General features: G+C 39.0%; 2 protein-coding genes across 3 annotated transcripts; one reads left to right on the top strand and one right to left on the bottom strand.

Moving 5' to 3' along the window:
- Positions 1-45870: 45870 nt before the first annotated feature.
- TNFAIP1 (TNF alpha induced protein 1) lies at positions 45871-79424 on the bottom strand. The gene is made up of 7 exons (XM_053706268.1): positions 79318-79424; positions 70142-70491; positions 66498-66667; positions 65487-65576; positions 55142-55194; positions 53233-53428; positions 45871-50095 (listed from the first exon to the last, which is right to left on the bottom strand). The coding sequence occupies exons 2-7, from the start codon at positions 70353-70355 to the stop codon at positions 49859-49861; spliced, it is 960 nt and encodes a 319-aa protein (XP_053562243.1). The 5' UTR covers positions 70356-70491; positions 79318-79424; the 3' UTR covers positions 45871-49858.
- A 101-nt stretch (positions 79425-79525) lies between these two features.
- IFT20 (intraflagellar transport 20) lies at positions 79526-137022 on the top strand. Of its 2 annotated transcripts, none has more exons than XM_053706270.1 (5): positions 79526-79868; positions 92205-92333; positions 99048-99133; positions 120725-120828; positions 135905-137022. In XM_053706270.1, the coding sequence occupies exons 2-5, from the start codon at positions 92207-92209 to the stop codon at positions 135984-135986; spliced, it is 399 nt and encodes a 132-aa protein (XP_053562245.1). In that variant the 5' UTR covers positions 79526-79868; positions 92205-92206; the 3' UTR covers positions 135987-137022. The 2 variants fall into 2 exon arrangements, with proteins under 2 accessions (XP_053562245.1, XP_053562246.1); XM_053706271.1 differs by lacking the exon at positions 79526-79868 and adding an exon at positions 80326-80375.
- Positions 137023-144179: the final 7157 nt, after the last annotated feature.

Raw genomic sequence — 144179 nt, 5'->3', positions numbered from 1 at the left:
ATCCCAGACCACTCCACTCCCTCTACCTATAGACCTCACAGCCCTGAGTAGCCCCTCAGACCCGGGAGGAGTGGGCTCACCTGTGCTCCCCAGCTCAGCCCATTTTAGACCCTCAGTCTGCCTGCTTCTCTATTCCTAGAAGACACAGGGATCTGAAAGACCTTACGGCCCACCACCAGGGAGGATTGAAGTCTGGTGTACTTTGTCTCTTACCTCGGGTCCCCTACACCCAGCTAGACAAGCATCTACGGCTGAATCAGACCACCCTCTACCTCTCTGTGAACCCTCTACCTCTCTGATAGGCCCGCAACTAATATTTAACATAGAGTAGTAACTCATGCCTGGGCCTCGCCGACCCTAGAACTCAGCACTCACCAGGAACCACGCAGTCATATTGTAAAGACTGCTATTAGATAAGCATTGGGATCTTCTTCCTACAACAACTGTAACTATGTCTCAAGCATTTAAAAGAAAACAAAAAGGAGCTTCTATGCCTAAACGCACAGTTATTGAACACTTCCGCCATCAAACCATGTCCACCCACTCTTCTTCAGAGGATGAACTTCGGGAGGACTTTACTACTCACCACTGCCAAAATCTCCCAACAACCAAAAACCGTCCCGACTCTCAGCAGCAGGGTAAACCCCTTACCATGGACTCTATAAAATCTCTCTTAGTTACCTACCACGACTCCCTCTCCAAGAAATTTGACAGAGCTCAAGAAGGACATTACTGTTATCAGTGACAGAACTGATACTCTTGAGCGGAAGCAGGAGGACCTTACGATTGATCATGCAAGCCTTCTCAGCTACTCTTAGAATCTAGCCAACCAAATTTCTGACCTGGAGTCCAAACTAGCTGATCTTGAGGACAGGTCCAGGAGGAATAATGTGAGAATCCGAGGAATCCCAGAAACAGTAACCCCCTCAGACCTGAAAGACTATCTCCTAAAACTCTTTCAAGCTGTGCTAGGCCCCACCAGTGACTCAGAGGCCTTGTTGGACAGGGCGCACAGAGCGCTCCGACCTAGGAATGCCGAGGGGGATAAACCTTGAGATGTGATCATACGCCTCCATTACTTCACCTTCTGAGAAAAACTGCTAAGGGCTGCAGCAAAAGAGGGTTCGCTCACCGACAAATTTGCAGATCTGCAGATCTTCCCCGACCTTTCTCTGCACACGCTTCAATTACGGAGGAACTTCCAGCTCTGCACCAAGATTCTCAGAGACAAAGGAATTAAATACCGTTGGGGGTTCCCAGTTTGGTTGTTCATCACCAAGGATGGACAACAGTTTGTAGCCTCGTCCATACAGCAGGCTAGAGAACTTCTGCTGAGATGGGACCTTCTTCCAGATGAGCCACTGGTCCCTCCTATTAGGTCTCCTCAACAGCCCTTAAGAGCATCAGCAGCAGAATGACAGCCTCTTCCAAAGAGACTCACTCCTCCGACCCAGACGCAATCCATGGCTGAAGATCCCAACTCCTCCACAAACAGAAGATAATGACTTATCCTTAATGTCCTAATATGGCATGTCATGTTTCTCTTTCCTCAACCCGTTGACCTTCTCTCCCTCCTCACCTTTCCCCTCTTCCTATCCTTTTCCTTTACCCTTCCCATATGGCTCTTTTCTCCTCCCTCCCTCCCCCAACTCTCATGGATCATCACCTTTTATTTCAGAACCTGAACTCCTCCATGTTTGGCGAAGAACGACTACTCCGAATGGAAGCCTCGAACCCTTCTTCCCAGGGATACCAGGACCCTGAAACATATACTCCAAGGCAGTAAAGTATTTTATTGATGAGAAAGTTGATGTCTTTGCTGATGTTTCCTTCTGTTGTTCACATTGACTTTCCTAATCAAAGTGCTAAAATGTTCCATGCTCCTTAACACAGACTCTTTGGGTGGTTCTGAGATTGAGGGCTAGCCTTTAGGGGAGATCTGCCGAGAGGAAGTGGGCCCACTATATCCTCATGCGTAGGTACTTTTCATCTACCTGACTTAAGTTAAACTCCTACTTTGTCTCCCCTCTCCGTCTGCCTTCTCTCCTCTAATACCAATTTATTTTCCATGTTTATTTTTTCCATGTTTATTATTTATTTTCACCTTCCCCTCCCTCTCCTACCCTCTCCCCTTCTCCCCTTTCTCCTCCTCTCCCCCTCTTGGGCACTTTTTCCCAACCATGATTTTCCCCACTTCTAGACAGGATAGTCCCTGGTTTTGGGACCGTCTTTTGAGGGAGAAAGATAGAAATGCCTTCCTGGACAACTATATTCACTGTTATGTTATTTGACTGTGTTAAATTACACCTTGTTTGTAAAGTTCAAAATGTTATGGTATACTTTGTTTCCCCCTGTTAATGATGCAAGGGCTCGCAACTTTACTCCACTTGGCGCCCTGTGTCCCATTCTTGCTTAGGGACTTTTACGTTCCTTCCTCAATAGCCCTTAGCCTATCACATCCTCCCCCCCCACACACCGTACACCCGCCCCCCCCCAAGCGATAACTCTTAGCGACCGCCAAATAACTGTTTATTATTAAAAAATGAGGGCTCTTAAATTTGCAACCCTGAACACCTAAGGCCTCAACTCCCCCACAAAGAGGAGCCTCCGTTGCCTTCTCCAGCACAAAATTACCATTGCCTTCTTACAGGGAACCCACTGGCAGGAAGGCACAACATTTTTCAGTAATTCCTCGTACTATCCAACCTGTGAAACAGCCTCATGCTTGGATAAAAGAAAAGGTGTGGAGGTCCTGGTACATAGGGCAATCAAATGCAACATCATTTATCGAGAGGCGGACCCTGAGGGTAGGTTCCTCATACTAGTATGCAGATTAAATGAGGTAATGTGTACTCTGGTCTCCCTCTATGCTCCCAACGCCAAGCAGATCCCTTTCCTACGTTCCACTTTTGAACGCATCGACAAAGTGAGGAGAGGCCACTTGCTCATTGGAGGAGATTTCAATCTGGTCTGGGACCCCTATCTTGACAAAATGTCACAATCCAAATGCCCTCAGGACCGGAGTGTTACCTCTCTATCTGTGGCTTTCTGGAAGCTAGCCTTCCAATACAACCTCTATGATATATGGAGGTGCCTGTCACCGAACGGGAGGGATTACACTCACTTCTCGAACCCTCACAATTCTTATTCGAGAATTGACGCCATTTTCTGTGATAGCTGGTCTCTAGACTACTTTGTTTCCTCTGACATCAGACCTTGCACATGGTCAGATCATGACCTAGTTGTGGCTGACTGCTAATTCTTACCACTCCCAGAAAACCGCCCAATGTGGAGACTCCCTGAGCATTATATGTCAGACATTGAATCCCCAGAGATTTTTTGCCTCATTAAGGAATTCTTTACAATTAATGACATGGGTGACACCAGTACTTCAACCCTATGGGCCTCTTTTAAAGCCTATATGAGAGGTCATTTTATATCTAGAAGTTCCCAGATGCAAGACAAAAGTAGAGCCCCGTTAGCTAAGCTCTATGTGGATCTTAGAGAACTTGAAAAAGGCAATAAAACCCTCCCCTCACCTTCCCTATCCCAGAAGGTTGGACAGATCCGTGATGAGATTAATAGGAGGGAAAGCAAGAAAGTCCAGGCTAACCTATTAAAACTTAGACAGACCTATTATTACAAAGGTAATAAAGCTGATAGACTACTAGCACAGAAACTCCACTATCAAACCCAACAGAGACGTATCCCACTCATTAAGACCGCAAACACCTAAAGACATAGGCAGAGCCTTTGCGGACTACTACCACTCGCTGTACAACTTGAGAGGAAACTCTGATGTCCCTCAGGCTAATTCTACAGAAATCCAAAAATTCCTTAGCTCTCTTAACCTCCCCCGCCTTACTCCTGAGACGGAGACTGAACTTGGACTCCCACTCTCTCAGGAAGAGATTCTTTCGGCAGTACAATCTCTCAAACCTGGGAAAGCTCCAGGCCCCGATGGCTTCAAAGCCTCCTTCTACAGAACCTATGCCTCAGAACTAACACCAATCCTTACGAGATTCTTTGGTGAGAGAGCGAGCTCGGGTCATCTAGCCGGGGAATACCTTGAAGCTAGCATCCTAACTATTTCTAAGGAAGGGAAGGACCCGACTTGGTGTGAAAGTTACAGGCCCATATCGCTCATCAACGTCGACATTAAGATTTACGCAAAGGTATGGGGGAACAGACTTGCGACTTATGTCCCTTCATTAGTTCACCTAGATCAGGTGGGCTTTGTCTTGGGCAGGCAGGGATCCAACAATACCCGTAGACTCTTGAATCTATACACAGAGTCGGCGGACATGGGCCTCCCTCTTCTCACCCTGTCAATAGACGCTGAGAAGGCGTTTGATAGGGTGAGATGGAATTATATGTTCCTGACGCTGAGAGCCTTTGGAGTCCCAGCGTCGATGTGTAAGGCCATAAGTGCATTATATTCCAACCCAACAGCCAGAGTCAGAGGTGTGGGATTTACATCCCCGCCTTTTTCTATCTCGAATGAGATGAGACAGGGATGCCCTCTTTCCCCCATTCTTTATGTCCTGTCAATCGAGCCGTTGGCGGCAGCCATTAGGCGAAGCAAAGAGATCCAGGGCCTTATCATTCACGACTCCGAGCCCTTTTGCTGATGATCTCACGGTCTTCTTGTTGGACCCGCTGACCTCGCTGCCCTCTCTTCTATCCCTCCTGGACTCTTTTAGTTCCCTGTCCTACTATAAAATAAATGTTGCAAAAACAGAAGCCTACTCCATAGGAATTCCGCCCAGAGATCTAAAGAACTTACAGAAGACTTATCCCTTTAAGTGGTCAAATAGAGGAATCAATCATCTAGGGACTTTTCTTTCCCATGACAGGAACACTATAATAACGGCCAACTATTCCTCCCTACTAAAAGAGATAGACTCCATACTTAGGTCCAAGACATATGACGAGGTGTCGTGGCTCGATAGGGTTGCTGCCATCAAAATGATGATAATCCCGAAAATAACTTACCTCTTCCACTGCTTGCCACTATTAGTCCCCCAACATATCCTGCTCCGATTCCAACAGCTCATCTCTAATTATGTGTGGAGAGGGAGGAAGCCGAGAGTTGCGGCCCATATACTCCACAACTCATATGAGAAAGGAGGAGTCGGTCTTCCCAACATCCGTCTATATCATGAGGCAGCCATGCTCACCCACGCGTCTGCATGGTGCTACTCCCTCCAACCAGATGGTGGGATTTGGAACAGGCTTCCCTCCCGGCCCAAGTTAAACTCGAAGACCTGTTATGGGTGGATGCCCATGGTCTCCGGCAACTGACTTTTCCCAACCTGATAGTGAGGGACTGCCAAAGAGCCTGGACAGGCCTGCCTAATGGCAGCAACATTTCCCCCACCCATCCCTGATTCAGCCAGTTACGAGCCTCCTGCTAACGCTCCCTAATTTTCATGTTGAGGTCTGGAGGAGGTCCCAGCTGCAAACAGTTAGTGACTTCTACGACAATGGCAGTCTTTTAGGCCAAGAGGATTTGATAGTACAGAAGGAACTGCCCCCCAAAATAAATTTTGACCTGACCAGACTGCGGTCCCTCTTGCGTGCATGGGGCTTTCTCTCAGGACTCCCTAGAGAGCGGACTCCCTGGGAATCTAGATGGGAGACTAATCTTCAACTCTATAAACCCCTTTCGTCTCACTACCAATTTCTCCTAAATAACGACCAGACCTTCAAGACTCCCCACATGCAGGCCTGGGAGCGGGAGTGGGACGCGGAGTACTCATCTCAACAGTGGATGTGCGCTATCGCTACTACCAGGACCGCCATACACTGTGTGACGCTGTTTGAACTCTTCTATTAGCTTTTGACGAGGTGGCATTTGGTTCCCACTAAACTACAAAAGTTTTACCCCACGTGCTCTGGGATGTGCTGGAGGGGATGCGAAGAGAGGGGCATCCCTATTCATATTTGGTGGGAGTGCCCCCTATTGGAAAAATTCTGGACCAAAATGAGCCTCCTCTGCTCTAGTCTAGGACTCCCTGGTATAACCCTCCCCTCTACGGCCTTACTACACCTTGATATATTGACAATCCCTCACTACACCCAGTGCCTCCTCATTTATGTTCTCCTCTCCTCTAAACTCATGATAGCCAGAAATTGGAGAAAAACACATCCTCCGAAGTGGAGAGGAGTCCTGGACCTTCTTGATTACCTCTGCACTATGGAGGAAGGAGTGTACCAGGCTAGAAATCAACTGGGCACATTCTCCTTAATATAGGAGCCATGGGACAAATACACACTAAACAAAGAGAACTGCTCCCTAGATAACCTGTAAAACCGTGAAGATCCTGACCCTACCTTCCCCTTCCACTCTGATAACCTGACCCCTGTCCCCCTCCCTCCCCATCTCCATACCCCTAGCCTGCCCCTGAATGAGCTCCTCCCCCCCTGCACATAGCTCTAATGGGGGGCTCCTAGGGCTTTTCACCCTACCCATCCAATCCAGGCTCTACGACACACACCCCACCACCCCACAAAGCAAAACTAACTATTGAGGATCTTGGTCATAGTTCTCTTTACAGTCCTAGCACGCCTTCGTCTCCCCCCCCCCCATGGCAACCTGTGATCTTGTTCCCAACCAGGAGAGCAATATCATCCCGCTGGCCCTAGATCTCAGTAAGCACCCACTTGCGCTTAAGGTCACAGAGTACCCCATCTATATATGCAAGATATTACAGAACAACTGCCGACCTTAAAATCTTAGATTATTTTTCAGTTTTATCTTTGGGTTCCTGGCTTCACCCACTCTTTTTAGTGGTGGCACTCCCTTCCCCTCCCCCTTCCCTTCTCCCTAGGAATTATTTCAACCTCTCAACTCTCTATAAAGTGTTGCATTGATATCCTAATCTCATTCGTCCTCATCCAACCACTGTAACCCTAAGGTCGAGGACTATGTTATACTCAGTCCTGTATTTCCTAGCATATACGCAAAATAAAAATTTTATTTGGAAAAAAAAAACCTAACCTAAGTTACAATAACACCTAACACTACACTACAATTAAATAAATTAAGTAAATTAAATACAATTAAATAAATTAAGTAAATTAAATACAATTAAATAAATTAAATTAGCTAAATCACACAACCCCCCCACTAAATTACAGAAAATAAAAAACAAATTACTAATTACACCTAATCTAATAGCCCTATCAAAAAAAGAAAAAAAAAACCTATCCTAAACTAAACTATCAATAGCCCTTAAAAGGGCCTTTTGCGGGGCATTGCCCCAAAGTAATCAGCTCTTTTACCTGGAAAAAAAATACAAACAAGCCCCCCCAACAGTAAAACCCATTACCCACACAACCAACCCCCCAAATAAAATACTAATTAAAAAAACTAAGCTCTCCATTGCCCTGAAAAGGGCATTTGGATGGGCATTGCCCTTAAAAGGGTATTAAGCTCTTTTGCTGGCCCAAAGCCCTAACCTAAAAAATAAACCCACCCAATACACCCTTAAAAAAATCTTAACACTAATCCCCGAAGATTCACTTACCGGGAGAAGTCTTCATCCAAGCGGCAAGATGTCCTCAACGAAGCTGGCAGAAGTGGTCCTCCAGACTGGCATAAGTGGTCCTCCAGACGGGCAGAAGTCTTCATCCAGACGGCATCTTCTATCTTCATCCTTCCGGCGCGGGGCGGGTCCATCTTTAAGACATCCGGCGCGGAGCATCCTCTTCAAACGATGGCTTCTTCGTAATGAATATCTCTTTAAGTGATGTCATCCAAGATGGCGTCCCCTAGATTCCGATTGGCTGATAGAATTCTATCAGCCAATCGGAATTAAGGTAGAAAAAAATCATATTGGCTGATGTAATCAGCCAATAGGATTGAGCTGGCATTCTATTGGCTGTTCCAATCAGTCAATAGAATGCAAGCTCAATCCTATTGGCTGATTGGATCAGCCAATAGGATTGAAGTTCAATCCTATTGGCTGATCCAATCAATCCTATTGGCTGATTGGATCAGCCAATAGGATTGAAGTTCAATCCTATTGGCTGATCCAATCAGCCAATAGGATTTTTTCTACCTTAATTTTGATTGGCTGATAGAATTCTATCAGCCAATCGGCATCTAAGGGACGCCATCTTTGATGCTGTCACTTAAAGAGATATTCATTACAAAGAAGCCGTCGTTTGAAGAGGATGCAACGCGTCGGAAGGATGAAGATAGAAGATGCCGTCTGGAGGACTACTTCTGTCTGCTTCTTTGAGGACATCTTGCCGCTTGGATGAAGACTTCTCCCGGTAAGTGAATCTTCAGAGGTTAGTGTTAGGATTTTTTTAAGGGTGTATTGGGTGGGTTTATTTTTTAGGTTAGGGCTTTGGGCTTAGATTTTTTTAGTTAGTATTTTATTTGGGGGGGTTGGTTGTGTGGGTGGTGGGTTTTACTGTTGGGGAGTGTTTGTATTTTTTTACAGGAAAAAGAGCTGATTTCTTTGGGGCAATGTCTCACAAAAGGCCCTTTTAAGGGCTATTGATAGTTTAGTTTAGGCTAGGGTTTTTTTTTTATTTTGGGGGGCTTTTTTATTTTGATAGGGCTATTAGATTAGGTGTAATTAGTTTAAAGATCTGTAATTTGTTTTTTATTTTCTGTAATTTAGTGTTTTGTTTTTTTTTGTAATTTAGCTAATTTAATTTATTTAATTGTATTTAATGTAGGTAATTTATTTAATTTTAGTGTAGTGTTAGGCGTTAGTGTAACTTAGGTTAGGTTTTATTTTACAGGTAAATTTGTATTTATTTTAGCTAGGTAGTTATTAAATAGTTAATAACTCTTTAATAACTATTCTACCTAGTTAAAATAAATACAAACTTGCCTGTAAAATAAAAATAAACCCTAAGCTAGCTACAATGTAACTATTAGTTATATTGGTGCTAGTTTAGGGTTTATTTTATAGGTAAGTATTTAGTTTTAAATAGGAATAAAGTAGTTAATGATAGTAATTTTATTTAGATATATTTTAATTATATTTCAATTAGGGGGTGTTAGGGTTAGGGTTAGACTTAGGTTTAGGGGTTAATACATTTAATATAGTGGCAGCAACGTTGGGGGCGGCAGATTAGGGTTTAATAAGTGTAGGTAGGTTGCTGCGACATTGGGGATGGCAGATTAGGAGTTAATAAATATAATGTAGGTGGCGGGGATGTTGGGGGCAGCAGATTAGGGGTTAATAAGAATAATGTAGTTGTCGCCAATGTCGGGGGCGGCAGATTAGGTGTTAATAAGTGTAAGATTAGGGGTGTTTAGACTCGGGGGTTCATGTTAGGGTGTTAGGTGTAAACATAAAATGTGTTTCCCCATAGGAATCAATGGGGCTGCGTTACTGAGTTTTACGCTGCTATGGGGAAATCGTGCACGAGCACGTACAACCAGCTCACCGCTGAATTAAGCAGCGCTGGTATTGGAGTGCGGTATGCAGCTCAATTTTACTCTACGCTCACTTCTTGCCTTTTAACGCCAGGTTTGTAAAAACCTGTAATACCAGCGCTGCAAAAAAACTGCTCGTTAGCACCGCATAGTATACTATTAGTTATATTGTAGCTAGCTTAGGTTTTATTTCACAGATAAGTATGTATTTAGTTTAGATAGGAATTATTTAATTAATAATTGTAAATTTAATTTAGATCTAATTTAATTATGTTAAAGTTAGGGGGTGTTAGGGTTAGGGTTACGTTAGGGTTAGGTTTAGGGGTAGGTGTAGGGGTTATTAGTTTAATTTAGGTTGTTGCGATGTGGGGGGCTGGCGGTTTAGGGGTTAATAGGTTTATTTAGTGGTAGTGATGTGGGAGGCCAGAGGTTTAGGGGTTAATAACTTTATTTATTTGCGGCGATGTCGGGGAGCAGCGGAATAGGGGTTAATAACTTTAATATAGTGGCAGTGATGTTGGGGAGCGGTGGAATAGGGGTTAATAACTTTAGTATAGTGGCGGCGATATCGGGAGCGACAGATTAGGGGTTAATAACTTTATTTAGGTGGCGGCGATATAGAGAGCGGCAGATTAGGGGTTAATAACTGTAGGTAGGTGGTGGTGATGTTGGGGGCAGCAGATTAGGGGTGTTTAGATGTGGGGTTTATGTTAGGCTGTTAGGTTTAAACGTTAGTTTCTTTTTCCCCATAGACATCAATGGGGCTGCATTATGAAGCTTTAATTTCCACAATCGCAGGTGTTAGACTTTTATCTGACCCGCTCTCCCCATTGATGTCTATGGGGAAAGCGTGCACGAGCACGTCAGAACAGCACTTGTTTTTTGTGCGGTATGGAGCTTAAAAACCCCATATCGCCCGTACTCGCAGGGTTTTTTAAAACTTGTAATGGCAGCGCCACTTTTTTGCGTTTCTTTAATTTCCCTATAGCGCTCAAAACTCGTAATCTAGGCGAGTGTTAGGCATGGGACCAGATACAGCCCCATATACCTGCCTGGAAGTGACAGGGGAGTAGGCAATTACATCATCAAAGTATACCTGCTCCTTATCAAATTCAGAGGGAAACCTGTGAACCCTGTAATCATAAGGGTGCACAATATTATCTCCATCCTCATCTACATCTGGGCCAAGCCAGTGCATACTGCGGCCCCTACCCACCACAATGTGGGGCTTATATGTTTGGGCACCATCACACCCAGTTGCCCCATAATAAGGCCTATGGCTATCATTTTTATACTATTTATTGACCCTTTTTAAACATAATCTTTTTAAATTCTTTTGACCCGTTACAGATACCAGACTAGATTAACTGGATGACTGCTTGTTCAAAAATCAGCCTAGATTACTTATTTGGTCTATTAAAGAGGATGTATTAAAATTAGTGAGAGGCTGAGCCCAAGTATATTTTCTTGCACCAATCAAACATTATCATTTTAATATAAAAAGAATGTGTTTGCTTGATATGTTCATGTTTCTAAGCCAAAAACTAAATTTATGAGACCTCATGACAATTGCAACAGTTTCACATAAGACTTAACATGACTGATGAAAATAGAAACCCCTTAAATGAACAAATTTAGTGAAAGAAAATGTAGTGGGAAATAAGATGGTGCTACTTTCTGCACATAGGATTAGCCAATGCACAATACGGACCCCTCATTATAAGAGGTTACATGATGGAAATCATGATAAAGATTTATTATTTAATTATGGATTCTGCAACAAGATGAGAGAGTTCCAAAGATATCTTAGAGGCTATAGTACAGAGTACACTAGTGTATTATACAGAAAGATTTGTCATGATTGAGAAATGAGAGCAACGTTAAGTAAATATTCCAAATTACAAAGCCTGAAGGCTTTTTTTTAAACTTTTTATTCCCCTTGCAGTTTTATTAGAGCTGTGCACAATTATTAGATTTTACCAGACAGTGATGGAATGTTATTGGAAAGAAAACAATTTTTCTCTTTTATTACTTTTTTATTTACTTTTTTTTGTGAACCTTTAAAACTTGTAAACTTATTCGGCTAGATTACGAGTTGTGCGTTATGCGTGAAAAAGCCTCATAGCGCTGCTTTTTCCCTACCGCTGGTATTACGAGTTTCCGTAACGCAACAAAACTAACCATTTCCACTCAAATCCATAACGTAAACCCAGACCCAGTAGTTAATCATATACCGCTAACAAAAACATTACACAAAGTACACTTACATTCATACAAACACTACACAATATTTATTTTTTCGATTTTAAATTTTCATGTCAAAATAGGGGGCGGAGCCAGCTACCAGAGCAACTAGACGTGTTCCTGGGGAGCTCCTGGATTATAGCTCTAATATTTGGGGTAATCGACTATATATAAGCTTTATTTCCTTGCGAAAACACCCAAGACCTTACATCTGCCCTGGGAACACAAAATGGACAAAGAAACTGCCTTGTAAATACACCGCGGGCTATTGTCTTTCAGCACAACCACGTTGCAAAAGTCGCCATTATAGGAGCTAACAGCCTAAGCTTCTTTGATTGTACCTACAGAGAACCACTACAGTTTTATCCCTAAATCAGTAATGCAGTCTGAGACAGGACGACTGATAGGCAGGCTCCATCAAGGTTGAGCAGCACCTTATGAATAGCCTATAACACAGGGAAGGATAACATAAACAACCTCCCTCATATTGCTAAAGTGAGTGTGAAAGAATGGAGCCTCATACAGATAATCTGCTGGAGAAGATATGCAACCTTTTGAATGAGCACTTCTTGCAACTTGAGAGACAGCTGGCCGATGCATGGCGATGCGAAGGAGCACTTGTCTTGAGATACAGAGAGAGACCGTGGGAACTCCTAAGGCTGCAGCTACCTTAACAGATGTGGGACAGCCCACAAATTATACATCTTCTGGGCAATGCTGTGGTTCGCCATCAATACATAAGCGATACACAGTGAGGGTCCCTAAAGATCTAAGAGCAACAAAGTTATTTTCTCCTTTCCGTGTGTTTGCGGACACAGCTTCACCCCTCACCCTGTCATCAATAGGTAAGCTTTACATAGCAATAGAGATGGTGGCCTGAACAACAGTTAATACTCACGAGTCGGTGCTTCTGTGCTTGGTCCTGGGGAAGCAATAACCGCCCGTTAGTGGTGTCTCCGGCTTCACCGTCTGCTCCCCTGTTCAAGCAACCAAGGATCCTCGACATCAAGTGTTACCGTGCGGCCAGTTCCAGTTGGCGTCTGACGTCACAGTGCAGACCCGCTTCTCAAACCGATTGGATGGGTGAGGGGGCTTGACCTGGAGTGGTGTAATCGAATATCCTCATTGGCTTGGTATAAACAGGAACAAAGATGTAGGGGAAATACGATACAACTTGGTGCTTTTCCAAACTTGATATTTATTGCGATTAAAACAGCAACTCCAAACAAAACAAAACAAACACACTACAGCAGTGTACACAGTTACAGGATGGTGGTCACTAATGCTGACGCGTTTTGGCTTCCCATGCCATAGTCATAGCATGATTAGTGACCATCAGTCCCGGCTTTAAAAAGGTGTTGCTTGTATCCCATTGGTTAAGATCACAAACACACCTCCTGTACAATAAACTTCAATTACGCCTCTTATTTAGGGCTGAATGGCAACACTGACATTTAGAGTAATACGTGAATATCTGGATATAGTAAATATACACTAACAGAGGTAATTGACAGAAAGTGAAGTAAATATTCATACATATATCATTCAATTTGGGATAGTAGTTATGTTTGAACATCACAGAGCAATTTTGTAGCGTGATATAAAATATTAATGCATTAATAGCACATGAATATATAAACCAACAGTTTTCCAATAAGTGCTAATGCTACATAATATTTCTTGGTGATTTTCTTGGTTCAAATAAATTACCCCTCAGAGGCGTGCATTGGGTAAATGAAAAACATTTGGTGTTAGAAGAGATGAAGAGAAAGGACGTGGGCACTGTGCCTAATGCCAAAAATTTATAAGATCAAACTCACTGTTAAGCCCATGAGGCTTCCTGGTTTTTAGCTTTAGTATCCAGAACACTTCTTCCCTGGCTAGTAGTGAGTCCCTGTCACCTCCTCTGTACGGGGGTAAGACATGCTTCACTATAGTCCACTGTAGGGATTCAGTGTTATTGTTATGAACCATTGAAAAGTGATTTATTAGGGCAGTGGTGAGGGTGCCCAATTTGATATTGTTGACATGTTCACGTATTCTAGACCTCACTTCCCGTGATGTCATAGCCACGTATTGTAAATTACAATATCTGCATGTGAGGAGGTAAATCACGTAGGTGGCCCTACAGTTAAAACATCTGTCATGTTCAAAGGTTTCTCCAGTTTTTGTGCTGGTAAAGCCATTGCCTGGGGATAGATGGCTACATGCTATACAGTCTGCATAATGGCATCTAAAAACTCCCTTTGTACTTAGCCATGAACTGGGGACTTCTCTGTTCTTAGTTCTGATTAGGGTAGGTGCGACCATGTTTCCTATCGTTGTGCCACGTCTGAAAGCAAAACGACAGCCCTTTTTGACAACATTTATTAGCCCCTCATCAGCTTGGAGTAGGAGGAAGTGTTTGGACACTATACTACAGATCTCGTCATATTGGTCACTGTAGGTGGCCCTGTCTTGTGTTCCCTTTTTCCAGTCATTGTTTTGGTTAGATTGTTTGTTTGGCACTAATAGGCTATCTCTATTCCTTTTGCTAACTTCTTTCTTAATACCTAATAGCATTTTTTTCGGGTAGTTTCTAGATATTAGCCTGTCAGTTCTTTGGCTTGTGTTTCAAAAGTTGTTTTCTCAGAGCAATTCCTGAGTGTCCTGAGATATTGCCCCTTGGCAATTGCTTTGAAAACTCTATTTGGGTGATTTCTTTTGGCGTGTAGTATTGTATTCTTAGCTGTTGGTTTGCAAAATACACTTGTGGTAATATAACCTCTTTCCCCTGTAGTTACTCCTAACAAGGACACATCCATATAGTTGATAGTGTACATGCCAGTCTCAAAAGTGAAACTTAGGCCTATATTGTTATCATTTAGCCCATCAATAAAGTGCATTATTAGATTCGGGTTTCCCTGCCAGATCAAAATGAGATCATCTATGTATTATGAATTCACATTGTTCATCTTCAAACTGACCCGATCTGGTCAGAAACCATCTGATGGCTTTCAAGCCTGAAAGCCATCAGATGGTTTCTGACCACATTGGGTCAGTTTGAAGATGAACAATGTGAATTCATAACATGACAGATGTTTTAACTGTAGGGCCACCTACGTGATTTACCTCCTCACATGCAGATATTGTAATTTACAATACGTGGGTATGACCTCATGGGAAGTGAGGTCTAGAATACGTGAACATGACAACAATATCAAATTGGGCACCCTCACCACTCCCCTAATAAATCACTTTTCAATGGTTCATAACAATAACACTGAATCCCTACAGTGGACTATAGTGAAGCATGTCTTACCCCCATACAGAGGAGGTGACAGGGACTCACTACTAGCCAGGGAAGAAGTGTTCTGGATACTAAAGCTAAAAACCAGGAAGCCTCATGGGCTTAACAGTGAGTTTGATCTTATACATTTTTGGCATTAGGCACAGTGCCCACGTCCTTTCTCTTCATCTCTTCTAACACCAAATGTTTTTCATTTACCCAATGCACGCCTCTGAGGGGTAATTTATTTGAACCAAGAAAATCACCAAGAAATATTATGTAGCATCAGCCCTTATTGGAAAACTGTTGGTTTATATATTCATGTGCTATTAATGCATTCATATTTTATATCACGCTACAAAATTGCACTGTGATGTTCAAACGTAACTACTATCCCAAATTGAATGATATATGTATGAATATTTACTTCACTTTCTGTCAATTACCTCTGTTAGTGTATATTTACTATATCCAGATATTCACGTATTACTCTAAATGTCAGTGTTGCCATTCAGCCCTAAATAAGAGGCGTAATTGAAGTTTATTGTACAGGAGGTGTGTTTGTGATCTTAACCAATGGGATACAAGCAACACCTTTTTAAAGCCGGGACTGATGGTCACTAATCATGCTATGACTACGACATGGGAAGCCGAAACGCGTCAGCATTAGTGACCACCATCCTGTAACTGTGTACACTGCAGTAGTGTTTTTGTTTTGTTTTGTTTGGAGTTGCTGTTTTAATCGCAATAAATATCAAGTTTGGAAAAGCACCAAGTTGTATCGTATTTCCCCTACATCTTTGTTCCTGTCCCTAAAGATCATCAAACTCTGTGTATAGTGGAATAGAGTTTAGCGCGGCCACATCCTGTCCTATGCTAATATGGTTTACTGATGCTGTTAATCCAGTTCCCAAAGCAGCGGTCGACATCACTACACAGGAGGTAAACCCAGGATGCTTCAATACTGAGCACAAGCCGACACATCCCTGGAAACAACAAGGAGGGAACACATCTTTTGCCAGAAAGAGACATCTATCTCAGCCAAATTATTGTTATATCAGAACGGCTATAAAGAGTATGCAGCTGTTTCTCAGGTGAATGCGATGTTGATGAGAGCTGAGTTAATTGTGATCGTAAGTGAAGGACAGTATAAGTTTAATTCTTGCAAGCATTTAAGGACAATGCACAGAAGGCTGCCAGCACTATTCTGGATGGCTATTACCTCTGAGTAGTAAAGAACCCGCTAACTTTTAGGATGATTCATTTTGTAGCTCAAGCTGAGGGACTTATAGACTTACTTATATGTTGACTATTTTCAGTCTGAGTTATATACCTGTTATAACGTAGGTTTCTGGTGCTATATATGTCTATAACTAGCCTATAGTTGAGCTTATGATCTGTAGCTCCTAATGTTGAAAGAAAGAAAAGTTTGCTTTGTTGGGACTATGTCATTCTCGATATTCTCTGAAATTATAAAACTGCATTGAATATATAAGCCTCAAGTTTTGCCACTCGAGTAGTGGCAAAACCTGAGGCTTATATATTCTATGCAGTTTTATAGTTTCAGCTGTCTTGAGTAATGTTCTACTGTTTTCAATAGTGGTTGCTTGTTATAGATTAGCAGATAATCTTCCTTTTTAAGTTACATAGATCTCTTCCTCATTGCAGAACCGAGACTTAAATTAAAGGGATATTAAACACAAAATTTTTCTTTCATAATTCAGACAGAGAATACAATTTTAAACAACATTCCAATTTACTTCTATTATCTAATTTGCTTCATTCTTTAGATATACTTAGTTAAAGAAATAGCAATGCACACAGGTGAGCCAATCACATAAGGCATCTATGTACAGCCACCAATCAGAAGCTACTGAGCCTATCTAGATATGCTTTCAGGAAAGAATATCAAGAGAATGAAGCAAGTTAGATAATAGAAGTAAATTAGAAAGTTGTTTACAATGGTATCTATCTGAATCATGAAAGAAAAAAATTGGGTTTAATGTCCCTTTAATATCCTTTCTTGGCGGATGTAATTACCACTTTCTACCACCGGAGGGGAGTCAAGGCTTAATTACACTGTGTACATAGCATATCTCTGTGCACGTTTGGCTTAGCTCAGCTCACCATGGCCTAGATTTGGAGTTTGGCGGTAGCTGTGAAAACCAGCATTAGAGGCTCCTAACGCTGGTTTTAGGCTAACTCCGGTATTTGGAGTCACTCAAAAAAGGGTCTAACGCTCACTTTTCAGCCGCGACTTTTCCATACCGCAGATCCCCTTACGTAAATTGCGTATCCTATCTTTTCAATGGGATTTTTCTAACTCCGGTATTTAGAGTCGTGGCTGAAGTGAGCGTTAGAAATCTAATGACAAAAGTCCAGCCGCAGGAAAAAAGTCAGTAGTTAAGAGCTTTCTGGGCTAACGCCGGTTCATAAAGCTCTTAACTACTGTACTCTAAAGTACACTAACACCCATAAACTACCTATGTACCCCTAAACCGAGGTCCCCCCACATCGCCGCCACTCGATTACATTTTTTTAACCCCTAATCTACCGACCGCCACCTACGTTATACTTATGTACCCCTAATCTGCAGCCCCTAACACCGCCGACCCCTGTATTATATTTATTAACCCCTAATCTGCCCCCCACAACGTCGCCGCCAGCTACCTACAATAATTAACTCCTAATCTGCCGACCGCAAAGCGCCGCCACCTACATTATAGCTATGTACCTCTAATCTGCTGCCCCTAACACCGCCGACCCCTATATTATATTTATTAACCCCTAATCTGCCCCCCTCAACGTCGCCTCCCCCTGCCTACACTTATTAACCCTTAATCTGCCGAGCGGACCGCACCGCTACTATAATAAAGTTATTAACCCCTAATCCGCCTCACTAACCCTATAATAAATAGTATTAACCCCTAATCTGCCCTACCTAACATCGCCGACACCTAACTTCAAACATTAACCCCTAATCTGCTGACCGGAGCTCACCGCTATTCTAATAAATGTATTAACCCCTAAAGCTAAATCTAACCCTATCACTAACACCCCCCTAAATTAAATATAATTTTAATCTAACGAAATTAATTAACTCTTATTAAATAAATTATTCCTATTTAAAGATAAATACTTACCTGTAAAATAAATCCTAATATAGCTACAATATAAATTATAATTACATTGTAGCTATTTTAGGATTAATATTTATTTTACAGGCAACTTTGTAATTATTTTAACCATGTACAATAGCTATTAAATAGTTAAGAACTATTTAATAGCTACCTAGTTAAAATAATTACAAAATTACCTGTAAAATAAATCCTAACCTAAGTTACAATTAAACCTAACACTATACTATCATTAAATTAATTAAATAAAATACCTATAATTACCTACAATTAAACCTAACACTACACTATCAATACATTAATTAAATACAATATCTACAAATAACTAGAATGAAATAAACTAACTAAAGTACAAAAAATAAAAAAGAACTGTTACAAAAAATAAAAAAATATTTACAAATATAAGAAAAATATTACAAGAATTTTAAACTAATTACACCTACTCTAAGCCCCCTAATAAAATAACAAAGACCCCCAAAATAAAAAATGCCCTACCCTATTCAAAGCTCTTTTACCTTACCAGCCCTGAACAGGGCCCTTTGCGGGGCATGCCCCAAGAAGTTCAGCTCTTTTGCCTGTAAAAAAAAAACATACAATACCCCCCCCAACATTACAACCCACCACCCACATACCCCTAATCTTACCCAAACCCCCCTTAAATAAACCTAACACTAAGCCCCTGAAGATCATCCTACCTTGTCTTCACCTCACCAGGTATCACCGATCTGTCCTGGCTCCAAAATCTTCATCCAACCCAAGCGGGGGCTGCCGATCCATCATCCAGTGGCTGAAGAGGTCCAGAAGAGGCTCCAAAGTCTTCATCCTATCCGGGAAGAAGAGGCGATCCAGACCGGCAACCATCTTGATCCAAGCGGCATCTTCTATCTTCATCCGATGACGACCGGCTCCATCCTGAAGACCTCCACCGCGGACCCATCTTCATCCGGCGACGTCCAACTGAAGAATCCTATCAGCCAATCGGAATTCGTGGGACGCCATCTTGGATGACGTCCCTTAAAGGAACCGTCATTCTTCAGTTGGACGTCGCCGGAAGAAGATGGGTCCGCGGTGGAGGTCTTCAGGATGGAGCCGGTCGTCATCGGATGAAGATAGAAGATGCTGCTTGGATCAAGATGGTTGCCGGTCCGGATCGCCTCTTCTTCCCGGATAGGATGAAGACTTTGGAGCCTCTTCTGGACCTCTTCAGCCACCGGATGATGGATCGCCAGCGCCCGCTTGGGTTGGATGAAGATTTTGGAGCCAGGACGGATCGGTGATACCTGGTGAGGTGAAGACAAGGTAGGATGATCTTCAGGGGCTTAGTGTTAGGTTTATTTAAGGGGGGTTTGGGTTAGATTAGGGGTATGTGGGTGGTGGGTTGTAATGTTGGGGGGGGTATTGTATGTTTTTTTTACAGGCAAAAGAGCTGAACTTCTTGGGGCATGCCCCGCAAAGGGCCCTGTTCAGGGCTGGTAATGTAAAAGAGCTTTGAACTTTATTAATTTAGAATAGGGTAGGGCATTTTTTATTTTGGGGGTCTTTGTTATTTTATTAGGGGGCTTAGAGTAGGTGTAATTAGTTTAAAATTGTTGTAATATTTTTCTTATGTTTGTAAATATTTTTTTATTTTTTGTAACTTAGTTATTTTTTATTTTTTGTACTTTAGTTAGTTTATTTCATTGTAGTTATTTGTAGGAATTGTATTTAATTAATTTATTGATAGTGTAGTGTTAGGTTTAATTGTAGGAAATTGTAGGTATTTTATTTAATTAATTTAATGATAGTATAGTGTTAGGTTTAATTGTAACTTAGGTTAGGATTTATTTTACAGGTAATGTTGTAATTATTTTAACTAGGTAACTATTAAATAGTTCTTAACTATTTAATAGCTATTGTACCTGGTTAAAATAAATACAAAGTTACCTGTAAAATAAATATTAATCCTAAAATAGCTACAATGTAATTATAATTTATATTGTAGCTATATTAGGATTTATTTTACAGGTAAGTATTTATCTTTAAATAGGAATAATTTATTTAATAAGAGTTAATTAATTTAGTTAGATTAAAATTATATTTAATTTAGGGGGGTGTTAGTGTTAGGGTTAGACTTAGCTTTAGGGGTTAATACATTTATTAGATTAGCGGTGAGCTCCGGTCGGCAGATTAGGGGTTAATAATTGAAGTTAGGTGTCGGCGATGTTAGGGAGGGCAGATTAGGGGTTAATACTATTTATTATAGGGTTAGTGAGGCGGATTAGGGGTTAATAACTTTATTATAGTAGCGCTCAGGTCCGGTCGGAAGATTAGGGGTTAATAAGTGTAGGCAGGTGGAGGCGACGTTGTGGGGAGCAGATTAGGGGTTAATAAATATAATATAGGGGTCGGCGGTGTTAGGGGCAGCAGATTAGGGGTACATAGGGATAATGTAAGTAGCGGCGGTTTACGGAGCGGCAGATTAGGGGATAAAAAAAATATGCAGGGGTCAGCGATAGCGGGGGCGGCAGAATAGGGGTTAATAAGTGTAAGGTTAGGGGTGTTTAGACTCGGGGTACATGTTAGAGTGTTAGGTGCAGACGTAGGAAGTGTTTACGCATAGCAAACAATGGGGCTGCGTTAAGAGCTGAACGCGGCTTTTTTGCAGGTGTTAGGTTTTTTTCAGCTCACACAGCCCCATTGTTTCCTATGGGGGAATCGTGCACAAGCACGTTTTTTAGGCTGGCCGCGTCCGTAAGCAACTCTGGTATCGAGAGTTGAAGCTGCGTTAAAAATGCTCTACGCTCCTTTTTTGGAGCCTAACGCAGCCATTCTGTGAACTCTCAATACCAGAGTTATTTTTATGGTGCGGCCAGAAAAAAGCCGGCGTTAGCTACGCGGGTCCTTACCGACAAAACTCCAAATCTAGGCCCATATTGCTTGGTTCTTCTCCAGGATTCCCAGTTCTACTTCTATCGAGTTGCCCTCTGCAGACACACTTTTTATCTTGCTGTATGTGGGACACAACTGGGAGGAAAGTTTCTGCTTGTTCAGGAGTTTGGTATGTCCCCTTGTTTTACATTCAAGTTTGAAAGTCAGGAATTACTCATCTAGACTATACATATACTGAGGTATTATACATCATAATAGGTTGGTTTAAAGCAACTTCTAGTTCTATGGCAGTACAGTTTAATGTGTTAAAGGTATGCTTACTTCTTTACAATTTGAGCAAATATATTTATAAGCCACATGTGAGTACTTAAGAACTCCTATCCCTGACTTAACCTGTACACATATACTAATTCCCTCCTTCTGTTTTTCCTTACTTCCTCATTGGGTAAACCTAGGTGGGCTGCTTATAATAGGAATTATTACTTATCTATACTACAAGTCTGCTTTGTTACTAATATATCTACTAATTAGAGATTTAACTACCCATGTGTCCTGAACAATATTCACATATCTATGTTCTCCTATATTTTATTCACTCAAACTGGAACTGGCAAGTAGCTATCTTCTCTGCTTAACACTGAAGTCTCATATGCCAATTACCTTATTGAAATCTGACATGCCAAAGATTCTGAATATAAGTGAGGCAGCCACTAATGCAGACCCCTTTATTACTACACTTTAGACAAATAGCCTCTGAACATCTATTTGAATAGCCTCTCCGTATCCACGTGCAGGATTTCCCAATTTTACATATCATTAGCCTCATTTACATCTACATTTATGTCATTTTAGCCACAGAAGTGATTCATGGGTGGTATCTCATAATATTGCCTGTTAGTATTCTATTTGTCTAGTGACTTATTCTCAGTGTTGCCTCCGGCATTCTTCTCTAACATCAGTTCTAAACTACAGTGGGACTTGTAATAACTCTCCATGACGATTAGTATGATTAGTGAGAAACATGTTAAACAGTAAAATATGTCTACCAAGGTATAGGCCTACTGCAGCTAAAACTACACAACCCAACATAAGATTTGTGTTGTGGTACTTCCCTTGACTTAACTAATTACCTACCAATGTGCCTGTCTGTTACCGTCACCTGGAATGGGTTTTTTTTTCTTCTTATATAGGGATATTCCATCATTCTCCTACACATGATAACAGACTGCATGCGGCCGGAGTAGTCACTCAAGATCATATAGTAAGTTAACTTTAATTTTTATATGTGGGGACTCTATATTATATTACCCTAGACCCCCGGGTGACGCGATATAAATGTGGCTATACAATATATTGACAAGCTCTACTAATCCCTAAAATAATTAAGCCTATCTCTATTGCCATATATGAGACTGTAGGGGAGGCACTTAGCTGTGCTTTCCTTAACAACTGCATCTGTTTCCTTTTATTATATTGTCTGTTTTTAGGGTTAAGTTTTATTGTCATTCTGTGTGCTTAGTGTGTGATACAATGTGCAAAATGTATAACCTAATGCTGTGGCCATAGCTATACTGTGATTCATAGCCTCATCTCAAAGTCCCTGATATGCCTCTGATGCAGGCTGGTCCTGCATTAATATTACTTTTGTTTAGGGTCTACTTCCTAAATGTACCATCAGCCCAGTGTGCAGTCAGCCTATCTCAACTCTTCTCCTAGCATCTCATACGCCCATGAGACTTCATACATGGATATAATCCTGAGACTGAATATTCGATTCTTAACATACTCAAGTTACCACCTCCCCCCCCCCCCCCCCCCCAACATAATATACCTCCTATTCTAGGAGGGTTAAATACACGTTTTATCTAGCCTATACCGCACTCTAATTATTCTTCTTACAAGAACAACCTGCAGCACAACATAATATTGTCCTTTTTTTTTCCAACTCTAGCTTAGCAGGAATGTCTAGCATTTTTTCTACAAGTTAATCTTAGCTTTTATATCCAAAGCAATGTACCTATATGTGTTTTGTCTATGTGAAAATGAAAAAGAGGTTCCAGGTTCCTACACAGCATTACCTATGATGTGAATCTTAACTATCTATATGGAAGCTTTTTATTTGAAATGTATCATTTATATTTGTCTTACAATATATTATTTTACATAAGTTGTATTTGTTTTCACACAACCTCAATAAAAATTCTTAAAAAAAAAAATAAAAAAAAAAAATTTCATGTCAAAATAGAACCGATCAAAGTTACGAGATTTCAGGTGTTTGAAAAAAAAAAGGCACACAAATCCATTTTACATTGACTTACATAGACAGACGGGAACATACACTCATATAGCTACATCTAACTACAAATAGTATCACATACATACACAAATCGATACATACAAACAATATACAGCACATTACCTACACAAAATAGATTTTTATTATGAAATAAACACGATTTAGCTACTTTTTCACACCAGAACATGACGTCACTCACTTTACGCTCAAAACAAGTGTTTGATTTTATTTCTCAACAAAATTTTCTCCTCCATTGACTTCTATGGGGAAGACGTGCTCATGCATGCGACCAGCAGATTTACCTAACGCACGTAAAATGCGTAGACTTGAAAACTCGTAATACCAGCGTTACAATTGTGGTATTAACTCATTCTTTCTTGCATTAGTCCCGCTATGACAAATAGATCAAGAAATTATTATTTCCCTCTGGAGTTATGGCTTTTACTTGTGTGAAATTCACTACAATATCAAAATCTTAAAGGAAATTACATTACATCAACGACAAATCACCATCACCAATACGAAATCGGTTTTAAAGATTACATCATATTTTTTACATTTCATTATTCACAAACAGTAGACAATTGTAAACTCGTCTCATTTACCTCTATTATAACATTTCATTTATTCAACTCATATGCTTGGATGAACAGCATATCTACATAGGCTCAACACATGATCATTAAAGGATGCACATACATGAGTTTGGCCATTCACTCATACATGTGCATTGATATTCTGGCCAAAAAACACATATAAAAAATGAACACATTTACATCATACAACTACATTGGAAGATTGCTTAACATTGGATTCTCTCTCGGAATCACGAAACATCAATTATGGATTTAGTGTCCCTTTAACATCACGATTCACTCATAATATACCATTAGGAATTACGTACAATAATAACATATCATGTGAACAGATTAGAGCTGTCTCTTTTTTGGAAGGAACAACAATGCTATCCTGCTTTATATAAGTCAGCATATGTGGGAAAGAATCACAATACATACATAGATGTACATAACATGCATCACACAACAACAAAGCACACATTTATCTTTTTAATCAGCACACAATAACAATGTTGTAAAATACAACAACAGAACGAAGATATGCTAACTAGACAGGCAGGTTGCTAATATGATGATGTCATTATAAGCTTCAACCATACAGATTACAGCATTGGGACTGTACCGCCCCTTTCAGAAGTTTCTCACTCAATACTACAATATTACATATACGTAAACAAGAGTTTGGAAGATCTTCATTATTATTGCGATTTTAATGGGACAAGTAAAATATTAACATCTCGCATATCACTTATATATACACAGTACTACAGATGTCAGCCGGAAGATCTTCATTGTTATTATGATTTCAATGGGAACCGTAAAATATTGACATCTCACTAGTGATGTCGCGAATAGTTCGCCGGCGAATAGTTCCGGGCGAACATAGCATGTTCGCGTTCGCCGCGGCGGGCGAACATATGCGATGTTCGATCCGCCCCCTATTCATCATCATTGAGTAATACTTTGACCCTTTACCTCACAGTCAGAAGACACATTCCAGCCAATCAGCAGCAGACACTCCCTCCCAGACCCTCCTACCTCCTGGACAGCATCCATTTTAGATTAATTTGGAAGCTGCATTCTTAGTGAGAGGAGGGACAGTGTAGCTGCTGCTGATTTAATAGGGAAATTGATAGCTAGGCTAGTGTATTCAGTGTCCACTACAGTCCTGAAGGACTCATCTGATCTCTGCTGTAAGGACAGCACCCCAAAAAGCCCTTTTTAGGGCTAGAACATCAGTCTGCTTTTTTTTTTTTTTCTGTGTAATCTAATTGCAGTTGCCTGCCTGCCAGCGTGTGTGTCAGGCTCACAGCGTATACTGTGCCCACTTGCCCAGTGCCACCACTCATATCTGTTGTAACAGTAGTGTAGATTTTAAAAAAACAACACTTTTTTAACTGTGCTAAATAAAAGCAGTCAGTTTCCTTCACACGTGTGCGTTTCAGTGCCTGCCTGCCAGGGCACAGTGTCACCGCAGTGCAACTCACATCTGGTGTAACAGTAGTGTAGATTTAAAAAAAAAAAAAACTTTTTTGACTGTGTTAAATAATAGCAGTCAGTTTCCTTCACACGTGTGCGTTTCAGTGCCTGCCAGGGCACAGTGTCACCCCAGTGCAACTCATATCTGGTGTAACAGTAGTGTAGATTTAAAAAAAAAACAACACTTTTTTGACTGTGTTAAATAATAGCAGTCAGTTTCCTTCACACGTGTGCGTTTCAGGGCCTGCCTGCCAGGGCACAGTGTCACCCCAGTGCAACTCATATCTGGTTTAACAGTAGTGTAGATTTAAAAAAAACAACACTTTTTTTGACTGTGTTAAATAATAGCAGTCAGTTTCCTTCGCACGTGTGCGTTTCAGTGCCTGCCTGCCAGGGCACAGTGTCACCCCAGTGCAACTCATATCTGGTGTAACAGTAGTGTAGATTAAAAAAAAACAACACTTTTTTTGACTGTGTTAAATAATAGCAGTCAGTTTCCTTCATACGTGTGCGTTTCAGGGCCTGCCTGCCAGGGCACAGTGTCACCCCAGTGCAACTCATATCTGGTTTAACAGTAGTGTAGATTTAAAAAAAACAACACTTTTTTGACTGTGTTAAATAATAGCAGTCAGTTTCCTTCACACGTGTGCGTTTCAGGGCCTGCCTGCCAGGGCACAGTGTCACCCCAGTGCAACTCATATCTGGTGTAATAGTAGTGTAGATTTAAAAAAAACAACACTTTCTCTTGTAAGGTGTATCCAGTCCACGGATCATCCATTACTTGTGGGATATTCTCATTCCCAACAGGAAGTTGCAAGAGGACACCCACAGCAGAGCTGTAATATAGCTCCTCCCCTAACTGTCATAGCCAGTCATTCTCTTGCAACTCTCAACAAGCAAGGACGTTGTAGGAGAGAGTGGTTAAATATAGCTAGTTTATTTTCTTCAATCAAAAGTTTGTTATTTTTAAATAGTACCGGAGTTGTGCTATTTTATCTCAGGCAGTAAATAGAAGAAGAATCTGCCTGAGGTTTCTATGATCTTAGCAGGTTGTAACTAAGATCCATTGCTGTTCTCACATATGTCTGAGGGGATTACACAGATGAGGTAAAACTTCAGCGAGAGAATGGCGTGCAGTTTATTCTGCTATCAGGTATGTGCAGTTATAATTTTTTCTAGAGATGGAAAACACTAGAAAATGCTGCTGATACCGGATTAATGTAAGTTAAGCCTGAATACAGTGATTTAATAGCGACTGGTATCATACTTACTCTCAGGGGTAATACCCTTATAAAATTGCAATATAAAACGTTTGCTGGCATGTTTAATCGTTTTTATATATGCTTTGGTGATAAAACTTTATTGGGGCCTAGTTATTCCACATGGCTGGCTTAAATTTTGACTAAAAACAATTTCCACTGTTGTAGTATAAAAGTTACAGTTGGTGCAGTTAAAATTACAAACTGTGACATCCAGCTTCCCTCAAAGGCCCTCTGAATGCTATAGGACATCTCTAAAGGGCCCAAAGGCTTTCCAAAGTAGTTTATTGGGGAAGGTAGGGCCACAGCTTGCTGTGGCAGTTGGTTGTGACTGTTAAAAAACATCTATTTTGTTTTTTTGATCCGTTTTTTGAACTAAGGGGTTAATCATCCATTTGCAAGTGGGTGCAATGCTCTGTTAGCTTATTATACACACTGTAAAAATTTTGTTTGATTTACTGCATTTTTTCACTGTTTTTCAAATTCTGACAAAATTTGTTTCTCTTAAAGGCACAGTACCGTTTTTTATATTTGCTTGTTAACTTGATTTAAAGTGTTTTCCAAGCTTGCTAGTCTCATTGCTATTCTGTATAAACATGTCTGACATAGAAGAAACTCCTTGTTTATTATGTTTAAAAGCCATGGTGGAACCCCCTCTTAGAATGTGTACCAAATGTACTGATTTCATTTTATGCAATAAAGATCATTTTCTGTCTTTAAAAAATTTATCACCAGAGGAATCTGACGAGGGGGAAGTTATGCCGACTAACTTTCCCCACGTGTCAGACCCTTTGACTCCCGCTTAAGGGACTCATGCTCAAATGGCGCCAAGTACATCTAGGGCGCCCATAGCGTTTACTTTACAAGACATGGCGGCAGTCATGGATAATACACTGTCAGCGGTATTAGCCAGACTACCTGAACTTAGAGGTAAGCGAGATAGCTCTGGGGTGAGACAAAATGCAGAGCATACTGACGCTTTAAGAACCATGTCTGATACTGCCTCACAATATGCAGAAGCTGAGGAAAGAGAGCTTCAGTCAGTGGGTGATGTTAATGACTCAGGAAAGATACCTGATTCTAATATTTCTACATTGAAATTTAAGCTTGAACACCTCCGCATGTTGCTTAGGGAGGTTTTAGCTGCTCTGAATGACTGTGATACCATTGCAGTGCCAGAGAAATTGTGTAGACTGGATAAATACTTTGCAGTGCAGGTGTGTACTGATGGTTCTCCAACATTGGTGTGTCCGGTCCACGGCGTCATCCATTACTTGTGGGAAATGTTCTCCCCCACAGGGAAAGGCAAGGAGAGCACACAGCAAGAGCTGTCCATATAGCTCCCCCTCTGGCTCCGCCCCCAGTCATTCTCCTTGCCGCTCTGAACAAGTAGCATCTACCACGGGGATGGCGAGGAGTTTGTGGTGTTAGTAAGATTAAAATTCCAAAGATTCTCTCCTTTATCCAAAAAGGTTTGGATAAAGGATTGTCAGCTAGTTCTCTAAAAGGACAGATTTCTGCATTATCCGTCTTGTTGCACAAACGACTGGCAGCTTTGCCAGATGTACAAGCTTTTGTTCAGGCTTTGGTTAGAATCAAGCCTGTTTACAGACCCATGTCTCCTCCTTGGAGTCTAAATTTAGTTCTTTCAGTTCTTCAAGGGGTTCCGTTTGAACCTTTACATTCCATAGATATTAAGTTACTATCTTGGAAAGTTCTGTTTTTGGTTCCATTCAGATAAGGTTGTTTTGCGTACTAAGCCTGGTTTTCTTCCAAAAGTTGTTTCCAACAAGAACATCAACTAGGAAATAGTTGTTCCTTCTTTGTGTCCGAATCCAGTTTCAAAGAAGGAATGTTTATTACACAATTTAGATGTTGTTCGTGCTTTAAAGTTCTATTTAGAAGCAACAAAAGATTTTAGACAAACCTCATCCTTGTTTGTCGTTTACTCTGGTAAGAGGAGAGGTCAAAAAGCTACTGCTACCTCTCTCTCTTTCTGGCTGAAAAGCATTATCCGCTTGGCTTATGAGAGTGCCGGACGGCAGCCTCCTGACCGTATCACAGCTCACTCTACTAGGGCTGTGGCTTCCACATGGGCCTATAAGAACGAGTCTTCTGTTGACCAGATATGTAAGGCAGCGACTTGGTCTTCTCTGCACACTTTTGCCAAATTCTACAAATTTGATATTTTTGCTTCTTCGGAGGCTGTTTTTGGGAGAAAGGTTTTGCAAGCCGTGGTGCCTTCTGTTTAGGTAACCTGATTTGCTCCCTCCCTTCATCCGTGTCCTAAAGCTTTGGTATTGGTTCCCACAAGTAATGGATGACACCGTGGACCGGACACACCAATGTTGGAGAAAACAGAATTTATGCTTACCTGATAAATTACTTTCTCCAACGGTGTGTCCGGTCCACGGCCCGCCCTGGTTTTTTTTTTAATCAGGTTGAAAAATTTTTCTTTATACACTACAGTCACCACGGCACCCTATAGTTTATCCTTTTTCTCCTAACCATCGGTCGAATGACTGGGGGGCGGAGCCAGAGGGGGAGCTATATGGACAGCTCTTGCTGTGTGCTCTCCTTGCCTTTCCCTGTGGGGGAGAACATTTCCCACAAGTAATGGATGACGCCGTGGACCGGACACACCGTTGGAGAAAGTAATTTATCAGGTAAGCATAAATTCTGTTTTTTCCAAATACCTAAAAGGTTTACAGAAATTATTAATAAGGAATGGGATAGACCAGGTGTGCCGTTTCTCTTCCCCTCCTATTTTTAGAAAAATGTTTCCAATAGACGTCACCACACGGGACTTATGGCAGACAGTCCCTAAGGTGGAGGGAGCAGTTTCTACTCTAGTAAAGCGTACTACTATCCCTGTCGAGGACAGTTGTGCTTTTTTTTTTTTTAGATCCAATGGATAAAAAATTAGAGGTTACCTTAAGAAAATATTTATTCAACAAGGTTTTATCCTACAGCCCCTTGCATGCATTGCCCCTGTTACTGCTGCTGCGGCGTACTGGTTTGAGTCTCTGGAAGAGGCTTTACAGGTAGAGACTCCATTGGATGACATACTTGGCAAATTTAGAGCACTTAAGCTAGCCAATTCTTTTATTCTGATGCCATTGTTCATTTGACTAAACTAACGGCTAAGAATTCTGGTTTTGCTATACAGGCACGCAGAGCGCTATGGCTTAGATCATGGTCAGCTGACGTGACTTCAAAATCTAAGCTACTTAACATTCCCTTCAAGGGGCAGACCCTATTCGGGCCTGGCTGAAGGAGATTATTGCTGATATCACTGGAGGAAAAGGTCATGCCCTTCCTCAGGACAGGTCCAAATCTAGGGCCAAACAGTCTAATTTTCGTGCCTTTCAAAACTTCAAGGCAGGTGCGGCATCAACTTCCTCTAATAATAAATAAGAGGGAACTTTTGCTTAATCCAAGATGGTCTGGAGACCAAACCTGACCTGGAAAAAAGGTAAGCAGGTAAAAAAGCCTGCTGCTGCCTCTAAGAGAGCATGAAGGAACGGCCCCCTATCCGGGAACGGATCTAGTAGGGGGCAGACTTTCACTCTTTGCCCAGGCATGGGCAAGACATGTTCAGAATCCCTGGGCGTTGGAAATTATATCCCAGGGATATCTTCTGGACTTCAAAGCTTCCCCCCCAAAAGGGAAATTTCACCTTTCACAATTATCTGCACACCAGATAAAGAGAGAGGCATTCTTACACTGTGTACGAGACCTCCTAATTATGGGAGTGATCCATCCAGTTCCAAAGGAGGAACAGGGACAGGGTTTTTACATAAATCTGTTTGTGGTTCCCAAAAAAGAGGGAACCTTCAGACCAATTTTGGATCTAAAGATCTTAAACAAATTCCTCAAAGTTCCGTCGTTCAAGATGGAAACTATTCGTACCATCCTACCACTGATCCAGGAGGGTCAATATATGACTACAGTGGATCTAAAGGATGCTTATCTTCACATTCCGATACACAAAGATCATCATCGGTTTCTCAGGTTTGCCTTTCAAGACAGGCATTACCAGTTGTAGCTCTTCCCTTGGGATTAGTTACAGCCCCAAGAATCTTTACAAAGGTTCTAGGGTCGCTTATGGCGGTCCTAAGGCCGCGTGGCATAGCAGTAGCCCCTTATTTAGACGACATCCTGATACAGGTGTCAAACTTCCAAATTGCCAAGTCTCATACGGACGTAGTACTGGCATTTCTGTGGTCGCATTGGTGGAAAGTGAACGAGGAAAAGAGTTCTCTATCCCCACTCACAAGAGTTTCCTTTCTAGGGACTCTGATAGATTCTGTAGAAATGAAAATTCACCTGACGGAGTCCAGGTTATCAAAGCTTCTAAATTCCTGCCGGGTTCTTCATTCCATTCCGCGCCCTTCGGTGGTTCAGTGTATGGAAGTAATCGGCTTAATGGTAGCGGCAATGGACATAGTGCCGTTTGCACGCTTACATCTCAAAACCGCTGCAACTATGCATGCTCAGTCAGTGGAACGGGGATTACACAGATTTGTCCCCTCAACTGAATCTGGACCAAGAGACCAGGGATTCTCTTCTCTGGTGGCTATCTCGGGTCCATCTGTCCAAAGGTATGACCTTTCGCAGGCCAGATTGGACAATTGTTACGACAGATGCCAGCCTTCTAGGTTGGGGTGCAGTCTGGAACTCCCTGAAGGCTCGTGGACTCAGGAGGAGTCTCTCCTTCCATTAAATATTCTGGAACTAAGAGCGATATTCAATGCTCTTCAGGCTTGGCCTCAGATAGCAACTCTGAGGTACATCAGATTTCAGTCGGACAACATCACGACTGTAGCTTACATCAACCATCAAGGGGGAACGAGAAGTTCCCTAGAGATTTTAGAAGTTTCAAAAATAATTTGCTGGGCAGAGATTCACTCTTGCCACCTATCAGCTATCCATATCCCAGGTCTAGAGCACTGGGAGGCGGATTTTCTAAGTCGTCAGACTTTTCATCCGGGAGAGTGGGAACTCCAGGTATTTGCACAACTGATTCATCGTTGGGGCAAACCAGAACTGGATCTCATGGCGTCTCGCCAGAACGCCAAGCTTCCGTGTTACGGATCCAGGTCCAGGGATCCCAAGGCGACACTGATAGATGCTCTAGCAGCGCCCTGGTCTTTCAACCTGGCTTATGTGTTTCCACCGTTTCCTCTGCTCCCTCGACTGATTGCCAAGATCAAGCAGGAGAGAGCATTGGTGATTCTGATAGCACTTGCGTGGCCACGCAGGACCTGGTATGCAGATCTAGTGGACATGTTATCCTTTCCACCTTGATCTCTGCCTCTGAAACAGGACCTTCTACTTCAGGGTCCTTTCAACCATCCAAATCTAATTTCTCTGAGGCTGACTGCCTGGAGATTGAACGCTTGATTTTATCAAAGCGTGGCTTCTCCGAGTCAGTTATTGATACCTTAAGACAGGCACGAAAGCCTGTCACCAGGAAAATTTACCATAAGGTATGGCGTAGATATCTTTATTGGAAAAAGGATTGTCAGCTAGTTAAGCGTCTGGCAGATGTTCCAGACGTTCAGGCATTTTGTCAGGCTTTAGTTAGAATCAACCCTGTGTTTAAACCTGTTGCTCCACCATGGAGCTTAAACTTGGTTCTTAAGTTTCTTCAAGGAGTTCCGTTTGAACCTCTTCATTCCATAGATATCAAGCTTTTATCTTGGAAAGTTCTTTTTTGGTAGCTATTTCCTCGGCTCGTAGAGTCTCTGAGCTATCTGCCTTACAATGTGATTCTCCTTATCTGATTTTTCACACGGATAAGGTAGTCCTGCGTACCAAACCTGGGTTCTTACCAAAGGTGGTATCTAACAAGAATATCAATCAAGAGATTGTTGTTGCATCCTTGTGTTACACAATCTGGACGTGGTCCGTGCTTTAAAGTTTTACTTACAAGCTACTAAAGATTTTCGACAAACATCTGCTTTGTTTGTTGTCTACTCTGGACAGAGGAGAGGTCAAAAGGCTTCGGCAACCTCTTTTTCTTTTTGACTAAGAAGCTTAATCCGCTTAGCCTATGAGACTGCTGAACAGCAGCCTCCTGAAAGGATTACAGCTCATTCCACTAGAGCTGTGGCTTCCACTTGGGCCTTTAAAAATGAGGCTTCTTTTGATCAGATTTGCAAGGCGACGACTTGGTCTTCGCTTCATATTTTTTCCAAATTTTACAAATTTGATACTTTTGCTTCTTCGGAAGCTATATTTGGGAGAAAGGTTTTACAGGCATTGGTTCCTACCATTTAAGTTCCTGCCTTGTCCCTCCCTTCATCCGTGTACTTTAGGTTTGGTATTGGTATCCCACAAGTAATGGATGATCCGTGGACTGGATACACCTTACAAGAGAAAACACAATTTATGCTTACCTGATAAATTTATTTCTATTGTGGTGTATCCAGTCCACGGCCCGCCCTGTCATTTTAAGGCAGGTAATTTTTAAAATTAAACTACAGTAACCACTGCACCCTATGGCTCCTCCTTTGTCGGCTTATTTTCGGTCGAATGACTGTCTATGACAGTTAGGGGAGGAGCTATATTACAGCTCTGCTGTGGGTGTCCTCTTGCAACTTCCTGTTGGGAATGAGAATATCCCACAAGTAATGGATGATCCGTGGACTGGATACACCACAAGAGAAATAAATTTATCAGGTAAGAATAAATTGTGTTTTTTTTGACTGTGTTAAATAATAGCAGTCAGTTTCCTTCACACGTGTGCGTTTCAGGGCCTGCCTGCCAGGGCACAGTGTCACCCCAGTGACACTGGGGTGAAACTACCTGATCGATACAACATCATACCTGATGTTTAAAGCACGTTATTCCAAACAATTTAGGAAAGTTAGGTGATTTATGCCCTTTATGGCTTAAAACCAGACTCTGCATCAACTATGTAATTTTCCATGGGAGTTTTGCCATGGATCCCCCTCCGGCATGCCACAGTCCAGGTGTTAGTCCCCTTGAAACAACTTTTCCATCACTATTGTGGCCAGAAAGAGTCCCTGTGGGTTTTAAAATTCGCCTGCCCATTGAAGTCAATGGGGGTTCACCCGGTTCGTGAACATTTGGGGAAGTTCGCGTTCGCTGATCGCGAACCCAAATTTTTAGGTTTGCGACATCACTACATCTCGCCAATCACTTATATATAGAATATTATAGATGTCAGCCGTTACTTTATCGTTTTGAAACAATATTGCAGCAACAATGATTAATGTGATTCTATGCCATGTCTATGCACTTTCATTCATGTTAGTGTGGACGTGTGCTTTTTACTATAAGATCACGTTTAATAAGTATTTATTACGCATATAAACAAACATCACGAAGATGCACTGTATATGTTATATTTTACACTTTCACAATACGATTCATGGGCGGGGGAAATTTCAGCAAACAGCAGAAAATCCGGCCAATTTGAAAACATTCGTGCCGCTCACATACAATCAAGTGTATACAATCAGCAATCATTATGAACACGCTACCATTGGACTAATTGCACTATAAATCCCCCAAACAACATGGCCAAAGCATCCCTTGTGATCGACATCGTATCAAATTGCTCCTGTGTGTTTGCATACCTTGTTACTTCTTGTGTGTTTGCTCTGCTGTTTGGCTTTGTACTGCTGAGCTTGGCAAATATGGATGATCCGCAGTTATTTGCTGCTGGTGCTGTTCCACGAGTTGTGTCCAATAGAATCAGACGGGCTCGGCGTCTCCAAGAGAGACAACGGGCTTGTCTGGTTAGAGGTCCTCCTGTTCACAGGGTGAGGCCCACCTTAGATAACATGAGCGACTTTGAGGTTTATGACAAGTATAGGCTCAATCGCAAACAGCTCATTAGCCTTTACGATGTTCTTAAACCTCATATAGAGCTACGTAGACGTATGCAGACTGCAGTCCCTGGTATCACCAAGATGCTAAGTTGCATACACGTCCTGGCCTCCGTAAGTTTTCAATCCAGAGAGGGGTACATGCATGGGCTGTCTCAGGGTACCTTCTCTGTGGTTTTTAATAACTTTCTGGACGCCATGGTAAGAGTTAGCAAGCATTACATAGGATTCCCTCAAAATGATGGTGATTGGAGGCGCCTGAAGAGGGAATTCTATGTAATAGCTCGAATGCCCAATGTCTTGGGAGCATTAGATTGCACCCACATTGTGCTGTGTGCTCCAGCCGATGACCTGCCCTTCCGAAATCGCAAACACTTCCATAGTCTGAACGTGCAGTTTGTTTGCAACGCACAGATGCGGATTATGCGGAGCTTGTCATGATGCCTGCATCCTCAGACAGTCGTCCCTATGGCGGCAGTTTGAGGGCAGACAGTTTCCCCATGGGGGGCTCGTTGGTGAGTACTTGTGCACAACATGGTTAATTAGTTAGACAATTGCCACTGTAATCTTCAAAAACAGTTGTGTTTGTGTAATGTGCAACTTTAGGATGCAATTTACCCATTTCTGTCTTAGCAAATGTTTCATTTATGCAAAATACGCATAGGTAGCATGTCCTAGCTTAAATGTGCAGCTCTAGGAGGCTATTTAACCATGTCATTGTCTCTTTCCGCAAATGTCTAGCTTTAGCTCAGATATATAGCATGTCCTAGCTTAAATGTGCAGCTCTAGGATGCAATTTAACCATTTCTGTCTCTTTTAGCAAATGTCTCGTTTATGTGAAATACGCATATGTAGCATGTCCTACCCTAACTGTGCAAATATAGAATGCGCTTTAACCATTTGTCTCTTTCCGCAAATGTCTAGTTTTAGCTCCAAACAGATATGTAGCATGTCCTAGCTAGAAAGTGAGCAGTACACCCTCTCCTGTCAAGACTCCTACCGCATTTAAAAGTCAGTAGTTAAGAGTTTTATGGGCTAACGCTGTAACATAAAACTCTTAACTAAAGTGCTAAAAAGTACACTAACACCCATAAACTACCTATTAACCCCTAAACCGAGGACCCCCCCACATCGCAAACACTTAAAGTTTTTAACCCCTAATCTGCCGACCAGACATCGCCGCCACTTCAATAAATATATTAATCCCTAAACCGCCGCACTCCCGCCTCGCAAACACTAGTTAAATATTATTAACCCCTAATCTGCCGTCCCTAACATCGCTGAAACCTACCTACATTTATTAACCCCTAATCTTCCTCCCCCAACGTCGCCGCCACTATATTAAATGTATTAACCCCTAAACCTAAGTCTAACCCTAAGTCTGACACCCCCCTAACTTAAATATAATTTAAATAAAACAAAATAAAATTACTACAATTAAATAAATTATTCCTATTTAAAACTAAATACTTACCTATAAAATAAACCCTAAGATAGCTACAATATAACTAATAGTTACATTGTAGCTAGTGTAGGGTTTATTTTTATTTTACAGGCAAGTTTGTATTTATTTTAACTAGGTACAATAGTTTTTAAATAGTTATTAACTATTTAATAACTACCTAGCTAAAATAAATACAAAGTTACCTGTAAAATAAAACCTAACCTAAATTACAATTACACCTAACACTACACTATAATTAAATTAATTCCCTAAATTAAGTACATTTTTTTTTTTAAATATTTATTTATACATGCCATCAGTGTAACAAATATAAAACAACAGAAAAAAGAGAAATACAGACCTCACAGGGCCACCTTTTCAGTAGATATCTTTAAAAAACACACAAATCTCTGAAAGGGTCTACATAGACCGTATCATCTACCATAGAAATGACTCTTTTTCACTTTCTTTAGATTTAATACATCAAACATAAATATTGCAAAATCTGCTTTTACACTTCTGGCATATTTTTTTTTTCCTAGAGAAAAGGATAAGTACAAAAAAAGGAGAAAAAGAGAAGGAGAAAAAAAAACAAAAAAAAAAACACACCTACTCCCCTACCTCTCTCCTCCGCCTCCCAGCGGAGTCAGTTCTGGGCTTTAGTGTTATAAATCTCTATAGCTTCTAATCCATTCCGCCGGGAAATCACCCAGAAGGACCAAATCAGAAAAACTATCTGAACGAAAAAATGGATATAAGATCCCTTTCTGAGCTCCTTCTGGATATGTCTTAATAATCGGTAACCATCTTACTAAAAACTTCTTAACTTCTCTTTCCCTAGCTTCTCTCAAGTGGAAAGATTCAAAAATTATATGCATTTGAATTTCTTTCACAAATACTGAGAAGCCCAGCATTTTTTTGGCTTTCCAGTTCTTTAGTATAAGATATCTGACAAGGAGAGTGATTACATTTACACTTTTCCTATATGGGGAAGGCACCCCGGTAGATTGATCAAAAAATAAAATAGTGTCAGAATCAAAACAAATATTAGTTCCAAACAAAGTGTTAAACCAAAACGCTACCTTTTTCCAAAACTGATATACTCTAGGACAATATACAAACATATGTAAGCTGTCAGCATTTATGTGGCAACATCGTGGACAGGGGAAGCTTTGCTTAGGGTATATTTTGGCCAATCTCTGTGGTGTGTAATAGGCATTATGGATTATCTTCATATGACTCTCTTTCCAACTTATTGGTATTTGAAGTTTATTAATTAAATTAAAACTAGTTCTTATTTTATCTTGGTCAATTCTCGGAATTGCTACTCTCCATTTTGAGCTAAGATTTTCCAACCAGGAATCACTTTGTTTAGACAGCATAATACTGTATAATAGTGAGATGGAAGGGGATTTGGTTTTAGAAATAGTAATACAAGCTCTTAACCCAGACCATACAGCTGCCTCAATGCCGTTCCATTTCTTAGATTTTATAAAATGAAGGATTTGAAAATACGAAAAAAAGTTATTACTTGGTAGATTAAATTGGCTTCTCAAATGATCAAATTCTTCTATTTGTCCATCGGCTGTAAACAATTGGTGGACTGCTTTAAGCCCCTTATTGGTCCAACTTCTAAATGTTTTTTGATTAATCCCAGGTGAAAATTCAGGATTACCCAGTATCGGTAAATATTCAGAAAAGGAGTACTCTATACCAATTACCGAACAAAGAATTTGCCAAGCAGCAATTATATTTTTAATAGAAAATAAGCTCTTAATATTATTGGGTAGTTCTTTTATAGATATATGTAGTAATGCTTTGAGAGAAAATGGATATGTCATAAAACTTTCAATTTCTTTAGATGAGAACCAATTTGTTTCTGCCAGCCAATCTATTGCAATTTTCCCTAGGGCAGCAGTTATTAAGTACAATTAACTACAATTAAATTAAATAAACTAAAGTATGGAAAAAAAACAACACTAAATTACAGAAAAAATGAAACACTAAATTACAGAAAAAAATAAAATAATTACAAGAATTTTAAACTAATTACACCTAATCTAATCCCCCTAATAAAATAAAAAAGCCCCCCAAAATAATAAAAAGCCCTACCCTATACTAAATTACAAATAGCCCTTAAAAGGACTTTTTATGGGCATTGCCCCAAAGTAATCAGCTCTTTTACCTGTAAAAAAAAATACAATACCCCCCAACATTAAAACCCACCACCCCCCACACCCAACCCTACTCTAAAACCCACCCAATCCCCCCTTAATAAAACCTAACACTAACCCCCTGAAGATCACCCTACCTTGAGACGTCTTCACCCAGCCGGGCACAGGTGGTCCTCCAGAGGGGCAGAAGTCTTCATCCGATCCAGGCAGCAGAGGACCTCCAGACGGGCAGAAGTCTTCATCCAGCCGGCATCTTCTATCTTCATCCATCTGGAGCGGGTCCATCTTCAAGCCAACCGACACGGAGCATCCTCTTCTTCCGACGAATGAAGGTTCCTTTAAATGACGTCATCCAAGATGGCGTCCCTTGAATTCAGATTGGCTGATAGGATTCTGTCAGTCAATCGGAATTAAGGTAGGAAAAATCCTAGTGGCTGATCCAATCAGCCAATAGAATTGAAGTTCAATCCTATTTGCTGATCCAATCAGCCAATAGGATTGAGCTCGCATTCTATTGGCTGTTCCAGAATAGAATGCAAGCTCAATTCTATTGGCTGATTGCATCAGCCAATAGGATTTTTCCTACCTTAATTCCGATTGGCTGATAGAATCCTATCAGCCAATCGGAATTCAAGGGACGTCATCTAGGATGATGTCATTTAAAGGAACCTTCATTCGTCGGGAGTCGTCGGAAGAAGAGGATGCTCCGCGTCGGCTGGCTTGAAGATGGACCCGCTCCGCTCTGGATAGATGAAGATAGAAGCTGCCGTCTGGATGAAGACTTCTGCCCGTCTGGAGGTCCTCTTCTGCCCGGATCGGATGAAGACTTCTGCCCCTCTGGAGGACCACTTGTGCCCGGCTGGTTGAAGACGTCTCAAGGTAGGGTGATCTTCAGGGGGTTAGTGTTAGGTTTTATTAAGGGGGGATTGGGTGGGTTTTAGAGTAGGGTTGGGTGTGTGGGTGGTGGGTTTTAATGTTGGGGGGTATTGTATTTTTTTTTACAGGTAAAAGAGCTGATTACTTTGGGGCAATGCCCCGCAAAAGGCCCTTTTAAGGGCTATTTGTAATTTAGTATAGGGTAGGAATTTTTATTATTTTGGGGGGCTTTTTTATTTTATATGGGGGATTAGATTAGGTGTAATTAGTTTAAAATTCTTGTAATTATTTTATTTTTTTCTGTAATTTAGTGTTTATTTTTTTCTGTAATTTAGTGGTTTTTTTCCGTACTTTAGTTTATTTAATTTAATTGTAGTTAATTTAGGAAATTATTTTAATTATAGAGTAGTGTTAGGTGTAATTGTAATTTAGGTTAGGTTTTATTTTACAGGTAAATTTGTATTTTTTTTTAGCTAGGTAATTATTAAATAGTTAATAACTATTTAATAACTATTGTACCTAGTTAAAATAAATACAAACTTGCCTGTAAAATAAAAATAAACCCTGAGATAGCTACAGTGTAACTATTAGTTATATTGTAGCTATTTTAGGGTTTATTTTATAGGTAAGTATTTAGTTTTAAATAGGAATAATTTATTTAATTGTACTTATTTTATTTAGTTTTATTTAAATTATATTTAAGTTGGGGGGGTAGGGTTAGACTTAGATTTAGGGGTTAATAACTATTATAGTGGCGGCGATAGATTAGGGGTTAATAAATTTAATATAGTTGCGGCGACGTTGGGGAGGCAGATTAGGGGTTAATAAATATAATGTAGGTGTAGGCGATGTTAGGGGCAGCAGATTAGGGGTTCATAAGTATAATGTAGGTGTCCGGAGCGGCAGATTAGGGGTTAGTAATATAATGCAGGTGGCGGCGATGTCGGGGGCAGCAGATTAGGGGTTAATAAGTGTAAGATTAGGGGTGTTTAGACTCAGGGTTCATGTTAGGCTCCATAGGAATCAATGGGGCTGCGTTAGGAGCTGAACGCTGCTTTTTTGCAGATGTTTGGGGGTTTTTTTCAGCCGATTCTGCCCCATTGATTCCTATGGGGAAATCGTGCACGAGCACGTTTTGCCAGCTCACCGCTACCGTAAGCAGCGATAGTATTGAGGTGAGATGTGGAGCTAAATTTTGCTCTCCGCTCACTTTTTAGAGGCTAACGCCGGGGTTGGAAAAACCTGTAATACCAGCGCTGTTTGTAGGTGAGTGGTGAGCTGAAACTGAGCGTTAGCACCGCAAGCCTTACTGACAAAAACTCGTAATCTAGCTGTAATTTTTAGAGTCGTGTTAGGATTTTTTGAATGTGTAGTTTAGTTTTATTTAATTGGTAGTTAGTTTAATTTTAGTTTAATTATTAGATTAGTTTAATTGGTAGTTTAAACCTATTTTTTTTTTATTTGACAGGTAAGTTTTAATTTAATTTAAGCAAGGGAAATTGTAATTTTAATATAAAGTTAGGGGGTTGTTAGGTTTAGGGGTAAATAGTATAATTTAGTTTATTTCGGTGGGGGGGGGCTTTTGGTTTAGGGGTTAATAGGTTTAGTATAGTGGCAGCGGTGTAGGGCTTAATAACTTTAGTATAGTGGGGTGATGTGGGCGGACGGCAGATTAGGGGTTAATAGTAATATTTAAATAGTGTTTGCGATGCGGGAGGGTGGCGGTTTAGGGGTTAATAACTTTAGTATAGTAGTGAGGATGTCAGGGAGCGGCTGAATAGGGGTTAATATTTTTTTAATTGGCGGCAAAATCGGGAGCAGCAGATTAGGGGTTAATAAATTTATTATAGTGTTTGCAATGTAGGAAGGCCTCGGTTTAGGGGTTAATAGGTAGTTTATGGGTGTTAGTGTACTTTTTAACACTTTAGTTATGAGTTTTATGTTACAGCTTTGTAGCGTAAAACTCATAACTACTGACTTTACAGATCTTGTCGTTTTAGGCTGTAATGCTCGCTTTTTAGCCAGAACGCAAAACTCGTAATACCGGCGCTATGGGAATCACATTAAAAAACGTAATTTTTAGGAGTGCGGGACCAACGTTGCGTTACAGGCTAAAAGGCTTGCGGTACACCTATACCGACAAAACTTGTAATGGCTGCGTTAGGGAAAATGATGCGTTATGGGCCACAATGCTGCTATTTGACTCATAACGCAAACTCGTAGTCTAGGTGATTGTGAGCTATCCGGGTATATTTACGCTAAAAGATAGATTTGAATACAATACCTGATATATAACAACATTAAAAATTGGAAAAACTCAGGCAAGTCTCCAGACGCTTTTAGTAAAAGGTTGGTGTACTTTATAGGAAACAAAGCTTAAAACAAATAAAGTAAAAGCTGTCAGCTGGATAAGCGTTTTACGCGTTTCGGCATACCATAGCCTTACTCAGACATAACACTACTCATAGACATAACAACATTGCATATACTTGCAGTGCTTAGACAAGTTGTAGTATTAATCTGTGTGTGGGGGAGATTTTCCTCTATGTGAGTACCAATGATATAGACAAGTAATCAGTATATCCATACACTGACACTGGGATCACTGGTGACCATCCCGGTGTTCTGTTTAATAACATAATTATCCAGTACTCGAATGCTGAAATTGGCCTCCTCCGTTTAAATTTTCTACAGCAAGCATTATTACCCAATCTCAATTATTGTGTTAAACGTAAGCACACTACCTGGGGGGGGGGGGTTATTGGAGCCGTAATAACATCCTTAACTGTAATAGAGATAAGTACATATAGTACATATATTGAACTCATTGCTCAACCACCCCTTGTCCTATGCTTTCAGTTTACTAGATACCTGTGTGAGACAATTATAGTGAGTCTGCATGACTTAATTTTCACAGGGCAGGCATGTGTATTTGTATGTTTTTTTAATATATTTTTTTTTAACAATGTGACTATATATTTAATCAATTGTTCATTAAAAGTTAAATTTTATTCATCAACCATCCATTTTCTTTTTCCCCCATCTATTTTGATTCTGGTAAATCTCATATATACCGAATTCTAGTGTGCCTTAACAGTACCTCTTTTCTCTCCACTTTGTATAACCTTAACTTTATGCCAGGAAAATCTATGTTCTTCACACCAGAATAAGTAGGTTCTCCACACCTTATGATAGATGCAAAGAGTAACCGGTTTTACGAGCTTGAATAAAAGTATCAAAAACTCTCTCAGAAAAACCTCTCTTGGCTAGGACTAGGCGTTCAATCCCCACGCAGTCAGCCTCAGAGAATCTAGATTTTGATGAAAAGGACGTTGTTCCAGCATATCCCTGCAACAAGGTAACTTCCACGGAGGAGATTATGACATCCCCACCAGATCCACAAACCACCTGTTGCATATCTCCGCAAACACTTTGGGATGGAGAGACCATTCCCCCAGATGAAAGGATTGTCTGCTGAGAAAATCTGCTTCCCAGTTGTCGACACCCGAAATGTGGATCGCTGACAAAGAAAAGCTGTGGGCCTTCGCCCACTTCAGAATCTGAGATACTTCCCTCATTGCTAGGGAGCTTCTCGTTCCCCCATGATGATTGATGTAAGCCACCGAGGTTATATTGTCTGATTGAAATCTGGTAAACTGGGACGAACCCAGAAGGGGCCAAGCCTTCAGAGCATTGAAGATTGCCCGAAGTTCCAGAATGTTGATCGGGAGTCCACAGGCTCTGTGCCTTCTTGGCACCCCAAACAGCTCTCCATCCTGATAGACTTGCGTTCATAGTCACAATCTCCCAGGATGGTCTTAAGAAGGATGTCCCTCGGGACAGATGATCTGGACAGAGCCACCAAGAGAGCGATTCTCTCGACTGGTTGTCCAGAGAAATCTGTCAAGACAGATCCGAATGATCGCCATTCCACTGTCTCAGCATGCACAGTTGCAAAGGTCTGAGACAGAACCTGGCAAAGGGAATGATGTCCATGCAGGACACCATGAGACCAATCACCTCCATACACTGAGCCACAGAGGACCTTAAGGAGGTCCGGATGGCAAGACATACCGAAGCTAGCTTGCAACGTCTCTGGTCTGTTAGAAATATCCTCATGTCTATAGAGTCTATTATAGTACCCAGGAATTCCATCCTGGTGCTTGGTATAAGAGAACTCTTTTCTAGGTTTATCTTCCATCCACGAGATCGAAGAAGAGAGAGGAGAGATTCCAAATGGTCCTCCGGCAGACGAAAAGATTGTGCTTCTATGAGAATATCGTCCAATTAGGGAGCTACTGCTATACCCCAGGTTCTGGCAACAGCTAGAAGAGCCCCTAGAACCTTCGTAAAAATTCTTGGAGCAGTAGCTTGACCAAACGGAAGTGCAATAAATTGGAAGTGCTGGTAAAGGAACGCAAACCTTAGGAACTGGAAGTGATCCTTGTGGATTGGAATCTATAGTGGTCATGAACTGGCCTTCCTGAATTAAGGGAAGGATGGACCTTATCGTCTCCATCTTGAAAAAGGGGACATTTAGAAATTTGTTTAAGCACTTTAGGTCCAGAATCGGGTGGAACGTTCCCTCCTTCTTTGGGACCACGAAAAGGTTTGAATAGTATCCCAAACCTCTTTCTGCGATAGGCACCGGGACAATTACTCCTAAGGAGGACAGATCCTGCACGCACCCCAGAAAGGCTTCCCTCTTTTCTGGTCTGGAAGACAGGATTGAGAGGAGAAATCCGCCCTTGGGTGGATAAGACTTGAAACCTGTGTTGTATCCCTGAGCTATGACCTCAGGACCCACAGATCCTGCACGTCCATGAACCAAGCATCTAAAAGAGTGTCAGTCTGCCTCCTACACGATCCAGAGCCGGATCGGCGCCGCCCCTTCATGCCGATTTAGTCTTGGCGGGCTGGCTTCTTGCTCTGCTTGGACTTATTCCAGGACTGAGCCGGCTTCCAAGTACTCTTGGTTTGCTCGGGCTTAGTGGAGGACCGCTGTCGTTGGGATTTATCAGAACGAAAATTAGAAACTTGTCACTTAGACTTGATCTTTTTATCTTGCGGTAGGAAGGCACCCTTGCCCCCTGTAACCGTGGAGATAATGGAGTCCAGGCCTGGACAAAATAAAATATTTTCCTTAAAAGGGGAGAGAAAGAAGTCTGGTCTTAGAAGTCATATCCGCAGACCAGGACTTCAGCAAGAGTGCCCGACGAGCCTGAACCGGAACCGGAAAGCCAGAAGCCTTAGCATTTTAGGCAAATAATCTGCATGTTTGCATCATAGATAAAAGAATTAGCAATTCTTAAGGCCTTAATTCTTTCCTGGATAATGTCGAGGGGACCTCCACCTCGATTAAATCCGATAAGGAGTCGCACCAGAAGGTAGCTGCTCCAGCAACAGCGGCAAGAGCCACTGCCGGTTGAAACAAATATCCCATATGTTGAAACATTTTTCTTAGACGAGTTTCCATCTTTTTATCCATTGGCTCTCTGAATGATGAGCTATCCTCAAGTGGGATAGTAGTGCATTGGACAGAACCCCACAACTCCAATTGAGAGTCCGGGACCTGGAATGATTTTTTTAAGGAAAACGAAGGGAAAAAGGAAGATCTAGTTCTGTCCCATTCGTTCTTAATAATGTTCGCCATCTTTAAAGGCACAGGTTAAAAAGGTACTACACCCTGTCTTCGTAAACTCTGTCTAATTTAGGAATTAAAGGTTCATCAGGCAGCTTGGCCTCTGGAACTTCTAATGTAGACAAGACTTCCTTTAGAAGAAAACGCAAGTGTTCAATCTTAAATCTAAAGGCTAGTTCCTCTGCAGCAGGAGGCTTAGAGGCAGCAGACTCCGTCCCAGAAAGTCCATCAACTGAAGCCTGAGTGCAATTCATCCTCGAATAACTGAGACATTGCAGTGAAATCCAATAAATTACAGGATGACCCCGGGGCAGGAGAGCTATGTTTAACCTTTCGCTTGTGTTTAGCAGGGCGAGGTAAAGCACCGAGGGCCGCAGACACTGCCGTTTGTAACTGCGTGGTAAAATCTGGCAGTAAAAGCCCCCCTCCAGATGGAGGATTAAGCGTGCTATGGGAAGCTGCGTGTGTATAAGGAGATGAATGTAGGGTAAAGCACCTCACGGGAAAGGGAGCCCTCAGGAGGTGGACGGCTCAGTGGTACTAAAAGGGTTAACCTTCTTTGACCAAATAACGTTGTCAAGGCATGTGGAACATAACTGAGAGGGCGGGCATACCAAAGCCTCCTCATAATATAAACAGGTATTACTATTTGGAACAGAGGGAGTACAATCTAATATAGCAGAATCCTCCATAGCTTAAGCTAATAACAGCAGGACACAGAAAATAAACAAACAATCTTTATTTCTCAAAAATGGCACCTTTATACTCCCAATGGCTGGGGCATTCACCACCTCCTAGACCCAGACAATACAGAGAAATAGCATCTTCTCAGACAGCCAGCTCGGTCAGGAAAGAGGAAATGAAAGCAAGACCACTCCCGGTCACATGGTGCGCAAGGCAGGACTGCCCCTGCTATGAGAAAAAGCGCGCCAAGCTACAAGCTGCGCCACACTCAAAGTGAAAGTAAAAACCTGTGTGTTTTAAGGACTATTGGTAGTTTAGTATTAGATAAGGGGGTGTTTTTATTTTTATAGCGGTATTAGTTTAGGTTTAACATTTTTATTTTGGATAGCTTTGTTTTTTTCTGTAATTTGACTTTTGTTATTTATTGTAACTTTAGCTTGGGGGTTTGTATTTTTTAAACATAGACTGCCCTCTGGGCAGGCTTATCACCTGGTAATGTAATTTACCCTATGTGCCTTTGGCTCTTTATAAATAAGTCTGTAACATTGCATAAACTTTTTTTTGGATCATATCCGATTTCAAATATCATACACCTATGTACAGTAAAAAGAAAAATGCAATTCCCCCATTATAATAAAACAAAGACTAGGAAACTTGAATTAAGAATATTTTATTGTCATTAAAAAGTTAGTGTTTATTTTCCAGTCAAATCAATAAATGTACAGATTCTATTTTTGTTAATTAAAATGCCAAAAAAAAATGAATTCCTTTTCAAAAGGATGAATATATCCTTATATACTCAGAATAATGAAATGATAGTTAACAATGAAATGAAATTCCTAATACTGTTTTTCCTCCACTAAAAGAAAGTATACAAATAAGGCTTGCTTTCTTTTTTTATAAAAATATAGAAAGATAGCTTTCATTTTGTAGATGTTATTTTATAGAAACTGAAATGGAACAGCCATTGTAAAAACTAAATTGCAGTGTTTTTGGCACACTGGAATTTTAAACAAGTTTTTAATGTACTTCCATTATTACATTTGCTTTGTTCTCACAGTATCCTTTGTTGAGCATACCTAGATAGGCTCAGGAGCAGAAATGCACTACAAGGAGATAGCTGGTCATTAGTGACTACACACATTTGCCTTTTGTCATTGGCTTACCAGATGTATTAAGCTACATCCCAGTAGTTCATTGCTGTTCTGGAACTAAAGAGTCCTGAGAGCTATATGGCAGCAGTGTTTGCACTGATATAGCTGGTCAAGGCAGGAAATGGGGAGAACGTTTACCAGCTTATATATTATGTTGTTATCACTTATAAACATTCTAAAGGGGTGTTTTTGAAATAAAGAAAAAACGGTCATATTTATACAGATTAGTGTGTGTAGATTTTATAAAATTATATATATATACACACACACACACACACACACACACATACATTCATTCACACACACATCTATAGTCTATACATACACACACACTTATGTAGTCTTATTATAGAAGAACATAGTGAAATATAAACATTTTAAAACAAATTAACTGTTAAAATTGTTTTTCAATAAACAAGGCTGCTTCCAGGTGGTAACTCCCATAGCATAAGCTGCTGAGCCGATATTTGTTCCTGGATGAGGGCTAGACACAGCCATTATGTTAGTATACACTGAATTGTTTTGCAGTTATCTGCTGAAGCAAATTAGGGAGAATAAATGCAGCAGGGTTAGCCTTGAAAAATCGGTGGATTTTCTAATTCTCAGAAATGGAAACGCACTGCAATTTTTTGGGATTAATTACATGAAAGGGGATACAATCAATAGTGAAAGTATACTGCAATGTTGTTTTACTACTACACATGGACATTTTCAAAATGTTGGCAGTGTATTGATGCTACTATCAAACCAGGGACATAAGAAAAGCATTCATTTGGTATAGATGTAGGTGGAACGTTTGTCTATTGCTGTATCACAAAAGCCTTAGCTACTTTGTTGAATAAACATATACCTAAAATAGCCTATATAGTGCATGTAAGTTTAATTTATGCACATTTACAGTGACATATTAAGGATAGTGCACCTTTTTAGAGAGATTGTGTTATTCTGCTTGTGGTATATTTGTGTTATGAGTTGAAAGCAAAAGGTTTGCACTCTCGTGTTCGCAAAGTAGCGGTAACAAATAGACTTTGAGAAGTCGCGAATGTAAAAATCGCATTCCCACTATAGACTTCATTGGAGCCACAAAAAACAAACAAAAAAACCCACCTACAAGTCGCGCAAACACAATCGCGATTAAGTGCAGCATAAGAAGATAATATTGCATATTTCATAATCCAATGTTCTGCACGTAGCAGAATATGTTCTATTTATTCTTAAAGCAATACATATATATATATATATATATATATATATATCTGATTGATTTTTGCACAAATATATATTTATAGGAATGTGAAATTTACAGAATATGATAGATATATATATATATATATATATATATATATATATATATTTTGTGGGTAGTCAGATATTGGGTAATCCTAGGATTACCCGGGGCTGAAGCCAGATGTATGATCATAAATCCCCTCAGAGTGTGGAATCACTGCATCAAACATATATAGCATGCACTGTAGTTCCCCCATCTTCACTATCTTTTTTTGCCTCTGCCTTGTAAACCTGTGTCAGATAATCTGATAAGGATCACAGGTAATATCAAAAGAAGAAAAAATACTCTTTACACAATCCAGCAGTGCACTTTATTAAGCAGAGCAGAATATGTCTCAAAGGCTGAGAACTGACATTTTGAATGCAGTGTTTTCAGGCTTGTTCTAAACTGTGTATTATCTGTACTAATTTGGTTGCTGTAATAAAAACTATTTTAACTGTATAACGCAAATATATTTCTTTAATGGATAATTTGCCCATGTTTAAGTGTTTTTTGTTTCCTACATCTGCTTGCTTTTATTTAATGTGATATGAAAATGGTACATTTTAAATAATGCATCGCCTCCATAACAAACAAAAAAATAAAAGTCCCCACAGCAACAGAGATTTTCTGAGCAATATTCAGTGGGTACAGCTAAAACAAGCACTAAGAGAAAGTGAAGCAATGACCTAATGTTAAAGCATTACTTTTGGGTTTCATTATTCATTATGAATCAAATCAGTGAAGTCCCAAATTAAAATGTTCTGTCTATAAAAGTGATTCATTTTAGTAAAAAAAAAAAAAAATGGGCACAGTATATACATATATGAAGAGAAGACTCTAGAGCAGATGGGTTTGTGGTCGAAAGTCAGTTATACTGTTAAATTATTACACAGGCGTTTTAAGCCAGCAGGTACACCAAGAGATGAGTACAATATTTACATTAAATGCAGTGGTTAAACATATGGGGGGGGGGGTTATGTTTCATCTTAGAGTTGTTTGTCTACATTGGAAGATATTTTAGTACAGCACAGTGTCTGTTTCTTTGCAGTGTTATCTGAAAATACTGCTCCAATAAATAATATGAATATAATTAATATCAAATTGCAGAAACATATCTTAAGGAGAAAACAAAAACAAAAAAAACTACAAAGCTTACTTTCTTTAGTAATAAAAAAAATGCATTCTATAAAACACACATTACATTAAAAAAAAATTATATATAAAAATAAAAATCTCCTTTATTAGGAGATCCACAGACTGAGTGTCAAAGTATACAGGGTCAAATACTACAAAATGAGTAGTACACAATCATTAAAATAATAATTTACTGTATTTGGCCCTGATAATTCCAGTCATACTCATATATGCATTTAATAGATGTTCCATTGCAGTCCTTCCTAGGCATACAGTGGCAATAAGTGTGGTACAAGTCAGTTCATATTGAAGAATCAAAACATGCTTAGATTTAAGTAACAACCCCATACAATGTAAAGGGTTCTCTTATCACTTCCCTCTATAACAACATATATGTCCAGCTAACAACTGCAACAGTTATGTGCTTTTATAATATAATAAGGCACTACTAGATTATTTTCAACATACTGTGCATATTTTCAGAAATGTCTAAAGCAACTGTGGCTAAGATGCAGTGCTAAGCATAGATACCTTATTAATGATACAGATGGTAAAGGAATCCAGGTAATAATATAAGACCATTTTTAAAATGATAAAATCTCAAGATAAAATGCCTGTCAATAGGGATTACCATCCTAATTCCGGTAAATCCGAATACGTTTTACTATGAAAACCACTAGCAAAAGTCTTGCTGTGGAGAAGATTTCTGTAGTATTGTATTTAAAGATTCCTTCATTTACTTTTCAAGAAATGGATATTAATAAACAAGCTTTACCTTTATGTAAATCAGCAGTATTTAGGTTACATATTGGAGCTGAAATAAATCTATAGGGAAAGCCTTGCTACTGACTTGGAAACAAGTCCATTCACATTACAGGCCAAATGCTATTGGTAAAAGAAAGCAGCTCAATACTCCAAAATAGTTTTATAACTATGTTGAGCTGCAAACTGCATAAATGACTTTTATCATGCATAATAAATAAAATGTACTGATGGATAAAATGTCCTTAGGAGCATCGGTTAAGACTCTTACTAGGCAAAGAGAGCATCTTTACTGCGTTGTCATGACCCCTACTTCAGACAGCTAATCCCTGTGTGCTGACTGGTGACCAAACTGTCGATCTTCATACGTGCTATATCTTTTCACGTGAATGCGGCGCACTCTGTCACGGAGTTCAAAGGCCTCATCGTCTTCACTGTGGGATGCCTGACTGCGTGTACGACTTGTGGCCTCCAATAAAGAGTTATCAGGGACACGAGGAGTTTCGTATAGCAAGACATTTAGTGTTTCTTCATAAATACGTGCTTCTGGGAATTCAACCTAACAAGATAAAAAAAAAAGAACAGTTACATAAAATCATTAACAGCAATGTTATTAAATGAATTGAAGATACAGCAAGAATACTGGTAACATTAAAAAAAAAGTTTCATTATTCTAGTTAAAATATGATCATTAAAAAAATGCAGGTGCGTGATGGGCCTTGACATCAATATTGTGCATGGGTTTGTAGACTACATATATGTACTTCCGCTGTTTATTAATATTTAAATTTTGGTCTTAAAACAGCAATGTTTTTTCTTAAAGATGATGAGAAGAATAAACTGCTAGGACAGATAAAAGTTATGGGATTATTATAAACTTGGGGCGATTGTGTGTGTTTGTGCTAGAGCATATTCATCAGTGCATCCAGATTCAAGATAATCACCACAATGATAAAACCAAAGGAAGCAGCATAATTCTGTCTTAAATACGTTCCAGATAAGTCTATTGTTTATAATAAAATTTCTAAAGATATATAAATAGTAAAGTAAAAGAAGATGAGGTTGTAAATAAAAAAAGACAGAAGTCCATCAAGTTCAACCTATACAAATCTTAATACACTTACAATAAAAACTTAAATTAATCCCATTAGCAATAATATTCCTGAATTATGTGTCTAGCCAGAAATGTATATAAAACATTTTTAAATATATCTATGGTATTGGCATTTACTAGGTAATGAGTTCCACAAGTTGATTGATCTTACAGTGAAAAAACGTTTACATTGCTGGAGATTAAATCTCCTTTCCCACAGCCTTAAATTGTGACCTCTTATCGCAAACAATTTTCTTGGAATACACAGAGCTTCCGCCAACTCTGTATATGGGCCTTGAATATATTTATATAAAGTAACCATGCCACCTTTCAACCGCCTGTTTTTCTAGAGAAAACACACCCAGTTTGGCTAACCTCTCCTCATAGCTTAAATTCTCCAATACCCTTATTAGTTTTGTGGCCCTTCTATTAACTTTTTCTAAGTCTGCCATGTATTTTTTTGAGATTGGTTACCAGAACTGAACCCATACTCAAAGTGAGGTCTTATCAGAGATTGATATAGTGACAGAATTATGCTTTCCTCAGGCAGCCTACCGGCAGAACGCTATTTTTCGCTATCTGGCAGACGTTTCCACCTCTTAGCCAATAGCCGTGCAGGAAATCCGACTTGGCGCCGCATAATGCTATTGGCTAAGAGGTGGCAAAATTATTTTCCTTAATTTTGTACATTAATCTCTCATGTGGCACTGTATCAAACACCTTTGCAAAATCCAAGTATATCACATCAACCGATTCCCCTTTATCTATATTTTTACTTACTTCCACGTAGAATCTAATTAGATTCGTTTGGCATGATCTATTTCTCATAAAACCATGCTAATTTGAACTCATAATCGTGTTTATGCAAATAAACTCATCAATATAATCACTTATGATCCCTTCAAGTATCTTCCCCACTATTGATGTCAGACTAAATAGTCTATAGCTTCTTTGGTCAGCTCTGCTTCCCTTTTTAAAAAGTGGAACCACATAAGTTTAATGCCAGTCCTGGGGTACTATGCCTGAGGATAATGAGTCTTGAAAAATTAAGAATAGAGGTTTGGCTATAGCAGTGCTAAGTTCCTGTAAAACCCTTGGGTGTATTCCATCTGGGACTGGAGTTTTTTTAATATTATCCAGTTTATTTTCTGAAATCCTCTAGCGATAACTTAGTTAATGGTATGGACTTGTATGTTCTAGTAGTTCCTCTCTGTGTATACTGAAGAAAAGAGCTAGTTTAGTATGTCAGCCTTCTCCCTGTCTCTGTTAATCATGTTACCCTTCACACATTTTTTATATACCTATATTTTCCTTAGATTTTTTGTCATTTATGTATTTAAAACAACTTTTAGTGTTTGAATCCTTTGCACTTAATCTTTTATTTTCACATTTCGCTGATTTGATTGCTTTTTTGCATGCTTTGTTACATTCCTTATATATTTAATTATTATGTGGCCCCTTATTTGAAAATTGTTAAACATCCATAATATATAACTAACTTAAAGGGACAGTAAACACAAGAATTTTTGTTGTTTAAAAAGGTAGATAATCCCTTTATTACCCATTCCCCAATTTTGCATAACCAACACAGTTATAATAATATACTTTTACCTATGTGATTACTTTTTATCTATGGCTCTGAAAACTGCCCCCTTATTTCAGTTCTTTTGACAGATTTGCATTTTTAGCCAATCTGTGATTGCTCCTGGGAGCTTCACGTGCCTGAGCTCAATGTTATCTATATGAAACACATGAACTAACGCCCTCTAGTGGTGAAAAAATGTCAAAATGCTTTCAGATTAGAGGTGGCCTTCAAGGTCTACGAAATTAGCATATATACCTCCTAGATTTAGCTTTCAACTAAGAATACCAAGAGAACAAAGCAAAATTGGTCATAAAAGTAAATTGGAAAGTTGTTTAAAATTACATGCCCTATTTAAATCATGAAAGTTTTTTTTTTTACTTGACTGTCCCTTTAATAAACAGTCTTAAAAGGGAAATACAGCTGCCAATTATCTTATCTGAACATAGCCTTCTGGGGGGTTCTACCATTAGCATTTATTTAGGTTTATGTCCCTATAAAAAAGAAAAGCAGGCCTAAATTAAAAACATACACAGCAGCCCTGCACACTGTTTAGTCCAATGACTTCCTGGGCATAAAAAGAGGATAAATAATAGTAATTTAAAACATCCATTGTATTCTTATGTTACATGGATGGTATAAATTGAGGTGCTGCAGTTCCTAGTGTTATATACTTTAAAGCTATGCATCTCCCTTCTTGGGTGCCTGGCGCTAACAGGTATTGTTTTTGCTTTCTGCGTGAATGCCAATAGGATATCCTGAGGGTTTAATTTAATTAAGTCTGATCCTGTCTTTGAGTTTAAAGCTCAAAGCTACCAAGCTTTATTTGTAGCAGCTACCTTTGTTACAATCTAGTTTGTGTTCAGTGAAACCAACATTGGCTCTGCAGATAATTTATGAGCGATAATACATTTGGCTTATGTGCAGTAATGTTGTGATTTTCAAGGAACAAGAGAGCTAGCAGAGGAATCATTTGGGAGCACTCTTACTCCTATTAAAATGTATAAGGGAAAGAAAATACCTTTGTCTGCTTTTTTTCAGTGGCATAGACAATGGATGTGCAACACACTTCAGCAAGCTTTCTTCCTTGGCCATAGAAGGACCAGCAACAGATCTCATCGCCAATTACGTCTTTGATAAACAGTACACGGCCATTAAAGCGCAGAGAAAGCTTATCAAACAGTTCAATGTTTTTAAGAAGGTTGTCGTCAGAGTTGCTTTAAAAACAAATAAAAAAAAAAACAAACAGCAAAAAAGGAACCAAGTTATAGTGTTTCGTTATACATTTTTACAACTAGAATAGAATTTACTACTTGGTGGGATAAAATATTGCAGCACTATGATTGGATCATTAAGTATAGAAACCCTTAAAGGGCCAGTAAACCTAGTAAATAATGTTATATAATTGTGCACATAGAGCAGAATTATATAACTTTAGCTTAGTGCCAGGTTTCTAAAGCAAATTGTTAGATAGATATTTAGCAAAGAAAACACAACGCCGCTCCTGGCTCTACTGAGCGGGTCGGTTTTCTTCTGCTAAGCGCATCGCGGGCACGTTGTCTAGTCACAGCGCGCCCAATCGGGCTATTAAAATCAATGTAGCTCTCTCCCACTCTGGTCTGGTAGTGGGAGCGAGCTACATTGAGTTTAATAGCGTGATCAGGCCGGCTGTGACTAGACAGCGTGCCCGCGATGCGCTTAGCAGAAGGAAACAGACCCGCTCAGTAGAGCCAGGAGCGGCGTTGTGTTTTCTTTGCTAAATATCTAACAATTTGCTTTAGAAACCTGGCACTAAGCTAAAGTTATATAATTCTGCTCTATGTGCACAATTACATAACATTATTTGCTAGGTTTACTGGCCCTTTAACATTTTGTTTAAAGCATTGCTGCCCAAGCTACAACCTTTATACCAAATATTTTTTTGAGTGGTATATAAGGAAAAAAAGAAAATGGTCTAATAGGTTAGAACATTTTATTATTGTACTATTGCTTGTTTAATCCCTATGCACTACTGGGAGCTAGCTGAGCACATCTGGTGAGCCAATGACATGAGGAAAATGTGAGTAGCCACCAATCACCAGCCATCTCCCAGTAGTGCATTGCTGTTCCGGAGCATACCTAGGTATACTTTTCAACAAAGGATTATGAAAAGAATGAAGTAAATCCAATAACAGAAGTAAACTGAAAAGACTCATAAAGGGCCATGAAACGCATTTTTTTACTTTCATGATTCAGATAGATAATGCAATTCTTAACAACTTGTCCATTTACTTCTCTTATCTAATTTGCTTCATTCTCTTGGTATTCTTTGTTGAAGGAGCAGTAATGCACTACTGGGAGCTAGCTGAAAGACAAGAAAAGGCATATGTGCAGCCAACAATCAGCAGCTTCTGAGGCTACCTATGAAATAGAAATAAATTGGAAAGTTATTTAAAATTGCATGCAAAAATTTGAATTTCATGTCCCTTTAAAAACTGCATGCTCTGTCTGATATACAAAGGTTTCATTTTTACTTATAAATCCCTTTCAATTAAATTAAGGGTAATACTGTGAAGTATTCTATAATTTGACCCCAGCTAATCCCACCATTAAAGACTGGCCCTCAGTATAAAAAAGCTTGGATGCCCCAAATTAAAACAACTTTTCCTGGTGATATAGCTAGGTTTGTGCTTACAAATGACATAAATATAACAAACGGGCCAGAAGGAGTTTAAGTGGTCAGTGTAGTATATCAAGGATAAAAGGGAACAAGCTGAAACTATAATGTGACACAAATTCATGCATGGAATTACTTTAAAAAAAAAAATTCAAAAGGATGATGATTTATTTTAGGAATTGGTGTCATTTATATTTTGAATTTAATCACAAGAACATTTTGGAAGATAATGCTGCATGTAGTAAAGTCAGAAATCCCAAGGTAGATTACATACCTTGTGTAGGAGTATTTGTTGTTACTTCTGTTGTATAGAAGTTTGACAACAGGCTAGAAAGAAATGCAAAAAACAAACGTTATTGTCACATATCACAAACAAACTGCATAATCACACAATTCTTTTTTAAAGGTATCATGGTTGATACTTTTTTTTCCTCTCACTATAGTGGGTTCTAACTCATCATTTAAACCCAGCACTGTTTCTCCATTAGCTGTCCAACCATATCATTATTTGGAACGACCTGTAAAATGGTGATTGCAAGAGAAACTTCCCTTTTGGAAGGAAATAATCAATTACTTTTTAGAATATGTAGTATATTTACACTTTGGATTACCAAGCTAATATTACACCTGATTAAAATGTTAAACCAATGAAAAGTAAATATTATGGAAATCTGTAAACATTTTATCAATATAACAACACAGTGATTGCTCATTATATGTACTTTTAATTCCAATTTTTGTTATATCCGTAGGAGAAAGAGTTCTATTATATCTACTATCACCAGAATAATTAAACACACAAAAAAAGCAAACATCTAAACCTCACAAAGTCTTGCGCTATGTAATTTTGCGGCGCTATATAAATAAATGCTAACAATAACAAAAAGACAACATTTGCCATAAGTAGTATCATCTTACAGAGCCCATATATCTCCCCAGTGTAACTATGGTCAATTACAATAAATATACCGAATATCACAAAGAAAAAAAACATAATTTATGCTTACCTGATAAATTCCTTTCTCCTGTAGTGTAGTCAGTCCACGGGTCATCATTACTTCTGGGATATTAACTCCTCCCCAACAGGAAGTGCAAGAGGATCACCCAAGCAGAGCTGCTATATAGCTCCTCCCCCCTACGTCACACCCAGTCATTCGACCAAGAACCAACGAGAAAGGAGAAACTATAGGGTGCAGTGGTGACTGGAGTATAATTTAAAAATTTAGACCTGCCATAAAAAACAGGGCGGGCCGTGGACTGACTACACTACAGGAGAAAGGAATTTATCAGGTAAGCATAAATTATGTTTTCTCCTGTTAAGTGTAGTCAGTCCACGGGTCATCATTACTTCTGGGATACCAATACCAAATCTAAAGTACACGGATGACGGGAGGGACAGGCAGGATCTTTATACGGAAGGGACCACTGCCTGAAGAACCTTTCTCCCAAAAACAGCCTCCGAAGAAGCAAAAGTGTCAAATTTGTAAAATTTGGAAAAAGTATGAAGAGAAGACCAAGTTGCAGCCTTGCAAATCTGTTCAACAGATGCCTCATTCTTAAAGGCCCAAGTGGAAGCCACAGCTCTAGTAGAATGAGCTGTAATTCTTTCAGGAGGCTGCTGTCCAGCAGTCTCATAGGCTAAACGTATTATGCTACGAAGCCAAAAGGAGAGAGAGGTAGCAGATGCTTTTTGACCTCTCCTCTGTCCAGAATAAACGACAAACAGGGAAGAAGTTTGGCGAAAATCTTTAGTTGCCTGTAAATAAAATTTCAGGGCACGAACTACATCCAGATTGTGTAGAAGTCGTTCCTTCTTTGAAGAAGGGTTAGGACACAATGATGGAACAACAATCTCTTGATTGATATTCCTATTAGTGACTACCTTAGGTAAGAACCCAGGTTTAGTACGCAGAACTACCTTGTCTGAATGAAAAATCAGATAAGGAGAATCACAATGTAAGGCCGATAACTCAGAGACTCTTCGAGCCGAGGAAATAGCCATTAAAAACAGAACTTTCCAAGATAACAACTTAATATCAATGGAATGAAGGGGTTCAAACGGAACACCCTGTAAAACGTTAAGAACTAAATTTAAGCTCCATGGTGGAGCAACAGTTTTAAACACAGGCTTAATCCTGGCCAAAGCCTGACAAAAAGCCTGAACGTCTGGAACTTCTGACAGACGTTTGTGTAAAAGAATGGACAGAGCTGAGATCTGTCCCTTTAAGGAACTAGCAGATAAACCCTTTTCTAAACCTTCTTGTAGAAAAGACAATATCCTAGGAATCCTAACCTTACTCCATGAGTAACTCTTGGATTCGCACCAATGTAAGTATTTACGCCATATTTTATGGTAAATCTTTCTGGTAACAGGTTTCCTAGCCTGTATTAAGGTATCAATTACTGACTCCGAAAATCCACGCTTTGATAAAATCAAGCGTTCAATTTCCAAGCAGTCAACTTCAGAGAAATTAGATTTTGATGTTTGAAAGGACCCTGAATTAGAAGGTCCTGTCTCAGAGGCAGAGACCAAGGTGGACAGGATGACATGTCCACTAGATCTGCATACCAGGTCCTGCGTGGCCACGCAGGCGCTATTAGAATCACTGATGCTCTCTCCTGTTTGATCCTGGCAATCAATCGCGGAAGCATCGGGAAGGGTGGAAACACATAGGCCATCCCGAAGGTCCAAGGTGCTGTCAAAGCATCTACCAGGACCGCTCCCGGGTCCCTGGACCTGGACCCGTAACAAGGAAGCTTGGCGTTCTGGCGAGACGCCATGAGATCTATCTCTGGTTTGCCCCAACGTCAAAGTATTTGGGCAAAGACCTCCGGATGAAGTTCCCACTCCCCCGGATGAAAAGTCTGACGACTTAGGAAATCCGCCTCCCAGTTCTCCACTCCTGGAATGTGGATCGCTGACAGGTGGCAAGAGTGAGACTCTGCCCAGCGAATTATCTTTGATACTTCCATCATCGCTAGGGAGCTTCTTGTCCCTCCTTGATGGTTGATGTAAGCTACAGTCGTGATGTTGTCCGACTGAAACCTGATGAACCCCCGAGTTGTTAACTGAGGCCAAGCCAGAAGGGCATTGAGAACTGCTCTCAATTCCAGAATGTTTATTGGAAGGAGACTCTCCTCCTGAGTCCACGATCCCTGAGCCTTCAGGGAATTCCAGACAGCGCCCCAACCTAGTAGGCTGGCGTCTGTTGTTACAATTGTCCAATCTGGCCTGCTGAATGGCATCCCCCTGGACAGATGTGGCCGAGAAAGCCACCATAGAAGAGAATTTCTGGTCTCTTGATCCAGATTTAGAGTAGGGGACAAATCTGAGTAATCCCCATTCCACTGACTTAGCATGCACAATTGCAGCGGTCTGAGATGTAGGCGTGCAAAGGGTACTATGTCCATTGCCGCTACCATTAAGCCGATTACCTCCATGCATTGAGCCACTGACGGGTGTTGAATGGAATGAAGGACACGGCAAGCATTTTGAAGCTTTGTTAACCTGTCTTCTGTCAGGTAGATCTTCATTTCTACAGAATCTATAAGAGTCCCCAAGAAGGGAACTCTTGTGAGTGGAAAGAGAGAACTCTTGTCCTCGTTCACCTTCCACCCATGCGACCTTAGAAATTCCAGTACTAACTCTGTATGAGACTTGGCAGCTTGAAAGCTTGACGCTTGTATCAGAATGTCGTCTAGGTACGGAGCCACCGAAATTCCTCGCGGTCTTAGTACCGCCAGAAGAGCGCCCAGAACCTTTGTGAAGATTCTTGGAGCCGTAGCCAATCCGAATGGAAGAGCTACAAACTGGTAATGCCTGTCTAGGAAGGCAAACCTTAGATACCGGTAATGATCTTTGTGAATCGGTATGTGAAGGTAAGCGTCCTTTAAATCCACTGTGGTCATGTACTGACCCTTTTGGATCATGGGTAGGATTGTCCGAATAGTTTCCATTTTGAACGATGGAACTCTTAGGAATTTGTTTAGGATCTTTAAATCCAAGATTGGTCTGAAGGTTCCTTCTTTCTTGGGAACCACAAACAGATTTGAGTAAAACCCCTGTCCGTGCTCCGACCGCGGAACCGGGTGGATCACTCCCATTAGTAAAAGATCTTGTACACAGCGTAGAAAAGCCTCTTTCTTTATTTGGTTTGTTGACAACCTTGAAAGATGAAATCTCCCTTTTGGGGGAGAGATTTTGAAGTCCAGAAGATATCCCTGAGATATGATCTCTAACGCCCAGGGATCCTGGACATCTCTTGCCCAAGCCTGGGCGAAGAGAGAAAGTCTGCCCCCCACTAGATCAGTTCCCGGATCGGGGGCCCTCAATTCATGCTGTCTTAGGGGCAGCAGCAGGTTTTCTGGCCTGCTTGCCCTTGTTCCAGGACTGGTTAGGTTTCCAGCCTTTTCTGTAGCGAGCAACAGCTCCTTCCTGTTTTGGTGCAGAGGAAGTTGATGCTGCTCCTGCCTTGAAGTTACGAAAGGCACGAAAATTAGACTGTCTAGCCCTAGGTTTGGCTCTGTCTTGAGGCAGGGCATGGCCTTTACCTCCTGTAATGTCAGCGATAATTTCTTTCAAACCGGGCCCGAATAAGGTCTGCCCTTTGAAAGGTATGTTAAGTAATTTAGATTTAGAAGTAACATCAGCTGACCAGGATTTTAGCCACAGTGCTCTACGTGCCTGAATGGCGAATACGGAATTCTTAGCCGTAAGTTTAGTTAAATGTACTACGGCATCTGAAATAAATGAATTAGCTAGCTTAAGGGTTTTAAGCTTATTTGAAATCTCATCTATAGTTATTGAGTCAAGAGTCTCTTCCAGAGACTCGGACCAAAATGCGGCCGCAGCCGTGACAGACGCAATACATGCAAGGGGTTGCAATATAAAACCTTGTTGAACAAACATTTTCTTAAGGTAACCCTCTAATTTTTTATCCATTGGATCTGAAAAGGCACAGCTATCCTCCACCGGGATAGTGGTACGCTTAGCCAGAGTAGAAACCGCTCCCTCCACCTTAGGGACCATCTGCCATAAGTCCCGTGTGGTGGCGTCTATTGGAAACATTTTTCTAAATACAGGAGGGGGGGAAAAGGGTACACCGGGCCTATCCCACTCCTTAGTAATTATCTCTGTAAGCCTCTTAGGTATAGGAAATACGTCAGTACTCGCTGGTACCGCATAGTATCTATCCAGCCTACATAATTTCTCTGGGATTGCAACGATGTTACAATCATTCAGAGCCGCTAATACCTCCCCTAGCAGTACACGGAGGTTTTCTAGCTTAAACTTAAAATTTGAAATGTCTGAATCCACTCTATTTGGATCAGATCCGTCACCTGCAGATTGAAGCTCTCCGTCCTCATGTTCTGCAAATTGTGACGCAGTATCTGACATGGCCCTATTATTATCAGCGCACTCTGTTCTCACCCCAGAGTGATCTCGCTTACCTCTAAGTTCTGGTAATTTAGACAAAACTTCAGTCATAACATTAGCCATGTCCTGTAGTGTGATTTGTAATGGCCGCCCTGAAGTACTCGGCGTTACAATATCGCGCACCTCCCGAGCGGGAGATGCAGGTACTGACACGTGAGGCAAGTTAGTCGGCATAACTTCCCCCTCGTTGTTTGGTGAATGATGTTCAATTTGTACAGATTGACTTTTATTCAAAGTAGCATCAATGCAATTAGTACATAAATTTCTATTGGGCTCCACCTTGGCTTTTGCACATATAGCACAGAGATATTCCTCTGAGTCAGACATGTTTAACAAACTAGCAATTAAACTAGCAAGCTTGGAAATACTTTTCAACTCAATTTACAAGTAATATGAAAAACGTACTGTGCCTTTAAGAAGCACAGAAAAGAACTATGACAGTTGAATAACAATGAACCGGAGAAATTATAAAAAACAAATTTTTCCCGGTAAAGGCATAAATTTAGCAAAGGATTGCCGCCATTAGCAATGGATAACTAACCCTTAATAGCAGAAAAAAATGTACAAAATATAAACGTTTTTTATCACAGTCAAAGCACAATCTCACAGGTCTGCTGTGAGTGATTACCTCCCTCAAAATAATTTTTGAAGACCCTTGAGCTCTGTAGAGACGATCCGGATCATGCAGGGAGAGAAACAGACTTGTGACTAGATTAAATTGCATGAGCATCGTAACATGTAAATTACGTTTTTGCTATTGCAAGTAATAAATTGATCTATACTGTACTCCCTTTTGTTATCTCCAGAAAATTTTTTTTTACAGAATTTTGGAGTTTTTTTTAATAAATTTGCAAGCATTGCAGAATTGACACTTTCTAAAACCCATTTCAGATGGTAGCAACCAATTTTTTACTTTGTTGTTGTCTACTTCTTTAATACATTGGGATAGTTGAAACTTAAGATTGGGAACCTTTCTAAAAATTATGTTAGGTCCATCGCCTAAAAATTCATTTAATGCTGCATCTCTTGTGAGAATTCCCCAGTGTTTTTGTATGATGTTCCTAAGTTCTCCACTCTGAGTGCTATGTTGGAAAATGAGTCTATTTGCTAGTTTATCATCAGTGAATTTCTTATTTTTGATTTTATATTTTAATAAATCTGACCTGTCATTTTTAAGCCAATGTTTCTGATGACAACTTTCGAGGCTTATGTAATTGTTTACGTCTATGCTTTTAAAAAAGTTTTTCGACTTCAACATTTCATTCTCAATGTATATTTCAAGGTCTAAAAATTCTACCTTGGTTTGACTATAATTCCAAGTTAGAGCTACTTTGAACTCATTTGTTTTCAAATATTCCATGAATTCAAGTAATTGGTTCTCACTTCCTGACCATATGAAGAAAAGGTCATCTATGTAGCGATGATAAGACACCAGATATTTTGCCCAGCTAGAGTTGTAAATATATTGATTTTCCCAATTGGCCATATATAAATTGTCTTAAACAAAGGGCTAAATTTTGCTCCCAGTTACAGAATGAATAAATTTGAAGCCTTTATAGGAATTCAGAAGTTTATTAGAAATCTATGCATAAAAAAGTTTTTTACTAACAATCCCATAATCAGTAACAGTTCTATAGAAATAAATAAATATAAACATATAGAGGTACATAAAAAGTCCTCCTTTAATCCCACACAGTGCAAATCAGCACCTATGGAGAGATTCTTAGAACTAGTACATAGGGATATTAAAAATATGAAAATTAATTATGGTTCCAATCTCACTAAACTAGAACAAACAGCCTTGGCAGATTTAAAAATGAATGATAAGATAGTCATAAAGCCAGCGGACAAGGGCGGAGGGACAGTTATGGATAAAACTAAAAATACAATGAGGAATGTCTTAGACAACTTAAAAACACTGAGGTATATATTGAACTTGATAGTAATCCAATAATAAAATTTAAAAAAAGACTTGAACTTCACTTGGAAAAAGGCTTAAAAACAGGCATTGTGAATAAAAAAAGAATATCAATATATCTACAACCAATTTCCAAAAACTCCCACTTTTTATATACTGCCGAAAATACACAAGGATCCATCTAACCCCCCGGGTAGACCCATAGTGTCAGGGGTTAATTCCCTCACAAGCAACTTATCGGCATATATAGACCAATTTTTACAGACTTATGTCGTAAAGACAAAATCATATTTGAAAGATACCTTAAGTATCCTTAACCATTTAGAAAAACTTGAGTGGAATCCAAATTGGTGGTTGGTGACTAGTGATGTCACGTCACTTTATACCATAATAGACAAAAATCTTGGCATAGCTTCAGTAAAAAACATCCTAGAAAAAGATGACTCTTTGGATAAAAAACAACTTGAGTTTATATTAGACAGCATAGCTATAATTCTAGAAACCAACTACTTTTGGATCAACCACCAATACTATTTGCAAGTAGGAGGCACAGCGATGGGCACCAGATTTGCGCCCAGCTATGCCAATTTATATATGGCCAATTGGGAAAATCAATATATTTACAACTCTAGCTGGGCAAAATATCTGGTGTCTTATCATCGCTACATAGATGACCTTTTCTTCATATGGTCAGGAAGTGAGAACCAATTACTTGAATTCATGGAATATTTGAAAACAAATGAGTTCAAAGTAGCTCTAACTTGGAATTATAGTCAAACCAAGGTAGAATTTTTAGACCTTGAAATATACATTGAGAATGAAATGTTGAAGTCGAAAAACTTTTTTAAAAGCATAGACGTAAACAATTACATAAGCCTCGAAAGTTGTCATCAGAAACATTGGCTTAAAAATGTCCCCAAAGGTCAATTCGTTCGACTGAGACGTAATTGTAAAGAACAAGATATGTATAAGGTTCAATCTCAAATCCTAAAAAAACGTTTAGAGAAAAATTATCCAGCTAATTTTCTAGACGAAAAAATAGAAGAAGTAACCAACATGGACAGGTCAGATTTATTAAAATATAAAATCAAAAATAAGAAATTCACTGATGATAAACTAGCAAATAGACTCATTTTCCAACATAGCACTCAGAGTGGAGAACTTAGGAACATCATACAAAAACACTGGGGAATTCTCACAAGAGATGCAGCATTAAATGAATTTTTAGGCGATGGACCTAACAATTTTTAGAAAGGTTCCCAATCTTAAGTTTCAACTATCCCAATGTATTAAAGAAGTAGACAACAACAAAGTAAAAAATTGGTTGCTACCATCTGAAATGGGTTTTAGAAAGTGTCAATTCTGCAATGCTTGCAAATTTATGAAAAAAACTCCAAAATTCTGTAAAAAAATTTTTTCTGGAGATAACAAAAGGGAGTACAGTATAGATCAATTTATTACTTGCAATAGCAAAAACGTAATTTACATGTTACGATGCTCATGCAATTTAATCTATATAGGGCGTACCTCTAGACTTCTAAAAATTAGGATGAATGAGCATATTTACAATATTGAAAAGGGTTATGCTAATCATACAGTATCGTCTCACTTTGATAAAAAGCACAATAGAAATGTAAAGGATTTGGAATTTCTGGGCATTAGGAAATTAGAACAGAATTGGAAGGGAGGAGACACACAGAATAGATTGGGACAATTGGAAATGAAGTGGATCCATATTATGGACAGCTTCATACCCAATGGTCTTAATAAAGATTTTGAAATCCATCACTTTTTGTGAGTTATTTATAAGTACAGCTACGAAGGCTATAAAATCTATATATGTCTTCTTTAATTTTTTTTTAATTTTTTTTTTATAAATTTTAATAATTTTTTTTATTTTTAATTTTTTTTTTTTTTAATTGTAATTTTTAATTTTTTTTAATTTTTTTAATTTTTTTTTTATAATTTTTTATAATTTTTAATTTTAATATTTTTTTTAATTTTTAATTTTAATTTTAATTTTTTAAAAAAAAAAATTTTTTATAATTTTTTATCATTTTTAATTTTAATAATTTTTTTTTAATTTTTAATTTTAATTTTAATTTTTAAAAAAAAATTTTTTTTTTATAATTTTTTATCATTTTTAATTTTAATAATTTTTTTTTTTTTTTTTATATTTTTTTTTAATTTTTTTATTATTATATTAATTATTACATATAGTCATTAACATCACTTAAACTAAAAAAGATATAACTAATACCTTCACATTAAGGGGTTAAAAAAAAAAAAATACCTACATATATCATCAGTATAGACACTAATTGCAGGCACAATGTGATTATGTTTTTTGAAGTTTTGCATATATATATATAATGCTATAACATTATAATGCATAATTTCCCAATTCTGGTTATCCATCTTAACATCTATGCATATATCAACAAAATGTATAAAACTGAAGTTGAAAAACATACTAGTTGTTTAATGACAAATTACCTAAATGCCAACTTCCAAAATGGAGGATGTAACCACAAACCTGGCAGAAACTCATCAATGGATTGTTTAAAAGGACTCTTGGACATGCGCACTAACATTCCTTGACAAAGCATACCAGCGAAACGTACGTCGGAACTGAACTGTTCTATATTGAGTTTTATTGCGTCTCTACACTAGCCAGGACACCTGGGGGCTTAGCGCTATTGTCTTGCTACTAAAAAGGTTTTGGTTTCTGCGGTCACACTCCTGCTGATCCATTTACCTCTTTGCAAGTTTGGCGATTTGAAGCATTTGTTACAGCATATCTGCTTTTGTACCCTTACATTGTGGTGTTATCAAGGCTTATGTGACGCTTTTATATATTTTAAAATAAATTTGTATCCAAGTTTTGCCTAGTGTACTGTTTTCCCATCAGTATAAAGTGGGAGTGTGCATATCCTTGAGCTTAGTGGAAAGCACCAACAAATGTGAGTAGTCATTTGTTACAAAACAACTACTTCCTCAAAGTGCCATTACAGATTCACACTATGTTGCAATTTTCTGTTTCCTTTTTTATGGGATCTCACTGAGGAATGCTAACAAGCTGAAAAACTCATCCAGAGGACACAGACATATCCTTGATTCAGAACTTTATTTGGTTTTCCTTTTATGATTTTTATTATAACTATGGTCAATACAACCTTCAGCCCCTAGAAACACAACCTGATTTTTTGCAATCATTTTGTTCAACAATTCACACAAACAATTCATACAAAATAAAGTGGAAACCTTGGCAGATGATTCAATTAGTTTCTCTACTTCTTTTGGAGACGTGATAATGGGGATATTGCAAACAGCCTCATAGGAATCAGTCTTATCCTGAAGAAAACAGAGAAATAAAATAACAATAATAATATTATTATAACAACAACAACAACAACAAGTAGATACAGGGGTATATAGTTTTGAAGATATTACAACTACTCTGAAAAGAGTAGCAGTTTTCTATAAAGTACTTTGTATTTTCAAATCTCCAAGGTGTTTTGTTTTAATGTAATCAAGTTTTAACCAATGACATGAAAGGGATGTGTATTTAATAAGACCAAGGCTAGATATGGTAAGCTATGAATACGGCTTACAGACGAAACGCGTAAGCTAATCTTTTCTGTGAGATACTTGATGTGTACTATGGTCACCTTTATCTTGATCTATTGGACAATAAAAGTTATGTTTTACTTTTGCTGAACTGCTGCATAGTGTTTTTGTGTGGGATGTTTCTATAAAGACCTTGTACTTTAAAATCACCAGTAACACAAATATCCTTGAAATGGAGACAATAAAGCAAATAAACTCAGAGAGTGTTTAACCCTGTAATATTGTATTTACTACATGAAACTAAAGGTTTAATGTTAGCAATGTAAATAATATAATTAAGAGGTTATTTACTGAAATCGATAAAGCACATTATTTAATGCACATCTGCAATGAAATATTTAAAATAAAGTATAAACAAGTTATTAATTATTCCCAGATATCTGTACAGCCATATTATGGTCATACATGCCAGAAGCTCAGGGGGGAGGTAATTATAACCATGTTTATTGCTTATCTTTTAACTAAACAATTTTAGGTTTAGACTAATAGGTCACTTAAAGCCAATGATTGTTGGTTGCTTTCATTTTTGTACATGGCTTATGGAAATGTTGTAGTGTTTACAAAACATTCTTGTAACTATAAAATATATTTTATATATAGTATGAGCTTTAGCAAAACATCACATGTCAAAGCAAGCCATCTCACCTGTAATGCAGCCTGGCACTTATCTACTAAACCTTGAATAAGGTAATATTTGGCCTCTGCCATCAGCTCCTTGACCTCATGCAGACTCTTTGGAAGAACAATGGTATCTTCTCGAAGGTAATTTAAAATACTTCCAAAGTGTTTTCCACAACGATCTATGAGAATCCAACCTGAGAAAAACACAGCATTAATACACTTTTATGTACACTGGCCAAGGAGATCCTCGCTAAAAGTAGGTAGCAGAAGAAGAACAAAAGTAATATACATGTCCCGCTGACTTTTACAATTTAAATCCAAGGGACCTTCAACAGTTTTCTTTATGTGTTGTGCAATGTTACTGTGTGTACAATACTACCAGCAGACATACTGTTATCTTAGAGCTTTATCTCTCATTAGCTGTTTGGGTAAATTTCTATAGAACTTAGGAGCCAGTCGCAAATTTCTTTTTTAGGAGCCAGAGATATATCATGTCTATATACAAATATTTTTCCCTTGCACCAGCAAGTAAGATATGCAAAACTAGCAATATTTTAACAATATGCTTCAGTTTAACATTTTAGTTTTAAGGGCCATGATAGTCGAAAAATTACATGAAACTGAGTTTTGCAACTTGTGCAGCAGATTGGATCAGCAACGGATCCCAAGCACTTCTACATGTGTTTAACACCCCTTTGTAGAAGGTTAAACACACAGTAGTGTATGGTTTTATGGCCCTTTAAATAGCAACAATTGTGAATTCAGTACACATTAAAAAAAGTTTTTATGTAAAATGAAACATATACCAGGATCACACCTAAAATGCCAAGGATGTTGACATGAACTCTCGGGTACAAATCATGAAATACCGCTTTATTCCTAGTAAGCGTTTCCAAGATTATTAAACATGCAGTCATATAAAAAGAATGTTTAACAATGCTTCTCTTTGCTAATAAACAAATTAATATTCCCATTGTCTACAAGTCAATCTGTAATTGTTTTACAACTTTGGACTGCACCCAATGAAGTCAGACATATGAAGAATAATGGTGTATTCATCAACAAAGAGTGAGCAAGAGAAATAAACAGAAAAGGAAAATAACATATCCAACAGAAACATATTAAAATAAGTCTGTATCCATACAACAAAGGTTGCATTATACGCCTATTCAGTATGTTCATAGTCCTGAACTGCAAATACCCATTTAGCAGAAATGAGAAGTTTAAACAAGGATTGGCAATCCATATAAACCATTAAAATGTGAAGCTATTTATTTAAACCCCTGTCAAAATGAAGCTATAAGCGATTTTAGTCACGCCCATAGCTCTAAACACCAAACCATTCTACTAAATAGGACATAAAGATTTTATGTGAAATGCACAACAATTAGAATCAAGTTTGCAGTGTGTTTGTATTTCCGGAAATGCTTCTGGGTATATGTGTTTATCATGCTGCTACAACTATATTACACAAATTTATATATAAAGTTTTATTATATAAAGTTTTATTATATATTAGCAAAAAAGAGATATGAAAAAAATAAATAAAAAGGATTGGCTGACATTGATAAAGAAGAACTCCACACTATTGATGAAGGAGTGAAAGCATTAGTATAGGTGCCAACAGTAAAGAAAAAGACTCAATTTACGGAGATCCATAGAACTTTGATGTCTTGAGCACTGTATTTTTGTAGTTAGTTACAGAGAAGAGTTGAGTCTAATTGTAGTTAAGTAATAAACTAGAAAGGCTTTTTGTTTTATGGACAATTTGAAAAGTATAGGAATATGTTAGAACTGTTGTATTAAACTCTAATAGTGTCAGCTGGTGAAGGATGCTCCCATGTGAACCTATTGTATGGGGGATTATAACTTTGCCTTTGATAAACACTATCTATATTGTCTATACGAGTTTGTTATATGTTGATACACCTTGGACTTGAAAATACTCTACAGCTGAGCATTAGTAGATAAATTAATGCGGTAATGCGCTCTGTGTATAACAGTGTAATTCTGTATCTATTGTAGTTTAAGACTAAATATAAGTAAAAATAAATAAATAAAAATGTGACTCCATTAAAAACATCTTGTCATACAAGACATTTCTGTTTAAATTGTTTAATTAGTTTAATAAAACAACTTTGCAACATACTTTCATTATTTATTTTGTTTTCCTTTACTGTAATTTAATTCTGAATTATTATTGTGGGCTTTCCAATTAATGTTAAAAATGGAAGTGTAGACACAGCTATATTCCACACAGCCATTGGTTACACACTCTAGTAAGCCATTTATAACCGTTACTAATTGGCGTCAGCAGAAAAGGTAATCTAAGTTACAATATAATTTTAAAAAATACATGTACAAACTATTATCAGGCTAATCTTTGCTCTGAATACATCCTTCAAGCAATGATTTAATGTCCCTTTAATGTTTTTAAAACAAATTAAACATCATTTTTACTGCAATTATTAGCCAAACCCCACCCACTGTTAGCTTTATTTGCAGCAGACAGTCTAGAATTTGTTGTAAGGTTAGTATAAAGTGAATTATTTTGAAATTGTTATCAGTTATACATTTAGGGTCAGATATGTAACAATGTCATAGCCTTGAAAAGTCAGCAGAGTGCATTTCAAAGTCTAAGAGTTAAAATCCCTCTATTTTCAGAGCTAATTTACATGAAAAGGGGTCAAAACAATTAATGAAAATATATTGCAAAGTTTATTCCATTATACAAAACTAAACATTTTATATACAAATCTCAAGGTTTTTACTGTGCCTTTAAGAGGGATATTACGCAACATTGTATTTTGCGCAACATTTGTCCTTGGTCCCACACTTCCTATGAGAGGACAAAAAGCAGAATGTGTAACCTAGTGCTGCACACTGCATAAACCTGCAGTTTTTAGCATTTTATGCTTTCAGGTAGCGTAGGACAAGCAATTTTCTATTTTAATACAAAAAAATAATGTGTTGCCATTTCTATATTTTGGGGAACATGATGTTTCCATTGCTCAGGCACACATCACAAAAAAACATGAATTTATCCAAAGAAAAAGATACAACAGTTATAACCACATTTAAAAAGGGACAGTCTATTACAGAATTGTTATCATTTAAAAAGATAGATAATCCCTTTATTACCCATTCCCCAGTTTTGCATAACCAACACTGCAATATAAATACACATTTTACCTCTGTGATTACCTGGTTTCTAAGTCTCTGCAGACTGCCCCCTTATCTCAGTTCTTTTGACAGGCATGAATTTTAGACAATCAGTAATGAATCTTAAATAACTCCACGGGAGTGAGCACAATGTTATCTATATGACACACATGAACTAGCAGTGTTTAACTGTCAAAAAGCACTGAGATAAGAGGCAGTTCAACAGCTTAGAAATTAGTACATGAGCCTACCTAGGTTTTGCTTTCCACAAAGAATACCAAGAGAGCAAAGCAAATTTGATGACAAAAGTAGATTCTAAAGTTGTTTAAAATGGCATGCCCTATTGGAACCATTTTAATTTTGACTAGACTGTCCTTTTAAATTGATATGCATCTTGGTGTACCATCTGTGAGCTTGGTTATCCTTATACAATTTTCTTATGTTTCAAATAAGCATCTGCAAATCTCCCATTTATATAAGTAGCATAAGCAAATTAAATATCTTACCTTCCTTGTCTGTGAGGACCTCCATACGACCACTAAACATGGCTTTCAGCATGGTGTCATGTCTTGTTAGAACCTGTACTGTGGTGTAGTATAAGGAGCCTCCTACGTTCAGCCTCACATACTTGTTGCCCAGGCAGCCTCCCTTAAAGCTATAGGTCTTAGGTTTGGCCCCTGAGGCTGGGCACATAGCTGTCAAACAAGTATCTCCGGACATTTCTCTTTGCAAATAAACAATAACTCTACACACAGTGGGCTTCACGTGTGCCGCCGTGGTGGGTTGGTTCGTAAGGATGACACGTTCTAGTTAGCAGGAATGAAAAGCCTGCCAACTTCTCTCAAACGTACTAAATCTACAGAAAAAACAAAAATATATACCAAGTATGAATCGGTCAGTTTAACTTAAAATAAAATTTGTTTATGTATGGAGAATGGTATATAGGGTAAAAATAAATGTTTGAATAAACAAGGAAGCCATACTTTAACTTTAATTAAAAGGGACATTAAACACTTTTAGATGGTAATATCAAATGATAAATTGTATTGATAAAAAACTGCAATATACTTTTAATTTATGTTGTCCCCTTTTCCTGTAATTCCATTCTGAAATTGTGACATTTTTAGTTCCTGTTAGAAATGGAAGTGCAGAACACTGCTATATTCCACACAGCCATTGGCTGCAAACTCTAGTAACCTATTTATTTATAACTGTCCCTAATTGGCCACAGCTGAGAAGATAACCTAAGTTACAACATGGCAGCTCCCATTGTTTTATATACACTAAAACTTAACACTTACTTTGTCAATATTTAAACAGCTACAAGTTATTCTCAGACTAATCTTTTCTTTAAAGTGAAGGTCCATTTTGATGAATTAGTGCCCGTTTTTTAATAAACCTATTAAAAACAAGGGCACTTTAATTCATCAAAATTGACATTACACTGTTTTCTTCAAAAACTTACCTTTTAATCCTGAATGCTGCTCCAGCGATTCCCCCGGCCGTCGGAAGCCTCTGCAGATGTCAGAAATGACGAATCAGGCTTCCTCCAATCACAGCTCTCCCCCCCCCCTCCCCCCGGGAATCTTAGCCTGATGCAATGCTTTCATTGGAGGAAGCCAGATTCGTCATTTTGGACCCGTGAAGACGGCTTGCAATGGGCGGAGGAAGTGCTGGAGCGGCTGCCAGGATTAAAAGGTACGTTTTTGGGGAAAACCGTGAAATGTCAATTTTGATTAATTAAAGTGCCCTTGTTTTTAATAGATTTATTAAAAACCGGGCACTAATTCATCAAAATGGACCTTCACTTTAATGCGTCACTATCTAGAATTTATGTTGTGTTTAATGTCCCTTTAATTAAGTATTTTTTTATACAAGCCAGTGTAAAATGTTAGGTGCCATTGACTCCCTTGCTCCTGGGTTTGTCAAGCTCTGAATAAGGTAACATGCACAATGGAAAGTTGTTTAAAATTGCATGCCGAGAGTATAAAAAAAAAAAAAAAAAAAAAAAAACAAACAAAAAAAAAACACTTTTTGTATTTTTTTTTTATTTTTTATTTTTTAACTAATTCATGATACATTTCAGAGACACTTAGAAGTCAGATAAGATCAAATATCATACATAGTGGTTATTAACAAGATAATTCTCTTGTCACATAGTATATATAGGAATACAGATAAATCAATTTCTCTGCTTGAATAAAAATAAACTTATCAGACTAACAGAAAAAAAAAATCAATTTACTCTTTGTACATGATTTGGGGTTTTTCTACATTGAACAAATACACAAATAAAATAAAACAAAAAAAAAAAAAGGAGGGGGGGGAAGGAAGAATTAAAACCTGGCACCTGTCCAGCAACGAGCTCCAAGCCTAGCACCAGGAATGGGGAAATATGTTCCTTAAGGTTAAAGCCATGAAATTATCAGACTTATGAAATTGTCTAGTAAGATAGAATTGGGTGTTTAGAGGACATGTAAGAATAATTTCCAGCCATTTGTCGAAGAATGCTTGGATCTGCTTAGCATATGATGTGGGAGTGTTCAGTTGTTCAAAAATAATCTGCAAATATATAATTTGTTTAAAGGTAGTTACAGTTGGTGCAGCCTTTTTTTCCAGTTCTGTAGAATTAATATACGGACGATCATTATAGCAGTGTTGAGTAGTTGAATTTTTTTTTATGGAAGACCATGAAAACAAGAAGAAGATGTGGAAGGGCTGTAATACTACTCTAGCACTGAGTTTCGTGTTGAGCCAATAAATTATCTTGAGCCAAAATTGCTTTATTTTTGGGCAATACCACATACAATGCAAAATATCTGCTGAGGCACCACTGCATTTAGGGCATCTATTGATTCCGCTATCCTGCCATTTAGATAATTTTTTAGGTGAGATATATACATTATTGATTAATTTAATATGTGATTCTTTCCATGAGCAGGATACTGGAGCCTCTTTAGCCAAATGAATACTTGCTTGTATGTTCTCTGCTGTTATCTCTCGGAAAAAAAGACCTCCATTTTGTTAATATATTTAAAGCTAGTTGACCTTGTTTGGCCAGCAATATCTTATATAATAGAGAAATTTAGTAAATTCTATTTCTATACAAATTAATGTAATCCCCAAATTTCCCGGATTGACTTATCTCTGAGTCTAAACCTCTATGGTCAGATATAAAGTGCTTAAGTTGTAGGTATGCATAGAAGTTATTTTTAGGGATATTATATTCCTGTGCTAAAGATTCAAAAGTTCTGACTATATATGCTCTCTCTAAACATTGACTTACATATTCCAAACCTTTTTGTTCCCAAGAGTTAAATATCCTGGAGTCTACCCCTGGTAGAAAAAGCGGATCACCTCGTATAGGCAGTAGAGAAGAAAAACGCCAATTTATGTCAAGCGCTGAGCATGTCCTTTGCCATGCAATAATCACATTACGGATTACCATGGAATTTCTTACTATTCTTGGCAATTGAGGTATAGGACAATGTATAATGGCAATACCATATTCTCCTCTATTTGAAAATTATTGAGATGATTGCTTTAGGGTGATCCAGTCGATTGCCAGTCGAGCTAGTATTGTGGTATTATACCACTTCATATCTGGAAAAGCAAATCCCCCCTGATCTACTGGTATAGATAGCTTCTTTAGGGATAATCCATGTCTTTTCCCTTCCCAGATGAACTTAGTACAGTCCCTATTAAACTGTTTTATATCTTTATTTAAAATGAAAAGAGGGAGATTCTGCATAATGTATAATACTTGTAGAAAGAGAATAGTTTTTATCATCATAATCTTAGCGGATAGTGATATTCGAAAGCTGTACCATTTTTGAAGTTTTCTAGTTGCATTTAAAAAGAAAGGACCATAGTTAAGTTGGTACCATCTATTCAGGTCTATGTGCAGATTAATACCTAAATATTTGATAACCTCTACCTCTTTGAATGGATGGGACTTAAAGCTACTTTTATTTTGATAAATCCAAAGCTTATAGCCCGAAAATGAGCTGAAAAGATTAAAGATATTCAGAGCCTTAGGTATGCTTCTTTTAGAGTTTTTAAGAAAAAGAAGCAGATCATCTGCTTACAGAGATAGGACTCTGTTCTGCATACCTAGATTAATCCCTTTTAATTCTTCTCTAAGCAAGATAGCTAGTGGTTCTATAGCCAAGTTAAATAAGAGGGGCGAGAGAGGGCACCCTTGTCTTGTTCCCTTGTGTAGAGAAAAGCTTGACGTTAAGGTCCCATTAATTAGCATAGAAGAGATAGGCAAATTATATATGGGTCTAATATACGATATAAAATTCCCTACAAATCCAAATTTATGTAGAGAGGTAAAAAGGTGGTCCCATATTACTGAATCAAACGTTTTCTCTGCATCTACTGTTAATAGAGAAAAATCTTGTTTTGAAGTAGAGTTATGTTTATGAAGCTTATTCCATAAGTCTTCTAAGAGGGTTGTCACCCTACGGATATTTTTAATAGAATAACAAGATTCCATGAAGCCAGTTTGGTCTTCCAGGATAATCTGTTGTTTTCAGTCTATTTGCAATGATGGAAGCGAGCATTTTATAGTCAACATTGAGTAAGGATATAGGTCTATAGGAGCCTGGGTCTGAATCATCTTTTTTAAGGATAAGGGTGATAACTGAAGCCGAAAAATATTTAGACATAGTATGCTTTTTGATAAAATAATTGTTAAAGAGGCTAGTTAATGTGTCAGCTATTTGAAATTTCAGGATCTTGTATAATTCAGCGGGGAGTTGGTCAGGTCCTGGGGCTTAGATACAAAAGTTTAATTTTGACTTTACTGTCCCTTTAAGGAACTCCAAAAGGTAAGTTTGTATTTTTATTTAGCAAAAATAAAAAATTCAATGTTATTTTCCAAAACAAAATTTATACTTACCAATAAGTTTCTTTCTTTCTGGATGAGGAGAGTCCATGGAAATCCATCACATGTGGTATATACTTCCTGCCAGCAGGTGGAGGTCAAGAACCCTCACAAGAGTTTTCATTCCCTCCCAAATTCACTCCCTCTCCAGTTAAAATATAGCCAAGCAGAGAGGTAGAAAAATTTAAGGAAAGGCTGAAAGCAGGGTTAAGAAGTGCAAAAAAGAACAGTCGGCCTTAGATTCTACAAAAAATAGGGCGATTTCCATGGACTCTCCTCATCACGAAAGAAAGAAATTTTTTGGTAAGTATAAATTCCGTTTTCTTTCGTATGATAAAGAGAGTCCATGGTTGACCATAAAGTGGTATACAATACCAAAGCTGAGAGTCCATGTTAAGGACGGGTAGGACAAAGAAAGGGCAGTTCCTATTTGCCGGACACTGTGGTCTGAAGGATTTTCCTGCCAAAAGTCGCTTCTGAAGAAGCAAAAACATAAAAACGGTAACATTTGGAAAAGGTACGAAGAGAAGTGCAAGTTGCTGCTTTGCAAATCTGTTCCAAGGAAGCCTCATTTTTGAAGACTCAAGAAGTAGATACAGATCTAGTGGAATTTGCAGTAACTAGTTTTGAAGGTGGTTTTACCACAACCAAGTAAGCTTTATGTGTTTCAGCCACCAATTAGCAAACGCTACCCAAGAGCTAAAGTAAAAATGGGCTGGCTCCTATGCTTAAATTTCTGCTTTTTCAAATAAAGATACCAAGAGAATAAAGAAAAACTGATAATAGGAGTAAATTAGAAAGTTGCTTAAAATTGAATGCTCTATCTGAATCATGAAAGAAAAAAATTGTGTTTTTAGTCCCTTTAATCTGGTCCACTGGAACAGTTTTGCAAAACAGACAGGGAAAACGAACAGCACTTTTTCCTGAGCTGCATTAAAATCCCTGGAGGTTCCCTCTAATGGGTCAGACATACAGAAAAACAATTGTAATAATTACAATAATACAAGTAAAAGTAGAAATGAAGGCCACAAAAAATGTAGACACAAAAAATGTGAACATTTCCCACCCACTTAGCAGCTCTTATGAGGGTACTCACAACCTTCTGGGCAAGGAAGGGTTAAAATCCAGGCTATTAGATGAGAAAAGGTCTAAAGGATGCCTCAGAGAAAAAATCTGTTATTTTCAGAGCGGAGAAAATGAAGCAAAAGGGCACCAGGGAAAGGGGGTGTGGCTAAATAAAAGTAAAAAAAAAAAAAAACACATTATCCAGAGGGTCCCGAACTGATCCCCATCCACACCGCTATGAAAAGGAAATGAACCGCTAACTGCATAGCACAATTAATGGTTCTTTTAAAGAGACAATAACAACTTTAAAAAAAAAAATTAATTGGGGGGGGGAAACATAAGTGAGTGTAGGGAATGATACTGGATAATTTGGAGCCCAAATTTCAAAAATATATGCATTAAGCACATAATTAAAGCACCAAGTGAAAGCGCTGGAAACCCCAAAACTATATGGTATCTATGGAATAGGAAACCAGTGATAGCAAACGGGCTATATGTGGTGTCTGAGTCACTTACCTTGACGGCAGAACCCCTGCTCATGCAGTAGAGAGCCCATCCAGTGCAATTAAATATACTGCAGAGGATCTGAACGGATATACCTGTAACCCCCTTGGTGGAGGCTGGGGCACGGGGTCCCCTTGATGCCAAAGCGCAATTATGGCTGAGAGATTTATCTGAGAGTGTACTGACAACACCGTAAGAGAGGTAATCCTCAACCCCTGTTTCACTCATCCTTTTTAAATCTTCTTTAGTGAAACTGAAAGAGGGGGATAGAGATTCAAGTCAGGTCTGAGCTCCCAATAAATAAATAAGAAAATCTTGATTGCAGAGCACTTCGCTCAACCTCTCACCTCGGAGGCCAAGAACTAACTGGAGAGGGAGTGGAAGCTCTTGTGAGGGGGGTTATTGACCTCCACCTGCTGGCAGGAAGTATATCCCACATGTTATGGACACCCATAGACTCTCCTCATCATATGAAAGGAAATAAAAACAACAACCTTATTTGGAATGGAAGTGATGCATTAAATAAATAATTTCATTGTGAGCTGAAATTAAAAACATTCAGGAACAAACCACATAACACTATAAAATTTTGATTAAATTTTTTTTTTTCCCCAAGATCAAATAATCTATATACAAGTTTGTACAAATTCAAACATTATACAGTATATAAAAATGTGCTCGTAAGTGAGGGAAATGGAGAAATAAAAATTTGGGTCCAGAGTGGCTGAGTTTTTATGGAGTTAGTTGCTGCTCCTGAAAGTTGTTAAAGGATAAGTGATCCAGAAGTGGAAATGTACACGGACAAGTTATTTGGGGATTTAAAAAATGTTTGTCAACTTATGCATAAATGACAATAAACTGGCTAGGGATACAAACTGGCTAAAATAATGAGCTTGCACTCTCACATCAAGAGAATCCTAAGTGGGTGAGTCCCCCCACTGTGTCTCTAATTTTTCTAACTTTATTACAGTAGGTATCCTTATTTTATCTAGGAGTGGCCCTGGAATAGCTTGAAGTGCCAAAGAAAACCCATATATATCCTACTCTTGTATGAAAAACAATTGCTTTTCATTAGAATTCAGATAGAGCATGCAATTTTTTAAAAAAAAATTTTCAAATGTACTTCTATTATCAAATTTGCTTTGTTCTCTTGTTATTTTTTTTGATGAAGAGATTTCTAGATATGTAGCGTACACATTTCTGGACCACTACATGACACAAAATTATACTGCCATCTAGTGCTCTTGCTAATGTATAACATTGTTACAAAACAGCTGACATATGGTACTGCAGACACGTATGTGCAAACGGCTGAACTTATCTTCCTGCTTTTCAATAAAGGACAACAAGAAAACAAAGAAAATTGATAATAGAAGTTTGAAATGTGTTTAAAATTGTATGCTCTATCTGAAACATGAAAGAAAAATGTTGGGTTTGATGTCCCTTTAAAGGGGCAGTAAACCTAGAAAATGTTGTATAATTCTGCACATAGTGCAGAATTATATAACATTAATATATTAGTTCTAGCTTTATGTAATATAATATTGCCGCTGGAATTTTTATTAAAAAAAAAGAGGATTTTTCAGACTCGCCCTCTGCGCTCTATTGAGCGGGTCTAGTTTTCACTCTGAGCGCATCTGGGCAGCTGTCTAGTCACAGCCCGGCCCGACCGCGCCATTACACTCAATGTAGCTCACTCCTGCTCTGTCTGAGAGCGGGAGCGAGCTACATTGAGTGTAATGGCGCGGTCGGGTCAGGCTGTGACTAGACAGCTGCCCAGATGCGCTCAGAGTGAAAATTGTATGATCTGTCAGAATTTTAAAAGAAAATGTTTGGGTTTAATATACCTTGAATATTGGAGTGCTCTACCAATAATAACAATACTACTAAATGTTGATGTTTTTTCTTTAAACTTATTAATATAGGCTGATCACCTTTTTTTAATCATTTTAATGTTGAAAAATATTTGTAGTTGCGTGGGGTTACATTAAGTAAATACAAATTTCTGTGTTATTATATGAAATCTCTTATAAATTTATATAGGTCTATACTATTGCTGGCAAAACACATTACACAGACTTTCCCTATTTAATTCTAGTTTTTACTCAGGATACAAAACTTTTACAAAAGGAGTCACATCATTTGTTTTCACCATACTAACATTTCCTCTAAATCCTATGGGAAACAACTCATACAGTAAAATTACAGACTGAAAAATGAAGGTCAGATAAGTCTGTCATCCTGTTTCCGATAATTTTATAAAGCTTACTTAAAATTACATAGGGGAAACAAAATTAGAAAATATTTTTAAATGCAAGGTACAAAATAATAATAGTCTTGGATATTATCAATTATATTATAAACACAGATTTGTGCGACTAGATGCATATTTATTAATAATAAATGTGTAGCTATAACTAATCCCCTCCTTGTTTGCGAGTAGATTACATTGTGTCAATTATTTCCTTTTTTGTTGGTTCATACAAGTAGCGTTTACAATACAATCACTTTTATCCATCAAAATGTACAATGTAACTAAACGTCTGGGCACCATAGAACTTTAATAATTCCAAAGGGCATTTTACAACACCAATGAGTATTCTGTATAAACTTAGAAACATGAGACCACTACACATTGCAGTTATGAGCCCAGTTCTATGATCCTGTCCTTTACTAAGGGACAGTAAACATCAAAAATACAATTGTTTAAAAAGATAGATAATCCCTACATTTAGCCCCAACCAGCAAGGGCTACCCAGGTGCTGAACCAAAAATGGGCAGACTCCAAAGCTTTACATTCCTGCTTTTTCAAATAAAGATACCAAGAGCACAACAAAATTGATAATAGGAGTAAATTAGAAAGTTGATAAAAAGTGCATCCTCTATCTGAATCATGAAAGAAAAAAAATGTGGGTTTCATGTCCCTTTAAATATTTCAGATAGTGATATTTAGTTACGCCATTAAAAATCATGTAGAGTTATCGGTTACCTATAAGTACATTTTACCACAAGGATCTTTGTCTTCTGTATATGACATACTCCATCGTGTCATACACAATCTATACATCTACAGCTGCTTTTGATGCCACAAGTAACAATTTGAAATAACACTGTTAGAAGATCATGATCGTCTTTCTTCCTCGTTGCGTTTCTACAGCCCTACCCTTTTCTATAAACCCATTTAGCCCCTCACATACGGCCTATACAGTGCTTGAAACACACCTGAATCCACGGCTCCCAGGTCAGACTCACGTTACTCTCACTCAGTTTCCACTAGTTTCACCCATATTTTTCCTCTGGATGAAGTCATTTCCGGGACCCGTTACCACGGAAACCCTCCCACTGCAGTTTAAGCATGATTGATGCTTTTTCATCCACAAGGCATACTGGGTATTGTAGTCTTTGCTTTCCTTGTCTTGTTACGCTATTTTACATATATACGCTTATTAGAGAAGGCATCTCTTTACTACAATGATATGTCACGTGTTTATATTTTTTCAACAAACATAACGGCTTCTGTATTTTGTAGATGTTTAATATAATAGGCACAAAGCAGACGTGCGTTGACGTGTTCTTGACTGAGCTGCTACAGACTCTGCTATGGGAACAGTCCCATCTGCAGCCTAGAAAGTAGAGGAGATACCCAGCGCTAAATAACATAGAAGGAGGGACGTACAAACACCAGCCGACACGCGGAGGATTTAATATCCACAGTCTGGAGAGCAGAGCAGACTGAAGCGGAAAACCCGCTGCCTAAAACACATTCAGTAACGGTGAGTACAACATAGCCATTTATTTACTGAATTTTGAGTCCACTATTCTAAATACATGAAAAATACAATGATTAATATATATTTAATTAGGAGTGTGCAGTGGCTATTTGTTTTCCCTCAACTTAGATACCTGCTCTAAAAAAATATAAAACAAATGCAAAAGTATTTAAAAGACAAGTTTCTTGTGTGCAGTCTGTATGTTATATTTGTAACATATTTGTAACACCGTTTGTAACATATTATTGCACGTGTTTTGGGACAACAAACAATGGTAAAATGACGGGCTATTTGCAGAACTAAACTGCTGCAGGGTGAGCACTTGGCTCGCTCTTGTGGGCACTGGCAGTCTGCCCGGAGTAAACGTGGCGGTAGCACAGGACAGACAACGTTATCTCTATGGTACCTAAAATTGCGTTCGAGGAAATGACGTCGCTAAACAACAATCGGCTGTCGCCGTGGCAGCAGGAGCAGGGAGTCATAGTGAAGCCTGAGCAGCTGTTAGAAGAGGTAACGTTTGTGTGTGTGTTGCACCCTGCAGCATTGTTTATAAAGTTATCCTGTGAATTGAGAGGAATTTGCAATCTGTGATCTGTCCGGCAAGTCCAACAAAGCTTCTGTGCCAATGTATAATATTATGAATTATTGCAATGCTCTATGAACTGCTTATTTTCTTTATTTAGTTACTACTGCTTATGGACCTGATGATGGAATACTCGCAGACATGGAGAGAAATGTTGGGGGGCTTTTTGAATAATATATTGTAATGCAGGTGTTTCTCCATCATCTCCTGATAGGGTTGCCAGATGTCCAGTATTCAATCAGGCTGTCTAGTAAAATAGTTGCAATATACTGGACGTTTAAAGGGACATGAAACGAAATTTTTTTTTTCCATGATTTAGAAAGAGCATGCAATTTTAATCAACTTTCCTATTAACTTCTATTATCTAGTTTGCTTTATTCTCTTGATATCCTTTTTGAAAATATCTAAAATAGGCTTAGTAGCTGCTGATTGATGGCTGCAAAAGATGCCTCATGTGATTGGCTCACCCATGTGCATTGCTATTTCTTCAACAGGGGATATCTAAAGAATGAAGCAAATTTAGATAATAGACGTAAATTGGAATGTTTTTTTTTAAATTGTATTATCTATCTGAATTATGATGGAATTTTTTTTGGTTTCATGTCCCTTTAAATGATCATTTATTTATAATGCACCAGCAGATTACACAGAGCTATACAAAGAATAAAAAACATTACAGGGATACAGTAATAAACAAACACGTACAGTAGGGGTAAATAACCGTTGCAGGTGCAATAATTGAGTTATACAAAAGGAGAGGAATGCCCTGCATTTGAGCACAATCATTAGTAGTTAACTTTAAACACAAAGTGGCCTACAGGTAGACTGGCTCTCAAGCTTACAAAGTTACAATCTAAAGGAGAGGGAATGGACATAGAAGGTAAGGGAGAAGAGCAAAAAGTCTGATATAAGGCAGTGTAAACTGAGTGAGTGATGTCATAGGGAAAAAAAGTGTATGGTGACTGAGCAAAAGAGGTTTGGAAAAGTGTAAAAGAATGTGGTAAAATGGCAATACAAAGGCTGTGAGTCTGAAGTGGTTTCTCTATCCTGGATTATTAGTGACAGCTGCACATAATTATTGTTAGAAGGTGTGTGTGTGTATATATTAAGGTAAACACTAGGGTGGGATGATTGGAGGCCTAGTGCTTGCAAATCTGGAGTCTGTTAGTTGTGAGGCTTGTAAACTGTTTTGCAAATCTGGAGTCTGATGTTAGTTGTGAGGCTGTGAAAGAGAAACGTTAAATGTCAACATTTTAACCCTTTAAGTGCACATAACAATATGCGGTCGTTATCTGCACAGTGTATTTTGTGTGTATGACAACCATGTGTTGTAATGGGGGGGTGCTTTTGGAGCTGGTTTTCTAGGGCTCTGGCATGACCAGGGAATCTGAGGATACAGTTGATGATCCAATAGTAGGATAGGTATTTCCATTACCCCTACCTGCACAGAGACCCCCCAAGACCCTCTTAAAAATAAACCTCCTATATAAGTTTCAATAGCCAGGTGATCAGATGATGTGATAAAATGTGCATTTATTTTGATAGAGGCTCATGGGAGCCTCTGTGCAGATCAAATATACATAACTATACCAAAAGCCTTTTATTTGTGTGGATAACCCCTTCTTTTTACTATAACGTTTTTAGGGGGGAAACACATAGACCCACACACTGTTTATAACCTTGGGGGTTTTTTTTATTTAAATTTCACAAATTTTTGTTGCAGGTTTCTTACACATACACACATGAAATAATGGTAGAATTTGAATCTGATGGGTCTCCTGGAAAGAAAAAGATATATAATGTGTGGGTTTTTCACTGAAAAATTACCCACAGTACTGCCTAAAACCGAGCAGCATTTAAAAACTAAATGGTTAAATTTGGCAGCTAAATTTTAAAGGCCTCCTAGTCATAGAGGGTAAAACATACCTAACTTTTTACACTCTAATTACTACCAGTAGCAAAGCTGTTACTACACCAGTTTGTGTGTAGTACATGTAGCCACTGGGGTAACCAGTGTTCTCCAGGAGTTTTTTAATGGGTGCACCACCCGGCTGGTTTCACTGACCACCCAGCTAAAATTGTAGCCAATCTTAAAGTGATTGTAAAGTTGCGACTTTTTGAGTGCTTCTGTAGGTAGCCTATCTGTAAGTTAGTAAAGTTGCTAAGTTTTTTTTGTTTTGTTTTTTCCATTTTTAAATGTCAAATAATTATTTATTTAAACATTTCGTCTTACCACGCCTCACTCCTCCTTCATTGTACTCCTGCTCTAAGCTCTGTTTTATGTAGAGATCGGTCCCACCCGCTCTTGCTCCCGAGCCAGTAAGCTATGCGCACAAACCACGCTATTGAATCCCTTGTGTGATCAACACGCATGTGTCACACGGGTGCAAGTTTTTACATTGCAAGTCTGTTAAATAACTTAAGCATCCGCTATAGAGGGGGCGGATTTGCTAAAGTCCTGGTCGCCTAACATCCAGGATTTCAACTGAATGCAAACAAAAACTCCATTGGGGAAAAAATAGTTGACATGGAGCCTGGTGGAATACGTTAAAGCATTAAAGGGACATTAAACACGAAATACATGCTAGATAGAATGATGCATTCAAAGAAAAGATTAGTTCATGACTAACATGTAGATGTATTTTTTTAAAGTTTCATTAGTTGTTTATAAAGTGACAAAATAAGTGTAAAGTTTTAGTGTCTATAAAACACTGGGAGCTGCCATGTTGTAACTTGTGTTACCTTCTCTGCTGTGGCCAATTAGGGACAGTTATACATAGGTCATTAGAGTGTGCAGGCAATGGTTGTGCTGGATTTAACAGTGTTCTGCACTTCCATTTCTAACAGGAACTGAAAAGCTCACAATTTCAGAATGGAATTACAGGCACAGAGGACAAAATAAATAATGAAAGTATATTGCAGAGTTTTTCTATATACAATTTATCATTTTATATTACCATCTCAAAGTGTTTAATGTCCCTTTAATAACTTTCCTTTTATTGAGAAAAAAACAAACAGTGAAACAGTTTGCTTTCAATGTGTAACAAATGCCGCCTTGAACATGCGCAACTTTACAATCACTTTAAGTTAAAATGAGTTATAATTAAAATTAGTCAATATTCATTGCACAAATCATCATTAAATGCATGTGTTAAATTCTGCAATGAATTTGTGCTTTGGATAGCATAAAAAGTGATATTATAGGGAGTATTACATTTCTCCTACCCACCTACTTTATAATGCAACCCAGCTGGCAAAATTTTCTGTGAACACTGGATGATGTTTATGCTGTTTGTGTTACTGTTAGTCAAGATAGTGTCAAATCACTACTCTGTGTGTTACTAGTAAAGAGGTAACATTGTTTCTAGGATGCTGGCAACTAAGGGGATACAATCACTGCTTAGGATGGGGCCTATAAGATAGAGCTTTGGTTAAGGGGTCATGATTACCCTCACCTTCCCCCTGTGCCAAGTCACTTATACATCGTCCAATATTTTTTTGTAGGACAGCTGGCAACCCTACGCCAGAGTTCTAAATAGTGAGATAAACAACTCTCAAGTTAAAATTCTGATTATTTTAACCTTATGATGGAATAATCTAGATTTTATTAAAGAGACAGAAACAAGTATTTTGCTATTCTTAATCTTTACTGCTCTGGACAACACTTAAAAGCAATACATAACATAAGAAAAAACATAGGCATTAACAGAAAAAACATAACCAATCAGAATACAGTATAAATTGTCAGATATGAAGTGACCAAGATGGTCACAGATGAAGGCGTGAGCCGAAACGCATCTGACCACTTAGTCTACATGTAGTTTTTATGTTCTATTATTTTACTTTCTATGTTGCTCACAATAAAGGTGCTTTGGATTTCAAATTTCGCTTGAGACCCGCTTTCTTTGTATACACTCATGAAGTGACCAATGGCATAACATCAGAGGTTATAAATGTCCAAAACACTATAAAACGTCTTCTTTAATCTTTGTTGCGAGAAGACAAAAGAAAGTAGGAACGAACAGAAAACAAAAGTCCGAACAAGAAGCAAATAAGCTGAATAACACAACCAGGAAGATGGGAAAACTTAAGATGAAACTGAAAAACTATTCTTGACGATGAAGGAAATACAGAAGAAGAACTTGAAATATTTAACTGTTGTAGATCAGAAGATGATGTCCCTTGAGCTTTGGGGTTCTTAAATTCCTGGATTTGCCGGAACTGGTGCCAAAAATATATAAAAAATGTAAGATATATAACAATATACAAATTGTACAAAATAGGGAGGGACAAATTCAAGAGGTGGGAAAATACTAGTCGCTGTCTCTTTTTAATAAAATCTAGATTATTCTGTCATAAGGTTAGGATAATCAGAATTTTATTACAAGGACATAGACTCATATTTTGCTAGTTTTAAAGCAAATGAATCAATAAACCATATGGTGTGGAATAGAAGAAATAGGTTTAAAATAAAATTGACAAAAAATATTATCCGAAGACCAATCTGCAGCATTAAGAATCTCTTAAGGAGAAGCAGATTTAGAAATGGTCTTAGAAGCAGAAGCTCCTCTAATAGAGTGAGCAGAAAAAATATTATCCACACCAGCTAGTAACATGATCCATTTAACCCACCTACTAATAGAAGTGGAAGAAACAGGTAAATTAGGAGGAACATAGGAAATGAGAAGTTGGTTAAACTTGGAAGATCTTAAGGAAAGAGTTCTTGACTCCGTATTCTTTTAGACAGGAGACAACACAAAGTTTAGGATAGTTAAAAAAGTAAGGATAAAATAAAAGATAGTTTAAGATAAGAAATAGGGACCCTTGAAGGACCAGATTGTGAGGCTCTTCATTTGGATTTAGAAGAATGATTTCTAAATGAGGAAGAAGTAGAGGAGAGCGAAATTACATCTCTAGGAGAGCTGGGAACCACGACTGAGCAGGCCACCAAGGCATTATGAGCAGGATAAACAGAAGATTCCTCCTGACAAAAGAAATGGTCTGAGGAATCATCGAAAAAGGAGGAAACGCATAAACTCCCGAGGTTGGCCATGTCTGCCGAAAGGCATCTATTGTCAAAGCTTCTGGGTCTGGTCTCCAAATGAAAAAAGGATGAATCTGAAAATTCAGACGCAAAGCAAAAAGGTCGATCACAAAAGGACCCCTCAGAAAATGAATCTGATTGAAAAGAGATTTGTTCAGATGCCAGTTTCTGGAATCCTTGAGAAAACGGGAACCCTGCCTGAAGAAAATGTTGTGAGACACAAAGATGAATAAATTCCCTGGTAAGGTCCGACAATTTTTTTTGGTGTAGTACCTCCTAAACGATTGAGGTACCTGACTGCAGAAATATTGTCCATCTGATTTAATACTGAAATAGGAGCATTGTTTTTCACAAAACTTTTTACTGCAAAAGAACCAGCTAAAAGTTCTAAACAATTGATGTGAAGGTTCCGTTCTTCTGAGGACCATTTCCGTCCTGTAATATGAGGACCAAATCTGGCTCCCCAAACAGAATTGCTGGCATCGGATTCTATAATAATGTCTGGGGCATTGCCAAAAATAGCTTTGCCATTCCATGCTTCCATATTTGCAAGCCACCAGTGAAGTTCCATCCTGGCTTCTTGTGAAAATAAGAGAAACCCTGACGAAGATAATAAGAGCCAGAGTTAAAATAGAAAAATAATTCTTGTTGAGAACATAAGAAATCTCCTTCTTGATATTCTTTATTTTCTCTGAAGGAAGACTCAAGGTAGCTTTCTTGGTATCTATTGCAAAACCTAGAAAAATCCGAGATTGAGAGGGAGATAAAAGGGATTTCTTCTGATTTATAATAAAACCCAAATTCTGAAGAAGAGAAACTGAAAGATTTAAATGTTGAAGACGAATAATAGCATTTTGATGCATGATCAAAATATTGTTTGTTTAAATAATTAGACGAACACCTCTCGTTCTGAGCCAAACAACCACTGGCGGAAGTAAGACCAAAGGGAAGACAAGTAAATTGCCAGAGACTGCCTTTCCTATGGAAATGAAGAAAGTTCCTGAACGACGGATGGATAGGAACGGTGAGATAAGCATCTTTTAAATCCAACCGAACCAACCAATCGTCTTCCAGGAGACAATCTCTTAGAAGGTGAATACCTTCCACTTTGAAATGGTTTAATTCCAGATGAAAATTTTAGATCTCTTAGATTTATTACTGGCCGAAAAGAACCCTCTTTCTTTTTTACAATAAACATGTTGCTTATGAAGGACTCTGAGACAGGAGCTTTTTCTATAGCTTTTTTTTTGAGGAGATCTAAAAATTCCATATCTAGATGAAAAAGATTTATCTGGGAGAATTTTATGGGATTGGGCATCTTTGATTGGGAAAAAAAGGAGAGAAACAAATTGGATAAAGGCCAGAAACTGATTGAAGAACCCAAGGCTCTTGAATTATTACTTGCCAATTGTGGATAAAGAGAGTCTGCCTCCAATTCTTTGAGGGGGAAAAAGTGTGGAATGACAAATGAGAGAATGAGAGGATTTTTCCAATCAACGGTCTTGATCTTGTGGGGAAGAACTTGGCATGAGATGTTGATATGCACAATTTTCAAAAAGAAGGACCTTGAAATGTTTGGACAGCCGGCAAAGCGGCCACTACCTCTCCTGGCCTTATTTGGTTGATCAAAATTTTTCTTTGTACTGGTTTTTCTTATTTAAAGAATTAAGAGTTTACATATATTTGAAGCTCTTTAAGGCCAGCCTCTCCAAATAATAAACCATTTGCAAGAGGACCCATCTCAGTGGGGGCAAAATCACCAATTTGATTGTCAATTTTCCTTAATATAATATGGCGTCTTCGGGTAGAAAGAGCCAAATTTGCATCTCCAAATAAATAAACAACCCTTTGAATCCATTCACGCATAACTAATGGGTCAAGGGAAGAGTCATTAGAGATTGCTTCTTCAGTTAATTCGAAAAGCTTGGTTATAGGACCAAGAATATTGATGTATTTGTCTTGACAGGCTTTGAGAAATCTGTCAGGGCCCTTCCTAAAGTTAAGATTTTTAGAGCCAATAAACTTTAACATATTCTGATCAATATCAAGTGTTAAATGTTTATTATACGGTAATTCAGGTCTAAGACATTCTGCTTTAGAATATTTTTAGTTTTCTTGGAAAGGGGTTTACAAATATAGTAATCCAAAAATTTAGCAACTCTTTTGGTCGGTCTCCATTTAAAAGGATCTGGGATGATCTAAATCATTAGGGTCAGTAAACAAATTCCCAGCATTATCATAAAGGTGTGTTTTTTTTATTTTGTTTTTTGTTTTTTTATCTCTTATTAGGGGATTTTTTTTCTTCTTTCTATATTTCTTAGCATCCTCAGAAGAGGATGAGGAAGATGAATTATTCAAAATTAATTTGTTACTATCGGAGTCAAAGTCAGAATTATCCTTATAATTTTCATCAGAATTATCAACATTTTTGTCAGAAAAGGAGTCCGATTCAGTTGTAGAATCTAAGTCTACGTCAGCTCTGTTTTTAAAACTTTTCTTAGAAACTTTGTTATATACATAGTCAGAATCTGATAAATTAAGTTCATGTAAAGCAGGGTCAGTCTTGTCTGAATGCAGCAGACATGAATGACATTTGACTTTTTTGTGAGGAAAACTTCTGTCAGGAGATTTTAAATGTTTTCTTTTATTAGATGCTTTTTTAGGAATATAAGCTTGAGACTCCTTGACAGATAACATAACAGATTGCATCTATTGTTGCATCTTGTTTTGAAAATCCTCCATTGAGGAAATGCAATTTTGCATAGTCTTATCAGGATTTAAATTAGTAGATTCCTGAGACATAATAAATAAAAATTAAACTGTTTTGAAATAATAAATTTTTAACAAAATACAGAATAAAATGTAAAATTAAATAATATTTCCCAGTTAGTATAGGGATTCAAACCGGTGACTCTCTAAATTCCTAAAACAAAATACTAAACCACTAGGCTATTAAACAAGTAACAGAAGATGTGGCTAAATATATGAGCTAAATATCTAAAATATGTGTAAAGAAACAATTGTTGCCAAAAGAATAACACATTTTCTCAGAATGGCAGGATAGTAGCCAATCCGTAATCAGCTAGAGGCAGAGAAACAAAACGTCAGAGGGAGGCGGGAAAATGACAGACAGGAAGAAGATAAAAGAAAAAGCTAGGAGGAAAGTCAGAAACGGATTCACAGAGAAGCGAAACACCGGAAAGGTTAAACCGGAGTAAACAAAGCACAATTACAAAACAAAAAACAAAGAAAAATGAAAACTTTATAAAAAAGAAAAAACTGGAAAAAAATTAAAATCAACACAGAGGATAAGAATAATTTGAAAGTCTATACATATTAAAATATACCAAATTCGAAACTCAAATAAATATTTTACACATGAACTTGTAAAATACTTAGCTTTTAATCGAGCAGCAAAGAAAAAGGATGTTTTATAGTGTTTTGGACATTATATAACCTCTGATGTTATGCCATTGATCACTTTATAGCTGACCATTTATACTGTATTCTGATTGGTTATGTTTTTTTCTGTTAATACCTATGTTTTTTCTTATGTTAAAGGGACAGTCAACACCAGAATTTTTGTTGTTTTAAAAGCTAGATAATCCCTTTTATTACCCATTCCCCAGTTTTGCATAATCAACACAGTTATAATAACTTGTATCTAATCATCTTCTGACAGCCCCCTGATCACATGACATTGTATTTATTATCTATTGACTTTCATTATAGCCAATTAGTGCAGTGTCTGCTACAATCCACGGGCGTGCTCACAATGTTATCTATCGGGTTTACCTGAACTAGCTCTCCCCTGCTGTGAAAAGCAAATACAAAAGCATGTGATTAGAGGCGGCCTTCAAGGGCTTAGAAATTAACATATGAGCCTTCCTAGGTCTAGCTTTCAACTAAGAATACCAAAAGAACAAAGCAAAATTGGTGATAAAAGTAAATTGGAAAGTTGTTGAAAATTACATGCCCTATTTGAAACATGAAAAAAAAATTTGGACTTGACTGTCCTTTTTAAGTATTTCTTTTAAGTGCTGCCCAGAGCAGTAAAGATTAAGAATAGCAAAATATGAGTCTCTGTCCTTGTAATAAAATTTGCCTTTCTAAAATAGTTTAAGGGATCCCACTGTACTGAAGAGACTTTTTAAATAATCTCACCATAAGGTAGACCTTTAGATAAACATGCTCTTTTGGTGTTGATGCACTTCAAAGGGACAGGAAACCCCAAAATGTTATTTCATTATTTGGATAGAACATACAATTTTAACTGGAGAAGGGTCATAGGCAGGCCACTTATATAAATGCTTGTTACAAGGCAATATGCTATACCTTAAGACTTTGGGTCAGAGGATTTTCTTTCAGCTCCAGTGGAGCATATGATAAGGCGGCTCCTCATTTGCCTTAGTCATCACATATGAACAGTGATCCGTTGTATACAACATACTGTTATTTCTCTACCTACATGTAACTATGAATACTATTCTGCCTATGTACTTGCATGATTGCTATATATCTCCTTTTTTCAAGAGAAATTACTGAGGCACTTAGATCCCCGGTATACATACTACCCATGTATAGCTCCTATGGTTGTTACCTAGGGGTCCTCGGGTTAGTAGGGGTGTAGTGTACTCGACTTCATCTCTCACTTGCACTATGCTGTTACTTTGAACTGCTGTATTTATCCTGTTCTTTGGACCAGGGATCTGGAGCTTAAATCCCCATATGTTTCTGCCCTGGTAATACCTCCTTTGAGTCTCTAGGGGGTTCAGGTCTCAGAAGGGGTGTAGCTGATTTCTTCTGAGTCTTTACTTTGCTGTAACTACAGCTTTATGTACTATTTATCACTCTGATGTTATGATTGTCAGTGACCGGTCACGTGATTCAGTTATATGGACTTCAGTCTTTAGCATACATGTCTAGTAAGCTTGATGTATACTAAAATGTATGTATTTTGTATATATTCTAGTGGGTCTCCTACCATTTTGGAGGTGTTACAGTACTGAACTAGACATGACGTGTGCAATATATCCTATCTGACCCTTACGTTAATAAATATTTTAAGAGTGCTGTAGTTCCTGTCTTGATGTGATAAGCACACTAGCATATCTATCTATATCTCTCTTGAATGTTGGTACAGTTTTAAACAACTTTCCAATTTACTTCCATTGTCAAATTTGCTGAATTATCTAGTCAACCAATCACAAAAAACAAATGTGTGCAGGTACCAATTAGAAGCAACTCCCACTAGTATAGGATATGTGCGTATTCTTTTTCAACAAGGGATACTAAGAGAACAAAGCACATTTGAAAATAGAAGTGAATTTAAAAGTGTCTTAAAATTTAATTTTGACTTTCCCATACCTTTTAAAGAACCACGAGCATGTTAGAAACTTTTACATACATTTTGTTGCTTGGAGTGTGTAAGAAATAGTAACTAGTTCTTATTATTAATCACTAAAAGGTCAAAGCTGTATTACCAAAACTACTATTGCCTAGAAAAAAACTGAAATCATGCCCCTTTAACAGTGTATGTCTGTAAAAAAAACTAGGGGTGTCTGTTAAAGGGGCATGAAACACAAACACATTATTTCATGGTTCAGATAGAGTGTAACAATCTTCTTTTTGTATCCTTTAGCGTGCACATGTCTTTATAATTCTATGGCAGCAGTGTTTGCAACTATTCATTCATTGCTATTAAAACTTTAAAGATTTTTTTCTTTTTTATACTTTTCAATTGTTCTGGTCATGGTGCGCCCATAGTTTACTGAGATTAGATTCGCTTTTTATAAATTCTGTCATGTGCATTGAATTTACATTGTCTAAAAATATTTAAATGGTATGGACACTGGTCAAATCTACCAGAGCATGCAGTGTTCTCCACAGAAAATGCTGCCAGTCGGGTGGCATTATAAAGTAGCCAGGGGGGGTAAGTGTAATCATTTTTTTAATATTATTATAACATTTTCTGCTTTCCAAATGCACAAATTAACTGCATAATTTAGAATAAATGTATTCAATGATAATTTGAGCAATAAACATTGAGAATTTTTAATATTACGTAATTTTATCCACGTGGTCATCTGAGTAGTGCACCAATAAAAAGGTACTGGGGAGAACACTGGCATATTATTCCTCATTTACTGTAAGTTGCAAGTGTTGAATAGATTGGTCACATTTTATTTGCATGTTAAGGCGATTTGAGTTTACATCTGTTTCACAGCAATGTTCTAATGACCTTGTGCTGAACCACAAGTTTCTTGTGTAAATACCTGTTTTTTGCTAGAGGCAATTGTAGCTGTTTAGCTGTAAAAAATAAAAACTTGATACATTTCTTTAAACCTGAAACTATATTATCTTTATTGGGTGGGTAAAAAGGGATACACTCATTTGTGATCATCTGGTTACCTTTTGGGCAAACCAATAATGTTTACTACTACACCGTCAGATTTGCTTACAAAATAAAGTGACTTTCCTTACACTGGTGATGTTTTAATAGCAGGGACATTTGACTGTTTATTTTATGATTTTACAATATTTTCTCTTTTTTATAATATATGTTATATAATTATTATTAATATTTTACTTCTAAAATGGTGGGGCTTGGAATTTACCCATATAGGTTGATTTTTGGATATCTAATTTTTGGTGTTCTTTAGACTTAATGCACATTGGGAGCAATTCTAACTTTTTTTTTTTCCCCCTGTAGAAATGGCCAGAGACTCTCTGTCTGAAGCTGGGCTGCACTTTGATGAGTTGAACAAGTTGCGAATCTTGGATCCAGATGTTTCACAGCAAACTATAGAACTAAAGGAGGAATGCAAAGATTTTGTAGAGAGTAAGGCTTATTACTTTAATTTCTCTGATTACAAAGTAACAGAATAAATAGTTTTCTTTTTAAAGCCCTAGTAAATAGTCTAAAAAATCCCCCAACATCACAGCAATTCCTCAGATTTTTTGAATGTACAACAGTGTAAGTGCAACTGCTTTAGCATTTATAACATCAGTTAGTTGTACTCTGAATAAAGATGGACTTAGCCAGAGTTCTCTTCCAGTGGAAAACACTGCTAGTTCAGGTTTTGTGCGGTGGGATGTACAGATGGGCCATACGATGATCTATTCACTGTCTCTTAACTCATAATAAAGTTTTGGGGTTTTTTCCCTCTTTTTTTTCCACTGATCATCATTTAAATTGAGGCTCTCTTATGTGATTATTAATTTTTGTGGTTAAAAAATCGACTTCTTAAAAACTTTTTTTCACATTTCTCACTTTCTGAGCTAAAGCCATTTTTTACATTTAGAGTTCAATGCTTTTTCTGGTTTTGTTTTTTTCCAGCCCGGCGCAATCACCACATAACTTTAGTTACGCAGAAATTACAAAATGCAACACCCATTGTTATAACATAGAAAAATGGAATTTAACAGTAGATAAGAACCAAAAAGGGCAGGCACATCAAATCTACCCATATTACATGTTCATTTTTTTTAGTATAGTCTTCTGCACGTCCCAGGCATGTCTTTGTGTTTATTCCATGAATCCACCACCCTTTTTGTAAAAAAAAAAAAAAAAATGCTTTCTCACATTTCTCCTTTATCTGCTACTCTCTAAACTTAAGGTTGTGACCCCTTATTTTGGTTTGCTTTTGTTAATGTGGAAAATGCTTTCAGCTTCCACTTTATTTATTAAGTCCCTTCATATATTTGAAGGTTTCTCTTCAAATATATGAAGGTCCCTTCTCTCCTCTAAACTATACATATTTAGGTCATAGAGTCTTTATTTGTACGTTTTTATATTTTAGACCGTGTACCATTTTAGTAGCCCTCCTTTGGACAGTTTCTAGTTTATTTATATCCTTCTGGAGGTATGGTCTTCAGAACGGTACACAATATTCCAGATGAGGCATAACTAGTGATCTGTAAAGGGGCATAAGAACCTTGCTATTTCTGCTACTAAAACCTCTCCCAATGCAACTAAGTATTCAACTGGCCTTACTGGCTGCACTGCTGCATTGTGTACCACATTTTAAATCATCTGAAATAATTCCCAAGTCCCATTCCTCTTTAGTTAGTCAGTAATGTACCATTGAGACTATAATTGGCCTTTGGGTTTCTGGATCCTATATGCATAATTTTTTCCTTTTCGTAATATTACATGTCGGATCCCATTTATTTGCCCAGTCCTCCAGTTTTTTTTAATATCAGTGTTCATTTGATCAACTCTGTTGCAAATTTTTGTATCGTCAGCAAACAAGGATATCTTCCCCTGAAGCCAACTTCCAATATCACTTATGAAAATGTTAAACAAAACAGGCCCAAGAACTGACCCTTGGGGAACACCACTAGTAACTGACCCCACATTTAAATGTACTTGGTTAATTGAAACCCTCTGCCTTCTATCCTTAAAAGGACAATGTAGTCAGAATTAAACTTTCATGATTCAGATAGGGCATGTCCTTTTAAACAACTTTCCAATTTACTTTTATCATCAATTTTGCTTTGTTCACTTGGTATCTTTAGTTCAAAACTAAACCTAGGTAGGCTCATATGCTAATTTCTAAGCCTTTGAAGGCCGCCTCTTATATGAATGCATTTTGACAATTTGTCACAGCTAGAGAGCGTTATTTCATGTGTGCCATATAGATAACATTGTGCTCACGCCAGTGGAATTAGCTAAGAGTCCGCACTGATTGGCTAAAATGCGAGTCTGTCAAAAGAACTGAAATAAGGGACAGTCTGCAGATGCTTAGGTACAAGGTAATCACAGAGGTAAAAAGTATAATAATATTACAGTGTTGGTTATGCAAAACTGGGGAATGGACAGTGAATTGATAAATAACTCTAATAGTCTAGTGTATTGTGCAGTTTAGAAACTGTGTTCCTTAGATTGTTGTCTGCCTTCCTTACTATCTTCCTCGCCATGTTAGGGAGCAGTTGGCGCATGCGTCCTTTTTCTTGGTAATTTTGCTACTTATCAAGACCAGATATGCACCAATACATTTGCTAAAGACAAATCAAATAACCTAGGCCTAGATTTAGAGTTCGGCGGTAAAAGGGCTGTTAACGCTCCGCGGGCTTTTTTCTGGCCGCACCATAAATTTAACTCTGGTATCGAGAGTTAAAACAAATGCTGCGTTAGGCTCCAAAAAAGGAGCGTAGGGCATTTTTACCGCAAATGCAACTCTCGATACCAGAGTTGCTTACGGACGCGGCCGGCATCAAAAACGTGCTCATGCACGATTCCCCCATAGGAAACAATGGGACTGTTTGAGCTGAAAAAAAACCTAACACCTGCAAAAAAGCAGCGTTCAGCTCCTAACGCAGCCCCATTGTTTCCTATGGGGAAACACTTCCTACGTCTGCACCTAACACTCTAACATGTACCCCGAGTCTAAGCACCCCTAACCTTACACTTATTAACCCCTAATCTGCCACTCCCGCTATCGCTGACCCCTGCATATTATTATTAACCCCTAATCTTCCGCTCCGTAAACCGCCGCAACCTACGTTATCCCTATGTACCCCTAATCTGCTGCCCTAACATCGCCGACCCCTATGTTATATTTATTAACCCCTAATCTGCCCCCCACAACGTCGCCGACACCTACCTACACTTATTAACCCCTAATCTGCCGAGCGGACCTGAGCGCTACTATAATAAAGTTATTAACCCCGAATCCGCCTCACTAACCCTATCAGAAATAGTATTAACCCCTAATCTGCCCTCCCTAACATCGCCGACACCTACCTTCAATTATTAACCCCTAATCTGACGACCGGAGCTCACCGCTATTCTAATAAATGTATTAACCCCTAAAGCTAAGTCTAACCCTAACACTAACACCCCCCTAACTTAAATATAATTTTAATCTAACGAAATAAATTAACTCTTATTAAATAAATTAATCCTATTTAAAGCTAAATACTTACCTGTAAAATAAACCCTAATATAGCTACAATATAAATTATAATTATATTATAGCTATTTTAGGATTAATATTTATTTTACAGGTAACTTTGTATTTATTTTAACTAGGTACAATAGCTATTAAATAGTTAAGAACTATTTAATAGTTACCTAGTTAAAATAATAACAAATTTACCTGTAAAATAAATCCTAACCTAGGATATAATTAAACCTAACACTACCCTATCAATAAAATAATTAAATAAACTACCTACAATTACCTACAATTAACCTAACACTACACTATCAATAAATTAAATAAACACAATTGCTACAAATAAATACAATTAAATAAACTAGCTAAAGTACAAAAAATAAAAAAGAACTAAGTTACAGAAAATAAAAAAATATTTACAAACATAAGAAAAATATTACAACAATTTTAAACTAATTACACCTACTCTAAGCCCCCTAATAAAATAACAAAGCCCCCCAAAATAATAAATTCCCTACCCTATTCTAAATTAAAAAAGTTACAAGCTCTTTTACCTTACCAGCCCTGAACAGGGCCCTTTGCGGGGCATGCCCCAAGAAGTTCAGCTCTTTTGCCTGTAAAAAAAAACATACAATACCCCCCCCCCCCAACATTACAACCCACCACCCACATACCCCTAATCTAGCCCAAACCCCCCTTAAATAAACCTAACACTAATCCCCTGAAGATCTTCCTACCTTGTCTTCACCATCCAGGTATCACCGATCCGTCCTGGTTCCAAGATCTTCATCCAACCCAAGCGGGGGTTGGCGATCCATAATCCGGTGCTGAAGAGGTCCAGAAGAGGCTCCAAAGTCTTCATCCTATCCGGGAAGAAGAGGCGATCCGGACCGGCAACCATCTTGATCCAAGCGGCATCTTCTATCTTCATCCGATGACGACCGGCTCCATCCTGAAGACCTCCACCGCGGACCCATCTTCTTCCGGCGACGTCCAACTGCAGAATGACGGTTCCTTTAAGGGACGTCATCCAAGATGGCGTCCCTCGAATTCCGATTGGCTGATAGGATTCTATCAGCCAATCGGAATTAAGGTAGGAATATTCTGATTGGCTGATGGAATCAGCCAATCAGAATCAAGTTCAATCCGATTGGCTGATCCAATCAGCCAATCAGATTGAGCTCGCATTCTATTGGCTGTTCCGATCAGCCAATAGAATGCGAGCTCAATCTGATTGGCTGATTGGATCAGCCAATCGGATTGAACTTGATTCTGATTGGCTGATTCCATCAGCCAATCAGAATATTCCTACCTTAATTCCGATTGGCTGATAGAATCCTATCAGCCAATCGGAATTCGAGGGACGCCATCTTGGATGACGTCCCTTAAAGGAACCGTCATTCTGCAGTTGGACGTCGCCGGAAGAAGATGGGTCCGCGGTGGAGGTCTTCAGGATGGAGCCGGTCGTCATCAGATGAAGATAGAAGATGCCGCTTGGATCAAGATGGTTGCCGGTCCGGATCGCCTCTTCTTCCCGGATAGGATGAAGACTTTGGAGCCTCTTCTGGACCTCTTCAGCACCGGATTATGGATCGCCAACCCCCGCTTGGGTTGGATGAAGATCTTGGAACCAGGACGGATCGGTGATACCTGGATGGTGAAGACAAGGTAGGAAGATCTTCAGGGGATTAGTGTTAGGTTTATTTAAGGGGGGTTTGGGTTAGATTAGGGGTATGTGGGTGGTGGGTTGTAATGTTGGGGGGGGGGGTATTGTATGTTTTTTTTTACAGGCAAAAGAGCTGAACTTCTTGGGGCATGCCCCGCAAAGGGCCCTGTTCAGGGCTGGTAAGGTAAAAGAGCTTGTAACTTTTTTAATTTAGAATAGGGTAGGGAATTTATTATTTTGGGGGGCTTTGTTATTTTATTAGGGGGCTTAGAGTAGGTGTAATTAGTTTAAAATTGTTGTAATATTTTTCTTATGTTTGTAAATATTTTTTTATTTTCTGTAACTTAGTTCTTTTTTATTTTTTGTACTTTAGCTAGTTTATTTAATTGTATTTATTTGTAGCAATTGTGTTTATTTAATTTATTGATAGTGTAGTGTTAGGTTAATTGTAGGTAATTGTAGGTAGTTTATTTAATTATTTTATTGATAGGGTAGTGTTAGGTTTAATTATATCCTAGGTTAGGATTTATTTTACAGGTAAATTTGTTATTATTTTAACTAGGTAACTATTAAATAGTTCTTAACTATTTAATAGCTATTGTACCTAGTTAAAATAAATACAAAGTTACCTGTAAAATAAATATTAATCCTAAAATAGCTATAATATAATTATAATTTATATTGTAGCTATATTAGGGTTTATTTTACAGGTAAGTATTTAGCTTTAAATAGGATTAATTTATTTAATAAGAGTTAATTTATTTCGTTAGATTAAAATTATATTTAAGTTAGGGGGGTGTTAGTGTTAGGGTTAGACTTAGCTTTAGGGGTTAATACATTTATTAGAATAGCGGTGAGCTCCGGTCGTCAGATTAGGGGTTAATAATTGAAGGTAGGTGTCGGCGATGTTAGGGAGGGCAGATTAGGGGTTAATACTATTTATGAAAGGGTTAGTGAGGCGGATTCGGGGTTAATAACTTTATTATAGTAGCGCTCAGGTCCGCTCGGCAGATTAGGGGTTAATAAGTGTAGGTAGGTGTCGGCGACGTTGAGGGGGGCAGATTAGGGGTTAATAAATATAATATAGGGGTCGGCGGTGTTAGGGGCAGCAGATTAGGGGTACATAGGGATAACGTAGGTGGCGGCGCTTTGCGGTCGGAAGATTAGGGGTTAATTATTGTAAGTAGCTGGCGGCGATGTTGTGGGGGGAAGATTATGGGTTAATAAATGTAATATAGGGGTCGGCGGGGTTAGGGGCAGCAGATTAGGGGTACATAAGTATAACGTAGGTGGCGGTCGGAAGATTAGGGGTTAAAATTTTTAATCGAGTGGCGGCGATGTGGGGGGAGCTCGGTTTAGGGGTACATAGGTAGTTTATGGGTGTTAGTGTACTTTAGGGTACAGTAGTTAAGAGCTTTATAAACCGGCGTTAGCCAGAAAGCTCTTAACTCCTTCTTTTTTCAGGCGGCTGGAATCTTGTCGTTAGAGCTCTAACGCTCACTGCAGAAACGACTCTAAATACCGGCGTTAGAAAGATCCCATTGAAAAGATAGGATACGCAAATGGCGTAGGGGGATCTGCGGTATGGAAAAGTCGCGGCTGCAAAGTGAGCGTTAGACCCTTTAATCACTGACTCCAAATACCAGCGGGCGGCCAAAACCAGCGTTAGGAGCCTCTAACGCTGGTTTTGACGGCTACCGCCGAACTCTAAATCTAGGCCCTAGAATTTCATCAGATACACACTTTACTGTTTTATTCAATATATACTGTTTTTTAAAACTTATGTTTAAAAAAAGAAAATAATTTTTTTGTGTTTTAAGAAATTATTGTGTTAAAATTAAAGTGTACTTTTATGCATCTTTCTACCCACACTTTGACACCTAGATATAAACAAAGGGAATGATTCTCAAAAAATGTGAGCTGTTATTTTGTTTTATTGGTTTGTGAAATGTTCTATTCAACCCACTGCTTGTGTTGTCTTTTTTAGAAATAGGACATTTTCAGAAGATAGTGGGTGGGTTGATTGATCTTGTTGACCAGTTGGCTAAAGAAACTGAAAATGAGAAAATGAAGGTAAGCTCTATTACCTCTTCCTGGAGCCACAGTTGTTGACAGAGCTGATAAATTATGATTAATATTTTTATGCCTTTACTGTTTTTATCATTGACACTGGAATGAGAAAAAAATAAGGTTGTGTCATCATTTAAGCGAAACACAAGTACACTCAAGAGTCTGTTCTTTGCTGTAAAGTTCACTACTGAGCACGTGCAAAGAGCCTCAGCCTCCCAGTGGTAGTAAGCTGTTATGGAGCACAGTTGCATAACCCACATGGCTAACTTTTGTCTGGGGAAAGAGACCTGCATGACGGGGCAACCGCAATCAGAGGGATGTGTTTATAATTTTAGAAAAATTCAAAATAATGATATAAATTAGCATGTTTTTTCGCTATACTTAGTGCAAGGTAATTATACATTAAACTTAACCATTACCTCCATGTCTGCTTTAGTAATGCCATTTTTTAATTAAAAATGTAACTGATTTATATGGATATGTTAGTCAATTGCACCCAGATGTAAATTCTTCTATTTTATATGTCTAAATAGAAATGTTTTATGCACAGTGTCTTTTTACAGTCTACACCAGAATTTGTTATTGTTTAAAAAGATAGACAAACCCTTTATTACCCATTCCCTAGTTTTGCATAACAAACACAGTTATATAAATACACTTTTTACCTCTGTGATTATCTTGTATCTAAGCCTCTGCAAACTGCCCCCTTAGTTCAGTACTTTTGACAGACATCCATTTTAGCCAATCAGAGCTGGCTCACTGGAATTTCACGTGCGTGAGCACAGTATTATCTATATGACACACATGAACTAACACCCTCTAGTGGTGAAAAACTGTCAAAATGCCCTGAGAGAAGAGGTGGCCTTCAAGGGCTTAGAAATGAGCATATGAACCTCCTAGGTTTAGCTTTCAACTAAGAATACCAAGAGAACAAAGCAAAATTGGTGATAAAAGTACATTGGAAAATTGTTTAAAATTATTTTGGACTAGACTGTCCCTTTAAATAAAGTTGTTGTTTTTTTTGCTGAAACTTGTGTTATAGTGGCAGAAATAGTGCCTTTCACAAGAATACTGCTAGGCCTTGCCTGCCACACTTAGAGCTAAGTTAAAGTGACATAATAGTGAATAATATGCTAGAGCTACATAGTGCTGCATATCATTTTCAAAACGTTCCAGTGTAATCCAGTTGAAAAAGACTCCTTTACAGGGTTTTAAATCAAAGTTTAAAGTGTCAGTAAACCTTAAAAATAATGTTATATAATTCTGCACATAGTGCAGAATTACATAACATTATATTAGCGCAATCTTTATAAAACAAAATTTCCCCTTTGAATTTTAAAAAAACCCCTGCTGTTTTGACCCGCTCTCTGTGATCTGCTGAGGGGGTTCTGTTTTTTTCAAACAGCGCATCGGGCCAGCTGTATAGTCACAGCCCGGCCCGACCGCGCCATAGCACTAAGTGCAGCTCGCTCCTGCTGTCTGACAGAGCAGGAGCGCTATGGCGCAGTCGGGCCGGGCTGTGACTATACAGCTGGCCCGATGCGCTGTTTGAAAAAAACAGACCCGCTCAGCAGATCAGAGAGCGGGTCTGTAAAACAGCAGGGTTTTTTAAAATTCAAAGGGGAAATTTTGTTTTATAAAGATTGCGCTAATATAATGTTATATAATTCTGCACTATGTGCAGAATTATATAACATTATTTTTAAGGTTTACTGTACCTTTAACTGCTTTTTACATGTTCCAATCTCAGAGGATTTTCAGCCACTCTTTGATGCTTCTGCCTTATGTACACGCTTGATGGACAGGCAAGCGTGTGCAAGTTACATACACACTAATCAAGCAGCTGTCTTTGCTCCAAGATTGGCACCAGAATTGTGTTATAGACGGTAGTAGAAGATATAGGAATCATTTTGAAATAGGTTTATGTTAAAACATTTTTTTAATGGGGTGTTAAACTCTAAAATGCTTGATATAATGATTTATTCAAAGCAAAAAAGGTTAACCTGGAAATAAAATGCAGGTCCATTTTTAAAAATTATATTGTTTAATTATATAAGAAATTACTATTATTATTTGTCTCTATAAAGTAATTGATGCCTCAATGTTGTTTGTAAAGTTTCTCCTGAATTAACCCCTTAAAGTGACACTCAGGTTAAATAAAATTTTCATGAATCAGATACAGCATGTAATTTTAAACAACTTTCCAATTTACTTCCATTAAAAAAAAAGTGCAGTCTTTTATATTTACAATATTTGAGTCACCAGATCCTACTGAGCATGTGCAAGAATTCACAGACTATACGTATATGCATTTGTGATTGGCTGATTGCTATCACATGGTACAAGGGGAGTGGAAATATACATAACTTTGAAATTTGTTATAAAAAAATCTACTACTCATTTGAAGTTCAGACTAAGTGCTATTGCATTGTCTTGTTATCTTGCATTTGTTGATTATGCAAATCTAATGTGTTGACTGGTCCTTTAAGTGCGGATATATTCACCACTGATGACAACCATGTAGCTTTCTGAGCTCATTGTGGCCCCACCCCTGAACTTACCCCCCTTCCGTGGTGGTCTACTCAGGCGAATCCAGGGATGCCGGTGATGTCACAAAGCCCCAGGTAGGACCACAGGACTAGATTACGGGGTAGATATTCAAACCCCTCACTCTCGGCATCCTTAAAGGGACCCTTAACACCTGACTTCTAATAATCCCCAAAACCTACTTTTTCTTATTAATAAAAATAAAATAATCACTGCTGTTTATTTTTATCTGTTCATTTTACCCCAAACTTTTGAAGGATATTGTTTTTTGAAATACAGTTTTGATCCAGTGCTTGATTTCCTATGTAAGCTGCCATATTGTAGCGTACGTTACAGGGGCACAGTAGTTACATGGTCATGATGCAGTCATGTGACACAAACCATATTGTCTGTTACATATACAGTACTTAGAGGAATCACATCTGCCTGCAGGTCTAAAGACACAGATTTAATTTCCCAGTCTATGTACATAATACTTATTATGCAAAAGGATTTAAATAAAATGCTTATTAGTACGGTGCTTCTGTTTTTAACTCCCAGTTTTTTTTTTGTTTTTTTTTAAATGCCCACAAGTTTTATGCTCTAAGCAGAGCCGATTGCTGTGCACGGCTTCATGAAATATTATCTTGTCAATTACTGGCATGCTCCTGGAGAGGGAGGAGGAATCTCTCACGGAACGCTGCATATACTTTGTGCAGAAGATTTCTGCTTGCTTTCATGTAATTGGCGAGAGTCCATGAGCTAGTGACATATGGGATATACAAACCTACCAGGAGGGGCAAAGTTTCCCAAACCTCAAAATGCCTATAAATACACCCCTCACCACAATTCAGTTCTACAAACTTTGCCTCCTATGGAGGTGGTAAAGTAAGTTTGTGCTTGATTTCTTCTATGATAAGCGCTTCTAAGCATTTTGAAGTCCAATTCCTCTGTGTTTGTCAGAGGGATGTGAAGGGAGTATCGCCTATTGATCTTATGGTTTTTCTCGCAGGAAATCTTTTCAAAGGTTCTCTGTTATCGGTCGTAGGGATTCATCTCTTACCTCCCTTTTCAGATCGACAATATACTGTTATATACCATTACCTCTGCTGATACTCTTTCATTACTGGTTTGGCTATCTGCTATATGTAGATGGGAGTCTTTCGGTAAGTATGTTTTTATTATTTAAGACACTCTCCGCTATGGTTTGGCGCTTTATGTATTGATATAAAGTTTTAAATATATGTATTTTACTTATTTGCCATGAGTCAGGTCTATGTATATTTTCTTTTGCAGACTGTCCGTTTCAGTTTGGGAAGCATGTTTAGGAAGTTATTTGTCTTACCTGGGGTATAGTCCTTTTTTTTCAAATTGACTGTTTTTTTTTCTTTTAATTTTGCAGGCAAAATTAGGCTCGCAAGGGCGCAAAATGCTGTTATTTATTGCGTCATTCTTGGCGCGAGTATTTTTTTGCAGCGAAGGTACGTCTTTGATGACTTAAGTTTGTCATTTCCGGCATCTTAGTTGACGCCAGGTTTCCTTGCATGAGGTTGCGTCTCTGATGAAGCGAGTTGCGTCATTTCCAGATGTTGTTGGCGCCCAAAAAAATTTCAACTTCCTTTTGCGTAGTGCGTCATACTTGGCGCCAAAAAACTTATTTTTATTTTTTCACCCCACTTCCTATATGCCTCTTGCCTTCTATATGCTCAGGGGGCTATGCTGTTTGCATTTTTTCCCATTCCTGAAACTGCTATATAAGGAAATTGTAAATTTTGCTTTAATGTTGTTTTTTTTCTTTTACATTTTGCAAGATGTCTCAATCTGATCCTGTCTCAGAAGCAACTGTTGGAACCCTACTGCCTGGTCACAGTTTTACAACAGATACACTTACTTAGCTTTGGTAGGTTAGCTGAGATTATATCTCCAGCTGTAGTATGTAACAGTTGTCATGATAAGCTTTTGCACGCAGAAAACATTTTACATCAGTACTAGTACAGTTTGTGTTGTTCCTTCAACATCTAATGTACATGATATTCCTGTTGATATGAAAAATGATATTGCTTATGTGATACAGGAGGCTTTGTCTGCTATTCCGCCTTCTAATAAACGTAAAAGGTCTTTTTTAACTTCTCATAAAATTTATGAAATTTTTAACGACCGACAACATACTGAAATATCCTCTTCTGATGAGGATCTCTCTGATTCAGAGGATCCTACCTCAGACATTGACAAATCTACTTATCTTTTTAAGATTGAGTATATTGGTTCCTTGTTAAAAGAAGTGTTGGTTACTTTGCATATTGAGGAGTCTAGTCCTCTGGATATCAAAACTAGGAAACGTTTAAATTCTGTTTATAAACCTCCTGTGGTTACTCCTGAGGTTTCCCAGTTCCTGATGCTATTTCTGATGTGATTGCTAAGGAATGTATTAAGCCTGGTACTTCTTTCATTCCTTCTTCGAGGTTTAAAAGGTTGTACCCTTTGCCAGCGGCTAGATTAGAGTTTTGGGGAAAAGTCCCCAAAGTTGATGGGGCTAGTTCTACTCTTGTCAAATGTACTACTATTCCTATGGAGGACAATACTTCTTTTAAAGATCCTTTAGATAGGAAAATTGAATCTTATCTAAGGAAAGCTTATTTATATTCTCAGGCCTGCCATTTCTATGGCTGATGTTGCGGCTGCATCAACCTTTTGGTTGGATAGCTTAGCGCAACAGGAAACCGATCCTGATTTGTCTAGCATTGTTCGTTTGCTTAAACATGCTAATCATTTTATCTGTGATGCTATTTTTGATATAATTAAAATTGATGTTTAATCTATGTCTTTAACTATTTTAGCTAGAAGAGCTTTATGGTTCAAATCTTGGAATGCTGACATGGTATCTAAGTCTAGATTACTATCTCTTTCTTTCCAAGGTAACAGCTTTTTGGTTCTCAGATGGATTCAATTATTTCAACTATCACTGGGGAAGGGAGTTTTTTGCCTCAGGATAAAAGATCTAAGGGTAAATCTAAAGCTTCTAATCGTTTTCGTTCTTTGACAGAATAAGGAATGGAAAACCAATCCGTCCTAAAGACTCTAATCACCTTCAAGTTGGAATAAATCCAAGCCTTTTAAGACACCAAAGTCAGCCCCCAAGTCTGCATGAAGGTGCAGCCCTCAATCCAGTTCAGCTGGTGGGGAGCAGATTGAAATTATTCCAAGACATTTGGTCAGATTCTGTTCAAAATCAGTGGATTCAGAGTATTGTCTCTCAATGGTATAAAAATGATTCAAAGGAAGACCTCCTGTGAGAAGATTCTTTCTCTCTCACATTCCAGCAAATCAGGTGAAGGCTCAAGCTTTTCTGAAGTGTGTTTCAGATCTAGAGCTTTCAGGGGTAATAATTCTAGTTCCGTTTCATGAACAGGGTCTGGGGTTTTATTCAAATCTATTCATTGTCACAAAGAAAGGAAAATTAATTCAGGCCAGTTCTGGATCTTAAGTTTTTGAATCGTTTTGTAAGAGTCCAGCTTTCAAGATGGTGACTATGAGGACTATTTTGCCTTTTGTTCAGCAAGGTTATTATATGTCCACGATAGACTTACAGGATGCATATCTTCATATTCCGATTCATCTTGACCACTATCGGTTTCAGAGATTCTCTTTTCTACACAAGTACTTTTAATTAGTCGCTCTTCCATTTGGCCTAGCAACAGCTCCAATGATCTTTTCAAAGGTTCTCGTGCCCTTCTATCTGTAATCAGAGAACAGGGTATTGCAGTGTTTCCTTATTTTGACGTTATCTTGGTACTAGCTCAGTCTTTTACATTTAGCCGAATCTTACACAAATTATTTAGTGTTGTTTCTTCAAAGACATAGTTGGAGGATCAATTTGCCAAAGAGTTTTTTGATTCCTCAGACAAGGGTTGCCTTTTTAGATTTCCAGATAGAGTCAGTGTCAATGACTCTGTCCTTAACAGACAAGAAACAAATGAAATTGGTTTCAGCTTGTCAAAACCTTCATTCTCAATCATTCCCTTCAGTGGCTATGTGCATAGAAGTTTTAGGTCTCATGACTGCAGCATCGGAAGCGATGCCCTTTGTTTATTTTCATATGAGACCTCTACAGCTTTGTATGCTGAATCAATGGTGCAGGGATTATACTTGGATTTCCCAATTGATATACCTAAATCCCAACATTCAACTCTCTCTGACTTGGTGGTTAAATCATCATTGTATAGTTCAAGGGGCTTCTTTTGTTCGTCCTACCTGGACTGTGATCACAACAGATGCAAGTCTTTCAGGTTGGGGAGCTGTCTGGGGATCTGACAGCACAAGGGGTTTGGAAACCTCGAGGCGAGGTTACCAATCAATATTTTAGAACTCCGTGCTATTTTCAGGGCTCTTCAGGTTTGGCCTCTGTTAAAGAGAGAACCTTTCATTTGTTTTCAGATGGATAATATCACAACTGTGGCATATGTCAATCATCAGCGTGGGACTCGCAGTCCCCTAGCTATGAAAGAAGTATCTCGGATACTTTCTTGGGCAGAATCCAGGTCTTGTCTAATTTCTGCGGTACATATCCCAGGTGTAGACAATTGGGAAGTGGATTAACTCAGCCGTCAGACCTTACATCTGGGGGAGTGATCTCTCCATCCAGATGTATTTTGTACGGATGTGGGGTCTTCCAGAAATAGATCTGATGGCTTCTCATCTAAACAAGAAACTTCCCAGGTACCTATCCAGGTCCAGGGATCCTCAGGCGGAGATGGTGGATGCTTTAGCAGTTCCTTGGTTTTACCAACCTGCTTATATCTTTCCGCCTCTAGTTCTTCTTCCAAGAGTGATCTCCAAGATTATTATGGAACAATTGTATGTGTTTCTGATAGCACCAGTGTGGCTTCACAGGTTTTGGTGTCCGGATTTACAGTTGCCAGCCTTGGCCACTTCCTTTAAGACCAGACCTTCTATCTCAAGGGCTGTTTTTCCATCAGGATCTCAAATCGTTAAATTTGAAGGTATGGAAATGAAACGCTTAGTCATAGAGGTTTCTCTGACTCAGTGATTAATACTATGCTACAGGTTCGTAAGTCTGTTTCAAGGAAGATTTATTATCGAGTTTGGAAGACCTATATTTCATGGTGTTCTTCTCATAAATTCTCCTGGCATTCTTTTAGAATTTTACAGTTTCTTCAGGATGGTTTGGATAAAGGTTTGTCTGCAAGCACTTTGAAGGGACAAATCTCTGCTCTTTCTTTTAATTCATAGAAAGATTGCTAAGCTTCCTGATATTCACTGTTTTGTTCAGGCTTTGGTTCGTATCAAGCTTGTTATTAAATCACTCTCTCCTTCTTGGAGTCTTAATTTTGGTTTTGAAGATTTTGCAGGCTCCTCCTTTTGAGCTTATGCATTCTTTGGCTTTTAAACTACTTTCTTGGAAAGTTTTGTTTCTTTTGGCTATCTCTTCAGCTAGAAGAGTTTCCGAATTGTCTGCTCTCTCTTGTGAGTCTCCTTTTCTGATTATTCATCAGGATAAGGCTGTTTTGCGGACTTCGTTTAAATTTCTTCCTAAGGTTATGAATTCTAACAACATTAGTAGGCTAATTGTTGTTTCTTCCTTGTGTCCTAACCCCAAGAATACTCTTGAAAGATCTTTACATTCTTTGGATGTTGTAAGAGCTTTGAAATATTATGTTGAAGCTACTAAGGTTTTCAGGAAGACTTCTAGTCTATTTGTTGTCTTCTCTGGTTCTAGAAAAGGTCAGAAAGCTTCTGGAATTTCTTTGGCATCTTGGTCAGCTTTTGATTCATAAAGCTTATTTGGAAGCGGGACAGTCCCCGCCTCAGGATCACAGCTCATTCTACTAGATCAGACTCCACTTCTTGGGCTTTTAAGAATGAAGCTTCAGTTGATCAGATTGGCAAAGCAGCAACTTGGTGGTCTTTGCATACATTTACAAAATGTTATCATTTTGATGTATTTGCTTCTTCTGAAGCAGTTTTTGGTAGAAAAGTACTTCAGGCAGCTGTTTCCGTTTGATTCTTCTGCTGATGTTTTAAGTTTTTTTTTCTTTAAATTTATGAGAAAAACTTATTTTTTTGTGGATTTAATTTTTTCAGCGGAAAATGGGTGTTTATTTTATCCCTCCCTTTCTAGTGACTCTTCTGTGGACTTCCACATCTTGGGTATTTCTGTCCCATACGTCACTAGCTCATGGACTCTTGCTATTTACCTGAAAGAAAACATAATTTATGTAAGAACTTACCCGATAAATTCATTTCTTTCATATTGGCAAGAGTCCATGAGACCCACCCTTTTTCTGGTGGTTATGATTTTTTGTATAAAAGCACAATTATATTTCCAGTTCCTCTTTTGTATGCTTTTTTTTTTTTTCTCCTTTTTTCTATCACCCCACTACTTGGCTTTTCATTAAACTGAATTATGGGTGTGGTGAGGGGGTATTTCTAGACATTTTGAGGTTTGGGAAACTTTGCCCCTCCTGGTAGGATTGTATATCCCACACGTCACTAGCTCATGGACTCATACCAATAAGAAAGAAATTAATTTATCCGGTTAGTTCTTACATAAATTATGTTTTTCATGACCTATTAATGTAAATCACTAAGGGCTGACACCTAGCTTGGTGATCATTTAGCAAGGACCGTATGCATTATTTATCAGCGTGATCTACTCCTATCACACCCTCTGAGTTTGACTGTGTTTCAGCAGAGGGTGTGACAGGAGCAGATCACACTGATAAATATTATATACGATCCTTGCTAAACAATCACTAAGCTGGGTGAGAGGTCATGAAAAGCAGAAATCTTCTGCATAAAGTATATGCAGCGTGCCGTGAGAGCTTCCTCCTCCCTCTGTAACATACTTTACAATATGGCAGCTTACATAAGAGAATCAAGCACTACTGTATTTCAAAACAATCTCATTCAACAGTTTGGGTTAAAAACAACAGATGAAAAAGACAGCAGGGATTACTTTTTTTTTTTTAATAAGAAAAAGTAGGTTTCAGCAATTTTCATCAGGTGTTTAATGTCCCTTTTAAGCCCTAGAAACACCCATGACCTACCATTTGAAAGGCATTTGTCTGCTCTTTCAAACAGTGTGTGTATTGGGTGTAAAAATGAAAGCACACGTTAAAAAATAATACTAAAGTTCGAAATGCACTTTTTTCATGAAAATCGTCTCTTGGCATTTGTAAGAGGTCATCAAAATGCATAGAGGCTCTCAATACCCCCTTGTTTTAAAGCCCAGAAGCCCCTTTTTAAAATAAAGCCCCTATATGTTTTAATAGACAGGTGACCTGGCATGGATAAATGTCCATTTATTTCTATAGAGGCTCATGGGAGCCCCTATGTAGAGATCAGATTTACATAACTATAACAAAAATCCCTTATTTGACGCCGTCTTCATACAAGTTCAGGGGGGGAAACGCACATAATCTTGGCTATTAACAACGTTTTAATTTAAAAATATATTTTTTTCACCCTTTTTTTTATTTTTTATTTTTTTTTCAGGTTTCTTACGTGTCGTGATATATACATAAAATAATTGCATAGATATATAATATATGTTGGTTTCTAACTGAAAAACAGAATTTATGTTTACCTGATAAATTTCTTTCTCCAACGGTGTGTCCGGTCCACGGTTTCATCCTTACTTGTGGGATATTCTCTTCCCCTACAGGAAATGGCAAGGAGAGCACACAGCAAGAGCTGTCCATATAGCCCCCCCTCTGGCTCCGCCCCCCAGTCATTCGACCGACGGTTAGGAGAAAAAGGAGAAACTATAGGGTGCCGTGGTGACTGTAGTGTATAAAAGAAATTTTTCAAACCTGATTAAAAAACCAGGGCGGGCCGTGGACACACCGTTGGAGAAAGAAATTTATCAGGTAAACATAAATTCTGTTTTCTCCAACATTGGTGTGTCCGGTCCACGGTTTCATCCTTACTTGTGGGAACCAATACCAAAGCTTTAGGACACGGATGAAGGGAGGGAGCAAATCAGGTTACCTAAAGGAAGGCACCACGGCTTGCAAAACCTTTCTCCCAAAAATAGCCTCCGAAGAAGCATAAGTATCGAATTTGTAAAATTTGGCAAAATATGCAGAGAAGACCAAGTTGCTGCCCTACAGATCTGATCAACAGAAGCCTCGTTCTTGAAGGCCCATGTGAAAGCCACAGCTCTAGTAGAATGAGCTGTAAATCGTTCAGGAGGCTGCCGTCCAGCAGTCTCATAAGCCAATCGGATGATGCTTTTCAGCCAAAATGAAAGAGAGGTAGTAGTAGCTTTCTGTCCTCTCCTCATACCAGAATACACAACAAACAAGGATGATGTTTGTCTGAAATCCTTAGTTGCTTCTAAATAGAATTTTAAAGCACGGACTACATCTAGGTTGTGTAACCAAAGTTCCTTCTTTGAAACTGGATTCGGACACAGAGAAGGAACCACAATCTCCTGGTTAATATTCCTGTTAGAAACGACCTTTGGAAGAAAACCAGGCTTGGTACGCAAAACTACATTATCTGTATGGAATACCAGATAGGGAGAAGTACACTGCAAAGCAGATAACTCTGAAACTCTTCTAGCAGAAGAAATAGCAACCAAAAACAAAACTTTCCAAGATAGTAATTTAACATCTATGGAATGCATAGGTTCAAAAGGAACCCCCTGAAGAACTGAAAGAACTAAGTTTAGACTCCAAGGAGGAGTCATAGGTCTATACACAGGCTTGATCCTGACTGAAGCCTGTACAAATGCCTGTACATCTGGCACAGCTGCCAGACGCTTGTGTAACAAAACAGACAGAGCAGATATCTGTCCTTTAAGAGAACTAGCTGACAAACCTTTATCCAAGCCCTCTTGGAGAAAGGAAAGTATTCTTGGACCTTAATCTTACTCCAAGAGTAAGCCTTGGATCTGCACTAACATATATATTTTTGCCATATCTTATTGGAAAATTTTCCTAGTCACAGGCTTTCTGGCCTGAACCAAAGTATCTATAACCGATTCAGAAAACCCACGCTTAGATAAAATTACGCGTTCAATTTCCAGGCAGTCAGTTGGAGAGAGACTAGATTTGGATATTCGAATGGACCTTGTACTAGAAGATCCTGTCTCAAAGGTAGCTTCCATGGTGAAGCCGATGACATATTCACCAGGTCTGCATACCAAGCCCTGCGTGGCCACGCAGGAGCTATTAGATCACCGAAGCCTTCTCCTGTTTGATCCTGGCTACAAGCCTGGGAAGGAGAGGGAACAGTGGAAACACATAAGCTAGGTTGAACGACCAAGGAGCCACTAATGCATCCACCAGTGTCGCCTTGGGATTCCTGGATCTGGACCCATATCGAGGAACCTTGGCGTTCTGGCGAAACGCCATCAGATCCATATCTGGAATGCCCCATCGTTGAGTTAATTGGGCAAAGACCTCCGGGTGGAGTTCCCACTCCCCCGGATGAAAAGTCTGACGACTCAAATAATCCGCCTCCCAGTTGTCCACTCCTGGGATGTGAATTGCAGATAGGTGGCAGGAGTGATCCTCCGCCCATTTGATGATCTTGGATACCTCTCTCATCGCCAAGGAACTCTTTGTTCCCCCCTGATGATTGATGTACGCTACAGTCGTCATGTTGTCCGACTGGAACCATATGAATTTGACCCTTGCCAGGTGAGGCCAAGCCAGGAGCGCATTGAATATCGCTCTCAGTTCTAAAATGTTTATCGGAAGAAGAGACTCTTCTCGAGACCATAGACCTTGAGCTTTCAGAGAGTCCCAGACCACGCCCCAGCCTAAGAGACTGGCGTCGGTCGTGACGATGACCCACTCTGGTCTGCGGAAACTCATTCCCTGAGACAGGTGATCCTGAGACAACCACCAGCGGAGAGAATCCCTGGTTACCTGGTCTACTTGAATCTGGGGAGACAAGTCTGCATAATCTCCATTCCACTGTTTGAGCATGCACAGTTGTAATGGTCTTAGATGAATTCGAGCAAAAGGAACTATGTCCATCGCTGCGACCATTAATCCTATTACTTCCATGCACTGAGCTATGGAAGGCTGCAGAATAGAGTGAAGAACTTGACAAGCGCTCAGAAGTTTTGATTTTCTGACCTCTGTCAGGAAGATCTTCATTTCCATAGAATCTATTATTGTTCCCAGAAAGGGAACTCTTGTTGATGGGAACAGAGAACTCTTTTCTACGTTCACCTTCCACCCGTGAGATCTGAGAAAGGCTCGAACAATGTCTTGTATGGGCCTTTGCTTTGGAAAGAGACGACGCTTGGGTTAGAATGTCGTCTAGATAAGGTGCTACAGCAATGCCCCTCGGTCTTAATACCGCTAGAAGGGACCCTAGCACCTTTGTGAAAATTCTGGGAACAGTGGCTAAACCGAATGGAAGAGCCACAAACTGTCTTTTCAGGAAGGCGAACCTCAGGAACTGATGGTGATCTTTGTGGATAGGAATATGCAGGTACGCATCCTTTAAATCCACGGTAGTCATATATTGACCCTCCTGGATTGTTGGTAAAATCTTCCTTGTTCCGTTATTGGAACTGGGTGTATCACTCCCATCTTTACTAGGTCTCCTACGCAGTGTAAGAAAGCCTGTCTCTTTATCTGGTCTGAAGATAAGCGAGACATGTGGAACCTTCCCTTTGGAGGAAGTTCCTTGAATTCTAGAAGATATCCCTGAGAGACTATTCTAGTGTCCAGGGATCCGGAACATCTCTTGCCCAAGCCTGAGCAAAGAGAGAGAGTCTGCCCCCTACTAGATCCGGTCCCGGATCGGAGGCTAACCCTTCATGCTGTCTTGGTAGCAGCAGCAGGCTTTTTGGCCTGTTTACCCTTGTTCCAACCTTGCAATGGTTTCCATGCTGGTTTAGGTTGGGAAGTGTTGCCTTCCTGTCTGGAGGCCGCAGAGTTAGGATTTGGTCCGTTCCTGAATTTGCGAAAGGAACGAAAATTAGATTTGTTCTTAGCCTTAAAAGGCCTATCTTGTGGGAGGGCATGTCCCTTTCCACCAGTAATGTCTGAAATAATCTCTTTCAATTCCGGCCTTAGGGTCTTACCCTTGAAAGGAATATTAAGCAATTTATTCTTGGACGACACATCCGCCGACCAGGATTTTAGCCAAAGCGCTCTGCGCGCCACTATAGCAAACCCTGAATTTTTCGCCGCTAACTTAGCAATTGAAAAGCGGAATCCAAAATAAATGAATTAGCCAACTTAAGTGCGTGAATTCTGTCCATGACTTCATCATATGGAGTCTCCCTTTGAAGCGAATTTTCCAGTTCCTCGAACAAAAAATACGCTGCGGTAGTGACAGGAATAATGCACGAGATTGGTTGAAGAAGGAAACCCTGCTGAATAAATTCTTTTTTAACAGTCCTTCTAATTTTTTATCCATAGGATCTTGAAAACGCAACTGTCCTCAATAGGAATAGTTGTGCGCTTAGCTAACGTTGAAACCGCCCCCTCAACCTTAGGAACCGTTTGCCATGTGTCCTTTCTGGGGTCGACAATGGGGAACATTTTCTTGAATATAGGAGGTGGAACAAAAGGTATATACCTGGCTTTTCCCACTCCTTAGACACTATGTCCGCCACCCGCTTGGGTATCGGAAAGACATCAGCGTGCACTGGAACCTCTAAGAATTTGTCCATCTTGCACAATTTCTCTGGAATTACCAGAGAATCACAATCATCTAGAGTAGTTAGGACCTCCTTAAGCAGGGCGCAGAGGTGTTCTAACTTAAATTTAAAAGTCACGATATCAGTGTCTGCCTGCTGAGAAACTTTTCCTGAATCAGAAACTTCCCCTTCAGACAGGCCCTCCCTCACTGCTATACTCTGATGTGAGGGAACAACTGATAAATTGTCCTCAGCGCTAACCTGCTCATCTTCTGTATTTAAAAACTGAGCAATCACGCTTTCTAGAATAGGATGGCAGTTTGGATAATAGATTTGCTATAGAATTATCCATCACTGCAGTTAATTGCTGCATAGTAACCAGCATTGTCGCTCTAGATGTACTAGGTATCGCCTGCGCGGGCAAAACTGGTGTTGACACAGAAGGAGAGGATGATGAACTATCCCCACTACCTTTACATGAAGAATCATCCTGGGCAATCTTATTAAATGTGACAGTACTGTCCTTACTTTGTTTGGACGATATGACACAATTTGCACAAAACATTAATAGGGGGAACCACCTTGGCTTCCATACATACAGAACATAAGCTATCTGAAGGTACAGACATGTTAGACAGAATATGGCAGGCTAATAATGCAATAAAAACGTTTTTAAAGAAAAGAGTTACTGTCTCTTTAAATAATAAACAAGCACACTTTATTTCTGAAAGTTTGAAAAACTATGAAGGCAATGTCCGATTTTTACAAAATTTGCACCCCAGAGTCCTAATGCCTTGAAAGTATTGCACACCAAGTTTCAAGACTTTAACCCTTAAAATGAGCAAAACGGAGCTATTTGTTCAAATAAATAATTTTATCACACAACAATCACTGCCACAGCCTTGCTGCGGCTTTTTACCTTTTGATTCAGCACTGAAATAAACCTTTCTGAGTCCGTTTTCTTTACCCACAGGACCCTCAAATGACGCTGCATGCACTGCCAAGGAAATAAACTGCGCAATTGAGGCGTGAAAACGGGGCCTCCTTCATCTGCATTACCAGAGTGAAGGGGCCTTTCTGACTGAAGTAGTAGTCTAACTAGATGCCAGGCGAAAACTCGTTCCCTAAAGTGCTTTTATAACACAAAAAAACACTCTAAATGTCCAATAAATCTGATATAAACCAATCGATTTAGCCCACAATAGTGTCAACCAGTATAGAGCCCATTTATAAGCCTTAATCTGTTATGAATCTAAGAAAATGGCTTACCGATCCCCTAAGGGAAAAACTGACAGTCTTCTAGCATTAACATGTCTTGTTAGAAATATGACTAATCGTACCTGAAGCAGATAAGTCTGCAAACTGTTCCCTCCAACTGAAGTTCTCTGGTTTCAACAGTCCTGCGTGGGAACAGCAATTGATTTTAGTTACTGCTGCTAAAATCATACTCCTCTTTTAACAGAAATCTTCTTCATTTTCTGTTGTAGAGTAAATAGTACAAACTGGCACTATTTTAAAATAACAAACTCTTGATAGAAGAAATAAAAAACTACAACTAACACCACAAACTACTCACCATCCCCGTGGAGATGCTACTTGTACAGAGCGGCAAGGAGAATGACTGGGGGGCGGAGCCAGAGGGGGGGGACTATATGGACAGCTCTTGCTGTGTGCTCTCCTTGCCATTTCCTGTAGGGGAAGAGAATATCCCACAAGTAAGAATGAAACCGTGGACCGGACACACCAATGTTGGAGAAAATTACCTATAGCAGGGCTTAAATGTGAGCAACATTTAAAAACTGCAAAACATCTCAGCACAGGGATGGAATTGGCCCTGTAGTTATAGGGTCAAAAGCCAGTTTTCTTCATAAATGGGGGAGAGTCCACAGCTGCATTCATTACTTTTAGGAATTCAGAATCTGGCCACCAGGAGGAGGCAAAGACACCCCAGCCAAGGGCTTAAATACCTCCCCCAGTCATTGTTTGCCTTTCGTCACAGGAGGTTGGCAGAGAAGTGTAGGAAGATTTCGGATTAGTCTCTTAAGGAGGGTAGTACTCTTCGGAATGGGACTGGAGTTTTAAGTAGTCCTGTCAGCCTCTTAGTGAGAGCATGGATGAAAGTTAGATTCCAGAGATGCAGGGATAGTCTTTCTGCGAAACCATCCCAACTCATATTAACAGCTCCATAAGCAAACAGCGTTGATGAGTTTCACTGCCTGCTTTCTTCTCTCAAGTCCATGTCAGAAGCGATGCTACTATCTGTCACACTTGACAGATTGACACTTGTTTCACGGCGTATATCCCGGTAAGATAGTTTCATTTTACTTTCAATATGGAAATGTAATGTAATGAAGAAGACAGGGTCTCAGTGGGACTCCTTTTTATCTTATGGAATCAAGGGTTAATGTCTCCTGAGGGGGGGTTATTGAACAGGGGGGGGACTTTTATCATGTTTGTTATGTGATTCTGTCTGCTAATGTGTAGTGACACTTGGGCTCGTGGCTTTACGGAACATACCAGCCATTTTTACAGGCTGCATGGTCTTTGCGGACTGGCGCGCTTTTTCTTGGACTGCACGGTGCACCTTGTGACCGGGCGTGGTCACGCTTATGTTCTTTCATTGCTAGACATCATTCTGGTCCTCGTTTATTCCTTTGGGGCATCAGAGGGATTGTGCTCAATCCTAATTGTCCTTTCCATGCTTAGCTGGCGGGTTTTCAGAGGTTCGGATCCTGTTAAGGCATACTCTATAGGCTACTGTTTTTTTTTTTTGTTTGTTCAGGTGCTAGTTTTTTTTTCTTCTCCTTCCCATAATGGGTTGGAGGTTCAGAGTATTCCATGGAAATCTGTGGTGCCAGGTTCTGGTGGAGTTTACTTCTCTCCTCCTTTTAAAGCTTCCTTTGGGATTGTCCTATTGATCTCTGTTGTCCTTGATGACGGTACCTCTTCCTTAGGGTCGAGGCTGATTTGGGCCTTTTGTCCCCTTTTCTGGGGGCTGGCCTTCTGGTCATCGGTTTCAGGAAGTTAGGGCCTTTTGGCTTTTTTCTACTTCTGGGATCTTGTCTGCTTCCATATTTTTTGAGTTCTGTGGATTATGTTGTCTCCTTTTTTTGTTTGCCCCTGCTTAGGCATTTTGGCTTTCATCCGGCAGGGGTTAGAATGCTCGTTCATTCGTAGGTGCTTCCGGGAAGTTGATCCTGAGAGGACCTTGGAGACTATTATCTTCTCAATCCGCTTTTCTAGGTTTGAGCTCTGTTCTCTTGTACCTTGGTCTTTGGACTTAGTGGGTGTTGTCCCTAGAGCCTTTAGGGTCAACCAGAGTAGCTGTGTAGCTTTCATCATTGCCTAGCATCCTTTAGGTTGGGAATTTAAATCCTGTTGTGGTCTTTAAAGCTCTGTGTGTCTGGGATATTTACGTGAGAGTTCAGTGTGCAAGGGATATGACTGTGATGCATCACCTGTTGTGCAAGGTCTGCTCCGGATGGGGTTACCAGGTGGTTCCTCAGGGGTTATTAGTTTGGTTCCGGGTGTCTGGGCTCTTTTTTTGTTCCTTTTCTTTAATGGACATTTTGGGGTTCTGTATCCAGATCCCTTAGCACTGGTTCGGGACGGCCCAGTTTCCCGGTTCTAGGACATCTTCTGTTCCTTCATGCATATTTTTCTCTCTCTTATCGGAGAATTGGACATTTCTGCTGGGCCGGCCGTAGTGGCCGGATGGTTCTTTCATTCGGTACTCGACCTTTTGAGTCCTTCTACAGCTTTCACTCCATATCTGTGTGCGGATGAGCTGTTCTGTTTTTGTTTTCCCTCCCCTTGGGGTGGACTTGGCAGTTCCACAGTATCCGCCTGGTGCTCGGAGGTCCTTTTTCTTCCTCTGTTCAGTGGGGTTGTCCCCCCTGCCTTGCGTGCAGCACGTCAGGTGAAGGGCTGGATTTCTTGTGACATGCCATTACTGTAGTTTCAATAGAGGATCTCCTTTTGGGAGTGTCCTTAGTCATCGGGAAGGGAGCTGCGACTGGGTTCTGGATCCCCTCCTTTTTCCTTCCTGAAGGTCTTGGTGCTTCAGGGAATTCTTCATTCCTTTGTCTTTTCGGAAATTGCCAGTTCGTTTGGGAATTTGTCCGTTGCCCGGAGTGAGGGTCAGGGATCTGTCTGATCTGTGGATCCCTCCGTCAGCAGGTAGTTTTTCTCTGCTGGTTCTGGGTACTATTCTTCCTTTCCTGCTTTCTTGGGAAAGTGTTGTTCTGCACTACTTTTGGAGTTTTTCTTTTCTGAAGACGGTCCTGTGCAGTTTACTAGCTTTGTTTGCTAGGGTTGGCGACTTGTGTTCGCTTTGACCACCTTTACAGCAGGAAGCCTAGGGCTTTCATAGGAGCATATTCAGATATTCTGATGCTGTTTTCGGGGCTTCCGGGGATGGTTTGTCTTTCGGTTTCTCTATCCTGGGTGCGAGTTAGCACTCTGCGGAGGAATTCTACCTTTCTCCTTTTTAGTTTTTTCAGGGCTTTAATTTGATCCCTTGGAATCCATGCAGATAGGGGTCTGGGTTTTTCCTCCTTTGCTCTGCTAGGTCGGTAGGGTCTTTCATTGGTTCTGCCCCGTTTCATCCTGGTTTACTCTCTTGGAGTTACCCTTAGGTTTTTTCTTTATTGCCCTAGTACTTTTGTGTTTCTTGGGGTCCTTTTCAGACTCCCTTATCTGAGTTCTTCTTCTTCCCTTTAGGGAGAATGTGGATGTTTCCCTTCCTGCTGGTTGGTGGTGAGTTTATTCGTGGGATGAGAGCCTGCGGGACTTTGTCTCCTCTGAGGCTTTTGGGCTCGGTCAAGTCTAGTGATCTGAGCGGTCTTTAGCAAGGACCTTGCTGGTTCAAACTGTTGGACAGTTACTTGTGCCTTTTCCTTTTTGTCCTTCTGCTTCTGGTGAAGCGGTGTTCTTGTCAAGAGTTTCGGTGTTTTCAGGCTATGGTGCCCTCAGAATGGGCCGCCTTTTGTACCCGCCCATTTTGCATTCAGTGTCCTCTATAGCTTGGGTATTGTTTTTTCAAAAGTAATGAATGCAGCTGTGGACTCTCCCCGTTTTTGAAGAAAAACTTGCTTACCTGAGCATTTTCTTTCCTTCAGACGGGGAGAGTCCACAGCTCCCTGACCGCGTTTTGTATATGGAGAGGCCGTAATTTTGTTTTTGTTCTTCTGGCACCTTTTTCACCCTGATATTTCTCCTGCTGTTCCTTATTCCCTCAGCAGAATGACTGGGGCACGAGGGAAGTGGGGGAGGTATTTAAGCCCTTGGCTGGGGTGTCTTTGCCTCCTCCTGGTGGCCAGGTTCTGAATTTCCAAAAGTAATGAATGCAGCTGTGGACTCTTCCCCGGCTGAAATGATCAGGTAAGAATAATTTTTAAAGAACCAGTAAACACAGTAGATTTGCATAATCAACAAATGCAAGATAACAAGACAATACTCTGAATTTCAAATGAGTAGTAGATTTTTTTTTCTAAAAAAGTTCAGTTATGTATATTTCCACTCCCCCTGTACCATGTGACAGCAATCAGCCAATCACAAATGCATATACGTATAGTCTGTGAATTCTTGCACGTTTTTTTTTTTTGTTTTTTTTTTTTTTCCTTATCCAGTTATGGACAATTATAAATTATCTGATAAAGTTACAATGTCACCTGGTTTAATATCCCTTTAAAATTGTATGCTGGAGCCATATCACTAGTATAAATAAGTACAGTAAAAAAAAAAGTTTTTAGTCATAACTGAAATTCTAAATATCTACAGTTGCAAGAAAAAGTATGTGAACCCTTTGGAATGATATGGATTTCTGCACAAATTGGTCATAAAATGTGATCTGATCATCATCTAAGTCACAACAATGGACAATCACAGTCTGCTTAAACTAATAACACACAAAGAATGAAATGTTGCCATGTTTTTATTGAACACACCATGTAAACATTCACAGTGCAGGTGGAAAAAGTATGTGAACCCTTGGATTTAATAACTGGTTGAACCTCCTTTGGCAGCAATAACTTCAACCAAACGTTTCCTGTAGTTGCAGATCAGAAGTGCAGGAGTAATTCTTGACCATTCCTGTTTACAGAACTGTTTCAGTTCAGCAATATTCTTGGGATGTCTGGTGTGAATCGCTTTCTTGAGGTCATGCCACAGCATCTCAATCGGGTTGAGGTCAGGACTCTGACTGGGCCACTTTAGACGGCGTATTTTCTTCTGTTTAAGCCATTCTGTTGTTGATTTACTTCTATGCTTTGGGTCATTGTCCTGTTGCAACACACATCTTCTGTTGAGCGTCAGCTGGTAGACAGATGGCCTTAAGTTCTCCTGCAAAATGTCTTGATAAACTTGGGAATTCATTGTTCCTTCGATGATAGCAATCCGTCCAGGCCCTGACGCAGCAAAGCAGCCCCAAACCATGATGCCCCCACCACCATACTTCACAGTTGGGATGAGGTTTTGATGTTGGTGTGCTGTGCCTCTTTTTCGCCACACATAGTGTTGTGTGTTTCTTCCAAACAACTCAACTTTGTTTTCATCTGTCCACAGAATATTTTGCCAGTACTACTGTGGAACATCCAGGTGCTCTTGTGCAAACTGTAAACGTGCAGCAATGTTTTGTTTGGACAGCAGTGGCTTCCTCTGTGGTATCCTCCCATGAAATCCATTCTTGTTTAGTGTTTTACGTATTGTAGATTCACTAACAGGGATGTTAGCCTTTGCCAGTGACTTTTGTAAGTCTTTAGCTGACACTCTAGGATTCTTCTTCACCTCATTGAGCAGTCTGTGCTGTGCTCTTGCAGTCATCTTTACAGGACAGCCACTTCTAGGGAGAGTAGCAGCAGTGCTGAACTTTCTCCATTTATAGACAATTTGTCTTACCGTGGACAGATGAACAGCAAGGTGTGAGGCATCATTCACATCCGGCGATGCTTCTTGTGAAAAGCAAACCCAGAACTGGTGTGTGTTTTTTATAGGGCAGGGCAGCTGTAACCAACACCTCCCAATCTCATCTCATTGATTGGACTCCAGTTGGCTGACATCGCACTCCAATTAGCTCTTGGAGATGTCATTAGTCTAGGGGTTCACATACTTTTTCCACCTGCACTGTGAATGTTTACATGGTGTGTTCAATAAAAACATGGCAACATTTCATTCTTTGTGTGTTATTAGTTTAAGCAGACTGTGATTGTCCATTGTTGTGACTTAGATGATGATCAGATCACATTTTATGACCAATTTGTGTAGAAATCCATATCATTCCAAAGGGTTCACATACTTTTTCTTGCAACTGTATATTGTAATCTGGGAAGCAAAATACCTGTAAAAATCACTTATTTTTATGGTGTCTGTTAAATTGTATTTTCCATATGTGTTTCAGTAAATGGACCTGTTCAATAATGATAATGTTCTGTTTTCAGGCCATAGGTGCTAGAAATTTGCTAAAATCTATTGCAAAGCAACGGGAAGCCCAGCAGCAACAGCTATATGCCTTAATAGCGGAAAAGAAAATGCAGCTGGAAAGGTAGGTCTCTAACTCTACAGCTGTGTGCCTTAAAGGGACAATCAACACAAAAATTGTTATTGTTTAAAAAGATAGATAATGCCTTTACTACCCATTCCCAGCTTTGCACAACCAACATGGTTATATTAACATACTGTATAACCTTTAAACCTCTAAATTTCTGTATATTTCCCTAAAGACAGCCCCATGATCACATGCTTTTGTATTTGCTTTTCACATCAGGGTAAGCTAGTTCATGTGAGCCATATAGATAACATTGTGCTGACGCCCGTGAATTCTAACAACACAGCACTAATTGGCTAAAATTTATAAAATATTTTACCAGGAAGGATGCATTGAGATTTCTCTTGTTTTCAAGTTTGTCCTGGGTCCACAAAACATTGCATTGATACAATAGGGTACAATAATACAAAAACAATATTAATACATAACATATGCAGGATTTAACATAGAACAGGTAGGAAATATAAAATCAACCATGACAGGTGCATTCTGTTTTGAGATATGCAGAGAGGGATCTCTTAAAGGATTTTAGACTTGGGGACGGTTTTAAAGTGTGCGGGAGGTCGTTCCATAATTGTGGTGCTCTGTAGGAAAAGGAGGATCAAGCTGCTTTCTTTTTGTATGGAGGCAGACTAAATAATGTACTGCTACTGGATCGGAGGTTATGGGAGGTGGGAACAGCTTGAGAGAGCATTCTGCTCAGGTAGGGTGGGAGCTTCCCAGAAAGGCACTTAAACACAAGGCAGGAAAGATGGAGGGTGCGTCTGGATTCCAGCGACAGCAAGTTTAGTTCTTTTAGCATGTCACAATGGTGGGTCCTGTAGTTACATTGTAGCACAAAGCGGCAGAACGAGTTATACAGTGTATTAAAGGGCCATAATACCCACATGTTGAAACACTTGAAAGTGATGCAGCATAGCTGTAAAAAGCTGACTAGAAAATATCTCCTGAACATCTCTATGTAAAAAAGAAAGATATTTTACCTCAAAAGTTCCTCAGTAGCCACCTCCCATTGTAAAGGATTTCTAAGCAGCATTTTAGTGTGTCTGTCCTGGGACATCTTAGGGGATGAGCTTCGTGAACTCTCATATTATTTCACCAATCAGGTAAAGGAAGCTTACTATGAAATCTCATGAGAGTTAAGTCAAATCTCATGAGATCACAGTAAGAGTTCATGACCTCAGCACTGCTGATGCTGATTGGCTGCTGTTCATTTCTTCATTTTTTTTATTTTTACCTGCAGCTGGGAGCAGGTGAAGTATAACTTTTTACACAGAACTTACTCTGCTGAGCTGAGGAGATTGTGAGGTAAAATCTCTTCCTTTTTTACATAGAGATGCTCAGGTGATATTTTCCTGTCAGCTTTTTACAGTTATACTGCATCAGTTTCAAGTGATTTAGCATATGAGTATTATGTCCCTTTAAGTTTATTAAGGTGAGTTTGCGGTGCAGGTGCATAAACTACATCTCCATAATTGGCATCAGCATTTGCTGTACAATCTTTTCCTTGACTGTAGGGCTGAGGCAGGACTTGTTTCTGTACAGGGCACCTAGTTTTGGATAGAGTTTAGATGCAAGTTTTTCTATGTGGAGGCCAAAAGATAGATTGGGGTCTAACAACATACCCAAGTATTTGAAAGAGTGGACTGCGGTCAGTGTGCCATTTTATTTTGTTTTAATGCGTAGATGGGACTTTTGTAGTTTGCGTAATTTAGGTACCGTTCCAAAGATCATTGTGACAGTTTTGTCAGTGTTTAGGAAGAGTTTGTTTTTAGAGATCCACTCAATAGATAAAGTATTGTGATCAGGGGGCCATCAGAAGATGCTTAGATACAAGTTAATCACAGAGGTAAAAAGTATATTAATTAATATAACCATGTTTTCTGTGCAAAACTGGGGAATGGGTTATAGCAGGATTATCTATCTTTTAAAACAATAAAAAAAATTGAGTTGACTGTCCCTTTAATAACTATGGGGAAAAAAAGCATCTGGAAAGGTAGGTCTGTAACTCAGTTAAAAAAAAGTCCTGATTAATAGTATCAGCTTAGCAGATTTCCCACCCTCCAGCTTTACTATGTAGCATTTCTTAAGGGTCATAAAACCCCAAAACTTTCTTTCATTGTTCAGATGGAGCATATAATTTTATACAACTTGCTTTGTTGTCTTGATATCATTTGTTTAAAAGCATACCTAGTTCGGCTTGGGAGCTAGCTGCTGTACATAAATACCTCTTAACATTAGTTTACCAATGTGTCCAGCTAGCTCCCACAAGTGCATTGCTGCTCCTTCAATAAAGGATACAAAGAGAATGAAGCAAATTGATAATAGAAGTTGTAAAGTTGTTGAAAATTGTATGCTCTATCTAAATAATGGAAGGGGTTTCGTGTCCCTTTATGTATCTCATTTCTGTAGTTTGAATTCATTTTTAAAAAGGAAGATTTTTTTTCTCTTGTAAGGTGTATCCAGTCCACAGATCATCCATTACTTGTGGGATATTCTCCTTCCCAACAGGAAGCTGCAAGAGGATCACCCACAGCAGAGCTGTCTATATAACTCCTCCCCTAACTGCCACTCCCAGTCATTCTCTTGCAGCTCTCGACACGATAGGAAGTAGCTAGAGAGATGTGGTGAATTTATGTAGTTTATCTTCAATCAAAAGTTTATTATTTTCAAATGGTACCGGAGTTGTATTGTTTTAGCCTCAGGCAGAAAGTTGAAGAAGAGTCTGCCTGTGGTTTTTGATGATCTTAGCAGGTTGTAACTAAGATCCATTGCTGTTCTCACACATAACTGAAGAGATAAGGTAACTTCAGCTGGGGGAATGGCGTGCAGTGTCTCCTGCTATGAGGTATGTGCAGTTTAAATTTTTCTAGAGAAATGAATATACTAGAAAATGCTGTTAATACCGGATTTATTTAAGGTAAGCCTGATTACAGTGATTTAATAACGACTAGTATCATGCTTGATGTAAAAGGTAATATTCTTATTACTTTCTCACATTACTGAAAATAAGATAACTTTTGCTGGAAGTGTTTAAACGTTTTTTTCTACATATTGGTGATAAAACTTTATTGGGGCCCAGTTTTTTCTACATGGCTGGCTAGATTTTGCCTAGGGATAGTTTTTTTTATGGCCCTCTCACTGTGAGTATAGGTTGGGAGGGGCCTAATTTCAGGCCTAAATCGTGCAGTAGTTTTTGCAGCTTGAGACTTCCAGCTTCCCTGAAGGAGTCCCCTGAACACTTAGGACCTCTACAAAGGGTTTTTGTGCCTTCAAAAGTCATTGTATGTTCAGGTAGGGCCACAGTAGAGCTGTGACTGTTAAAAAAACGTTTATGTTTTTTTTTATCCGGTTTTGAAACTAAGGGGTTAATCATCCATTTGCAAGTGGGTGCAATGCTCTGTTAGTCTATTATACACACTGTAAAAATTTCGTAAGATTTACTGCTTTTTATCACTGTTTTTCAATTTCTGACAAAATTTGTTTCTCTTAAAGGCACAGTACCGTTTTTATTTTTTGCTTGTTTACATTTATCAAAGTGTTTTCCAAGCTTGCTGGTCTCATTGCTAGTCTGTTTAAACATGTCTGACATAGAGGAAACTCCTTCTTCATTATGTTTAGAAGCCATTGTGGAACCCCCTCTTAGAATGTGTACCAAATGTACTGATTTTACTTTGTTATAAAGATCATATTCTGTCTTTAAAAGATTTATCACCAGAGGAAATTGACAAGGGGGAAGTTATGCCGACTAACTCGCCCCACGTCTCAGAATCTTTGACTCCCGCTCAAGTGGCGCCAAGTACATCTAGCGCGCCCATGGCGTTTACTTTACAAAACATGGCGGCAGTTATGGATCATACCCTTATAGCGGTATTGTCCAAACTACCAGGGTTACAAGGAAAGCGAGACAGCTCTGGGACTAGAAAAAATACAGAGCTCTCTGACGCTTTAGTAGCTATGTCTGATATCCCCTCACAATATGCAGAAGCTGAGGCAGGAGAGCTTCTTTCTGTGGGTGATTTTTCTGACTCAGGGAAGATGCTTCAACCTGATTCTGATATGTCTACATTTAAATTTAAGTTTGAACACCTCCGCGTGTTGCTCAGGGAGGTTTTAGCTACTCTGGATAACTGTGACACCATTATAGTGCCAGAGAAATTGTGTAGATTGGATAAATACTATGCAGTGCCTGTTTACACTGATGTTTTTCCAATACCTAAAAGGTTTTCAGAAATTATTACTAAGGAATGGGATAGACCAGGTTTACCTTCTCTCCCCCTCCTATTTTTAAGAAAATGTTTCCAATAGATGCCGCTACACGGGACTTATGGCAAACGGTCCCTAAGGTGGAGGGAGCAGTTTCTACCCTAGCTAAGCGTACAACTATTCCCGTCAAGAACAGTTGTGCTTTCCTAGATCCAATGGATAAAAAAGTTAGAGGGTTACCTTAAGAAAATGTTAATTCAACAAGGTTTTATTCTCCAGCCTCTTGCATGCAATTGCCCCGGTCACTGCTGCTGCGGCCTTCTGGTTTGAGTCTCTGGAAGAGGCCTTACAGGTAGAAACTCCATTGGATGATATACTTGACAAGCTTAAAGCGCTTAAGCTAGCCAATTCATTTGTTTCTGACGCCGTTGTTCATTTAACCAAACTAACGGCTAAGAACTCAGGTTTTGCTATACAGGCGCGTAGGGCGCTATGGCTTAAATCCTGGTCAGCTGACGTTACTTCAAAGTCTAAGCTTCTCAACATTCCCTTCAAGGGGCAGACCCTATTCGGGCCTGGACTGAAGGAGATCATTTCTGATATTACTGGAGGAAAAGGTCATGCCCTTCCTCCAGGATAGGTCTAATAAATTAAGGACCAAACAAACTAATTTTCGTGCCTTTCGAAACTTTGACGAACGCGGCATCAACTCCCTCTAATGCAAAACAAGAGGGAAATTTTGCCCAGTCCAAGCTGGTCTGGAGACCTAACCAGGCCTGGAACAAAGGTTAGCAGGCCAAGAAGCCTGCTGCTGCCTCTAAGACAGCATGAAAGATCAGCCCCCGATCCGGTAACGGATCTAGTAGGGGGCAGACTTTCTCTCTTCGCCCAGGCTTGGGCAAGAGATGTCCAGGATCCCTGGGCGTTGGAAATTGTTTCCCAGGGATATCTTCTGGACTTCAAAGCTTCTTCCCCAAAAGGAAGATTTCACCTCTCACAATTATCTGCAGACCAGATAAAGAGAGAGGCATTCTTACATTGTGTTCAAGACCTCCTAGTTATGGGAGTGATCCACCCAGTTCCAAAGGAAGAACAGGGGTAAGGCTTCTATTCAAATCATTGTGGTTCCCAAGAAAGAGGGAACCTTCAGACCAATCTTAGATCTCAAGATCCTAAACAAATTTCTCAGGGTCTCATCTTTCAAGATGGAGACTAATCGAACCATCCTACCTATGATCCAGGAGGGTCAATACATGACTACCGTGGACTTAAAGGATGCTTATCTTCACATTCCGATACACAAAGATCATCATCGGTTTCTCAGGTTCGCCTTCCTAGACAGGCATTACCAGTTTGTGGCTCTTCCCTTTGGGTTAGCTACGGCACCAAGAATCTTTACGAAGGTTCTGGGGTCACTTCTGGCGGTCCTAAGGCTGCAGGGCATAGCAGTAGCCCCTTACTTAGATGACATTCTGATACAGGCGTCGAATTTCCAAATTGCCAAGTCCCATACGGACATTGTTCTGGCATTCCTGAGGTCTCATGGGTGGAAAGTGAACGAAAAGAAGAGTTCTCTATCCCCTCTCACAAGAGTTTCCTTCCTGGGAACTCTGATAGATTCTGTAGAAATGAGGATTTACCTGACAGAGGACAGGTTGTCAAAACTTCTAAATTCCTGCCGTGTTCTTTATTCTACTTCTCGCCCTTCGGTGGCTCAGTGTATGGAAGTAATCGGCTTAATGGTAGCGACAATGGACATAGTTCCGTTTGCCCGCCTACATCTCAGACCGCTGCAACTCTGCATGCTCAGTCAGTGGAATGGGGATTACACAGATTTGTCCCCTCTACTAAATCTGGATCAAGAGTCCAGGGATTCTCTTCTCTGGTGGCTATCTCGGGTCCATCTGTCCAAAGGTATGACCTTCCGCAGGCCAGATTGGACAATAGTAACAACAGATGCCAGCCTTCTGGGCTGGGGTGCAGTCTGGAACTCTCTAAAGGCTCAGGGGTCGTGGACTCAGGAGGAGGCACTCCTTCCAATAAACATTCTGGAACTAAGAGCGATATTCAATGCTCTTCAGGCTTGGCCTCAGCTAGCGGCAGTGAGGTTCATCAGATTTCAGTCGGACAACATCACGACTGTAGCTTACATCAACCATCAAGGGGGAACAAGGAGTTCCCTAGCGATGTTGGAGGTTTCAAAGATAATTCAATGGGCAGAGATTCACTCTTGTCATCTATCAGCTATCCATATCCCAGGAGTAGAGAACTGGGAGGCAGATTTTCTAAGTCGACAGACTTTTCATCCGGGGAGTGGGAGCTCCATCCGGAGGTGTTTGCACAGTTGATTCAACGTTGGGCAAACCAGAACTGGATCTCATGGCGTCTCGCCAGAACGCCAAGCTTCCTTGTTACGGATCCATGTCCAGGGATCCCAAGGCAGCGCTGATAGATGTTCTAGCAGCGCCTTGGTCCTTCAACCTGGCTTATGTGTTTCCACCGTTTCCTCTGCTCCCTCGTCTGATTGCCAAGATCAAACAGGAGAGAGCATCGGTAATTTTGATAGCACCTGCGTGGCCACGCAGGACATGGTATGCAGATCTGGTGGACATGTCATCCTTTCCACCATGGACTCTGCCTCTGAGGCAGGACCTTCTACTTCAGGGACCTTTCAACCATCCAAATCTAATTTCTTTGCGGCTGACTGCTTGGAGATTGAACGCTTGATTTTATCAAAGCGTGGTTCCTCTGAGTCGGTCATTGATACCTTAATACAGGCGCGAAAGCCTGTCACCAGGAAAATCTATCATAAGATATGGTGTAAATATCTTCATTGGTGTGAATCCAAGGGTTACTCATGGATTAAGGTCAGGATTCCTAGGATATTATCTTTTCTCCAAGAAGGATTGGAGAAGGGTTTGTCAGCTAGTTCCTTAAAAGGACAGATTTCTGCTCTGTCTATTCTTTTGCACAAACGTCTGGCTGAGGTTCCAGACGTGCAGGCGTTTTGTCAGGCTTTAGTCGGAATCAAGCCTGTGTTTAAACCTGTTGCTCCGCCTTGGAGCTTAAATTTAGTTCTTAAGGTTCTTCAAGGGGTTCCATTTGAACCTTTGCATTCCATAGATATTAAGCTCTTTTCCTGGAAGGTTCTGTTTTTAGTAGCTATCTCCTCGGCTCGAAGAGTTTTGGAGTTATCTGCTTTACAATGTGATTCCCCTTATCTCATTTTTCATGCAGATAAGGTAGTGTTACGTACCAAACCTGGTTATGTACCTAAGGTGGTATCTAATAAAAATATCAATCAGGAGATTGTTGTACCGTCACTGTGTCCTAATCCTTCTTCAAAGAAGGAACGTCTTTTACACAATCTTGACGTGGTTCGTGCTTTAAAGTTTTACTAAAGATTTTCGTCAAACATCTGCATTGTTTGTTGTCTACTCTGGACAGAGGAGAGGCCAAAAGGCTTCGGCAACCTCTTTCTTTTGGCTAAGGAGTATAATACGCTTAGCTTATGAGACTGCTGGCCAGCAGCCTCCTGAAAGGATTACAGCTCATTCTACTAGAGCGGTAGCTTCCACATGGGTTTTTAAAATGTTATACTTTTACTTCTTCGGAGGCTATTTTTGGGAGAAAGGTCTTGCAGGCAGTGGTGCCTTCCGTTTAAGCGCCTGCCTTGTCCCTCCCTTCATCCGTGTCCTATAGCTTTGGTATTGGTATCCCACAAGTAATGGATGATCCGTGGACTGGATACACCTTACAAGAGAAAACATCATTTATGCTTACCTGATAAATTTATTTCTCTTGTGGTGTATCCAGTCCACGGCCTGCCCTGTCATTTTAAGGCAGGTGTTTTTTATTTTTAAACTACAGTCACCACTGCACCCTATAGTTTCTCCTTTCTCTTGCTTGTCTTCGGTCGAATGACTGGTAGTGGCAGTTAGGGGAGGAGCTATATAGACAGCTCTGCTGTGGGTGATCCTCTTGCAGCTTCCTGTTGGGAAGGAGAATATCCCACAAGTAATGGATGATCCGTGGACTGGATACACCACAAGAGAAATAAATTTATCAGGTAAGCATAAATTATGTTTTTTTAAAAAGCCCTTTTATATGTCTAAAATTATGCAAATGTAACGCAGGGCTTGGTAAATACAGGGCGTTGAAAGTATTCTTGAAGGTTTGAACTGCTATCCCTTAAAAGGGACATTATACACTAACTATATATTCATACACTTAGGGGCATATTTATTAAAGGCCTGTCCAACATGATCCGATCAGCGGATCATGTCCGACAGACCTCGCTGAATGCAGAGAGCAATAAGCTCTCCGCATTCAGCATTGCACCAGCAGCTCTTGTGAGCTGCTGGTGGAACCCCTCCCCCAGCAGATTCGCAGGGGGTTGTCAATCAACCCGATCGTACTTGATCGGCTTCATTTGTGGCGATGTCTGTCAGCCTCCTCAGAGCAGGCAGAGACAGGTTATGATACCGCTGCTCCATAACTTGTGTTTCTGGCGAGTCTGAAGGTTCACCAGAAACATGGGGCTTCAAGCTCCATACGGAGCTTGATAGATATGCCCCATAGTATTGAGATTATGCCCCACCTCCCTCCTAGTGACTGGTGCAGCCATTTCGAGATCTGTGTTTCACTACTTTTCAGTGCTGATGTATTTGCACCTGTGCAGCAACTCCCCTTCAGATATCTGCAGTGTAACCTAAGTTCCATAATGCAGCACCCATGATTAGGGGGAGGTGTATACAATGAATGAAGTTTTTAGTGTCCCTTTAAGGGAAGCATCACTCTAAAACCTCATGTTGAACACTTTTTTTTACTTTGAGCAGTTACGTTACCCAGGTGTGTAGCTGAGCTACACACACTATTCTCTTGTGCACTCTATTTGATGTTTAATCAAGATATTTTTCACACAAGTGTAGCTGTATGGACAGTGGTGCCCCCCCCCCCTCCTCAGCCAAATAAAAGGCTTCAGCAAATATAATGCAGCACAAAAATACAACTATTTCTCCAACATTGGTGTGTCCGGTCCACGGCGTCATCCTTACTTGTGGGAATATCTCTTCCCCAACAGGAAATGGCCATATAGTCCCTCCTAGGCTCCGCCCACCCCAGTCATTCTCTTTGCCGTTGCACAGGCAACATCTCCACGGAGATGGTTAAGAGTATGTGGTGTTTAGTTGTAGTTTTTTTATTCTACTATCAAGAGTTTGTTATTTTAAAATAGTGCTGGTATGTACTATTTACTCTGAAACAGAAAAAGATGAAGATTTCTGTTTGTGAGAGGAAGATGATTTTAGCAGATAGTAACTAAAATCGATTGCTGTTTCCACATAGGACTGTTGAGATGAAGTAACTTCAGTTGGGGGAAACAGTTAGCAGACTTTTCTGCTTAAGGTATGACTAGCCATATTTCTAACAAGACTGTGTAATGCTGGAAGGCTGTCATTTCCCCTCATGGGGACCGGTAAGCCATTTTCTTAGTCTCAAACAGAATAAAGGGCTTAATATGGGCTATAAAACTGGTAGACACTTTTATGGGCTAAATCGATTGCTTTATTTGGACATTTTATACATGTTTATACTGATAATTCACACTTATAAACTTGGGGAACGTTTTTTTAACGTCAGGCACTATGTTAGACACCTTTTCCAGTCAGGAAGGGCCTTCCCAGTTGTAGGCTGAGCCTCATTTTCGCGCCATTACTGCGCAGTTGTTGTTTTTTTTTGAGTGCAAGACATGCAGATGCATGTGTGAGGACCTGAAAGTAGTTGGAAAAGTTCCTAGAAGGCGTCATTTGGTATTCCCCTCTGGGCTTGGTAAAGTCACAGCAAAGGCTGTAGCTGGGACTGTATAGGGGTTAAATCTGTAAATCGTTATTTTAAGGGTTAAAGCTCTGAAAATTGGTGTGCAATACTTTTAATGCTTTAAGACACTGTGGTGAAATTTTGGTAAATTTTGAACAATTCCTTCATATATTTTCACATATTCAGTAATAAAGTGTGCTCTGTTTAAAATTTAAAGAGACAGTAACGGTTTTGTTTTAAAACGTTTTTTGTGCTTTATTGACAAGTTTAAGCCTGTTTAACATGTCTGTGCCTTCAGATAAGCTATGTTCTATATGTATGAAAGCCAATGTGTCTCCCCCTTCAAAATTGTGTAATAATTGTGCCATAGCGTCCAAACAAAGTAAGGACAGTACTGCCACAAATAATGAAATTGCCCAAGATGATTCCTCAGATGAATCTACATCATCTCCTTCTGTGTCTACGCCAGTTTTGCCCACGCAGGAGGCCCCTAGTACTTCTAGCGCGCCAATGCTTATTACCATGCAACAATTGACGGCTGTAATGGATAACTCCATAGCAAATATTTTATCCAAAAATGCCTGCATATCAGAGAAAGCGCGATTGCTCTGTTTTAAACACTGAAGAGCAGGAGGGCGCTGATGATAATTGTTCTGTCATACCCTCACACCAATCTGAAGGGGCCATGAGGGAGGTTTTGTCAGATGGGGAAATTTCAGATTCAGGAAAAATTTCTCAACAGGCTGAACCTGATGTTGTGACATTTAAATTTAAATTAGAACATCTCCGCGCACTGCTTAAGGAGGTGTTATCTACTCTGGATGATTGTGACAACTTGGTCATTCCAGAAAAATTATGCAAGATGGACAAGTTCCTAGAGGTTCCGGTGCACCCCGACGCTTTTCCTATACCCAAGCGGGTGGCGGACATAGTGAATAAGGAGTGGGAGAAGCCCGGCATACCTTTTGTTCCCCCTCCTATATTTAAGAAATTATTTCCTATGGTCGACCCCAGAAAGGACTTATGGCAGACAGTCCCTAAGGTCGAGGGGGGCAGTTTCTACTCTAAACAAGCGCACTACTATTCCTATCGAAGATAGTTGTGCTTTCAAAGATCCTATGGATAAAAAATTGGAAGGTTTGCTTAAAAAGATTTTTGTACAGCAAGGTTACCTTCTACAACCCATTTCGTGCATTGTTCCTGTCACTTCAGCAGCGTGGTTCTGGTTCGAGGAACTAGAAAAGTCGCTCAGTAGAGAGACTCCATATGAGGAGGTTATGGACAGAGTTCACGCACTTAAGTTGGCTAACTCTTTTATTTTAGATGCCGCTTTACAATTAGCTAGATTAGCGGCGAAAAATTCAGGGTTTGCAATTATGGCGCGCAGAGCGCTTTGGCTAAAGTCTTGGTCAGCGGATGTATCATCCAAGACAAAATTGCTCAACATCCCCTTCAAGGGTAAAACTCTCTTTGGACCAGAATTGAAAGAGATTATCTCAGACATCACTGGGGGAAAGGGCCACGCCCTCCCACAAGATAGGCCTTTCAAGGCCAAGAATAAGTCTAATTTTCGTTCCTTTCGTAATTTCAGGAACGGACCGGCCTCTAATTCTGCATCCTCTAAGCAAGAGGGTAATGCCTCACAGTCCAAACCAGCCTGGAAACCGATGCAAGGCTGGAACAAGGGTAAGCAGACCAAAAAGCCTGCTACCGCTAACAAAACAGCATGAAGGAGTAGCCCCCGATCCGGGACCGGATCTAGTGGGGGGCAGACTCTCTCTCTTTGCTCAGGCTTGGGCAAGAGATGTTCAGGATCCCTGGACGCTAGAAATAGTTTCTCAGGGTTATCTTCTGGAATTCAAGGAACTACCCCCAAGGGGAAGGTTCCACATGTCTCTCTTATCCTCAAACCAAATAAAGAGACAGGCGTTCTTACATTGTGTAGAAGACCTGCTAAAGATGGGAGTGATACACCCAGTTCCAATGAAGGAACAAGGAATGGGATTTTACTCAAATCTATTCGTAGTTCCCAAAAAAGAGGGAACCTTCAGACCAATTCTGGATTTAAAGATCCTAAACAAATTTCTCAGGGTACCATCGTTCAAAATGGAAACCATTCGAACGATTCTACCCACTATCCAGGAAGGTCAATTTATGACTACCGTCATATATATATATATATATATATATATATATATATATATATATATATATATATATATATATATATATATATATATATATATATATATATATATATATATATAATTTTTTATTTTATTTATTCTTTAGCATTATCTTTTGTGTCACAATTGTATCCACTGATGTATTTAAATACGTAGAGAGTAACTAACCTGCTACTGCCTGTAGGCAGTGTAAAAGTATGAGGCACATACACAACAAAATATTCCCTCTGTAGTGGGTTGGTTGCTGAATGCTGTGCTGATTGTACAAATGCATATTAAATACGCTGTAAAAGACAGGGCACTGTGCAATTCTTAATACCAGCTTAAAGATAATCTCATCCTGGTGCCTCCTCAATGCTGCCTCATGCCTGCCCATTTTGATTGTCCGTCATTGAATTGGCTGTAGAGCAGTGTGCATTACTGTGTAAAATTCCTTGTTTGCAAAAACAGCTTATGGAGAGGGACAGGATCCAAGCTTTGTAGAAATTGCTCTCTGCACAGTGGCATGTTGTCCCATATTCTGGCAATGTTTTGTGCATATTATGGGGTCGATTTATCAAACTGCGGCGGACAGGGGCGTACATACACGCCCCTGTCTGCCACAGCTTGCCTCCGGCAGGTTGAATTCTGCTGCCGAAATTCAGCATTGCAGAAGAACGCAATTTTGTGCAACGCCGCCCGCGCACAGCCAATCACGTGCGTGCAGGAGCTGTCAATCTTCCCGGTTGGACGAGACCGGGGAGATTGAAATTCGCCACCTAAGAGGTGGCAAAGAGGTTAGGGAAGCAGCGGTCTGATGATCGCTGCTTCATACATACGGACTGCAGGTTCTCTTGTGAGAACCTACAGTCGTGGTGGGTCGAAGGCTGGAAAAAGCGTTTGATAAATCGACCACTATTTCTAATAGGTTCAGGGCACTTGCACCTTGGCCGTTTTTTTGTTAAATGTAGTGGGGAGGTCTGGCATGACCTGTTGCAAAATTCCCTGCAACTCCTGTAAAAAACCTACTTGGCCAAAACATGAGAACATACATGATGGTTTGTTTTTTTACAATGTGAATACTGTATAGTGTGCTTGGAGAAAATGTAAAAGTAGTCATTGTTGAAAGAAAAACATGGGTACAGAACAGAGAATGAGTTAGTTTAGTCTTCTTTTTTTTCCCCCAATAATTTTAAAGTCTCATCAGAGGGTCTGTTGGCTAATATATGGGATTCAAGTGGTCAAGGGTTGGAGCCTTTTAGAATTGAGAGGGATGGTTTTGCAGCAGTATGATTTATGTCTGTTTGTTTTCTAGCATACGTTGTTGCATAGCTAAAGTGTTTCATGTTGTGTCTATTGCATTTGTAGTTCTGCATTACTGAGTTCTACTGGGTAAGCCATCATTAACTGAAATTAAATCCTACTAACAGTTCATATCTTGTCTCAGTTCCCTGAGCATTTTGATCTTTTTACAAAATCTTGTACCACTTCTAAAAGGTGAGTCAGTGCCTCTTATGGAACTGAATCAAGAGATGGAATTTTGCTAAAGGGACATGAGGGTCAAAACGATTTGTTGAAGAGCATACGTAGGTAGGCTAGGAGTGTGCATAGGTCTTCATCCTTGTGTATACACTGTTGCAGACAGTGCTGTTTATAGAGTGCTTAAAGGAAGCTGAAACACAATTTTTTTTCTTTAAAGATTCAGATAGGGAAGCTTGAGGGCAGGTTTGAAAACCAGTGCTCTAACAGGCCAGGTTTTGAGAATATCTGGAGCACAGGTGAAATAATCAGCTGATTAGTAAACACGGTTATTTTACCTGCTCTCATGCAAGGTAATCCTGAAAATAGGGCCTATTTGGGAGGCCTGAGTGCAGGTTTGAAAACCAGTGAGAGAGAGCATACACGTTTAAACAACGTTCCAGTTTACTTCTGTTACCAAATGTACTTCATTCTTTTGATATCCTTCGTTGAAGGGGCAGCAGTGCACTACTGGGATCTAGCTGAATACATCTGGTGAGCCACCAATCGCCAGCTAGCTCCCAGTAGTGTGTTGCCTACTTAGGTTTGCTTTTTAACAAAGGATACCTAAAGAACAAAGCTAATTAGGTTATAGAAGTAAATGTGTTTAAAGGGATACTCAAGTCAAAATTAAACTTTTATGATTCAGATAGAGCAGCAATTTTAAACAACTTTCCAATTTACTGCCATTAAAATAATGCGCACAGTCTTTTTATATTTACATTTTTGAGTCACCAGCTCATACTGAGCATTTGCAAGAAATCACAGAATATACGAATATGCATTTGTGATTGGCTGATGGCTGTCACGTGGTACAGGGGGAGTGGAAATAGAGAACTTTGAAATGTCTCAGAAAAAAAATGTACTTCTCATTTGAAGTTTTTATACTAAGTGCTATTGCACTGTATTTTTATCATGCATTTGTTGATTACGCAAATCTACTGTATTTACTGTTTTTTTTAAATGTTATGCTCTATCTGAATCATGAACGTTTAATTTTGAGTTTGCTCTCTCTTTAAGAAGTGTGCACTCTCCCAAACCTCCCTATGTATGCTTTTCAACACAGGATACCAAGAGAATAAAGTCAATTTGATAATAAAAGTAAATTGTAAAGTTCTGTCTTAAGTATAATTTTATTTGCATGTTTAATTGGTGCTCTTTCATATGCTTCATATATATATTGAATGTACTGCCCTTTTAAGTTTTATTTTATCTGTAAATTATCTGGACATCATTTTCTAACTCCCTTTTTTTGTGCTGTGTTAAGAGCAATAGGTTTGTTTGGCATTTTCCTTTTATGTAAGATACAGACCTTTAGCTAGAACCTACATTCTAATATGGCCTCCCTGTTCTGATTTCTCTTTCAGGTACCGAATAGAATATGATGCTCTGTCTAAAGTCGAAGCTGAGCAAAATGAGTTCATTGACCAGTTTATCCTGCAGAAATGACATCGGCCAGAAAGTCCCCACCCCTGTTGTTAACTTTATTCATGTTTTTATACTAGAATTTTTACGTGTTTTTTTTTTTTTTTTTTTTTTTTTTTCATTCAAAATTAAACTGACTTTTTAAAGAACATGGAAATGACACATTAACTTTAATGAATTTTGAATAAAAAAATTGAGGGAAATTAATATATAGCAAAAAATCTTTTATATGTTTTATTTAGCCAATAGTAAATAAAACTTATTTTTATTTAAACGCCCAGTAAAAATCTTTAAGCACAGGTAGTCATAAAAGTATATGTGTCTTTTATATATCCACACAAAACTAACAACATATGGTAAATTGCTATTTAACACACCTTTTGGGGCCTGACCACTACTCTGATGCAAGTTATTACTACTAATATTTCTTGTTGATTGGTCACAAGTAAACCTAGTGAAGCAAAAGTGCTGGAAAACGCTCTATGCTACCTGCCGAGCCATAACTTAAAAAAATGCTTTGTTCTAAGGGGCAGCTTGCCATGTGAGTAATCAGACACCCACAGTTATGTTCACTTGCTGAGTTTTTTTACAGCCCTTTTTGGGGTTAGCAAGATCTGTGCACTGCTGTAATTACTACACAGCGCTCCAAAAGGTATAGGTTTACTGTCGCTTTAAGCAAGGGGGAGAAAAAGCTCCGTCTTAGGAGACACAAGAAAGCTTTATTGTGATCTTGGAGTCAAACTACAGAGACACACAACTATTTTTTATATATCAACTGTTAAACACCATATTGCAAAAGGTCTGCATACAAATGTGTTCACATTGTTTTGCAGTCCATGGATATACCCTTATCAAAACAATATCTTCTCTGAATCCAATTCTCACACTTGTCAGAGTTAAATTACAGGAAAATGGGCAAAATAAATAATCAAATGATTACATGCATAATCAAACATTTAATGCAAAACTCAAACTGTATTTTCTGTCTCTTTAAAGTAAATGTATAATTTCCATTTCCCTTTTTAAAGGAGGGGTTTTTTTGTTTTGTTTTTTTAAACAGACTGCTGTTAAAAGCAATACTTTCCAGACATTTGCAAATAGCTGTAAGTTTATGGAATGACTCTGCTTTATGTATCAATGTATTCATGTTTAATGCTTTAAAACCAATTTCAGCAGTGAAGAATGACATTCTATCTCCAGTCTGTTGCCTTATGGTTTTATTAGTAAAACTGCTATCATGTATTAAATATGGTACATATATTGCCATCATCACCACTACAATGCATTTTACCCAAGCAACAATAGTTGATACAATAGTTCAGTGAAGCTGTTTTCATTTCTAAAATAAATAATATAACATATTTATAACCGTGTATAATCAGACTTCCAGCCATAAACTTAAACAACAATAGTAACTTGGTGGCTCCTATTCTCCCCCCTACATTCTTATGGACATAGCATTCAATACCTCATCAACTATGCGCCATAACTAAAAGAAAAGTCAGCCCCACCCCAGTGCTAGGCCTAATAAAGTTCCTAGCAACAACTCTTGCCTATTCTGATAATATAATACACCTGAGACAATTCCTTGAACATTAAGCTCACAATTAAACCTAAATAGGTTGGATAGAGCATGACATTTTTAAACAACGTTCCAATTTATTTCTATTATCAATTTTGCATAGTTCTCTTTGTATCCTTTCCTGAAGAAAAATCCTTGTCGAGCTGAGGAGTGTGCATGTGTCTAGCTATCTGGCAACAGAGTTTGCAACAGTCTTTATATCAATGTTATACATAGTTGCAAACACTGCTGCCATAGAATGCTGAAGACACATCTATGCACCTATCAGTCTACTTAGCTTTACTTTTCAACATTGGATAGCAAGAGAAAAGCACATTTGATAAGTCATTAAGACTAGTCATTAGTTGCTGCAAATTACTAGAAAGAAGCCACATTTGTTTGCATTCATACAAAGTGAAAGAAGTAAATCCATCAAGTAAACTGATATTACAGTCAGTAAGATATATAAGTTTTTTTTTTTTTTTTTTTAACAATGAACAGTAAAGCTATGGGGGACTTTGTCATTGGCCTTTTTGAATCAGTGTAAAATCAGTTACAAGTGCTTTGTCATGTGAAAGTCTTCAGTTGTATTGGCGTAGCGCATTTTACACCTGTCATACCACCTTTTCATAGTAATCAGTCATTTGCTGTTGTATTTACGCTAGTCTTATGCCTTCCCCCCACCACAGTTTTTAATGCATTCACATTATCTGATTGGTTAAGGAAAGTTTTCATTCAAGAAAACTGATTTGTTTTGATTGGTTTGGTTCTTTTACTGCCTTGCACTCTGATTCAAAATTGTATTTATTTACGCGCATATAACCTTCATGAGTTCATTATTTTATTTCTGCAATTTTTAAATGTAAGGAAATGTGCAATAATTTTTTTAAGTGCTTTTTGTGTGATATACAAATAAGCACACCCACCCCTCTGACCAAGACTAGTTTATGTTCATTCCAGAGAGAAAACAGTTGTTTGCAGATACTGGTATTGTAAAAACAAAAGAGCGCACATCTGTGTCTTTAAGAAGATGAGAATTCATATATTTATTAATTAATTTAGTCTATGGTCATTTTGGTTATTGCCACTGGGGTGTAAAGTGTTACCAGGTCCTAGGTAAATATTTGCCAATGATAAACCTAGTCTACGCATCAGCCTCATTTATTAAATCATGGATGGACAAAGTTCTCAACTATAGAGCCTGTGTGAGTAGACAGTGGAATGTGTAAATCTTCTGTCCTCATTTAACATTGCAATGCTGCCCCCTTCTCTTGCACGACCTGTCAGTCACCCTGAATAAATTAATTTTAACTCCACCACCTCAGAGGTGATGGAGAATTTACCAACCAGTGGTTGGATGACCCCAGACTCAACTTGTGGTAAGCCTGCCCCGCAATGGCTCTAATGCAGCTTTTGCTGCTTGCTCAATAACTAATATAGATACAATAAATGATGGGTTATGCACAGAAGAGTAAAAAAACGTCTGTAATATTTGAACATTTACATATTAACACTCAGTATTTGAATGTTCACATTTGTTCAGTGGAAACATTTCATATTGTTATTGTCTTGTTACTGAAGGACAAGCGTTATGTGTTAAGTAATCTTTAATGTTTACAACCATTTCTTTTACAGAACTAGCTGATGCCTAAAGTGTTTTGGATATGTGGCTGTATAATTGATTACAGTAATTTTTGCTGGTATATAAACATTGTTTAAAATCCACTGTGGAATCAACTTAATTTAATATGTTTGATAGTATGTTACTGGCAAGATTTTGTGATTGAGTGCTTTGACAAACATTTTTATTTGAATTTATAAAACATATTGCAGTTATCAAATAAGTGAATTGTGTTATTTTTGTAGTCTGTGGTAATAAAAAAATAAAAAAAATGCAAATAAACATGGACGCTGCTCGGACATGCCCTCCTCTTCCAAAAACTTTTTTTTTTTTTAACCAAAAGCTTATATCTCAATGTATGTGGTTGCCTATGAATATGTTTTTGGGCTTGATTGTCCATGTGGATGTTTGTGTGTGTGTGCAGGTGGATGTCTATGGGTGCCTGAGTGTGTGTCTGAGCATCTGGAAGTCTATGGATGTCTGTGTGAGTGCATTTGTTGAAGTCTATGGGTGCCTGTGTGTGCACGTGTCAACGTCTGTGGGTGCCTGTGTATGTATATGCTTGTGGATGTCTATGGGTAGCTGTGTCTTTGGGTGCATGTGGATGGTTTTGGGTGCATGTGCCTCTATGGGCACTTAATTTAAAACTAAATAACAGTGAGATATGGGAGGTTGCACTTTAGAATTTCACTTAGGCTTAACACAAATAGACCAAGAAAAATAGGTACATTTGATATTAGCAAATTAGATATCTTTTAAAAAGATGGTGAGAGTCTACAAGATCATAACATAGGAAAATGTAAAAAAAAAAAACATCCCTACATACCAGAGCTTTAATCCTTCCATCAAATGTTTGCCCCCAAGATGGAGTCAAGTGAATTTTGAAGTGCTGATCTACATGCCGTTGATTGGGGTTCTCTAACCATTTTGAGACCCGATTTCACCCTCATAAAGGCAAAGAAAAGAGTTTCAGCCAGGCAGTAAAAGATCACCCAGCGTGGAGACAAGAAAGATGCTGACTGGTACCCTACTCAGATGTGTATATCATGTGCTGTGTCTAATTCTAAACAGGGCCTTTATTTCAGAGTGTTCAGGGGTCTACAGCTATAACCTGGAAGGTTCTACAGAACTAACTTCAAAGTTGAAAGAATACATTCACTCTACTATTACTAAGTTGATGTCTGCCATGCCGCCAGCAGTTAAATGCAGATGCATGTATGCAGCAGAAGTTGATACTTTTCAGGCCTTGTGCTGTTCATCATAGACATCCCTGAAGAGACATGTTACCTAAATGTTAAATCACTTGAAAGTAATGCAGCATATCTTTAAAATGCTGACTAAAAAATGTCACCTGAACATTAAATGTGATGGTTCTACAGTCACATACATGGACAATGTATGACACGGTGCCCTCTATTGGTTGAACCATCATCAGAAAATTGTATAACAGCGCCCTCTATTGGTTGCAAGTTCACCAAAATGTACAGGAGAAAATTTACTCATTTGCATATATTTTGAAAAACGAGTGACAATGAAAACAGATGACTAATATGTTTACTGTTTATAACCTCCTGAATCCTCCTTCCTTTTGGCACTTATATTTTATTATTATATTGTGCCTCCATGTTTTTTTTTTGTATGTTTTTGCTTTGTGTGGAGTGTGTCACCATAAGTTAAAGTGATGGTAAATTTTCCCAAACTGCTAAACATATTTGGAAAGGTCGTCTCCTAATTAGCATATCGATATGCTTATTTATTACCCAAGTCATCTGTACACTAAATAAATCTCTTTTTATTAATGCTACATTACGTTATTGAATGCAGCCTCTCTCTCCGATTTTTGATGTGTTATTTGAGTGGCAGCTTCGATCAACTTGAAATGTGCAAGCGCAACTCCTTACGCTATTTGCGCAACTACATCACTGCTTCTGTTGCGCAAATAGTGTAAGTAGTTGCACATGCGCATTTTAAGTTGATCGCAGAGTTCCAAGCATGGGAGCGTGCTGTAATCAATTAACATGGGGCACATGGTGATGATCCGATTGGCTAGAAGAGCTGCCACTCAAATAACACACACCAAAAATCGGAGAGAGAGGCTGCATTCAATGAGTTGTGCATTTCAAATTGATCGAAGCTGTCACTCAAATAACACATCAAAAATCAGAGAGAGAGGCTACATTCAATGACGTAATGTAGCATTAATAAAAAGATTTATTTAGTGTACAGATGACTTGGGTAATAAATAAGCATATCGATATGCTAGTTAGAAGACCTTTCCAAATATGTTTAGTTTAATTTATGTTAGAAGCTAGTCCTGAGTTAAATAAAGTATAATTAGTAATTCCTTTTGGAACAGCTGCTCTTGCTTGGTTCTTTTAGGGATTACAATGGCAAAGGTTTAGGCCCTGCTTTCTGATTGCCCCTTTCCCTGTAGAGGAAACCTGCTACAGAGTCTGTGGGCCTTTAAGCAAAGAGCTGGCCCCATGAGTTCCAAGTGTCTTTATAAACATTACCCAGGCAAAGTGGTCATTACCTTCCTGGAGGAATGAGCAGGGCAGAGGGTACAATACTTGACTAGAGGAAGCAGCTGGGCAGAAATAAACAATATCTGCCTGGGAGCCCACTGAGACCAGCCCAGCTGAGGGAGATATAGCCACTGGCTTGACCCCAGTCTCAGCAATGATAGCTCTGGTGGCAGACCTACTATTCAGATGCCATCCTAGGGTTTGGAGAGAGGAATGGAGACCCCCTAGTAAAGATACTGCCACGTTCACCCTTGTTTTTGGGAATTAAGTACTAGAGCTCTGCTACAAAGAAAATATTTTACCTCTAAATTTCCTCAATAGCCACATCCCATTATAAATCAATTTTAAGCAACAAATCAGAATGGTAGTCCAGGGACTTGCAAGGGAGCATGCATCTGGAACATCATTTCCCTCATCGGCTTAAGGAAGTTTACTATGAAATCTCACAAGATTTCAATAAAATTCCATGAGATCACAGTAAAGCAAAGTGTTAACTCTGCACTGCTGAAGCTGATCGGTTGATTGCCTGGTCTGAAGACATGGTTTCTAAAGGCACTTTTATTGCTCCCCTTTCAAGGTCAAATGCTATTTGGCCTAAGACTAGATTCAATTATTTAATTCTAGGCCTTCAGGACTTTTTTGTTCCTTTCAGCACTCTAAAACAAAAAAAATCTTATTCCTGTACCCAACAAATCAGGATGCTTCAGTTTCTGCCACAGATCTGAATTATTAGTACCAAATAAAGAGGGTACATTTTTGCCTATCCTGGATCTCAAAACCTTGAACAAATTTCCGAAAGTCTCTACTCCCAAGATGGAGACTATTTGCACAATGTTTCCTTTAGTGCGGGAGGGTCAGTTTATGTCTTCCATTGACCTAAAATATGCTTATTTGCATATTCCCATTCACATGGATCATGCACAGTATCTGAGATTTGGATTCCTAATCAGTTTGTGTGTGACTCTACCATTTGGTCTTGCCACAGAGTACTTACAAAGGCTCTAGGGGCCTTATTGAGCATAGGGGACACATCAGGGCATCTCAGTAGCACTCTATGTAGGAGACATTCTGGTGCAAATGCCCTCTCTTCAGTTCGCTGTGAAACACACAGATGCTGTTCTTGAACTACTTTGCATTCACGTTTTTTACATCAACCTACCAAATAGCTCCTTGATATATCAAACTCATGTTTCCTAAGGTCAATTATACATTAATTACTATGCATCTGTCTCTAATAGAATGCAGAGACACTCCCCTGCCTTCTGTAGCTCAATACATAGAAGTTGTTGGAACATGGACCACTGAAGAGACCAGAAAATAAAGCTGGCAAAGGGAACTGCATCTGAGGCAGCCACCATGAGGCCAACAGTGGATTGGAGATTATAAGATTTTACTAGATCAGGAGATAAGACCGTCTCTGATATGATGGCAGATCCAACAATCCCTTGTACAAAGCCAGCTGCAACGGAAATTTAGTCCAGTCCAGCTGGGACCTTTCTTGGCTGCATGGCTTGGAACTACAAGTTCCAGAATGCCATTCAACAAGAGAGCTTCAAATCAGCACAGGAGGGAGGAGCTCCTGCCTGGAGCAACACATTGGAATTGAGTGGGGGAGGAAGGGCTCTGTTCCCGGTGCAGCAAGAGCTGCCAGCTAGGGCTGTGAGTATAATGTGGATGATATTCAATGTTACTGTAGACTCTGCATACTATAATTTGTCACTATACTGTATAGGTATAATATGGAGCACACAGGTGTTTTTTTAATAACATACTAAGCGTTTGTGTGTGTGTGTATGTATGTGCTTGTATGTACTGTATATTAGTGTGTGTATGTATATGAGTATAGGTGTGTGTGTACTGTATGTGTTTGTATAAGAGTGTGTGTATATGTTTGTAATATATGTGAGTAGTTAAGTGAAGGGGGGGTGATGCCAACCCTATGCAGCCACTGACAGGAGGCCTCATTTCCTCTGTCAGTCTGGATCATAACGATAGAAACCAGCCTAAAGGTTGGGGAGCGATCTGGGGGTTTATGAGATTGCAGTAAGTTTGGTCTGCTTTGGAGGCAAGGTTACTAATAAACATTCTGAAACTAATTTTTCAAGGTTCATTCTTTTTATCAGGATGTCAGAACTCTGAATCTGACTGCTTGTCTAACAGAAGTTTTGTCTAATAAGGTCATTGATGTCTTAATTCAGGCTAGAAAGCCTCTAACCATGTATATCTATCATAAGTTTTGGAAAAACCTTTTTAGCTGAGTGTACAAAAAGGGAAAACTGTTGGAGTTCTCAGATTTCTTCTGGATGGCTTAGAGAAACACATCATCAAGTTAGGGTCAGATTTTGTTCTTTATCATAAGAAAATTGATAAAATTCCTGATATTTAAACTTTTGCTCAGGCTTTAATAAGAAATAAGCCAGTGATTTGACAGTTACTACTACTATCTGTTTAGGTGGGTTTTTCCTGTACCAAACTTAAGCAATAGTTCCAGCCTCCAAAAATAAAAGCCA

Source organism: Bombina bombina, chromosome 3, assembly GCF_027579735.1.
Source record: "Bombina bombina isolate aBomBom1 chromosome 3, aBomBom1.pri, whole genome shotgun sequence".
In the NCBI taxonomy this organism is placed as follows: domain Eukaryota; kingdom Metazoa; phylum Chordata; class Amphibia; order Anura; family Bombinatoridae; genus Bombina; species Bombina bombina.
The sequence above is the reverse complement of the archived record's forward strand: the minus strand, read 5'-3'. Positions and strand labels throughout refer to the sequence as shown.

Coding starts and splice junctions, on each gene's coding strand:
- IFT20 (XM_053706270.1), top strand. CDS start 92,207: ATGGCCAGAGACTCTCTGTCTGAAGCTGGGCTGCACTTTGATGAGTTG. Junction 99,134..120,724: donor CTGAAAATGAGAAAATGAAG/GTAAGCTCTATT, acceptor TTCTGTTTTCAG/GCCATAGGTGCTAGAAATTT. Junction 120,829..135,904: donor AAGAAAATGCAGCTGGAAAG/GTAGGTCTCTAA, acceptor TTTCTCTTTCAG/GTACCGAATAGAATATGATG.
- TNFAIP1 (XM_053706268.1), bottom strand. CDS start 70,355: ATGTCCGGAGATACTTGTTTGACAGCTATGTGCCCAGCCTCAGGGGCC. Junction 66,668..70,141: donor GGTCCTCACAGACAAGGAAG/GTAAGATATTTA, acceptor TGTTTTTCTCAG/GTTGGATTCTCATAGATCGT. Junction 53,429..55,141: donor AACAAATACTCCTACACAAG/GTATGTAATCTA, acceptor TTGTTTTTAAAG/CAACTCTGACGACAACCTTC.